The 144,179-nt window shown below is 47.3% G+C and overlaps 1 protein-coding gene across 2 annotated transcripts; it reads right to left on the reverse strand.

Annotated features, from left to right (window-relative positions):
• Positions 1–54,408: 54,408 nt before the first annotated feature.
• On the reverse strand, positions 54,409–102,098 carry RAD21 (RAD21 cohesin complex component). Of its 2 annotated transcripts, none has more exons than XM_068237948.1 (14): positions 101,952–102,098; positions 79,038–79,214; positions 78,825–78,954; positions 74,811–74,910; positions 72,687–72,793; positions 72,301–72,504; positions 70,289–70,417; positions 70,007–70,129; positions 67,911–68,134; positions 65,430–65,577; positions 62,044–62,210; positions 61,783–61,923; positions 59,770–59,853; positions 54,409–57,492 (listed from the first exon to the last, which is right to left on the reverse strand). In XM_068237948.1, the coding sequence occupies exons 2-14, from the start codon at positions 79,179–79,181 to the stop codon at positions 57,301–57,303; spliced, it is 1,893 nt and encodes a 630-aa protein (XP_068094049.1). In that variant the 5' UTR covers positions 79,182–79,214; positions 101,952–102,098; the 3' UTR covers positions 54,409–57,300. The 2 variants fall into 2 exon arrangements, with proteins under 2 accessions (XP_068094049.1, XP_068094048.1); XM_068237947.1 differs by having other exon boundaries at positions 70,274–70,417.
• Positions 102,099–144,179: the final 42,081 nt, after the last annotated feature.

Genomic DNA, 144,179 nt, shown 5'->3' on the forward strand with positions numbered 1-144,179 from the left:
GTTGAGATAACTATATGGTAATGTAATGAATAGTGTACTGGTTAAGGGCTCTGCCTCTGACACGGGAGACCTGGGTTCAAATCTCGGCTCTGCCTGTTCAGTAAGCCAGCACCTGTTCAGTAGGAGACCTTGGGCAAGTCTCCCTAACACTGCTACTGCGTATAGAGCGCGTCCTAGTGGCTGCCTCGCAAGTGCCATACAAATGTGCTATAAAAAAGGAATTATTATTATTTAACAATAATTTTGGTTCCATTTGGTTAATTAGTTCAGTGTTTTCTGGATTCTATGGTAGCAGAATGTTCTTATCACCATTTATCACTGTCTAACTGGATGCATCTGATTACTTTTATATGAAATATAATAAAACATTAGGTTTTATATGGAAAGAAGTTTTTCGGTACAATAATTATTGTTTATTTCTGTTAAAACTCATGTTTTCCCCAGGGGAAGTAGATCATTTTGTGTAGAATAGGTTGTAGGCCTTAAATATACCGGTATATAAATATCACTAGATGAATTACACTATTTCTTCCCTTTTTATTGTATTTATTTTATGTCTTACAGAACATATTGATTAAAAGCAGAGAGCGTCCAGGACAGGATTTGAATCTGGGACGTTAGTGTGGCAAGGCAGTAATGCTAACCACTAGGCAATTACGCTGCACAGTAATTTCTGCAAAGTCAGTAATGGAAACTCATACTCATGAAATGAATCTGTAGATTAATTTAAAGGGGATTGTAACCACCCCTCCCCCCCCCACTCCACACACACACACACCACCACCACACAAAAATGATTGTAAAAACCCTTTTGTTTCTAAAATGGGCCCCCATATGACCCCCCCCCCCCAACTTTTTTTTTCTTATTACCTGTTCTGGGTGCCTTTGCCTGGAACTGTGCAGTGGCAGAGGGATTGTGTTGCTGTAGCTGTAGTAACAAGCTTATCTTAACATGCAAATAATGGAAAGCTTCCTCTTTTGGATAAGATAAGGACTCTATGACCACAATGTAAATGACCTCCTCTTTGAAGAGTTGACACACTGATGTAAGCATGTTGTCTAGGTGATTGTTGTGAGTCATGTATTATAATTTCCTGCCTGTTGCAGGTGGCCTGTTACTATTGTAGTCAAGCACTTGCAATTCCCATTCTGGCCTGTGGGTGCTTCAGGAGCACTGTCTTCAGATTCACACTCCCTCCACCAGCTGCATCCAATCACACTGATTATCTGGACTATATGAAGATTGCCCGTTGCTTCATCCAGTTGCCAGAACTTTGTTGTGCTCCCTGATCCTGTATCTGATTTTCCTGTTGATGAACCTCTATCTTGCCCTGGCTCTGCTTACGCTTGCTCCTCCCCTGTACTACGCCTGAATCTGATAATCTGCTGCTTAACCTTGTATTCCATCCTGGCCCGGAGCTTGCCTGTTCCCTCCTGTACTGTAGCCTGTTGTATATTTGTATATATTGGTTGTATATATTGGTTAGGTTGTAAGAATGGAATGTTATGCTGTCTTTGCTTTTGCTGGAAAATTGCACTTAAGAATTTCGTTGTACAATTTCGGTTGTTACAATGACAATAAAGATTTTCTATTCTATTCTATTCTATTCTATTCTATTCTATTCTATTCTAGTTAGATCTGGGGTCTGTGTGCACACTGAACTACTTGGTTGATGGTTATTTGTATATATTTTGCACTGGCTGGTTGCATGTTGTTTGCATTTATTTTGCATGTATGTTTGTATGCACATCTTGCACTAATAGTGCTTCACAATAAACCTTATTGCACATTATACCTTGCATCAGTGTCTGTATCGCTGCAGGGGGGCCCTGAGCTGTAAGGGGTCCCCAGTTACTACTTCACTCCCTCTGATAAAGGAATCCATTCTTAACTTTTTCCGGACCGCCGCAGTATAAACCTACGTCGGGCAGGGGGCGCTGCAGTTCTCACCGGACGTAAACTCTACGTCCCATTCACCGCGCGTCCCGCCCGACACCGTCGCTCTCGTCGCTTTCCACCCGCCGCAATTAGCTGCCCTGCCGCCTCTGTGACGGCAGAGCACTGTGAGCCGGGCAGGAGCAGTTTTCATTGGCTCCTGGCCCTGTCATTCCTGTAAGCCAATCCCATTAGCTTACATTGAGTGACAGGGTCAGGAGCCAATGAAAGCGGCTCCTGACCGGCGCACAGCGCTCTGCTGTCATAGCGACGGCAGAGAGAGCAGCCTGCGGTGGGGACAGAGCTGCGCGACTGGTGGGATCGGTGGATTTTTGCGGTGATTCGTCGGGATGCAGCGTTTTAGTGTACCAGCAGCCTCTGGTCCTTAAGGGGGCAGAGGCTGCTGGTACCGAAGTGGTTAAGATCAGGAGTTTTGAGGCTACATTTGTTATAGGTGTGAAGATTATGATGCCCACACTTGTTTACTGACCTTTGCAAGATGGCCACCCAGGTCAGATCTATCTATCTAGTCCAGTGATCTGCAAACTTGGCTCTCCAGCTGTTAAGGAACTACAAGTCCCACAATGCATTTGCCTTTATGAATCATGACTGTGGCTGTCAGACTCCTGCAATGCATTGTGGGACTTGTAGTTCCTTAACAGCTAATGAGCCAAGTTTGCAGATCACTGATCTAGTCTATCTTCTGTCAGCCTCTGTCTATCTATCTATCTACAGTGCTGCCCATAATTATTCATACCCCAAATTTTGTCAGACTGTGACAGTTTGTGAAGGGTATGAATAATTTTGGACTGGACTGGACACTTTTTGCTCAAATGTAAAGAAAAGCTGAGAAATGTTTTTTTTTTCCCCACAATAATGCCTTTTTTACATTGTCTTATTATCACACCTATGTCATTTCCCGTCAAGAAAATACTTGCTGGTTGAATAAAAGTAACATTAATCACGGGCTTAAACTCCCCTAGTGACCAAGCTATTTTTTAGGGGCCGTTTCCACTTGTGCGGTGCGGAATCGCCGTTGATTCCTCGCTGACGAAATCGCATGCGATTCTGCATGCGTATTTTACCGCGATTTCGCATGTGATTTCGCATAGGTTAGTATTTATGCGATTTTAACCATGTCACTGCCTGTGTGGTTTAACATTAGTTTCTATGCGAAATCGCATGCGAAATTACAGTAAAATACGCATGCCAAAACCGCATGCAATTTCCCTATTAAATACATTAGCGGTGATTCGCATAGCGGGGTGCGAATTCTGAGGGCTCTTCTGTGCAGATTTCTACCGCACAGAAAAACGCTCAGGATTACTGACAAGTGGAAACAGGGCCATCCACTTGTATTGGCTATGCGAATCCGCATGCGGACAACGCATGTGGTTTCGCGATAGTGGAAACGGGCCCTTACTAATTAGGCCACTGCAGCTTTAAGGCATCACTGCAGGGCTGCACAACTCAGCACGCAAGTGATTCCCCACCCCTTTTCTGCCCACCAACAGAGCTTCCTGTTGGTGGGCTGTGATCACTCCCAGGATGTTTTTTTTTTTTTTTTAATAATTTTTTTTTTTTTTTTAACCAATACATTTTGTTATTTATTTATTTTATTTTCTAAACCTCCCTCCCTCCCCCCACCAGCCAATCAGCGTAATTGGCTGTCATAGGCTTCAGCCTAACCCCTCATACACACATCAGACCATAGTCTTTTGAAAATGAAAGATCACAGATCTGTTTTACCCCCTTCCATGTAGTATGAGAGCCATACTCTACACAGTCTATTCTATGGAGCTGAACTCCCCATCAGAAAAAAAACTTTGCAAGATGCTGCACACACAGATGCTGTACAGACACAAAAGATCAGTATCTGCAAAAGATCTGTTCCTGCCAAAAATCCAACCCTGCAAATTGCAACGATAGTCTATGAGAACTGCAGATCATCGTACACACATGATTTAACTGACATTCATCTGCAGATCATCTGCAGATCAGATCCACCAGGGATTTTCAGATCTGCAGATCTGTCAGTTAAATCATGTGTGTATGATGATCTGCAGATCGCATAGACTATCATTGCAATTTGCAGGGTTGGATTTTTGGCAGGAACAGATCTTTTGTAGATACTGCTCTTTTGTGTCTGTACAGCATCTGTGTGTGCAGCATCTTGCCAAGATTTCTGTCTGATGGGGAGTTCAGCTCCATAGAATAGACTGTGTAGGTATGGCCCTCATACTACATGGAAGGGGGTAAAACTGGTCTGTGATCTTTCATTTTCCAAAGACCATGGTCTGATGTGTGTATGAGCCTTAAGACAGCGGATCACTTCTCTGCCTCCAGAGGGGACCGCCGTGTGACACGGCTGTCCCCAGTACAGCGCTGCCGTAGATCGCGGCGCTGTACACAGTAAATACATGGCGTCTAACAGTCTCCTAGCGCCGCTGGGAAATTGATGACGGAGCAGAGCTCCGTCAATCGGAGATGCACGCGCGATCTCCTGCAAAACCCCACCCCAGGACTTCACTCCAATTGGCGTGGAGTGGTGCTGAGGCTGATGCCGCGTTCTTGCTAATCGGCGGAGAGCAGTCGGCAAGGGGTTAAGTCAAAATTTGCTGGGGGTATGAATAATTATGGGCAGCACTGTAGGTCTTGTCTGTCTATCCATCTTTCTATGTCTCTAAACAAACTTTATTAATGACCCCATTGCCACCAATCAGTACAACCAGGGAAAAGCCTTTAATTGCCTTTGTTGAATAAACATTGCTCATTGACGATGACGTTGTTCAGTTAATTATCGTTTTACAATACTATTGTATTTCCCCCCCTCCGGTCACAGAGCGTTGGCCCTAAGCAAGAAACAGCATGTTAGGAACAAAGCGTCAATTTATCAAAACCACCTTCCATTTGACACATTGAGATGCGCCCTTCCAGCGCCGCACGTGATTAATGCCAGCGACGTTCGGCGCCACCATGATGCGGTTTTGAAGCTTTGATGGAAATAAATTAAGTGGGCATCAGGGGCAGAAACCAAATCAATGCTCTCTCAGCCAATTAAAGAGGAAGGAAAGATTAAAGTGGACCTGAACTCTTGCACAGGACAGAAGGAAAACATAGAGAACTGCACCCTGTATGTATTTTGAGAGTTTAGCCTGTCTAATTCCCCCTTATTTGAGTCTAATCACAAGTTGTAATGTGATCTCTCCCTGTGTCAGCTGACTGCCATGGCAGAGAGCTAATTTGAAAGCACAGGATGATAACAAAATGTCTGCTTCCATGAAAGCAGGCAGTAGAAACACTGCAGATTTATTGCAGGATTTTTATCAGCTGTAAGGGCTCGTTCACGCTATGAGCGTTTGCTGATATTTTTTAAGCGCTGGCGAAAAACGCTTAGAAAAGGGAAAAGCGCTTTTATAAAAAAAAGCACTATAAATTGCTCAGCGCTTGCGATAGCGCTGGCGATTTATAATGTAAACATATCCTAACAAAGAAATCTTTTTCTTTAAGGCTACTTGCACACCAAGATGTAGAGTCGCATAACGTGCCCCTAACGCAAGGCCTGGTGCTCTTCGATGTGGACGTCAGAGTGAGCCGCGTTGTGCAGCTCACTCTGGCGTCCGTGATACCGTGATGCGTACTCTTGGACACATGCGGCATCACGTGGTCCCGCCGGCCAATCGCAGCACAGAGCGGCCGCTCCAGGAAGTAAACACTGCACGTCACAACGTGCAGTGAATATTAATTAGCCATGTGCCTGGCCGCTCTCCGCTCCTCCCCAACATGACTGAGCATGTGCAGACAGTCTAACGCGGCTTAAGCCTCTGTAACGCCATAGCATACTGCACTTTCGGAAGAACGTGCAGCGTTACATGTAACGCAACGTGGGCAGTGTGAATAGCCCACTTGTGTTACATTGCTGTGCGTTAGGGGAGCGTTACAGGCTGCACTAACGTGCGCCTGTAATGTCCCTGTGTGTAAGCAGCCTAAAGGATACATCTAAGCTTAGAAAAAAAAGATGCACTTACCTGTGGCTTCCTCCAGCCCATGGCAGCCATCCTGTGCTCTGGGGGCTCCCGGTCTTCTCTGCTGGCGCAGCCGGGTCACTTGGTCTCTCCGATGTCATCAGGATGGTACTGCGCAGGCGCAGAAGAAGCCGACCCGGAATCCAACCTGGTGAGGTCGGCTGCGCCAGCGGAGAGACCGGGAGCCACCGGAGCTGCGGCGAGGGCACGGGACGGCTGCCACGGGCTGGAGGAAGCCCCAGGTAAGTGGATCTTTTTTTTTTATAAGCTTGGATCACTCCTTTAAAGGTTATATTGTTGTGTATATATTAGAGCAGAGAGGAAGTTCAGAGTTCAGGTCCACTTTAAACCATTCTGGAAGGGGTAGGTGGAGGGGTTCAATCCCCCCCTCCTTCCCCCCATTTTATAACAATAAATTAAGACGTAAGAAGGAATATCTTTTCCACATAGTGGTGGGAGGCGAGCGTTTTTTTTAAACATTATTGCAAACTTTTACTTACATGGTTTAATAAAAGCTGACTGTGGAGGAATTAATTGAATCCTCCGCTAAGTTCTCACTCAGCTAATACAGTAATCCAATTTAAAACGGACAAACTGTTGTCTGGGAAATCCATATCTCTTAACTTCATGTGACTCGCAGGTACCGCCGGCTGGCCAGGCAGGCTTAATAGAAGGGAATTTGCAATTCATAGCAGAGGATTCTGGACGGCTTGCTAAGTGATGAAAGCTAAGGGAAAAATATATGAACAGGCGGCCTGTAATAGAGGAGAGAGGAGTCGCCGAGAATGGAAATGATCTTTGTTAAAGTGGACCTGAACTGTCGCACAGAAGGCAGAAGAAAAAACACAGCGAAATGCACCCTGTGTGTATTTAGAGAGTTTAGCCTGTCTAATTCCGCCTCATCTGTGACTAATCACCACTGTAATTTGATCTTTCAGCTGTGTCAGCACAGGAATTTGCTCTGCCATGGCAGAGCAGCTAATTTGTAAACACAGGATGTTAACAATATGTCTGCTTCCACAAAAGCAGGAAGTAGACACACTGCAGATGTATTGCAGGATTTTTATCAACTATAACAGAAAATGTTTTTCTTTAAATTTTATTATGATGTTGCGTATCTTTTAGAGCAGAGAGGAATTTCCGAGTCCAGGTCTGCTTTAACCTCCCTGCCGTTCTAAAACTATGCAGCGCTCGGCCACGGGAGGGTTTTTTTTTGTGTGCAAATTTTTCTTTTTAGCATGTAGCTAGCCTAGTGCTAGCTACATGCTTCCCCCCTCTCTTCGCTATCCCACCCACCCCTCCGATCCCCGCCGGCGCAAATACCCAACAGGAAATCCCGTTCTGAACGGGATTTCCTGTATGGGCTTCCCCCCATGGCGACGTTTGGACTAATGTCATCGACGTCATGACCTCAGACGGAGTCCCGATCCACCCCTCAGCGCTGCCTGGTACTGATTGGCCAGGCTGCGCAAGGGGTCGGGGGGGGGGGGGGGGCAGCGGGTGGCGACGATCGGATGTTCCACGCAGCTAGCAAAGTGCTAGCTGCGTGTAACAGAAAAAGTATTATGCAAATCGGCCCAGTAGGGCCTGAGGAATCCTCCACGCCGGGTTATCCTGATCTGAGCTCGGGATAACCGGCAAGGAGGTTAAGAGGACCTATCTGGTCTCAGCTAAAACTTGCATGCACAATACAATGGAAGTTGTTTGCTAATAATGTTAGTATTTATATAGCACTGATATCTTCCACAGCTTTTTTTATGGTTTTGTCACTGACTCTCCCCAGAGAAGTTCACAAATGAATCCCTGTTATCCTCCTTCTCATTAGTTTAGTCAACCCCGACTCTTTGTGACTATACGTACTTTTGCATGCCAGATGTGTCTGTCAATCACTGCTTCTCTCAGCTGTTGCATAGGCATGTTTATAGCTTCACATTTGCTGTCTATCCATCTTAGACTGTGTCATTTTCTTCTTTTACCCTCATTTTTTTTTAAACATATCTTATGCAAACAGCTTTTTTTTCACTATTTTCTTCCCCTCAGGACATCAGAGATAGAACATTTGCCCTCAATTTGTCCAAGCATGAAAGATGTCTTCAAAGAATCCCTACCATCATTAGTCACAATCGGCACACTAGGTCCACATCCCGATCATAGTCTGAAGACTTAGCCGAGGCGGCCGAGAATGCTCCAGGACTCCTATGGGCGACTTGACCAGTGATCAGCCCGGTGGATTGATTCAGCCGAACGCTGTCTGAGAGCATTGTTGTCCCCTCTCTCACCCCATGGCCCCCCCATAGGAACAGAACAGAATGTTGCCCGAGGGTTTGAACTCGGTCCCTGCTGGGCAACATGCCTTGTATGTGTGTACAAGGCTTTAAAGGGAACTGACCACCAGAGATATACTGTATATATATATTTAATTAATCTTTTCATAGGGGAGGTTCTTAACCCATTAGCAGCTTCATCAGCGTTATCTCGTTTGTGATAAGTGCACAGATTTTGACCTCAGTCGGCAGAACTCGTGCTGTAAATTCTTGGAATGCTTTGATCTCTCTCTCTGCTAGCAGAAAATATAGAAACGGAAAGCAGGAGTCCTCTGTTATTATCTCACACTGCCCCCTAGTGACAAGTGGCCATAAGTACACATTACAACAGTACTAATTAGAAGCAGCAGGTAACTGTAACAAATAAGAAATAAAAAAAATGTGCTAAAATAAATTGGCCTGGAGCACTTGCAAGCCTCTAAATAAATTGGCTGCTAAAGGGTTAATGTCGTATGCCATTGGTCGGGTGGGAGTTGGGGCGTGCAGCTGTACTTACCTACAGGGTGCTGCTCCTCTGGCCCCTGACCCGTAGGAGCGTGCCATCTTCTCCAGGGCCGACCAGCACTGAACCACATTTTGTCATTACCGGCAGAGTCTCTCTCTCTCTCTCTCTCTTGCACACAACAATGCATTGACAGGTCTATGGCCCCCTTCACAGAGATAAAATCTATGTGATTATAAATACCAGTCTAAGCAGATGGCTGTTCAGATTGGACTGATGGAGCTGTGCTGATTGGGTGTGCAGAGATGTTCCATAGGGTAGTGGCAGCATAGCAGAAGCCTCTGGCTCCAAAGGCATTGAGGCAGGCTCTAGAAATGAGCAACTTATTAATCATGAGACACACAGATTAAGAAAGATAAAATGTGAATTAAGACAGTTAACACATTAGCAACTTCCATAGAGTTATCTCGTTTGAGATAAGTGCACTGCTTGACCAGAACTCGTGTTGTAAATTCTTATGCTGGGCATACACGGCTCGATTTTGCTGTTCAATTCTCCCACTCGATCGATCGATTCTCCGCTCGATTCCACAGGCGATTCTCTTATCTTCCGCACCTTTTTTTTATCTTTTTACATTGTCTTCAATGCAGAATTGAGCAGCAAAACGATCGGGCGGGAGATCGGAGTCGGACGTGTCGGAAATTATCTATCGAGCCATTTAAATGGCTCCGAATCGAGCCGTGTATTCCCAGCATTAGAATGCTTTTATCTCTCTCTGTATACGCTCAAAATATAGAAACTGAAAGCACAGGTCCTCTGTTATTGTCTTACACTGCCCCCTAGTGACAAGTGGCCATAAATACACATTACAGAAGTACTAATTAGAAGCAGGGAACTGTAACAAATAAGAAATTTAAAAAAGTGCTAAAATAAATTGGCCTGGAGTACTTTTAAGCCTATAAATAACTTGGCTGCTAAAAGATTAAGGAGAGATAAATTATAAGTCAGTAAGTAAGGTGAGATGATTTATAAAAAGTTTTGTGAATGAACTTCAATGTCTGTAAAATCCTTCTGTACTGTATAAACCCCTCCCTGCTCTTCTTTATAAAGTCCAAATATCTTTTTTGGTTGCCTTAAACGGCCGTCTCAGAGACTGGAGTTCCATTAGCAAAACATGAATTCAGGAGAATGACTTTCTTTTATGTCCTACTTACAATGCATTTTCATTAACGGCAATACAATAACAACAAAGGAAGAAAAGAATTGAGAAGGAACAGGAAGAGACATGCCGGGTTTACTAAAAGCAACACAATGCATGACAAAGGAAGCAAAAACTGCACATTATCACTGCTTTATATTTCACATTCAAACCCAGCACACAAGATCTCTTAAAGCACACCTGACCTGAGGCAAAGCTACGTAAGGTAAACACAGAGATGTCCAAAAAAAAGGCAAGCAGTGATCAAGGCTGGATTTATACACTTTGCGCTCCTAGGCCAAGTATGCAGTTGCTCCCCTCTCTTGTGCAGCAGCGGCCCTCCCATTCTACGTGCAGCCCCCTCTTCCATGTGTGATATCCATGTACAGTAGCCCAAGCACCCTTGGGCCTCAGTTTCCCCTTTACACGTGTTGCTCCCTATTTTCAGCCTCCTCTTTCATATGCAGCAACCCCTCTTTCATGTCCCGGTGCCGCCTTGTGAAGCGAAGGAGAAGGGGGGGGGGGGGGGGGGCAGAGCATATCAGAAAACGGTGCCGCCTTGGACTGCCGCCGCCCAAGGCCCAGGCCTTTGTGGCCTTGACAGAAACCCGGCATTGGCAACGCTCTTGACTAATCAGTTTAACAAAGGTTGAAACTCCACTTCCTGCCCGGTAGATCAACTCCCAGAGATACTGTGAAGTCACCCTAAAAGATAATTCAAATACATGCACATAGTGCCTGATTCCGCAGCATTAAAAGCACCACAATGATCACTTCAATCCAAAAGTAGTGCCCACACTCTAGATAGGAAGTGGATCCCGACCCTTTGTGGGTCACACTCACCGAATAGATTCTTGTATAAAAGCGTATCAACCCTCCAAGATCAGGGCATGCCGCACTCAAAAAGTCTAGGACTCAAGAGATAAGCACCAAAAACAGTGGCGTAGCTAAGGAGCTGTGGGCCCCGATGCAAGTTTTACATGGGGCCCCCCAAGCACTCTATACATAACAATTGATACGGCTCACCAAAACCTGCCAATGGCAGCCCCAGTGTCAGAGCTGCAAGAAGGGGATGGGGAACAGTTTGCTAATGATTACCACTATTCAAAGTATCTATAGAAGTGATTATTATGAGCACAGGACCAAGAGAGCTAATACTGTAGTTGAGGGAGGGCCCTTCGGGGCCCCTCTGGCCCAAGGGCCCCAATGCGGTCGCAACCTCTGCAACCCCTATTGCTACGCCCCTGACCAAAAAGTATAAAAAATTTTAACAAAAAAACTGATGGAAAAAAAAAGCAGTAATATGATTACATTCCAGTGGATTACAACAGGAATATTGAGTAGAGATAAGGTGGTCTGCTGCAGTCTGAACAAGGATTGCAACCCCAAAAATGTGAAGCGCACCTGCAGCAAGTTGCAATATTTACCTTTGGGATCCAGTGCAGACGCAGTACCAGCTTGACGTCCCCCTCAGGCACCGGCGGAAATAGCCAAGTCTGATCGGGTCTGCTCTACTGCGCAGATGCGATCCCAAAGGTAAATATTGCCATCTGCTGTAGATCGAGGGAGCTACACAGGATCCTGAGGACTGGAATACACCTCAACTTGACACTACTTGATGATGATGATGATGATGACGACATTGCCATGAAAACATTATGCCGAACCAACTCTTGGGCTTGGCCAAAAAAATTCACCCTTGTGGATTGATTTGGCCAATGTCAGTTATTGTAGCCAACAAAATCTAGCTAGTAGAAGCCTTTAGAGGAGCCATGAAGGCTGTTATTGAAACTTTTCTAAGGGCATTTTCACTACACCAAGTGTGTTCCAACTCGATTAGCGAATTGGCCGTTATTTAAAAAAAAAAAGGTATCCCACAGCAAGATAGGTGTTAGGAGTTGTGTACTGCTTGCTCCTGCCTGCTGGTGGCAGTATTGGCATGGAATGCCTGGAACTTTCATTGTGCCACCAGCAGGGGGCTCGATGGACTTTTGAACAGACCTGCATTTCCACAATCCACCAGCAGGTGACTGTTCACTCACAAAGACTTGCAGTTCCTGATCTGGCCTGCGGGTGATTCAGGAGTTTATTGCAATTTCTCACCACCAGCTGCACCCTGTGTTCACTTTCACAAGGACTATTTAAGACCTGCCTCTTCCCCCTGCGGATTGCCAGAACTTTATACTTCCGGGTCTGAGTTCATAGACATCCTGGTATCCTGTCTTGCACCTTGTCTTGTTATTTGTTGCTGAACCTATTATCTACCACTGCTTTCCCGGGTGTTTGTATATATTGTGTGCCGTGCATGGGTTTGCATCATATTTGCATTCATGGCTGTATTTATATGCTTTCATTATTGCTTTGCAATAAAACTTTATATTTGCACCAAATTCCTTGGTTCAGTGTCTGTATACTGCAGACTGTGGTCAAACCCTGTATCTCCATTCAGACTTGTGATAAGAATCACAGGAACCCATACACCTGTGAGGTTTTTTTCTGCATTCCAGCTTTGTATCTAAATTGAGGAAAAAACATAATCGGTGGGATTGTGCTTCCCCCCCCCCCCCCCCCCCCCCCCCAAAAAAAAAAAATGCATATTAATTTTTGTTTGATTTTTGTTTAATTTTAAGTTTGTAATTTTTGGTGTTAAAAGGACCTAAGCCTACCACAGGAACCTGAGACTCCAGGAAGCAGGAATTTTGGGCACTGGAGAAGCCATGGAAGTTTGGGCACTGCAATAAGCGCTGATACAAACCTACAGTATTTTTGTTTATTCAGCAGAAACCATGACCAAGAATTGAACTTCATCCCAATCAGTAGCTGATACCCCCTTTCCCATGCGAAATCTATTCCTTTTCACAAACGGATCATCAGGGGGCTCTGTATGGCTGATATTGTGGTGAAACCCCTCCCACAGTATGATGTCAGGACCATGGTTCTGACATCACACTGTGAGAGCCTTGTTGCATTGTGGGAAATAGCAGCTGTTTCCAACTGCCAAAAAATCAAGCGGCATCTCCTTCCACTGACATCACCTACCAGTAGTACAAATGTAAACGGATGATAAATGTGAAAATGGAAATCAGGGAGAGGAAAGATTTTACAATGGGCAAACACTGACTAAATCCGTTATACATAATAATTGTAAAAATTAAGCACTTTTGTTCGTGGTTAGGTGCCAGGAAGGAGGCTTCCGGTGGGGGATGATAAATGTTAGGCGTCAGGAAGGGGGGGAGGGGTTTACGTTTAGGCATGAGGGGTAGTTTTTTGTTAAGCATCGGCAGGGGAGTGGTTAGGGTTAGGCATCCATGGTGGTGTGTGTGTGTGGGGGGGGAGGGGTTTAAGTTTAGGCATGGGGGGTAGTTTTTGGTTGAGCATCGGCAGGGGAGTGGTTAGGGTTAGGCATCAGTGGTGGTGGTGGTGGTGTGTGTGTGTGTGTGTGTGTGGGTGGGGGGGGGGGTTAGACATTGGATGGGAAGGGTTCTGTGTAAGAGTAGGATTAGGTTTAATTGTAGAAAAATTTCAGTAACATTTTTTTACTATCAGAATTACCAATGTAAAATAGTAGAATATCGGTAAATGTTGGTGATTTTCCACTATCGCCTATTTCTCGGCGCCCAAATCTCCTGGCGCCTTTATTTCACGTACGCGAGACTCCCAGCCAAGTACAGTTAGCAGGAAGCTGAGTTATACTTACCTATCCCTCCATTACCAATGATCCGACTTGTGGCTTCCTCCTTCAGATTAAATGTCACTCTGAGTCATTGGAAAGTTCGCTTTCTTGCGGGAAAAAAAAAGTGTTTGTTTTGTATCGAATTTTAATAACGCTTAGTGCGAGAACAGAACAGATAAGGTAATGAACTTAAATGAGTTTATTGAACATAAAACACATAACGCACGCCGGCAAGTCTACAATTATATTCGAGATATGTACATTAAACAGTTCACTGGTCTTGTTCCTCATTAAGGGGAATATTACGCGCGGGCCGATTGATAAAACGGTAAAGGAGAGATTTAGTGTCCCGTGCCGTATAATGTGCCGCACTAATCAAACAGCTGTTATTGGGAATGAGTTAACCTTGCCGGCTTCCGAAATGATAACAAGGTCAATGGCGCCCTCCGGGATCAGTGCGGTAATATGCTGATTGGCTTGTCATGTCTTTATTTATTCAGCAAATTTAGTAGCTTTGCGTTTCGCTGTTTCTTTTCTACGTGGAAAGTTACTTAGGTCAAGGAGCCCAGAGCAAGGGGTTACCAGGAATATAGGGGGCTGTCAATGTTCTGAAAATTATAAGCTTACCCATAGGTAACTACAGATAACTTGAAGAGGAACCGTAACTAATGATTGAACTTCACCCTAATCAGTAACTCATCCCCTTTTCCTATGAGAAATCTGTACCTTTTCTCAAATAGATCATCAGGGGGTCTGTATGGCTGATGTTGTGGTGAAAGTGAAACCCTCCCACAGTGTTATCCTGTCTGTGAACCTCGTAGCCATGGATACTGAACGCTGGACGGAGAGATGGATATTCCATCGCTGGAACGCTGAGAGCAGGTGAGTGAAGCAGCGCTGCGCATCTAGAGAGGGGGAGACGGGGTGTACGAGGAGGGGAGGCATTTGGGGAGGGGAGCCACATCTTGCCATCTTCTAATTGATGCTGCCTTTAAAGCACGTGATTAACCCATTCGCGTTCCGTCGTTTTCACGTGAGAAATGTTCACCTCCCATTCATTAGCCTATAACTTTATCACTACTTATCACAATGAACTGATCTATATCTTGTTTTTTCCGCCACCAATTAGGCTTTCTTTGGGGGGTACATTTTGCTAAGAGCCACTTTACTGTAAATGTATTTTAACAGGAAGAATAAGAAAAAATGGAAAAATGCATTATTTCTCAGTTTTCAGCCATTATAGTTTTAAAATAATACATGCCTCCATAATTAAAACTCACGTATTGTATTTGCCCCTATGTCCCGGTTATTACACCGTGAAAATTATATCCCTATCACAATGTATGGCGACAATATTTTATTTGGAAATAAAGGTGCATTTTTTCCATTTTGCATCTATCACTATTTACAAGTGTAAAATAAAAAAAATATAGAAATATTTCATCTTTACATTGATATTTAAAAAGTTTAGACCCTTAGGTAAATATTTACATGTTTTTTTTTTTTTATTGTAATGGTTTATTTTTTTTATAGTAAACATTTTATTTGGGTAGTTTTGGGAGGGTGGGAGGTAAACAATAGATTTATAATGTAAATGTGTGTTAATTTTTATTTTTTTTTACTTTCAGTTGTAGTATTACTTTTTGGCCACAAGATGGCGGCCATGAGTTTGTTTACATGACGTCACTCTAAGCGTAACACACGCTTAGAGTGACGCATCGGGGAGGGAACAGCCAGAAAAAGCACAGCTTCCGAGAGAAGCTGTCGCTTTTTCAGCGGGGGAGAGGAATCAGTGATCGGGCACCATAGCCCGATACATTGATTCCGTGGCTACCGAATCCGCGGCCGGGAGTGCGCGTGCACGCGCGCGATCGGCCGCGGGAGCGCGCGGTAGCGCGCATGGTTCCTGAACGTAGTTTCTACGTCCAGGAACCAAAATAGGTTAACATTACTTCATGGAAGAACCGGCTGTTGCGAGTAACAACATATCTAGCACCCCGTGCAACATATATGCAGGACGGTCCGCCCATGATGCAGAGGGAGGTGACTTCCTCAGGCGGCAAAATTCTGGGGGCAGCACTAGGCAGAAACAGGAAATGAAGCGAGTGCCTGGCCAACCTATACTGAGGGCAACTGTACCTAGCTACCAATACTGGAGGCAACTGTACCTGGCTAACCTATACTGGGGGCAACTGTACCTGGCTAACCTATACTGGGGGCAACTGTACCTGGCTAACCTATACTGGAGGCAACTGTACATGTCTAACCTATACTGGAGGCAACTGTACATGTCTAACCTATACTGGGGCAACTGTACCTGGCTAACCTATACTGAGGGCAACTGTACCTGGCTAACCTATACTGAGGGCAACTGTACCTGGCTAACCTATACTGGGGGCAACTGTACCTGGCTAACCTATACTGGGGGCAACTGTACCTGGCTACCAATACTGGCAGCACCTATACCTGGCTACCTACCTATACTGAGGGTGTTTTTTTGGGGGGCTCACTTCAGCTATAACATGCGATGCAAATTTTCGGGTGCTGTGCGATCATTCCAAATTGGGGGGAGGGGGGCATCCCCACAAGTTTGCCTCAGGCAGCAAAAAGTCTAAAACCGGCCCTATATATATGCTTGTTACATGTAAAACCCATGATGCACTATAGCATAGCTCCCAACTGTCTCTCTTTAGGAGGGACAGTCCCTCTTTGGGAGCCCTGTCCCTCTGTCCCTCTTTCTATGTAAATAATGTGTTTGATTGACTCTAAACTTTATTCCCATCCTTTAAATTGATATATTACTAATTTTAAAATGTTAATTTGAAAGAATATACCATGATAGAAAGGACCAGTGTGGTTTAAATTATAAAGCAAAATCTTTTTCCTATGGAATCTTTATGGTATGCGTGACTAGGGGTGTGACGAGGTCGTAATCAGGGGTGTAACAGGGGTGTGGCTTAAAGAGAACCTGAACTGAAAATAAAAAGTCAAAATAAACATACATAGGTCATACTTACCTCCTGTGTAGTCTACTCCTCAATCTTTTTCTCCTCTCCTTTTGTCCAATGTGATCAATGGAATTCTCTGTCCTCCATTTTAAAAATGGCCATTACCCCATAACAGCTTCCTGGTCAGCACACTGTTAAACTGTAATATCACCCACTTGAGCCATAGGGAAACATGGACACCACCTTGCACATTCAGTTGTAACTGACAGCTGCTGACATATAACTGACAGCAACTGGTATATTTCAGTTCTGACAAAATATTGTCAGGACTGGAAGGAATCGTAAGAAGAAAATGGTGAGCTTCTGAGAGGAACTGATGGTGAGGTTAGTATGTAATATTAATTTGCAGTTACGTCAAGTATTTATTTTAAATAATTTTACTCGCTTCAGGTTCCCTTTAAGTGTCCCTTTTTCTTATCTCAAAAAGTTGGGGATTATGACTATAGTTGCAATATCGGTGAGGGGCTACTTATAAAGCTTTCTGCGTAGGAGGGTTGAAATGTACAGTTATTCTGTGCAGGACACCCTGTGACCCCCCCAGCTATACATTGTACAATGTATTCTGGCAGTGTTCAGAGCCTTCTATATGATTCCACCTATAATCAATCAGCAGTGATGATCCCAGGGTTGGCAGCTAATGAGGAGATGCTGCCTCCCTATCTGCCCACATATCCTGTCCCCGTCTCCCTCTGTCTCGGTGTCAGCTGCGATTGTGGCAGCTTTCAGTCCGCACAGCAGTTACTTATCAGTCCCGGCTACAGCATGTGACAGGCTGAGATATTGGAGCTATCCCTAGGCCTCTTGATTTTACTGTAATTCAGACATCCTCAAAGCCTCTTGCCAGCTCGTGTCAGACTCTCTGTCAATCTCCATCTGCAGAGCTGCCTGTGTGATGTATCCCAAGCCTGCTATGTGTCCAACTCGCCATGTCCTATAGATCTGTGAGTCATAAACCTCCCGTCAGCGGCCGCATCACTGCCACAGCCGCTTTCTCTGCGCAAATAAATAGATATTTCTAGGTGTGCCTCAGCAAGAGACACCGGCGGATGGAAGTCCGCTTACAAGGGAGGCCGTGTTTTATCCACAGCGAGGAAGCGACCAGATCTGCAGATAGACTTGACTACTTCCTGCGCCACAAGTGTCAAGCTCAAGGCTCGCGGGTCGAATATGGCCCTCCTCAGAATTTTATGTTTATCTTGGCGACTGGCGAGCCTCCAATGTCCAGCAAAATAAAGACAGCTCACTCCCTTTCTGTCCTGAGGAGCACACCGGTGACAATGTTTCTGATTGAAACATTGGGATCAATTCGTAAAAGGCTGTGCGGTAAAAAAAATCTGGTCGGGAAAATACTGATAAATATACAAAAAATGTCTTGCATACGAAAGAACAAATTTTGACATATTTTTGCAAGTAATTTTTGTGCTACGTAGTCGGGGAGCTTAAGGAAATTAGGACGACTGTAAGGAGAGGAATATGGAGGCTGCCAGGTTTATTTCCTTTTAAGCAATACCAGTTGCCTGGCTGTCCTGCTGATCTTCTGCCTCTAATACTTTTAGCCATAGACCCTGAACAAGCATGCAGCAGATCAGGTGTTACTAACATTATTGTCAGATCTGACAAGATTAGCTGCATGCTTGTTTCTGGTTTGATTCAGACACTACTGCAGCCAAATAGAGCAGCAGGGCTGCCAGGCAACTGGTACAGTGGGTTGCAAAAGTATTCGGCCCCCTTGACGTTTTCCACATTTTGTCATATTACTGCCACAAACATGAATCAATTTTATTGGAATTCCACATGAAAGACCAACACAAAGTGGTGTACACATGAGAAGTGGAACGAAAATCATACATGATTTCAAACATTTTTTTTACAAATAAATAACTGCAAAGTGGTGTGTGCATAATTATTCGGCCCCCTTTGATCTGAGTGCAGTCAGTTGCCTATAGACATTGCCTGATGAGTGCTAATGACTAAATAGAGTGCACCTGTGTGTAATCTAATGTCAGTACAAATACAGCTGCTCTGTGACGGCCTCAGAGGTTGTCTAAGAGAATATTGGGAGCAACAACACCATGAAGTCCAAAGAACACAACAGACAGGTCAGGGATCAAGTTATTGAGAAATTTAAAGCAGGCTTAGGCTACAAAAAGATTTCCAAAGCCTTGAACATCCCACGGAGCACTGTTCAAGCGATCATTCAGAAATGGAAGGAGTATGGCACAACTGTAAACCTACCAAGACAAGGCCATCCACCTAAACACACAGGCCGCACAAGGAGAGCGCTGATCAGAAATGCAGTCAAGAGGTCCATGGTGACTCTGGACGAGCTGCAGAGATCTACAGCTCAGGTGGGAGACTCTGTCCATAGGACAACTATTAGTCATGCACTGCACAAAGTTGGCCTTTATGGAAGAGTGGCAAGAAGAAAGGCATTGTTAACAGAAAGCATAAAAAGTCCCGTTGGCAGTTTGCCACAAGCCATGTGGGGAACACAGCAACCATGTGGAAGAAGGTGCTCTGGTCAGATGAGACCAAAATGGAACTTTTTGGCCAAAATGCAAAACACTATGTGTGGCGGAAAACTAACACTGCACATCACTCTGAACACACCATCCCCACTGTCAAATATGGTGGTGGCAGCATCATGCTCTGGGGGTGCATCTCTTCAGCGGGGACAGGGAAGCTGGTCAGAGTTGATGGGAAGATGGATGGAGCCAAATACAGGGCAAACTTGGAAGAAAAACTCTTGGAGACTACAAAAGACTTGAGACTGGGGCGGAGGTTCACCTTCCAGCAGGACAACGACCCTAAACATAAAGTCAGGGCAACAATGGAATGGTTTAAAACAAAACATATCTATGTGTTAGAATGGCCCAGTCAAAGTCCAGATCTAAATCCAATCGAGAATCTGTGGCAAGATCTGAACAATGCTGTTCACAAACGCTGTCCATCTAATCTGGCTGAGCTTGAGCTGTTTTGCAAAGAAGAATAGGCAAGGATTTCAGTCTCTAGATGTGCAAAGCTGGTAGAGACATACCCTAAAAGACTGGCAGCTGTAATTGCAGCAAAAGGTGGTTCTACAAAGTATTGACTTAGGGGGCCGAATAATTATGCACACCCCACTTTGCAGTTATTTATTTGTAAAAAATGTTTGGAATCATGTATGATGTTCGATCCACTTCTCACATGTACACCACTTTGTATTGGTCTATCACGTGGAATTCCAATAAAATTGATGCATGTTTGTGGCAGTAATGTGACAAAATGTGGAAAACTTCAAGGGGGGCGAATACTTTTGCAACCCACTGTATTGTTAAAAAGGAAATAAATATGACAGACTTCCTATCCCTCTCATTACAGTTGTCCTTGAGGCTGGTTTCACACTGTAAACCAGCATTGGTGATGCGGTGCATGCGCCAAAAACGTCACTTCAGTCATGTCGCGCCGTATTGTGGAAGTATGAAAGTCTCCGTAGACTTTCATTGCCTGGCGGTGAGATGCGGTAAAAATACCCCACCCCACCAATTCTCTTTAAAGACAACCCGAGGTGGGTTTGAAGAATGCTATTAGGACATAGAGGCTGGTTCTGCATACTATGACCAGCCTCTGTGTCTGTACTGTGTCCCCCCAGCCCCCCTCCCTTCCCCCTTGCGCTCTGTTGTCCCCCATAAAAAAAAACAAAAAAAAAAACACCATGCTAGCGACATGCACCTGCCTCCCTCCCCACCTCCGTAAGCTGATTGGAGGAAGCTTACAGAGGCGGGGAGGGAAGGGACGCAAGTGGGGAGCGGCGGTAGAGAGCAGTATTTGACTAATTTAGTCAAATACTGCTATGGGGGAGCGAGTGCTGACATGGGTACTAGGAGAGGAGAGGGAAGGCTCTATAGTAACCAGAGTCTTCCCTCTCCCTCGGTAAGTATCTGGCTTTTTCTTTTTTTAAAGGTTCCCATTGACTTTGAGGCTAATTGGCCCAGGCCTTGTAAGGTGTTGCACCTTCCTCTGGATCAACTGGATCAGTGCAGGTTCAGGATGGTGTTTTTATTCTGGTTGAACTTGATAGACGGTTGTCTTTTTTCAACCAAACTAACTTTGTAATATATACACTGTGTAATTTGTTCATGTTTGATCCTCCATGAGCCTGCGTGTTATCAAGAGAATGCCAAGAGTGTGCAAAGCAGTAATCAAAGCAAAAGGTGGCTACTTTGAAGAACCTAGAATATGACATATTTTCAGTTGTTTCACACTTTGTGGTCATGTACTACACTTCCACATGTGTTAATTCATAGTTTAGATGCCTTCAGTGTGAATCTACAATGTTCATAGTCATGAAAATAAAGAAAACTCTTTGAATGAGGTGTGTCCAAACTTTTGGTCTGTACTGTAAGTACAGACCAAAAGTTTGGACACACCTTCTCATTCAAAGAATTTTCTTTATTTACATGACTAGGAACATTATTGTAACGATTGGTGTCAGCAACCAGAGAGAGAATCTGATTCTTGGCGATCTGCAGTATCCCCAAGAATACAGATATACCTGATTATTGGGGATCTGCAGAATCGCCAATAATCAAATATGTCTAACCTCTAGACACCTGAGAGATGTGAGTGTTTGGTGTAACAGTACAACTCTGAGCATAGACCACCAGGGACCACGGTGGCCTGAGTGACTTGAGGAATACTCCCCTGACTGTGGGGAATATTCCTGTAGCCTGAGGACTCCCTAGAAGCGGGACCCAGGCTGGGTTGCAGGGTGCCCTGCTGCTAATATGAACAGGCTTGCCCTAACTAGGTGTGAGGGCCTATTCTCTATGCCCTGGAACCGGGCTAAGGTATAACATAGAACTGACACAGTATCCTAGTCTTTGGGTGTGAGGTCCGTAGTCACAACACCCTGGAACTGGTCTAAAGCATAACATAGAACTGACACAGTATCCAGGGGCTCGATTCACAAAGCGGTGCTAACCCAGTTAGAGACTTTAGGCATGATAACCATTGCACCACGCTGGTGAAAAGCCAGTTTAGGAGTGATAAGTTTAGGTGTGATAAGTTTAGGTGTGATAAGTTTAGGCATGCTAAGTTTAGATAAGTTTAGATCGCTTGCAAAGTCCCGCACGCAAAGCAGCGCCATTAAACCTTATACGAAGTGCACCAGACTTTGCTAGCATAAAACTTTTGATCAGCTGTGCACTGCGGTGCTAACCCAGTTGGCGCTTAAACTTATCATGCCTAAACTTATCACACCTAAACTTATCATGCCTAAACTTATCACACCTAAACTTATCACACCTAAACTTATCATGCCTAAACTGAGTTTAGGCATGATAAAGGGCTTTTCACCAGCGTGCTAACTGTTAGCACCGCTTTGTAAATCAGGCCCCTAGTCTTGGGTGTGAGGTCCGTAGTCACAACACCCTGGAACTGGTCTAAAGCATAACATAGAACTGACACAGTATCCTAGTCTTGGGTGTGAGGTCCGTAGTCACAACACCCTGGAACTGGTCTAAAGCATAACATAGAACTGACACAGTATCCTAGTCTTGGGTGTGAGGTCCGTAGTCACAACACCCTGGAACTGGTCTAAAGCATAACATAGAATAACAATACAAGTAATCTGGCTCAATGTGAATTCCCAGGTCCTCCTGGTTCTAACACACTGTAGGATGTGACTAAGGTCTTGTAACGATCGGTGGGCGCAGAGAGGTCTGATTACCGGTGACCTGCAGCGTCACGGGGAATACAGACGTATACTAGATTATATGTGATCTGCAGTATCACCGATAATCCAATATACTAGCTAACCTCTGTTCACCGGAGTAGAGTGTAGTGTTTAGGTGTAACAGTAACACTTAGAGGACTAGGCCTCAGTACAGTAAGACGTACTGTACAGATTACTTCCGCAACCCTGAGCTCTCCAAGACGGGAGGAGTCAGACTGCTAGCAGGAAGTATCTTCTGAAAGTCACCCTCAGACGGAAGGGTTACTAACAGAACGAGGAACCTCCTCCAATGGTGAGGTCGGTTCTCGAGGTCGGACAAGCCAGGTCGTACACACACAGACAGATAAAGTACAAGATCGAGAGGCAGAGGCGGAGTCAAAGTACAGGCAGGGTTCGGCAACGGGGTATCAGAAATATCGGAGTACAAAATCAGGAGGCAGAGGCGGAGTCAAGGTACAGGCTGGGTTCAGCAACGGAGTATCAGAGATAACGAGGTACAAGGTCAAGGTTCAGAAGGATAGTCGAGGCAGGCAAAGGTCATAACAAATAATCACAATCAAACTAGTACTTTAAGCTATCAACAAATCTAGCTTAGTGTAGGATTACAGCTCCAGCTGGTCCCGGCACACTAACGGATCTGACTAACGGATCTGGGTGCTCCCACGTATGTGAACGCAACGCCAGACAAGGAACAAATGAACAGCTAGCAGTATATATACATATCCTCTCTCCAGCACCTCCCTAAGTGCTGGACCAATGAGGTGTGGAGCCAGGATCAGCTGACCAGCCTGGTCAGCTGACCCCTTCCTTGCTGCCATATATCCCCTGCCTGAGTGCGCGCGCGCGCGTCACTCTAAAACTAGAGGGACTACGAGTCCCAGCCAGCGCAGCCCCGCTCAGCGGTGACTCCACAGCGGGGACCTGCGGGCTACTCGCCGCACCCAACGCGGCGGTTTCGCCGCGTTCTGCGGCCTCATGCACGGAGGCAGCCGCCTCATGATGCGAGGAGGCGGCTGCCTCTCCGTGCGAGACAAGGCTGAGTGCGGAAGGAGCCGCCCGCCGCCGGCTCATGGCGGCGGCTCCTCCGCGCTTTCTCACAGTACCCCCCCCCCCCCCCCCCCGAGGAGTGGACTCCAGACAGCTCCTTCCAGGTTTCCCTGGATGTGCCGCATGAAACTCTCTCACCAACTCGTCCGCATGCATGCGGTTCCCAGGCACCCATTGCCTCTCCTCAATGCCGTACCCCTTCCAATGTACGAGATATTGCACCGAATTCTGTACAGTACGTGAATCAATTATCTTTTCCACCTCGTATTCAGGTTGGGCATCCACCAACACAGGAGGGGGAGGAGTGGGACCCACCTGGACCGCTGGCTTAAGAAGGGAAACATGAAAAGACCTTACCCCCCGCATGCTAGTGGGAAGTTCGACAGTATAAGTAACATTGTTGATCTTTTTGGTTATCGGAAATGGACCCACAAACCTGGGACCAAGCTTATTAGAAGGTTGTTTTAGGGCCAAGTGACGTGTGGATACCCAAACCGGGTCTCCTGGTTGGAATCTCCACTCCACCGACCGTCTCTTGTCGGCTTGACCCTTCTGACTCAAGAAGGCCTTCTCCAGGTTATTTCTTACTGTCCCCCACAGGTCCTTGAATGACCTTTGCCAGACCTCCAGGGCTGGAAACGGAGTGGAGGCTATAGGCAATGGGGAAAATTTGGGTGATCTTCCCGTCACTACTTGAAAAGGCGAAAAACCGGAGGACGAGTTTTTTAAATTATTTTGGGCAAATTCTGCAAACGGCAGAAATCTGACCCAATCGTCCTGTGCTTCAGCTACATAACACCTTAAGAACTGCTCTAACGATTGATTTATTCTCTCAGTCTGGCCGTTGGTCTGAGGGTGATATCCAGACGAGAAAGACAGTTTTATGTCCATGAGCTGGCAAAAAGCTTTCCAAAAACGTGAGACGAATTGAACTCCCCTGTCTGAAACTATGTTTTCGGGAATACCGTGCAAACGAAAAACATGCGTAATGAACAACTCGGCCAGTTCTTGAGCGGAGGGGAGTCCTTTCAAAGGTACAAAATGGGCCATTTTGCTAAACCGGTCGACCACGACCCAAATGACCGCCATTCCCTCAGACCTGGGAAGTTCGCCTACAAAATCCATGGACAGGTGGGTCCACGGTTCAGTCGGGGTGGGCAATGACTGCAAGGTACCGACAGGTGCCAGCCGGGAGGGTTTACCCTTGGCACATGTCACACACTCCTTCACATATTCCTTGCAATCCGCCGCCAGAGAAGGCCACCAGGCGCATCTGGCTACTAAATCTTGTGTTCTGGATGCCCCCGGATGCCCTGCATTCTTATGTGCGTGGAACATCTCCAGAACCTGAAGGCGAAACGGCAGAGGAACGAACAGAACCCCTGCGGGCTTCCCTTCCGGGATGTCCTGCTGAAAGGGACTCAGCGTCTCCCTCCAATCCTCCCAAGTACCAGTGGCTGCCAGTATCAATCTCTGAGGAATAATGGTCTCAGGAACGGAGGGCTGTGCTGTCTCTGCCTCAAAGCATCTGGACAAGGCATCTGCCTTAACATTCTTGCTCCCCGGGGTATATGTAATGATGAAGGTGAACCTGGAGAAAAATAGCGACCATCGAGCCTGACGAGGGCTCAACCTCTTAGCCCCCTCAATGTATTCTAAGTTCTTATGATCGGTGTAAACCGTAATGGTATGCTCAGCTCCTTCTAACCAATGTCGCCATTCCTCGAAAGCTAATTTGATGGCCAGGAGCTCCCTATTACCAATATCATAATTCTTCTCTGCAGGGGAAAACCTGCGAGAGAAATAAGCGCAAGGGTGCATTCTACCCTGCAAGCCTGATCGCTGAGACAGCACAGCCCCCACTCCTACCTCTGAAGCATCCACCTCTACAATGAACGGGAAGGACGTATCCACATGTCTGAGGATGGGTGCTGAACAGAATAGGCCCTTCAGAGTGGAAAAAGCATGTAAAGCCTCAGGAGACCAGTGAGTTGTATCTGCCCCTTTCTTGGTGAGACTTGTAAGGGGAGAAATGACTGTGGAGTACCCCTTTATAAACCGTCTATAGTAATTGGCAAAGCCAAGAAAGCGCTGCAGAGATTTCAACCCCACCGGCTGTGGCCACTCCAGCACAGCCGAAACCTTGGCAGGATCCATTGACAGGCCTGTGGTGGAAATTATATACCCCAAGAAGGCGACGGACGTTACTTCAAAGATACATTTTTCAAGTTTTGCATATAAGGAGTTCTGCCTTAACCTTCCTGGCGGTAAGCCCGAGCTGAGCTCGGGGTAAGCCGCCGGAAGGCACCGCTCAGGCCCCGCTGGGCCGATTTGCATAATTTTTTTTTTGCTGCACGCAGCTAGCACTTTGCTAGCTGCGTGCAGTGCCCGATCGCCGCCGCTACCCGCCGATCCGCCGCTATCCGTCGCGCCGCAGCCGCCCCCCCCCCCCCAGACCCCGTGCGCTGCCTGGCCAATCAGTGCCAGGCAGCTCTATGGGGTGGATCGGAATCCCCTTTGACGTCACGACGTCGATGACGTCGGTGACGTCATCCCGCCCCGTCGCCATGGCGACGGGGGAAGCCCTCCGGGAGATCCCGTTCTTTGAACGGGATCTCCGAATCTCCGATCGCCGGCGGCGATCGGAGGGGCTGGGGGGATGCCGCTGAGCAGCGGCTATCATGTAGCGAGACTTTGTCTCGCTACATGAAAAAAAAAAAAAAAAATTTTAAAAAAAAGATTTGCTGCCCCCTGGCGATTTTTTTGCAAACCGCCAGGAGGGTTAACAGATTCAAAACACACCTCACATGGTCTCTATGTTCAGAGAGGTTGTTGGAGAAGATAAGAATATCATCAAGATAGACTAAAACAAATTTCCCCAACACCTCTCTAAATACCTCGTTAATGAGTTCCTGGAAGACGGCCGGGGCATTACAGAGCCCAAAGGGCATCACCAGGTACTCGTAATGCCCGTCTGGTGTATTAAAGGCCGTCTTCCACTCATCGCCCTTTCTTATGCGTATCAAGTTATACGCGCCCCGCAAATCTAGTTTAGAGAAGATTTTAGCGTCTGTAATTTGTGTGAACAAATCGTCTATCAGTGGCAGGGGATAGCGGTTCTTGACTGTAATTTTGTTAAGGCCGCGATAATCAATGCAGGGTCGCAGGCCTCCGTCTTTCTTTTTAACAAAAAAGAAACCAGCTCCAGCAGGTGACCGAGACGGCCGAATGAAACCTTTGGCCAAGTTTTCACGTATATAATCCTGCATGGCTACTTTTTCGGGTCCCGACAGGTTGTACAAATGACCCCGGGGAGGTACACATCCTGAACGGAGGTCAATGGGACAATCGAAAGGGCGATGTGGGGGCAACTTGTCTGCTGCCTTGGGACAGAACACATCGGAATACTCGGAATATTGGTCGGGTACCCCCTCCACCTGAATTCTGGTTTGCCCCAGGGTCAACTTCCCCAAACACTGCTGAAAACAACGAGGTGACCAAGTGGTTAACTGCCCTGTGGCCCAGTCTATTTGAGGTGAGTGGAGTTGCAACCAGGGCATGCCTAAGATGATAGTGGAGGTTGACATGTGCAATACAAAAAACGATAATTGTTCCCCATGAAGTACCCCTATGGTGACCTTCACCTCCGGAGTCTGAGACAGTGCACGATTCCGTTGCAGAGGGGAATCGTCCACTGCTGTGACCTGAATGGGGGGTCTCACAGGAGAAAGGGGGATACCCAATTCCTGCGCAAACTCAAAATTCATAAAATTGGCCGCTGAGCCCGAATCAATAAATGCCTCAGTGGCCATAGACTTATTCTCCCATGTAACCGTACAAGGGAGCAGTAACTTCTTTTCCTTAAGGGGTGCAGTTTGTGTGCCTAGGGTGTCACCCCCCACTATTCCTAGGCAAACTCGTTTCCCGACCTGTTAGGACAGTTTCGCACCCTATGCCCTGCTGCTGCACAGTACAGGCACAGCTGTTCTGTCATTCTTCGCCTTCGCTCTACCTGGGTCAGTCTCGACCGACCAATCTGCATTGGTTCGGGCGGCGGCAAGGCTGGGGAGGGAGAGACAGGCGGAGAAGGTGTTACTAGGGGTGTAGCGGACGGTGCCACATATGATGTCACCCTGACACGGTGACTGCCCCTAGCCTGCCTCTGATGGCGCAACCTGCGATCCACTCGGATGGCCGATGATATGGCCTCGTCAACTGTCTTGGGCTCGGGTACTGTTAACATTAAGTCGGAGACCTCCTCCGACAACCCAGACAAGAAGTAATCCATTAAAGCAAAGTTGTCAAATCGAGCCGTGACTGACCACCTACGGAACTCTGCCGCATAATCCTCAACCGACCCTCTGCCTTGCCGCAGGAGTTTGAGCTTCCGCTCAGAGGACGCAGCAAGGTCAGGGTCGTCGTAAATTACGGCCATGGCCTTAAAGAATTCTTCTACTGAGGTCAGAGCTATATCAGTAGAGGGTAGGTTATATGCCCAGGACTGGGAGTCGCCAGTCAGCAACGTTTTAATAAAAATGACCCGTTGGGTCTCAGTCCCCGAGGATCGGGGTCTCAATTCAAAATATGATAGCACTCTACTCCTGAAATTCCGGAAGTCAGACTTGTGGCCGGAAAATTTTTCAGGTACAGGCATACGTATGTCAGTACTAGGAGAGGATCGCACTGAATCAACTGACGTCTGGAGGGTTTGCACAGAGCCTGACAGGACATCAATCATAGTCTTGTGGCTACCCAGCACTTGGTTGATGTTTTCCACCGAAGTGGCAAGTGCGCCCAGACGGTCAGTATGTGCGTCCATTTGCATTTTTTGGGTCTGGCGTTCTGTAACGATCGGTGGGCGCAGAGAGGTCTGATTACCGGTGACCTGCAGCGTCACGGGGAATACAGACGTATACTAGATTATATGTGATCTGCAGTATCACCGATAATCCAATATACTAGCTAACCTCTGTTCACCGGAGTAGAGTGTAGTGTTTAGGTGTAACAGTAACACTTAGAGGACTAGGCCTCAGTACAGTAAGACGTACTGTACAGATTACTTCCGCAACCCTGAGCTCTCCAAGACGGGAGGAGTCAGACTGCTAGCAGGAAGTATCTTCTGAAAGTCACCCTCAGACGGAAGGGTTACTAACAGAACGAGGAACCTCCTCCAATGGTGAGGTCGGTTCTCGAGGTCGGACAAGCCAGGTCGTACACACACAGACAGATAAAGTACAAGATCGAGAGGCAGAGGCGGAGTCAAAGTACAGGCAGGGTTCGGCAACGGGGTATCAGAAATATCGGAGTACAAAATCAGGAGGCAGAGGCGGAGTCAAGGTACAGGCTGGGTTCAGCAACGGAGTATCAGAGATAACGAGGTACAAGGTCAAGGTTCAGAAGGATAGTCGAGGCAGGCAAAGGTCATAACAAATAATCACAATCAAACTAGTACTTTAAGCTATCAACAAATCTAGCTTAGTGTAGGATTACAGCTCCAGCTGGTCCCGGCACACTAACGGATCTGACTAACGGATCTGGGTGCTCCCACGTATGTGAACGCAACGCCAGACAAGGAACAAATGAACAGCTAGCAGTATATATACATATCCTCTCTCCAGCACCTCCCTAAGTGCTGGACCAATGAGGTGTGGAGCCAGGATCAGCTGACCAGCCTGGTCAGCTGACCCCTTCCTTGCTGCCATATATCCCCTGCCTGAGTGCGCGCGCGCGCGTCACTCTAAAACTAGAGGGACTACGAGTCCCAGCCAGCGCAGCCCCGCTCAGCGGTGACTCCGCAGCGGGGACCTGCGGGCTACTCGCCGCACCCATTCTGCGGCCTCATGCACGGAGGCAGCCGCCTCATGATGCGAGGAGGCGGCTGCCTCTCCGTGCGAGACAAGGCTGAGTGCGGAAGGAGCCGCCCGCCGCCGGCTCATGGCGGCGGCTCCTCCGCGCTTTCTCACAGGTCTGAGTGCTTCCACATAAGTGTTCGCTATGGCAGACAACCAGCAACTGACAAGCAAGCTATATATATAGTTGCAGGACACTGCCGCCCCGCCCAAGCCACTCAGCCAATCAGGAGTCCAGCAGGAATCAGCTGTTCGTCCTGATCAGCTGATCCATTTCCTGCTGGCATAAAGGTCTGACTTCTGGCTCGCGCGCGTAGTTCTCCATGCAGGTGCACTAATAGACCCAGCCACACCAGACGCACGCTGCTGCGTGCAAACCGCCGCATTGGACGCGGAAACAGCCGCCTTGCTGCCAGTACATGCGGCGGTCTTTCCGCAATCTATCATATTATCAGACGCTTGCTGCTGCGTACAAACCGCCGCGCTAGACGCGGAGCCAGCCGCCTTGCTATCAGTACACGCGGCGGCTTTTCCGCTTTTTCTCACAATTATACAGTATATATGGATGCGAAAGTTTGGACAACCTTGTTAATTGTCATGATTTGATAAAAAATGTCAGTTAAATATATCATATAGGAGACACATGCAGTGATATTTGAGAAGTGAAATGAAGTTTATTGGATTTACAGGAAGTGTGCAATAATTGTTTAAACAAAATTAGGCAGGTGCATACATTTGGGCACCACAAAAAAGAAATGAAATCAATATTTAGTAGATCCTCCTTTTGTAGAAATTACAGCCTCTAAACGCTTCCTGTAGGTTCCAATGAGAGTCTGGATTCTGGTTGAAGGTATTTTGGACCATTCCTCTTTACAAAACATCTCTAGTTCATTCAGGTTTGATGGCTTCCGAGCATGGACAGCTCTCTTTAACTCACACCACAGATTTTCAATTATATTCAGGTCTGGGGACTGAGATGGCCATTCCAGAACGTTGTACTTGTTCCTCTGCATGAGTGCCTTAGTGGATTTCGAGCAGTGTTTAGGGTCGTTGTCTTGTTGAAAGATCCAGCAGCTGCGCAGCTTCAGCTTTGTCACTCATTCCTGAACATTGGTGTACAGAATCTGCTGATACTGAGTGGAATCCATGCGTCCCTCAACTTTGACAAGATTCCCAGTCCCTGCACTGGCTACACAGTCCCACAGCATGATGGAACCACCACCATATTTTACTGTAGGTAGCAGGTGTTTTTCTTGGAATGCTGTGTTCTTTTTCCTCCATGCATAATGCCCTTTGTTATGCCTAAATAACTCAATTTTAGTTTCATCAGTCCACAGCACCTTATTCCAAAATGAAGCTGGCTTGTCCACATGTGCTTTAGCATACCTCAAGCGGCTCTGTTTGTGCTGTGGGCGGAGAAAAGGCTTCCTCTGCATCACTCTCGCATATAGCATCTCCTTGTGTAAAGTGAGCCGAATGGTTGAACGATGCACAGTGACTCCATCTGCAGCAAGATAATGTTGTAGGACTGTGGTGTTGGTCTGTGGGTTGACTCTGACAGTTTTCACCATTCGTCACTTCTGTCTATCCGAGATTTTTCTTGGTCTGCCACTTTGAGCCTTGACTTGAACTAAGCATGTGGTCTTCCATTATTTCCTCAATATGTTCCTAACTGTGGAAACAGACAGCTGAAATCTCTGAGACAGCTTTCTGTATCCTTCCCCTAAAAATGATGGTGAACAATCTTTGTCTTCAGGTCATTTGAGAGTTGTTTTGAGACCCCCATGTTGCTGCTCTTCTGAGAACATTAAAAGAGGAGGGAAACTCACAAGTGAACCCCTTAAATACTCTTTCTCATAATTGGATTCACCTGTGTATGTAGGTCAGGGGTCACTGAGCTTACCAAGCCAATTTGAGTTCCAATAATTAGTTCTAAAGGTTTTGGAATCCATAAAATGACAACAGTGCCCAAATTTATGCACCTGCCTAATTGTATTTAAACAATTAGTCCACACTTTCTGTAAATCCAATAAACTTCAATTCACTTCTCAAATATCACTGTGTATGTCTCCTATATGATATATTTAACTGACATTTTTTATCGTAACAACCAACAATTTACACAGGAAAATCATGACAATTAACAAGGTTGCCCAAACTTTTGCATCCCACTGTATATACTGTGTGTGCATATATATATATATACATACATACAGTTCCTTCTAAAAAAATTAGCATATTTTGATAACGTTCATTATTTTCTGTAATGTACTGATAAACATTAGACTTTCATATATTTTAGATTCATTACACATAACTGAAGTAGTTCAAGCCTTTTTTTGTTTTAATATTGATGATTTGGGCATACAGCTCATGAAAACCCAAAATTCCTATCTCAAAAAATTAGCATATTTCATCCGACCAATAAAAGAAAAGGGTTTTTAAAACAAAAAAAGTCAACCTTCAAATAATTATGTTCAGTTATGCACTCAATACTTGGTCGGGAATCCTTTTGCAGAAATGACTGCTTCAATGCGGCGTGGCATGGAGGCAATCAGCCTGTGGCACTGCTCAGGTGTTATGGATGCCCAGGATGCTTTGATAGCAGCCTTAAGCTCATCCAGAGTGTTGGGACTTGCGTCTCTCAACTTTCTCTTCACAATATCCCACAGATTCTCCATGGGGTTCAGGTCAGGAGAGTTGGCAGGCCAATTGAGCACAGTAATACCATGGTCAGTAAATCATGTACCTGTGGTTTTGGTACTGTGAGCAGGTGCCAGGTCGTGCTGAAAAATGAAATCTTCATCTCCATAAAGCTTTTCAGAAGATGGAAGCATGAAGTGCTCCAAAATCTCCTGATAGCTAGCTGCATTGACCCTGCCCTTGATAAAACACAGTGGACCAACAGCAGCAGCTGACATGGCACCCCAGACCATCACTGACTGTGGGTACTTGACACTGGACTTCAGGCATTTTGGCATTTCCCTCTCCCCAGTCTTCCTCCAGACTCTGGCACCTTGATTTCCGAATGACATGCAAAAGTTGCTTTCATCCGAAAAAAGTACTTTGGATCACTGAGCAACAGTCCAGTGCTGCATCTCTGTAGCCCAGGTCAGACGCTTCTGCCGCTGTTTCTGGTTCAAAAGTGGCTTGACCTGGGGAATGCGGCACCTGTAGCCCATTTCCTGCACACGCCTGTACACCGTGGCTCTGGATGTTTCTACTCCAGACTCAGTCCACTGCTTCCGCAGGTCCCCCAAGGTCTGGAATCGGTCCTTCTCCACAATCTTCCTCAGGGTCCGGTCACCTCTTTTCGTTGTGCAGCGTTTTCTGCCACACTTTTTCCTTCCCACAGACTTCCCACTGAGGTGCCTTGATACAGCACTCTGGGAACAGCCTATTCGCTCAGAAATTTCTTTCTGTCTCTTACCCTCTTGCTTGAGGGTGTCAACGATGGCCTTCTGGACAGCAGTCAGGTCGGCAGTCTTACCCATGATTGTGGTTTTGAGTAATGAACCAGGCTGGGAGTTTTTAAAAGCCTCAGGAATTTTGCAGGTGTTTAGAGTTAATTAGTTGATTCAGATGTTTAGGTTAATAGCTCGTTTAGAGAACCTTTTCATGGTATGCTAATTTTTTGAGATAGGAATTTTGGGTTTTCATGAGCTGTATGCCAAAATCATCAATATTTAAACAATAAAAGGCTTGACCTACTTCAGTTGTGAACTTGTGTGTAATAAATCTAAAATATATGAAAGTCTAATGTTTATCAGTACATTACAGAAAATAATGAACTTTATCACAATATGCTAATTTTTTGAGAAGGACCTGTACATACATACATACATACACACACACGTGCATATATATATATATACAATGAGTGAAGTTCACGTTATACACGCACGACAATAAAAATAACTTTCAGCATTAATAATGAACTCCTGCTATAGGAAGCTCTTCATATTTCTATGGCTGCATAAATGATAAAACTATTTTAAACTTTAGTCAAAGGCAAAACAAAAAAAAACAAGACTTTTAATTATAAAGCGGCAGCGCGGAGACCGCGATCCAATTCATACTTCTGAATAAGTAATTATTGCCATTATTAAATACAGACAGTAAATACGGAGCAATCATGCTGCTTTAATGACTTTTATGCAAAGCTGCATTTCCAATATACAAATCCTTCTATTGTTTAATGGAGAGAATAGCAGGCCAGGCAGCTGCGAGCGCACAGAGCTGGGATTGTAGCAGGCAGATGCTGCGCCTAATGCGCTTCCCGCTCCTACACATCGCTCTGCGCTACGGGCACAGGTGCAAAAATAACACTCCACATACAATATTCAAAGGGAAACTTAAATAACGCAACAAACCTCCCAGGGCGACACCAAAGTGTAAGTGAGAAGCTGGGACTATGCTGGAAATTTCTTGCAATATCAACTTCACTGAAAAAAAGGACATTCTCTCAAAATGATTTGCTATAACTACCATATAATGGAAATGCAGTTGATTTTGAGTACATTATTATTATTGCTGATCGCCCAGCGTTGCCCGGGTATGTATTTGGCTGGTGTTGGCTGTGCCCAATCCCAGTGACCCAATGACCAACTGTACCAGGTTTGAGGCTTGTGCCATTAACAGTGCAAGAATGGCCTCAATTTTTATATTCCCCTTGAAAATCAACAGGTGAATTTTGATTAACTTTTTTAGGCTCCACCCACTTTTCTGAATATTAATCCGAGTCACCCAGTAACCAACTTTGCAAAGTTTGAGAACCCTGCCATTAACAGCAAAGAAGGACTGCAGTTTACATTTTCCAGGGAAATCTGTTTTGGCTCTGCCCACTTTTTGTAACCTGGACACACAGTCATTCAATGACTAAGTTTGTGAGCTTTTGAGTTCCTGGCATCAAAATTGTGAATGGAAGCAGTTTATCCAGCAAAGAAATCTGATTGGCTGTTTTGTGGCTCTGCCCCTTTAGTGAATTTGAACCCCAGTCACTTAATGACCGACTATAGCAGGTTTGGGGCCTCTGCCACAGTGGCGTACCTAGGGCATTTGGCACCCGGTGCTGGGTATTAAGACACCCCCCCCCTCCTAAAAAAATGGGCGTGGCCACAACCTGCGGCGTGCTTCGCAGCAAAAAAAATGGGCGTGGTCATGACCAGATGAGGGCGGAGCTAACTGTATTTTAAAGTATTAGCTAGTATACCCCAGTATAGCTAGTACAGTTTCCCCCAGTATAGCTGCCCCCAGTGGAGCTAGTATAGTTGCCCCCAGTATAGCTAGTATATTTGCCCCCAGTGTAGCTAGTATATTTGCCCCCAGTATAGCTGCCCCCAGTATAGCTAGTATAGCTGCCCCCAGTATAGCTAGTTTAGTTGCCCCCAGTATAGCTAGTTTAGTTGCCCCCAGTATAGCTAGTTTAGTTGCCCCCAGTATAGCTAGTATAGCTGCCCCCAGTATAGCTAGTATAGCTGCCCCCAGTATTGCTAGTATAGCTGCCCCCAGTATAGCTGGCCCCAGTATAGCTGCCCCCAGTATAGCTAGTATAGCTGCCCCCAGTGTAGCTAGTATAGCTGCCCCCAGTATAGCTAGTATAGCTGCCCCAGTATAGCTAGTATAGCTGCCCCCAGTATAGCTAGTTTAGTTGCCCCCAGTATAGCTGCCCCCAGTATAGCTAGTATAGCTGCCCCCCAGTATAGCTGCCCCCAGTATAGCTAGTATAGCTGCCCCCAGTATAGATAGTTTAGTTGCCCCCAGTATAGCTGCCCCCAGTACAGCTGCCCCCAGTATAGCTAGTATAGCTGCCCCCAGTATAGCTAGTATAGTTGCCCCCAGTATAGCTAGTTTAGTTTCCCCCAGTACAGCTGCCCCCAGTATAGCTGCCCCCAGTGTAGCTGCCCCCAGTGTAGCTAGTATAGCTGCCCCCCAGTATAGCTGCCCCCAGTATAGCTAGTATAGTTGCCCCCAGTACAGCTGCCCCCAGTATAGCTGCCCCCAGTATAGCTAGTATAGCTGCCCCTCAGTATAGCTAGTATAGCTGCCCCCAGGTATAGCTAGTATAGCTGCCCCCAGTATAGCTAGTTTAGTTGCCCCCAGTATAGCTAGTTTAGTTGCCCCCAGTATAGCTGCCCCCAGTATAGCTAGTATAGCTAGTATAGCTGCCCCCCAGTATAGCTAGTATAGCTGCCCCCCACCCAGTATAGCTACCCCCCAGTATAGCTAGTATAGCTGCCCCCAGTGTAGCAAGTATAGCTGCCCCCAGTGTAGCAAGTATAGCTGCCCCCAGTGTAGCTAGTATAGCTGCCCGCAGTGTAGCTAGTTTAGTTGCCCCCAGTATAGCTGCCCCCAGTATAGCTAGTATAGCTGCCCCCCAGTATAGCTGCCCCCAGTATAGCTAGTTTAGTTGCCCCCAGTATAGCTGCCCCCCAGTATAGCTGCCCCCAGTATAGCTAGTATAGTTGCCCCCAGTATAGCTAGTTTAGTTGCCCCCAGTACAGCTGCCCCCAGTATAGCTAGTATAGCTGCCCCCAGTGTAGCTGCCCCTAGTATAGCTAGTATAGCTGCCCCCCAGTATAGCTAGTATAGCTGCCCCCCAGTATAGCTGACCCCAGTATAGCTAGTTTAGGTGCCCCCAGTATAGCTAATTTAGTTGCCCCCAGAATAGCTAGTACAATTGCCCCCAGTGTGAGGAAAGCCTGGAAGGAGGGGTGGCGGGGAGGGGGGCCGGACCCCCCACCTCCCTCACCTGGGTCCCCTCCTTCTGGCGCTTCCCTCTCCTAATTAACAGCAGCGGGCAGGAGCGGCGAAGAAGACTCACTCACCTGCTCCTGGCGATGGCGCATAGCGTCATCCTCACGCGACGCTGGTCTCCGACCTCTCTGTCGCTCACTGTGCTTCCGCCAATCAGGAAGCACAGTGAGCGGTGGAGAAGGCGGAGACCAGCATCACGTGACGATGACGCTATTTGCCATCGCCTGGAACGCAGGAAGGTGAGTCTCTTGCCCGCTGCTGCCCGCTGCGACTAATTAGGAGGGGGAAGCGCCAGAAGGAGGGGACCCAGGTGAGGGAGGTGGGGGGTCCGGCCCCCCTCCCCGCCGCTTTCCCCGCCACCCCTCCTTTCCGTGCTGCTTCCCCTCCTGTCTTGCACAGGCCTCTGTGGGAGGCCTTGATGACACCCCCTGGGGCGCCCGACACCCGGTGCGGGGCGCCCCCTGCCGCCCTATGGTAGGGACGCTACTGCTCTGCCATTAACAGTGTGAGAATGGCTGCAGTTTCAATATTCTCCTTGAAAATCAATAGGTGAATTTTGATTGGCTCTTGTAGACTCCCCCACTTTTCTAAATATTAATCTCAGTTATCCAGTGACCAACTGTGCAAAGTTTGAGAACCCTGCCATTAACAGTGTAAGAATTGCTGCAGTTTATATTTTCCCATGTAAAAGTTAGTTGTTGTTGGCCCCGTCCACTATTTCTTACCTTGACATAAAGTCACTCAATGACCAAGTTTATGAGCTTTGGGGCCCTTGGCATCAATAAGTTGCATATTCCCATTGAGGTTAAACACATCTGATTGGCTGTTTGTGGCCCTCCCCCATTTCAGAATTTAAGCCCCAGTCACCAACTGTACCAAGTTTGAGGCATCTGCTATTAACAGTGTAAGAATGGCAACAATTTAAATATTTCCCTTGAGAATCAACAGGTGAATGTTGATTGGCTGTTGTAAGCTCCACCCATTTTCCTTAATATTAATCACAGTCACCCAGTGACCAAATGAGAAAAGTTTGAGAACCCTGCCATTAACAGTGTAAGAATGGCTGCAGTTTATATTTTCCCAGGGAAATTTGTTTTTGGCTCCACCCACTTTTTGTAACCTTGACACACAGTCACTCAATGACCAAGTTTGTGAGCTTTCGGGTTCCTGGCATCAACAATGTGTGAATGGAAGCAGTTTATCCACCAAGGAAATCTGATTGGCTTTTTGTAGCCTCGCCCCTTTAGTGAATTTGGACCCCAGTTACCCAATGACAGATGGCTGGTGTAGGCTCCACCAACTTTCCTGAATCATAATCTCATTCACCCAGTGACCAAGTGTGCCAAGTTTGAATACCCTGCGATTAACAGTGTAAGAATGGCTGCAGTTTACATTTTCCTATTTAAAATGAATTGCTGAAATTTGATTGGCTGTTTTATGCTCCACCCACTTTTCCTGGATTTGTAACCTCAGTCACCAAGTGACCAACTGTGCCAAGTGTGGGGACTCTGGCTTGATCACTGTGAGAATGGCATAATTTTTCCATTGACATGAATGGGTGAAATCTGATTTGCTGTTTTTAGCTCCGCCCAGGGGGGATGCAAGACCCCCAGAACATATAATCTCAGGTAGTAAGGGATCTGTATACCAAGTTTCTTTCAAAACGGTCAAGGCGTTTTCGCGGGATCGCAGCACATACATACACACACACTCACACAATTTTATATATGTTACAGCCAGAACCCGAAGTCTGGCCACATCGGATTCTGGGCGGTCAAAATATGAAGTAGTCGTGCACCTGCGGCCAATGTTAGAAATAAAAAGATTCCCGTAACATTTGGCAGCCGTGGACACCCATGTCCCCCCAGGGTTGTTCGTAGCGGCAGGGAATCCTGCCGTTCGTTCCTGCAGAGCGGGTGCTGGTAGAAGCCGTGTCTGCAGCCTTTCCGCTCTGCTTCCCTGCCGCTATGAACGATCGCCCCGGCTGCCAAACTTGCATAGGAGAGGGGCAGGGGGAGGAGAGCAGGCAAAGACGAAGAGGTGGCTTCCTCTGATCACATTGCCGCCAGAGGAATTCATTAAATTACCCCCCGCTGGAAACATTTGGCCGCAGCGAGACAGCCACAACATGCATAAATGTTACGGGAATCTTTATTTCTAACATTGGCCACAGGTGCACGACCACTTCACATTTTGACCGGCCAGAACCCGAAGTGGCCAGACTTCGGGTTCTGGCCGTAACATATATATAAGATAGTTATAGTCCTCCTGACATCCTCCACAGCACTTTACAGAATACATTCTTGTCGCTGACTGTCCTCAGAGGAGCTCACAATCTAATCCTACCATAGTCATAGTCTAATGTCCCACCATATCATTACTATTATTATGTATTTATATAGCACTGACATCTTCTGCAGCACTTTACAAAGTACACAGTCGTGTCACTGACTGTCCTCAGAGGATTTTACAATCTAATCCAGGCATGGGCAAACTCAGCCCTCCAGCTGTTACGGAACTACAAGTCCCACAATGCATTTGCCTTTATGAGTCATGACTGTGGCTGTCAGACTCCTGCAATGCATTGTGGGACTTGTAGTTCCATAACAGCTGGAGGGCCGAGTTTGCCCATGCCTGATCTAATCCCATCTTAGTCTGTCCTACCCCACGTCCGGGGGCTCTCTTGGCTGTGAATTTAGCATGTGTACCGTTGTCCCTGGCGTTACTTAGAGGGAAGGTCCAGGCAAAAAAAGAAAATATCAACTTACCTCGGGCTTACTCCAGCCCATAGCAGCCATCCTGTGCCTCGCCGCAGCTCCGGTGGCTCCTGGTATCCTCCTGTGCAGATGCCGACCTTGCCAGCTCAGCATCTGCCTGCGCTCCAATGTGCATTTCATGGAGTCGCACTGACGTCATCCGGAATTCACTGCGCAGTACAGTACGGATGATATCAGCATGACTACGTGAGACACACGCTGGAGCGCAACTAGGCCTCTGATACCAGAGGAGAGCCCGGGCCACCGGCCGTGAGCGGAGCTGAGGCGGGGGCACAGTACAGCTGCCAGGGGCTGGAGGAAGCCCGAGGTTAGTTTTTTTTTTTTTAGTTTATTTGGTTAGTGTGGATGTGTTTTTTAAAGGGGCACTATGTAAAAAAATTCTGTTGACCCTGCTATCATGAAAACACTGGGAAAAACTTCAGTTTGCAAGCAACGTTTTCTATTTCTAAGCCTCTTAGATGTACCGTATATGTGACAGCTTTTCTCCTTCAGAAAGCAGCCTTGGTGACTCGGTAGTCCCCTACCCACTTGGTTTGCTCCAACTGTGTTCTCTCCCGTTGTTACCTGTAGACTGGTTCCTACACACAGGGCTCCGACAGTGTGCTGCTCCTTGTAATTTCTGTGTGAGAAATATATAAATAGCCTAAGACCCGGTTCACATCTCCGTTTATTTGCAGATCCAGCCATCTGGATCCTGGAAACCGGTCAGTTTTTACAGCCAGTGTGTTATAAAATGTCAGTTTCCAAAAGTCCCTATTGTGCTGCGAAACCTTCCATTTATGTTCAGCTGGGCAAAACGGTCCACAAAATTAGTGCCTGGCAGCATTTTTTTTTTTTTTTGCCCGTTCAGCGGAATGGAAACCGGAACCGTACGGCCGGATCCGCAGCTAAAAGCGGATGTGAACCGGGCCTAAGGGCCTGTTTCCACTACACGCAGATTGGATGCAGAAAAACTGACTCCAATGAATGTCTATGGGTCTGTTTCCCCTAAACGTGATTTTTCTGATGCAGATTTTCCCATAGGCATTCATTGGAATCAGTTTTTTTACATCGATTCTGCATCCAATCTGCATGTAGTGGTAACAGACCCTAAGCCAATGATGGCTAACCTTGGCACTCCAGCTGTGGTGGAACTACAAGTCCCATGAGGCATTGCAATACTCGGACAGCTCTAAGCATAGCTCGGGGAGGCAGAGGCATGATGGGATTTGTAGTTTTGTCACAGCTGGAGTGCCAAGGTTAGCCATCACTGCCCTAAGCCCACCAGCTAAATTACAAATCCCCAGAATGACACAGGACCTTGTGTATCACAGGTAGTTCCTTTTAGTCCAGGGGGAGTTTGGGAAGGCGCATCTGCTTTGTGACACAGATGGAAATGAATACAATTTGTAAGTATATTCAGTATTGCCTTGATTTAAAGATTGCACAAAAGTTCTCATAGAAAAACAGAAGTTCTTAAGATAATCTTGAAATCCTTATGCTGAATACACACCATGCGTTTGCGCGCCGAATGCGTACGTCGATACGCGTCGATTCGATTATTTCCGAGCATTTCCGAACGCATTTCAATGATTTTTTAGGTCGATTGCCATGTAAAGTATGGCAAATCGACCTAACGATCCATCGAAACGTGAATTGGACATGTCGGAAATAATCAAATCGATGCGTATCGACGGACGCAACGAACGCGGAAACGCATGGTGTGTATCCAGCATTAGGAGGGATACATTGTACCCAAATCTACATTTGTGACAATGACAGACGCAGGGTGACAAACCATCCAGAAGCTGCTCAATGCTAGGTGACCATTTCCATCAGCCTGCTTCAAACTCATCAGCCCATACGACTTGTACAAATGGTGACTACCAGCATCACGGGACAAGTATTGTTTGGAAAAAAAAAAAACACTCATAAGTCACTGCGGTGATTTATTGCAGTTGGTCACAGACTTGTAAAAACTGCCACTTCATGTGTATAGTTTTGGTGTTAATAAGTAAAATCCTGCACACAAAAGGAATGACTACAATTGGGAAAGTCAGATGAGAACTGGACAATTAAGGTGCCCATACACTGGTTGATTCCAGCCTTCAATCGATCGGAAATTGATTGCTGATCGATTGGCTGATTTCAAATGATTTGATCTATCAGACAGGATGGAAGATCTAGGTCGATCTGCTGCTGGCAGCAGATCGATGGCCCATAGAGTTGCATTGGATCTAAAGGTTCAATAATGCATTTAGAATCAGAATCATTTTATTTCGCCAAGCATGACTGGGTCATGCCCGGAATTGGGTTTGGCACAATGGAGCGGTACATAGAAGGAAAGGAAGGAAAAACGTTAGAATGACAGTAATACATCATACTCAAATATAGACATACACAATCAGCATAGATATACATATTGCTCAGTATCCATCTTTCAAAGACATACTGCTGAAGTCTACCGCTCTAATGCAGGTGGTAGAGCGCTCCTATGCAGGTGGTAGGGCACTGATAGAGGGTGGTAGAATGCTAAGGGAGTTTAGGAGGCTAACGGCCATCGGGAAGAAAAAGTTCTTGTGTCTGGTGGTCTTGGTGGGGATGGCCCGGAGTCTCCGACACAGTGGAAGTGGGGTGAAAAACCAGTGCCCTGGGTGAGAGAGGTCACTTGCAATCCTCAGTGCCCTGACTCGCAGTCTTGTGTTATACAGGTGGTCAAGTGGGGGCAGAGGTCTCCCGTGATCCTCTCCGCCAACCTAATGAGCCTCTGTAATTTGTGCCCGTCACTGACGGTGGCTCCCACATACCAGACCAAGATAGAGGAGCAGAGGATAGATTCAATGGTGGCAGTGTAAAAGCATGTTAGAATCTCCTGCGCCATGTCGAACTTCCGCAGTTGGCGGAGGAAGAAGAGTCTCTGCTGGGCTTTCCGTTGGGTTGACAAACGGCCAAAACTGTTGATCTTATAATTGACTTTAGGAAGTCGGCTCCTTCCCCACCTCCCATCTACATCAATGGCACCAAGGTGGTCAGAGTGCCCTGTGCTCGCCTGCTGGGCATCACCATCTCCAGTGATCGCAGTTGGAGAGTCAACATCACGTTGCCACCTCGGTGCCATCGATGTAGATGGGAGGTGGGGAAGGAGCCGACTTCCTAAAGTCAATTATAAGTTTGACGGTTTTGGCCGTGTTGAGCACCAGGCTGTTCTCCTTGCACCAGTGGCATAGTCTTTCCACCTGCTGCTGGTAATCCTGGATGTTGTCGAGGCCGACAATGGCGGTGTCATCCGCAAATTTTATGACTTTGACAGAGTCTACCGTGGATCTACAATCGTTTGTGTAAAGGGAGAAGAGCAGCGGGGACAGGACGCAGCCCTGGGGTGCCCCTGTGTTTGTCGTCACTTCTCGTGAGTAGATGTCCCCCAGCTGACAACTTGGGATCTGTTGGAGAGAAAGTCAACGATCCATAGACGTAGGGTGGGGTGGACCCCAAGCGTGGCCAGAACATTCTGGAGGGCGCGTGGGCATATAGTGTTAAATGCCGAGCTGAAGTCTAATAGCACTACTCTGGCATACGCATCCTTCCTGTCTAGATGCTTGTGGATATACTCCAGACAGATGTTTAGAGCGTCATAAGTGGACCTATTTGCCCTGTAGGCGAACTGGAGTGGGTCTAGTAGGGGCAAAGTGGATAGCTTGAGGGTGGATAAGACCACTCTCTCTAGGGATTTCATGATGACGGACGTCAGGGCCACAGGCCTGTAGTTATTGAGGTCGGAGATGCCTTGTTTCTTAGGAACAGGAATGATGGTGGACCTCTTGAAGCACGCAGGGACTCTGCCCTCTGTCAGTGACCTGCTGAAGATGGCGGAGAGGATGGGGCAAGTTGCTCCGAGCAGGATTTGAGGCAGGCTGGGGACACGCCGTCGGATCCCGAGGCTTTCCTGGAATTTAGTGTGGACAGGAGGTGCCGTACGTCTGCCTCCCTCACTTCCAGAGAGAATGAGTCCACACTTGGGTCGCTGTGCACGGGGGCTGGGGGGGGGAGGAGGTGGAGGGTTATCCCCAGGCTCAGCCTGCCTTTCAATCCTGTGGTAGAATCTGCTTAGTTCCTCAGCTAATTCAGGGCTGGGTGTAGCATGTTGAGGGGGAGGCTTGTAGTTGGTGGCAGCCTTGAGCCCTTGCCATACAGCTCGTGAGTTGTTCAAGCGCAGTTTCTGCTTCATCCTCTCAGCAAACTCCTTTTTTGCGGCTCTCAGCTCTCGCTTCAGAGCGTTCCTCGCCTTCCTAAATTCCTCCTCGTTTCCCGCCTTGTGAGCCGCCTCCTTACGTTTCCGCAGTAGCCGTAGCTTGTTGGAGAACCACAGTTTGTTATTCGGGTAGACCTTGAAGGATTTGGTTGGGACGCAGGAGGCCTCACAGAAGCTGATGTATGAGGTGACGTTGTCCACCCACTCGTCCAGGTCTGGAGCTGCCAGGGACTCCCAGTCCGTGCAATCAAAGCAGGCTTGAAGGTGGAGCTTGGCCTCGCTGGACCATACCTTGGAGGACTTCACGACCGGTTTTGCCGATTCCAGGAGCCTCCTGTAGGTGGGTATGAGATGAACAAGGCAGTGGTCGGAGGAGCCAAGTGCCGCTCCAGGGATAGCCTTGTAGGCATTCTTCAGTGGCGTGTAGCAATGATCGAGGGTGTTCAGGCCTCTGGTAGGGCAAGCAACATGCTGATGGTAGCGTGGCAGCTCTTGTCAAAGGTTTGCCCTGTTGAAGTCACCCATGACTATGAAGTGAGTCAGGGAGGGATATTTCCCACTGCAAGATGGTGTCGCTGAGGGTATTCAGGGCAGATTTGGAGTCCGCATCAGGGGGAATATACACTCCGACAAGGACATAGGAGGAAAACTCCCGTGGTGAATATGTTGGCCTGCAGTTGACGAGTAGAAGTTCTAGGTTTGGGGAGCACATCCTGTCGAGTACTGGTGGGGAGGGGCACAATGAAGAGCTGACGAAGAAGCAGATGCCACCGCCTCTTTTCTTCACAGAGAGGGAAGGGTCGCGGTCTCCCCGTATGAGGCTGAAGCCTGGAAGGTGTAGGGCGTTCTCATGTAGCCAGGTCTCCATGAAGCAGAGTACTGGTGTGTTTCTCCCGAGCTCCCACCTGCTGCAGAGGAGACGTAGTTCATCCAGTTTGTTAGGGAGAGAGCAGACATTTGCCAGGAGTACCGAGGGGATGGCTGACCTCAGGCCTCTCTTTTTGAGTCTCACACGGGCCCCTGCTCGACAGCCCCTTCGCCGCCAGCCTGCACTGGGCCAGGGGGCGGAATCCAGGATTTGCTGTATGTAGTTCTGGACCTGGTTTGGCAGGAGGTTGGCCTCAGGGAGTGGTGGGCTACAATGCTCCCACCGCAGAAGTTGCTCCCTGGTGTACGTGGTGCGTGTGGTGGTGTGGGGGGCGTGGCCGATGGCAGGAGTGGGGTGCCTACAGGGGGTGGAGGAGCCTGGCATTGCCCCGAGTCACCTGGTATGCTGCTGCGGATGCCGCAGCATATCCGCAGATGCAGCAGTCAGATGGGAGAGTAGGGGCACAATACCATACAGTTCCGCTCATGCAGTTTAAAGACAGTTACACACGTGCGCCGTGCAGTACAGACTGTCACATGAACGGTACAATATAGTCCATCACAGGAGTGGTGCGATACAGTCCATCTTATGAGCGGTGCAATACGGTTCATCGTGCACTACTATAAAGAAAAAAAAAAATCACATACCAACTAATTAAGTGTAAATGGGGCCTTAGGATGGAAGAAAGTTTCAAATCACACTTAAAGTGAACCAGAGACGAAGTACCCTCATGTATTTCATGATACACATCAGTGGGAACATTAGAGAAAACACCTACCCTGCTCTCTGTTTTATCCTTCACTGCTCAGCTTGCTTTTATCAGCCCTGATAAAATTCTCGACTGAGCATTCAGTCTGGCTTTGCTCAGGAATCATTATAGCTGAGTCTGTCTTCTCTGATGTCTTTTCAAGCCCAAGCCTGCCCCTTTCTGGCTCTGCTAGAATGACTCAGCTATGATGATTTCTGAACAAAGCCAGACTGAATGCTAAGTCAGGGATTTTATCAGGGCTGATAAAAGCAAGCTGAGCAGTGAAGGATGAAGCAGAGAGCAGGGTAGGTGTTTTCTCTAATGTTCCCACTGATGTATATGGTGAAATACATGAGGGTGCTTCGTCTCTGGTTCACTTTAAAGGTCAACTGAAGCGAGAGGAATATGGAAGCTGCCATATTTATCTCCTTTTAAAGGTCTGCAATGATGGTGACCCGCCAGCGGGGTCGACTCTTATGCACCTGCGCGGGCACTTGCGTCCACATCATCTGTCGCATACTGCTCCTGCAAACAACTACTACGCAGGTGCAGTGCGCGCCAGATGTAGGCACAAGTTCCCGCGCAGGTGGAGAAGAGCCGCCCGGCAGGGATACTGAGGAGGACCGGGGCTGTGGCAAAGGACGGAGATGGCTGCGAAGGGCTTGAAAAAGCCACAGCCGAGTTAAAAAAAAAAAAGTAGATTTAAGTTTGCATCAGAACCACTTGAGGACCCTGGGCTTAAAACCAGCCTAATGACCAGGCCATTTTTTACTAAATAGGACTCTGCAGCTTTAAGGCCTCGCTGCAGAGCTGTACAACTCATCAGACAAGCGATTCCCCTCCCCCCCCACCCCCCTTTTCTGCCCACCAACAGAGTTTTCTGTTGGTGGGCTGCGATTGCTCCCAGGATGTTATTTTTTAATATAAATGTTTTTACAATACATTTTTAAAAAATATTTTCTATTCCCCCCCCCCCCCTCCCTCCATTAGCCAATCAGCACGATCGGCTGTCATAGGCTTCAGCCTATAACAGCGGATCGCTACACTGCCTCCAGAGGGGACAGCCGGCTGACACGGCTGTCCTCAAGTACTGCGCTGCTGTAGATTGCAGGGCTGCACAGACTAAATAGACGGTGGTTTCGCCATCTAAAGCCTAGTACACACTAGCAATTTTTATAGGCCAATCATTGGTCAATTTTACCACCTCCATGTGTTATGACCATTTACCTATATAATCTGCATAGAATTGAAAATCTGTTTGGCCCTCATACTACATGGAGGTGGTAAAATTGACCAATCAAAATTGCTAGTGTGTACTAGGCTTAAGTCTCCTAGCGGCTCCATCATCCAAGCGGAGATGCCCGCACAATCTCCGGCAAACCACACCCCAAGGTCTGCACGCCGATGGGCATTAAGCAGTCCAGGGGTTGATGCATCGGCGTGACGCAGTCGTGCACTAGTTAAAGGACTTACGAGCCCAAAACAGTAAAAAATGTCTGTACCTGTATGAAGTTGGAAGGCACGGAGGACGCCATCCGCGCAGCTCCCCCCGGCCGGACCCCGACCCCACAGCCCGGGTCAGGCTCTCCTGCCTCCTCAAATATGGCTGCATGAGGAGGCCGCGGCAACGCAGTCCGCACCCACTGCGTACGTAGCATGGATCGGGGAGGGAGGCCCTAGAGCTGCACAGCCGCGACCTCCTCCTGCGGCCATATTTCAGGAGGCAGGAGAGCCCGACACGGGCTGTGGGGTCGGGGTCCGGCCGGGGGGGGGCGCATAAGCAGCAGGGACCCGGCGGAGCTGCACGGATGGCGTCCTCCATGCCTTCCAACTTCATACAGGTACAGACATTTTACTGTTTTGGGCTTGTAAGTCCTTTAAGCAATACCAGTTGCCTGGCTGCACTGCTGATCCTCTGCCATTACTACTTTTAGCCATAGACCCTGAACAAGCATGCAGCAGATCAGGCGTTTCCGACATTGTCAGATCTGACAAGATTAGCTGCATGCTTGTTTCTGGTATGATTCAGGCACTGCTGCAGCCAAATAGATCAGCAGGGATGCCAGGCAACTGGTATTGTTTAAAAGGAAATATGGCAGCCTCCATATTCTTCTCACTTCAGTTGTCCTTTAAATAAATGTATGAGGTGGCCATGTCTGGGGGTTCTGCAGTGCCCCGTAACCTCCATGGCAGGTCAGGCTCACTGTGCCCACCCCCATTCTTGCAGCATGCTCATTCTATGCACACACATCCCTGGCACATTGTGTGCTGGAGCATCGGCCAGGATTAGTGATGAGCTCACGAGGAGTGAGCTACTCGAATCCGTGATTAAGATGAGGCTCTATTGCCTCAGGTGTGCAGCTGGGAGAGAGAGGGTTACTTACCCTTAAGTCCGCGGTCCTCTATGTGTTCCAGACTTGGAGGAAGTGTGCATAGTGAGTCTTGCAAAGCATCCAATAGGGCGCGTGCACGACGTTTGGAACTGATAGAGGGCCATGGACTTAAGGGTAAGTAACAGATTTGAGTAGCTCACTACTCGTGAGCTCATCACTAGCCAGGATTGTCCTGGGCATGCGCTGTAACAAATGCAAGCCAACCACACAAGCCCAGAATGCTCCAGGTTGCGACTGCTGTGCAGGAGGACAGAGCATGCACCCTCATTTCAACTAGACTCAAATTTAGGGTAAAAATAAATAGATGTTAAGTCCCATGCTGCAGCTCTGTCACAGCCCATCTTCCTTATGTCCTCTGCAGCTCCCTAGCGAGATCGCCACCTGTCACGTGATGACAGATCAAAATCTCACCATAGTTAGGGAGCCTCTTCAGGACAGAGTGAAAGAATGCTGAGCTGGTCTGGATGCTGGGGGCAAGTTCTGTAGGGCGCTAGCTAAACTGGGGGGCTCTTAGACCTTAAAATCTGGAAAGAATCAGAACGCCAAAGAGGTTAATTCCTCTAACTTACAAGGTGGGACCTTCATAAATAGGACTTGTTTTTCCCACCATATTCTACAAATGGTTGATTGACTTTTTACTCCAGTAAAAATGTAATAAAAAAAGGCTGCATGTTTACAATAATTATGTATAAATGATTTAGTCAGTATTTTCCCATTGTAAAAGCTTTCCTCACCCTGATTTACATTCTGACATTTATCACATGGTGACATTTTTACTCCTGGCAGGTGAGGTCAGTGGAAGGAGATGCTGCTTGCTTTTTTTTTTTTCAATTGGAAACCGCTATTTCTCACAATGCAACCAAGTTCACAGACAGGAAACTGCCAGGACCATGGTCCTCAGTTTCCTGTGGGAGGGGGATCACCACAATATCAGCCATACAGAGCCCCCTGATGATTTGTTTGTGAAAATGAATAGATTTATCATGGGAAAGGGGGTATCAGCTACTGATTGGGATGAAGTTCAATTCTTGGTCAGTTTCTCTTTAACCACTTGAGAACTGCAGTGTTAAATCCCCCTAAAGACCAGGCCATTTTTCTTGAAATTGGCCACTGCAGCTTTAAGGCCTCGCTGCAGGGCCACACAACTCAGCACACAAGTTATTCCCGCCTCTCTCCTCACACCCCACTTTTCTCACCACTAACAGCACTCTCTGTTGGTGGGGTCTGATCGCTCCCCCAGTGTTTGTTTTTTTTTACAAATATTTTTATATTTCTTTTGTAATATTTTGCTTTTTTTGTTTACCAGACCCACCCACCAATCACTGCTCGGCTGTCATAGTCTTCAGCCTATAACAAGCCGATCACCTCCGATCACCTCTGATCTCCTCTAGGGGACTGCCGTGTCGCACGACTGTCCCCAGAATAGCGCTGCTGTAGATCGCAGCGCTGTACACGGTAATTAGACGGCGGTTTCACCATCTAACAGTCTGCAATCGCCGCTGGGAGACTGAAGGCTGAGCTCAAGCAGGGATGCGCGCAATCTCCTGCTAGCCCCATAGAAGGCCGTTCTAATCGGCGTGGAGCAGTCCTGGGGCTGCCGCCGCATTCACACCAATTGGCGTGGAGCGGTCGGCTAGTAAAGATCTGAAGAATATGAAAGCTAAGAAACTGATTGACAAATAAGGTCAACTTCTTCCATTATTCATAGGTCCAGCTTTGATACCCAAATGACCATCATAGACCTCTTTAGCAGTAAATAGGGGTTGGCATAGGAGGGAATCAGGTCTGCAGCTACCCAAAAACCAAGGCACTGTGTTATCACACCTCTTCCTTTTAGTATTAAAAAAATACATCTGATGAGTTAAAAAAACAAAAACCTACTACTTACCTTGGTAGTGGGAAGTGGATTCTCCAAAGTATGAATGAGATGCAAATATTTCTGATTTCATGCAGGAACCAATCAAGGTAATTGTCAATTAAGCTGCATACAAATTTACATAATCCTGCATGAACTCTGAAATATTTGCATCTCATTGATAATTCCTAGAGCAAATATTTCCCAGATCCTCTAACTGCAAAATGTTTCTATCGCAGGAAAGCACTAAAACTTATTTTACTTGAAACAGCTGAATAAGCTTCTTCTGCCTGTGGACATGCGCGTAAGATTCGTGCATGGCCAGTAGAACGAAGTGCTTGTGCAGAGGAAAAAGAGCCATGCATGAGCTGCTTCATTCTACAGGGCATGTTGCTCACCTACAGACTTCTTCCACTGGGCAGCATGTCACATCCAACAAAGACTTCTTCCAACCGGCAGCATGGGACACACCACAAAGACCTCTTCCAAAGGCAGCATAGGACAGACCACATAAACCTCTTTCACCAGGCAGCATGGACACCACAAAGATCACTTCCACCAGGCAGGACATCACAGTCCACAAATTTAGTACTCCTTCCACCATGCAGCATAGACACACCACAGACCTCTTCCAACAGGCATATCTCACACCACAAAGACCTCTCCTACCAGGCAGCACGAGACACACCACAAAGACCTCTTCCACCCAGCAGCACGGGACACATCACAAAGACCTCTTCTACCAGGCAGCACAGGACACATCACAAAGACCTCTCCTACCAGGCAGCACGGGACACACCACAAAGACCTCTTCTACCAGGCAGCACGAGACACACCACAAAGACCTCTTCCACCAGGCAGCACAGGACACACCACAAAGACCTCTTCCACCAGGCAGCACAGGACACCACAAAGACCTCTTCCACCAGGCAGCACGGGAAACATCACAAAGACCTCTTCTACCAGGCCGCACAGGACACACCACAAAGACCTCTTCTACCAGGCAGCACGGGACACACCACAAAGACCTCTTCTACCAGGCAGCACGGGAAGCACCACAAAGACCTCTTCCACCAAGGCTGCATGTCACACACCACAAAGACCTCTACCATCAGGCAGCACAGGGCACTCTACAGAGACCTCTTACACCAGACAGCAGATAACACATTATAAGGACCACTTCAGGTCTCATACTACAAAACACTTCCACCAGTAGGGATGATCAAGTTAATGCAGGTTTTGGTAAATGTATATGCAAATATATGCAGCTTTGAAAATGGACCAATTAAGTCCCACCAAAGTTTAAATCGGTTGGTCAATTTACATAAGCCTGCAATAACTTGGAAATATTTACATCTCAATGATCCACCAGGCAGCAGATAACACACCACAATGGCAGATCCCACCAAGCAGCAAATAACACTCCAGAAAGATTAAAGATTTATTTTATTAGAAAAGTTATACATAACACAGCATATCAACTATTTCCATGAACAATTATCCTCAAGAAGCAATGAAAACTGACTAAAATGTGTAACAAGTAATAAGAGTCATTTCTAGAATCAGAACATCCACTTTATCTACAATTATCTCTTTATACAAAGGGGGGGGGGGGGGCGGGATTCACTGGTTTCTTAGGCACGTCCAATAGAAAATAGAAAGTCGTGCTTAAAGCTTTCTCTATTTTACATTATAATAAAATGATTTGTGTGGTGCACAATATAAAACATAAGTTAGGGGACCACGCTGGGTGGGGAAATGTCATTTATATAAAGAGACAGCATTGTCAGAAGAGTCCAACCAATGGGCTGTGTGAAAAAGAAAATGAACTGCTAAACCAGAAGCCAAAACTGACGGCCCATCATTCATATATGAGAACTCAACCTGTCGGAGTTAAACAGGTGCTGCTGTAACAGGAAGGGTTACATGAATCTTTGTTATCCTCCAGTTTAATTTGCTATGCCTAGGAAGCCCCCAGGATCTCAAGCCTATTTCAAGCAGGGAATGGTTTGGAGCAAGGTCTCACTCATTACCAGGGCCAGACTCCTGGAAAGGCCATAAAGGCCCAAGTCTTGGGCAGATGCAGCCCAAGGAGTTGGCCAGACAAGGAAGAGGTGAAGAAATACTCAAGGGTGCTGGACCTGAATGAGGGGAACTGCTGTATAAAACCAGCCTTGTTTATTCTTATCACACGAGTGAGGGATGCTGGAACTGCCATAACATTGCTCTCCTTGGTCTGTTGACCAAACAATGAGCAAGACTGAATTCCAAGAAGTTGCTAATCTGTTTCTGGCAAAAACTGGGCAGAGTACGCTTGGAGCAAGATACACTGGAAACAGCATGCTTACAAGACCACTTAAGTGATACCACTAGGATACCAAGTTTTTCGAAAGAGAAACGATACATCTTAGATTACCAATTTATTTACCAATAAAGGGAAAAAATACTTTTAGGTTGCACTGTAACTGGAGTTATTGTAGAAGTTACATTTTACAAGTCTATTGGATTGCATAAAAGGGTATAAATGCATATGGAATGAAGTGTCACCCATAGCTAGGCAAGTACATGCTTGCCAGAAGAGAACTGGAGACCATCAGAGAACTTCCTCTTTACTTTAAAAACATTCAAAATACACGGTTACTATGAACAACAAGATTGTGACGTTGAAAGTGAGCATGTGAGAATTGACATGAGTGCTGAGGATACTGAATTGTTTTTTAAGGTGTAAGATCCGGGGCTGACACTCTGATCATGGCTCCACTACTTCAGAAGCCACCAACACTGACCTGGTAGAACACCATGGCAAGCCTACATGCCTGCCCCTGAAATGCTTTTGTGAAGCACCTTAGACTATTATACCTCAGCTGCATCTCCCCCCCCCCCCCCACGCAAATAGGAGAGGACAAAGCAGTGCATTCCTCAAACCTGATTTCTAAAAAGAACAAAGCTGGAAACGAGTGTCAGACAGTAGCAAAGTGAACGTTCCTGTAGCAATTTGAGATAAAAACAACCAAAAACATCCAATTACTAGAAGGTTATATTTTCAGACTAGCTATGTGAACAGTATGCTTTAAAGCAAACAAAGTCATCCTCAATTCCCATGCTCATCTCTGCCATGTTGCATGAAGTAACTTTTTTTTTTTACCAATTGCATCTTGCCATCTAACTTTATTGGTCAGTCCTGCAGTGTACTGGATCTGTGTCATGGAGGCAGCCATCTTGCTTTCTGTAGTTCTGAAAATGACATTACCATTCATATCCTCACCTGGTGAAACCTAGGAAGATAATCCTGTCCAATGGGGATGCAGAGGTCGAGCTTTGATGGAAAGTGAAAATTGCATAGCGAGAGGCATTCACATGATAATCCTACTCACGGAGCTGAATGAGCTGTGGACCATACCACCATAACAGAGGGGAATCTCATTTCTACAAACAGAATATGTACAGGAACAGAAGGAACAGGATAAATCAAGGAAAAGACCCCCATTCAAATCATATAAAGCTAAAGATCTACCAGTCTTCGCTTCCACAAATAATAATCAGAAGTGTGCAGTGTTAATTCCGAAATGTAAATTGAGAAGTGGGAAATTCCAGTGTGTCCAAGTCATCCTGAAGTGAAGCAGAATGGTGAAGAACCTATCTATAGTGGTAACTAAATTAGATCTTCCCCTACCTCCCATATTCATATTTTTGGTTTTAAGGGTAAACTTTACAGAGGACTTCAAATTATGCTTTCCATGTTGGCAGACTTACCAAAATGAGGAATGCTCAAAAAAACTATCACTGTTTGCTGTCAGGAAGGGTTTTTACAGTTACAAAAATTGTATGACCTCTTATGAGGGCTCTCTGATCCTCATACACCTCACTGGAACCCCCTTCTTTTGGCGGTCATGCACTCTCGTCTGTGTATGACTGCTGCCACACTATTCAGGCGCATGCAAGGCCTGTGCAGTCGCACAAAGCTGCTCATGCGCAGAGGGAAAGTTCCTGCGCCTGTGCAGTGTGGCCACGCTCGTACATGGAGAGGTGTGCAGCCCGCAAAAACGCATACGACAAGCTCTTGTCAAATACGTTCCGAGGGTCCCAGTGCTGGATCGGTGTGGTTAAGGATGATGGGGAAGGGTCTGGATTATCCAGAGGCTCTCTACTGAGGTTAGATATCTTAAATATCTAAACTTTTAAGTTTTTTTTTCTTCTTTCAAACAGGTACCCTTTAAAGAGACTCTGAAGCGAGAATAAATCTCGCTTCAGAGCTCATAGTTAGCAGGGGCACGTGTGCCCCTGCTAAACCGCCGCAATAGCGCCGCTAAACGGGGGTACCTTGACCCCCAAACCCCCCACTGCGACACTTGGTCGCAGACTTGGTCGCTCCTGGAGGCAGGGCTAACGGCTGCAGCCCTGCCTCCAGTCGCGTCTATCAGCCGCGCATCGCCGCCTCTCCCCCGCCCCTCTCAGTGAAGGAAGACAGAGGGGCGGGGAAGAGGCGGAGATACGCGCTGACAGATGCGCGTGGGGCAGGGCTGCGGCGGTTAGCCCTGCCCCAACCAGGAAGCGCTCCCCCGCATTACGGAGGGGGATTTGGGGGTGAAGGGACCCCCGTTAAGCCGCGCTATAGCGGCGGTTTAGCAGGGGCACACATGCCCCTGCTATCAATGAGGTCTGAAGCGAGATTTATTCTCGCTTCAGTCTCTCTTTAAAGATGAACTATAACCCAGGATCGAATTTCATCCCAATCAGTACCCTCCTTTCCCATGAGAAATCTTTACATTCTCTCTAATCATCAGGGGGGGGGGCCTGATATTGTTGGGAAACCGCTCCCAGTATGATGTCATGACCATGCTTTAATCTGTCATTTAGCACAGACGACCATCTAAATCATTGGATCCATCTGAGGAGTAGCTTGATTAGAAGTTTCTCCTACGATCCTCTCAGATGGGCAACAAAACTTAGCATGCAGTGGTAGAGTAACCTGCATTCAACAGAAGTGTAACCTTGGAACAGAGGTAGAGTTACCACCAGGACACATCAGTAGGTTTGAATATCGACAAATACCCTGCAACAGGCGGCGGCCCTGGAGAGTTGCCTTTTTATCACCCAAGAACCAGACAAAATCATTTTGTGCTGTTAATATAAGGACAGCAATGCAGGGGCTCAAACTTTCCTTCAATAACATAACTGTTCTCTTTAGATTTGCACCCTTATAAGGACTCATACAGCAGACATAGCTATGACAAGACTATGGGCAGAAAACAAGCCTGTCTCCATTAACGACATCGCAAAAACTTTATTTAAATTGCCTTTAATGCTTTAAAATACTAAAATGTGTCAATATTTACAGTAATATTTTACAGTTACTACTACAAAAAGTAGAAGAAAAGCCAATGTAAAAAATAAACCGAAAAACAAAACAAAAACAAAAAGAGAGGCAACAGATACATGATTAGCAGGCCGCAGTTTCTTGAAATTTTCATGCCATGAACCAGCGGTACAAGAGATCGCAGATTTAGACTTAATTTATAGGATGTAGTTCTTCAACACCAGCATTGGTTTATTATTGACCGGTTAAACAAGACTACCACGACGGCATGCAAGCACATGACACACTGTTAAAGGGCACTCATTCTAGGTCACATGACACTTGCACTTCTGCTGACATAGCGCTACTAGTTTGTTCTGTTATGGTCAGTTGCCATTATCGCCTCAGTCCTCAACATAACCGAGTAAAAAACAACTATTGAAAATATAAATCACACAAACAGGAAACTCGAGCGCTACAACGATGATGAGGACAAGATGAAACCCTCAAACAAGATTGTAAATATCAATGTAGGCCAGATTTTCATACATTATTTAACAGTTGGAACTTCTTGTAACAAATAAACGGTGCTGAAATGATGGCAGTTCCAAGGTTTCCACTCCTCGTAAACCGATCCCATGGCAAAGCGCTGAGAATGGACACAAGCCGTGATTTGACAAGGAGAAATATCATTTTGCATCTAAAAATTTTACCTGCAGTGTCTGACGTCGGAAGGAATAAACCTGATCAGTCCACCCAAAGCACACACACGTGAAGTGCCAAATCCTCACATTGCTAAAGGCTTTTAAACCATTCCACTACAAACATTGGAAACTTAGGGTGGGAGAGGCAGAGGGGATTATTTTGAAGCTCCACTTGACTGGTTAAGAACAGGAAAAGGTTTCATGTACATGTTCAAACTTTATACAGCCAAAAATATCCCTATGTCAAATCTGAAAAGTGTGCAGCCACCCGCCCCTAATCATTGTTCATTATCCCAGATGGGAAGGGGTGGGTGGGTCAGCAAAACCATCCTCGACCAGTACTAAAGTTCTCCACCGCAGCTCACTCCTGCTCACCCCCCCCCCCCCCCAGCACAGAACATGGGTACAGGCAATTACAGGTCTGTACTAAGCTTAATATTAGTCAAAGCAAAGTCTCCAGACTTGGAGGCTCTGCTCTCTATGTAGTCTATGCCGCACAACAATAAAAACGCCTCAAACTTGACTAGCTTACCACTCAAAAGAAGAGTGGAGTTCAAAACGAACCTCAGATTTTCAATTATAAAATTTAAAATTTTCCCAATTTGGCCTAAAGAATTTTTTTCCCCTTGGGGGTCTAGAAGACTTCTATTCAAACTGTATGTATTTTATTCCCTCTTCCAGCACAAGTGCTCTAATCTTGAAACTGGACAAGCAAGGTACCGTGTTTTCCCGAAAATAAGACACGGTCATATTAATTTTTCCTTAAAAATATGTGCTAGGGCTTATTTTCGGAGAGGTCTTATATTTTGTGGTGGTAGCCAGATCCCAATTTAGAATTTAGCTAGATCTCCCCCAGTATATAGCCATAAACCCCTAGTATGCAGCCAGTGTTTATAGGCACATCCCCCATTCCCTTCCCTTCACCACAGACACCTCTCTCTGTGCTAATCAAGGCTATGCTTAAAAAGTAGGTCAACTGACTCAGCTTAGACATCCAGTACAATCAGGACCTAAAACCACAGTAAGCTTCTGACTCCTGAGTGTTGCGCTGCTGCCGTCAATTTACCTCCTGTGCTGCTGGCCCCCTCCTCCAGAAAGTCGGATCCCCCTCAGTTTTCGCTGTGCAAAATTCAAATATCAGATCAGCGGGGAAAGGCAGCTAAGCTTTTACAGTATCAACACCGCAGTATACAGGAAGTGATCTCTGTTTACTTCCTGTATACATCAGCGCTGTTATTATACAACTTTAGCTGCCTTTCCCCGCTGATCTAAGATCTGCATTAGGCACAGCGTAAGCCGGAGGGCGATCCGATTTGCTGGAGGAGGGGGGCCAGTAGCAGGGAGGTAAATCAGAAGCAGCGGCGGTGCGGCATCACGGGAGGGGGGGGGGGGGGTCGTGGTGGCGTAGCTAGGCCTTATTTTCGGGGAATGTCTTATATTTGAAGCATACTTGAAGTATAAGACATGTCTTATTTCCGGGGGATGTCTTAGGAAAAGAGCACGGGCCACTTGGCAACATATGGCAATGTGGGTGGAGCAAAGTGCCACTAGGATAGCCATACAGACCTGACACGAGACCACCACTAGACTCGACATTTAAATCATGGTGTCCTCATCTTGGGCATTTTCTTGATTCACTTCCAGCCTTCTACTGGTCCATCTACTCCCTCACATATAGACTTCTATCGGAATTTGTCAACAATTGCAGGAAGGCACAAACCAGAACTGCAGGAGGAGAGTATCTTGAAGCTGCTGGAGACCAGGACACCATTATTTCTACGGAACGCATCCAGCGAGGGTCTCCAGTCAGAAGAGCATAGCTAAAACATCCACTCCGTTGTATGGATTACGGACTGCGGTTTACCCGTGGTACAAAGACTGCATATCTTCTGGGTGATATTGGACCGGTGGGAGAAGTTAGGAACCTGTGGTGGAGAGCTCCATGCTTTTGTGGGATTCATCCTCAAAGCGTTTACCTCAGAAGGTGAAATAAAAAAATCCTTTGGGTGGACTGATCCGATTACGAAGGCCTGTACTGGTGGAACTAAGCAAAGTGCTGAATTGTGGCCACGCCCATAAACTACGAGACAACTGTAAAATCCTTAATCAATACTGCACATACCTGTCAGATTATCGTATCCTAAAATCTGAAATCCAGAGAAGGTTGTAATGACTTGGCTTAGCCAAAAAACAAAAAAAAGACATTCACCCACCCCTCTCAAATCCACATTGATAACCCATAAAAATATAGAAGTTACATTAAAAGAAAAATAAAAAAGGGGGGAGGGGGGAAACTGTACATTATTAAAATAACCATGCCCGATAAGAAGCCAGAGAGGAGAGGATGACCGGCATGACGTGTCTGACCAGCGCAGGGTCAAGGGGGAAGCCTCTGCCATGCGAGCTCCAGCAGTGGGACATGTGAGGTCACTTGCTTTGGCCAAGGGGAGAAGCAAGTCAGACCACGTGAAATCTGGGGCCTGGCGTGGCGATGATGTCGCTGTAGGGCTCCTCCTGGGTCAGCTCGATAGCCTGCTGCTTTTTAAGGACCAGAAAACTGTAGAATTTGGCCGCGGCCTGTTTGCGGTTCGTGTTCCGACACAGGTCAAGCAGGCTGATGGACTCTGCTCCTGTTCTGGCCAGGACTCTCTGTGGAAGACGGGAAGGAGAGATGTCAGGTAAACACTCTTTACAACCACAGTCAGCCATAAACCGCATTTAGGTTTTTACATACAAACCTCAGGTTTTTTTTTCTAGTGCAAATATGAGACGAGCATTTTAAATTATTATGATGATGCATTTATATAGCACTGACATCATACAATGGCATAGAATGCTGGGTATACTTTGTAAGTTGAAAAATACAAGTAAACTAAGAAATGCTACACTTCAGTACCTGGTAATTCCCCAGGAAAAGATCAACAGTTCTGCTATGGCAAAACATTTAGACACTAATGGTTGGGGGGGGGGGGGGGGGGGGGGGGGGGTTTCCCTTTCCTGTCCATATACAGTATATACCCAGGGCATGATACAAGCGGAAGTATATATGACATTTACTAGGACAATTTTTATGCCTAGATTTCTACTTTAGCATTTACCTTACTAAGGAAGGCACATCTTCCCTATACCATCCTATTTTTGAATGCGGATGACTTTTGCTTGTATGACACGCTTCAAAAGATACGGCAGCGCAGTGGTTAGTGGATAGCACTCTGATAGATGGGACACTACTGCAATGCGAGTACAGAGATCCACAAACTACATATCTCCAGGCATGCACTAAGGCGCGTGCCTACGCCAGGGAAATGAAACCGCTGCACTGTGCAGAAGATGGCAACCTCCATATGGAGGAGAGGCCACAGGAGCAGCCCCCTCTAGGTAAGTAATGCTGTTCACTCCCCCCCCCCCCCCCCCCCCCACGGGGAGTCATTAAAAAAACAAAAAAATAAAACACATTTAATTCAAGGTGCTCAGTTCACTTTAACCTGGCGTTCTCACCAGGGTGGCTGCGTAGCAGTATTTTTTTGCAATTTTTTTAATCATGTAGCTAGCTACATGATTCTCTCTCCTCCCCCCCCCCCCCCTGCGGAATCCCTCCCACCCCTCCGATCGCCGCCGGCGATCAAGCCCATCTGGAAATCCCATTCTGAACGGGATTTCCTTTAGGGCTTCCCCCGTCGCCATGGCGACCAACGGAATGACGACGACGACGTGACGTCACAGGGAGTCCCGATCCACCCCTCAGCGCTGCTTGGCACTGATTGGCCAGGCTGCGCACGGGGTCTCGGGGGCCCTGTTATGCAGCGGGTAGCGGCGCATCGGCAGCGATCGTCCCCAACACGCAGCTAACAAAGTGCGGTGCTCTGCGGCGGTTATGGACGAGCTGAGCTCGTCCATACCGCCAAGGAGGTTAAGAACGCTGGTTGAGGAAGTCTGCTCTGCACATATTAAAACAAACTGAATGCTGCAGAATGCCCAGGGCTCTGGGAAAACGTGTCTAGATTTATGCCTTAAAGGGAAAATAAACCAATGAGAATTATATTTATCATCCTAAGAAGGACTATTTTTAAGTATCCTAGAGTTTTGAGATTTAAACATTTACAAAGCAGGTTGAATGTTTTACAATCTCTAATCAGTGGCAGCCGATTAAGTGTCCCAGAGTTAGAAAAAAGGTCAATAGTTCATTTATGTTATATCTCCCTACCCTCAGAAGTTGTATCCTGCCAGGAAAACATTTATGGCTGTAATTCGCTTATCAGTGATGTTTACTATCATCCTGACAAGCTACAGACAAGACAGAAGATGTCACTTCCATGCCTAGAAATTAACTCTTACAGGCAGCAAAAGTCTGGTCATTAATGTTTTGGACTGTACATACACGTTTATCTCATCAGGTCACATATTGCCTCGGGTACACTATGCTTTTTTATAGAAGACAATGGAATAGTAGCCCCAGGGCAGACTGATTCATAGTATACACACTCCAGTGTGGTCAATCCACATTTATTCGACAAAACGTGACATTATGCCATTCAGTACCAACGAGTCGTTTCGGGGCCACGGAGGGTCCCCTTTGTCAAGGCATTAAGCAGAATGGTTACCAATCTGCTTATTGTCTTGACAAAGGGGACCCTCCATGGCCCCGAAACGACTCGGTGCTGAATGGCATAATGTCAGGTCTTGTCGAATATATGAGGATTGACCACACTGGAGTGTGCGGACCTTTTTTGAATTTTTGATACTTTTATGGTCTTGGTCCTGCACCCCTACTATTGGTGTGCGACTCTTCGTATGTACGTGATTCATAGTATAGTGCATTAAACACTGTGCGCCAGTAGCTCTCCCTGAGCAAGTGCCAGAGGAGTTCTCATGACGCCAGCATAGGAGGCTGCATTCCAGCCCCTGACGTGGGAAATGACGCCGTACCTGAAGGCCGTGCAGCATCTGCTGAGTGCGCTTGTTCCACCGTCTCTCCTCTTGGTCCTGCTCGGTCCCCGTTCCATCCTCCTCCTGCAACAACAATAACATCGCTTAGAGAAAACAGCTGCAAGCCCTGATTAATATTCATAGAATAACAAGTGAAGGGGAAAATGAATTCATATTTCTCAATATCCCCAGCTCTCGCGCTGAACTACCTGCTCGTCTGATATGCAGCAAACAAGTCTCCTGTCTCCGCTGAGAAAATATTTAGCAAAGCACATTTTTTTATTGAGATGTTAAAATCGCAGATGTTTTCCGCTGGCCCCGCGCGGGAGATTACGGCGTGCCATTGTGTCGTTTCAGGAAAGTGAAACAGACGCACGCCGCTCCGCTGCCAAGCTGCCAGCCATGTTGTGTATGGTTAAGCAGCAATTTGCAGCAGGAGCCAAAACTATGCGCAATATGGCAGGCTGAGGGCAAACAGCAAACAAAGCAAAACAAGTGTACTAATAAAAAGTAATTAACAGGAAAACAATAGCGCAAAAGTTACAAAACAATGCTCATTCCTGCCTCCAGCCAAGATAAAGAGTACCTCTACCCATCTCTTAGAATGTGTGCTGGCATTAAAGTACACCTGTAATAAATACAAAAAAAAAAATCCTTTGGTCCCCCAGGAAAGCCTCTGAATTCCAATGAGCCTTCCCCCAACCTCTTCAGTCTCAGGGATCCTGCACTGACAACCCTAAACATCGCGAGGCAGTATTTATAATCTCCTGTGCAGTAAAAGCTTCCCCTGAGCTCCATTGGGTCTACTCTTCTGTGCAGGCGACTGGCGTCTGTGCAGTAGAGCTGACCCTGTTTGGGCACGGCTATTTCTGCCGGAGCGCAAGTGGAAGCTTGTACTGCTCCTGCTGCCAGCACTGGATCGCCGAAAATGGGGAAACCTCATTAGTATCCAGAGGCTTATCCCTCCCGAAGTACTACTACCCCCAAACCTCCCCCCCCCCCGGCACTTTTTTCATTACAGGTTCACTTTACAGTGGACCTAATTCTGCATCGATTTGGACAGTACCTGCTCACAAAAATCACGGGGATTTGGGGTGTTAAAGAGAAAAAAAAATAGTATGGTATTCTACTTCACAAGCAGTTTGCAATTAGCAAAGGAGCCACAATCTTGCAGGTGATATCAGCACTTATCAACTTTAAAGAGGAATGCCAGTAAAAATAACGAACAAAATTGCTTAATTTTTACAAAAATTATGTATAAATTATTATTATTTATTTATAAAGCGCCAACATATTCCGTGGCGCTGTACAATGTAAGAAAACAAACTAGGAATACATAATGATACAGACAATGATTTAGTCAGTGTTTGCCCACTGTAAAATCTTTCCTCTCCCTGAATTGCATTGGTGACATTTTTACTGCTGGAAGGTGAGGTCAGTGAAAGTAGCTGCTGCTTGCTTTTATTTCCCACAATGCAACAAAGCTCCCATAGTCAGCACCATGGTCCTGACATCACACTGTGGGAGGGGTTTCAATACCATCAGCCATACAGAGCTCACTGATAATGCGTTTGAGAAAAGGAAAAGATTTCTCATGGGAAAGGGGGGTATCAGCTACTGACTGGGATGAAGTTCAGTCCTTGGTTACAGTTTCTATTTAAGTCTCCTGGTGCTGCTGTGAAGTCATCCACTCAGCAGAAAGAGCCAAGCGTCAGGGAGAATCAAGTTTGCAATCCCTGCCTAGTCTGTACAATATTCCCAAAAATAAGTTTTCGATACACCCAAAGGTGAACATGACAAGACCATTAAAGCGGATTGGCTCCTAACATCAGAACAGGATCTTGTTAAACCTTGTCCTTGGGCAAGACTTCCTAACACTGCATTGTAGCCCCTTAAGCACGCCCTTAGTGGCTGCAGCTCTTGATCGCTTTTAGTCCAACCAGAAAAAAGCGCTATACCAATGTTAGGATTATTAAGTATTGGTAGCCAGGCATATATGAAGTAAAGGATTACCTCCTCCTCCTCTTCATCCTCCTTCTCTTTGTCCTTCTCGGGGATAAGGTTAAGCTCTGGGATCAGTTCGCTTAGAGTCTGTGGCTCCTCTGGTGGAAGCTCTACGGGTGGCAGATCTATCTGGGGCTCAGGCTCTGGTTGCTGAAAAGAGAATGGCGAATAGAGGTCATGTCTCAAGAATCTAACTCAGAGGGGGAAAAAAAAAAAAAACACTGAAAAACTGAATTGCCCTTCTGCAAATTAAAGACTATGGATACGTACAGGAATCAATGGCTCTGGCTCCATCTGTTGGGCATCCCGTTTCAGGCCTTGCTGCTCCTGCGGCTGCTGGGGAGGTGGTGGTGGCATTATCGTCTCATCCAGCTGAGACCTGCTTCCTTCCATCAAGGTCTCCTGCAGTCTACTGGCCTCTTCCAGGATGGGCTGGTCTGAATGGTACAAGAGAAGTCTAATGAATGCCAGGTTTCAAGCTGATCCATCATAACTGCACCAAATATCAGCATTATAGAGGAGATAGGGTGGCAGCAGACAGTCAACAATTTACTAACATTTTCCTGGAGCTCAAAAACGATCCAGCAAACCTGGACTGGGTTTTTCAAGCGATTAGTAGAACAGTGGGGTATCTGCTAACCAGCACAGGCAGGGATTGCCTGATGAGAGAGATGTGTAATTTCTGGTTGCTTGAGAACTCAACCAGGGCCTCAATGTAACACTAACCTCCCCTCACAGAGCTAATGAAGAGCAGTGCGCAGAGGAAATCACTTACCAGCGCTCCAGTCCTCTTAACCACTTAATGACATGTTGACTTATAAAAATGTCCTGCTAGAGCCTCCGAATGCCTCCAGGACGTTTTTATAAGTAAGATAGTGCTGCTGCCAATGTGTGTGCACACGCGCACCCCCGCACGTGCATTCCCGTGCATGTGCAAAAAAAAAAAAAAAAAAAAAAAAAAAAAAAAAATACACCTGTATTCCCAAATATGTTGTCACTATACTTTGTACTAGGGACATAATTCAAATATTGTGATAACCAGGACAAATAAGCAGATACAATGTGTGGGTTTTATGCACAGTAGCAGTGTTTATATTAAAACTATAGGGGATGAAATTGTGTAGTTTTCCCTTGTTTTTCCCTTTAAAATGCATAGAAAATAAATTCCTGAAAACAAATAACCCCAAAAAGCACAATTGGTGGTAAAAAAAAAAAAAAAGGATATGGATCATTGCATTGTGATTAGTAGTGATTAAGCTATTGGCAAATGAAAGGGATGGGCACTGAAAGGTGAAAATTGCCCTTGTCTGTTAGGGTAAAACCGCCTTTGGGGTGAAATGGTTAACTTCTACAGCTGCTTTGCTGCATCCAGTCTGTACAGCCCCGATGCATGCATATTACCCGATGTGGGTCAGGTGACACATCGGAGGCTGCAGCAGGTAGCTGCTGGGAGTGATGAGAATCGGCTCCTGGAGTGTGTAAGTGGTTCCCACTTTGCGCTGCTCTGCAAAATGATGGAGGTACTACCCCATGACTACCGCCAATAGCAGGTAAGTTGAGACACATTGTGAAGCCTGCAGACACCTTGTGCTCCATATTGAAGACGGTAACTGTCACCAAAAAAACATTTCAAAGCTTAGTTCATACACAGGACAGTACACTGTATTGCAACAATCCAAAATCTTTAAAGGAACTTTGTTGCAAAAATCTTAAAATGTAAAATATATGTAAACACATACAATTAAGAAGTACATTTCTTCCAGAGTAAAATGAGCCATAAATGACATTTCTCCTATGTTGCTGTCACTTACAGTAGGTAGTAGAAATCTGACAGAACCAAGGTTTTGGACTAGCACATCTCCTCATGGGGGGTTCACAGGGATTTATTTTCAAAATGCACATAGTGAATGGCAGTTGCTCCATCCAACTGCCAAAACAGGGTACAGTGAGCAGGGAGGCTGCCCAGCATCTTTATATAAATATTTTTCAGAGAATTCTTTATAAAGAATAAAGGCCATGCTGAGAATCCCCTATGGAGAGATGGACTAGCCCAAAACCTGTCAGATTTCTACTACTTACTGTAAGTGACAGCAACATAGGAGATGTAATTTATGGCTCATTTTACTCAGGAAGAAACGTACTTAATTGTATGGCTGTGTTCTCCCCAGGCTGTTTTATCCGGGTGCTTCACCCGGCTAGTTTTGGCAAGTGACCAGCTGTTATCAGGTGATCCTCCTATGCTGAGTTGCGCACCGAAACACCAGCCCTGCATTCTCTTATCTTGCCCCACCCGGCTACTTTTTCATGCCACCTGGCTACATTTTTAAGCCACCCGGCTGGAAAAAAAATTCTGGGGAAAACACTGTATGGGTTTTAAATTTTAAAATTTTCGGGACAGTTCCTCTTTAAAAGAAAAACAAATTCACATTGTGGGTCCGTGCACACTGCACCCTTCTGCATTAAAAGACACTGTTGCACAATAGTAAAGTGCCAAGTGCTAAGAAAGTCACCAGACTGTAGTTCAGAGAATGCCGTTCTCCTTCCTAAGTGAGTTTGTTTTATTTCAAGGATTTTGAGTTGTTGCAATAAAGTGTACCCTCTGTGTATGAACTAAGTAAGCCCTGACTCCTGCATAGGTTTCTTGGCAATGGTCACTGTCTCCAATATTGAGCACAAGATGCATGCAATAGAGAGCCCTGAGGATTATCTTATCTATGACATACTGTTCCACAGTGGATTGGAAAACCTCTGGCAGCTGACTGTTAATCTCCTGAGCGTTGCGGACAAGCTCAGCTCGTCCAGTAACGCCGAGGAGGATTGCTCAGGCCCTGGTGGGCCGATTTGAATAATTTTTATTGATCGCCGCCAGGCTTCGCTATGGGGTGGATCCTGTGACGGTTAATGCATCTGCGCTTATATTACATTCTACATACTACCGGGTTAGTTGGGACTGCCGGTTGGTAAGAGTCCCGGATAAATCGGTACTCTAAAGTACATGGTAGGAATGTGCAAACCTCAGTGACCACAGCTTACAACTTAGCAGCTGTAAACTGGAACTTCATGCCAGCCGCCAGTGAGCTGGGCGCAGGGAGAAGCCGAATAACAGCTCCTGCTAAAATTCCTGACGGAGTTAAATACTATTGCCCCCCACCCCCCTCTGGGGCAGGGTTGTATAGCCTTGCCTATGGACATCTGTCCACAGGCAAGGCAATACAACCCTGTGATTATGCTGTTCCCCTAGTGAAAGTGTGATAAGCATGCTTTAACTGTGGGGTGTTTGCAGCCCACCAAAATGACCCAGGTGCGGTTTGCAAACATTTCTTAATAAGCAGAAGAGTTTCAAGAAATCCAAGACAATTTGCAGATGATAAAGTGATGAAAGCATTACAGTACAGTTGTGCAGCTGTAGAGAACGGGGGTAGGTGATTATATAAAACATGCAGCTAAGCAGAGTACTGAAAAAGGACGGGAGTGAGATATAGCTCTAACCAGATCTACAACCAAGTGCATTACAGGTGGATGGGGAACAGTGTGGTGATCAGAGCTGTAGTTGTGAGCAGAACGTAGTGGATGGGGTACAGAGGTCTGATGAAGGCTGCAGTACAGCGTGGATTAGAAACAGGTGACTTGTATGCCATGTATGGCTGATCACTGACCAATCACATCCTGCTGCCTCATCTCTTCTCTTGGAACATCTGGATTCTCAAACTCCTTCAGGAATTCATCCAAATTATCAGCTTCTCCTCCTTTCCTTCTCTTCCTGAGCTCATCAGGGACCACAGGTGTCAGGCAGCGTGTGAACAGCTATGGAGAGAAGATACAGTTACAGGAAAATTCCACATAAGATTCGACCCAACCTATTCCTCCACTACACACCCAAATTGAAATTTCAAAAGCAGCTATCATAAGCAGAGTATTGTAATGTTCAGAGTCTTCATTGTCCTATTACTTATAGAGTGAAGTATTTGCTGCCTCTGACGGCCATTTGTCCTGTTACTGGATAATCATTCTACATTTCAGCTCAGCCTCAGGCCAGGAGACCAGGGAGGATCAATGAGATGCAAATAATTAGAGTTTATGCATAGTTATACAAATGTGTATGGCTCCAAAACGAACCAGTCTGCCAAGGTGGAATTTGATCGGATCATTTTCAAGATGCAGCAACTTTTTTGCATCTCAATGTCCACCCCTATAGGACAACATGTAGGCTCTCTGCTGTGCCGCCTGCCAGGACTGCACCAACATTAACCTATTGCGGACCCACATAGTTGAAATCTACATCCTGTCGGTGGCTGTGCAGCTCTAACAGGACGTAAATTTAAATTATTTGCTGCCGCAAACGCACGCCATCCTCATCGCGGTTCCGTTGCTGCATCCGATCGCTCTGCCTTCTCCATGACAGCTGAGCTTCCACATTCACTCAGCAGCCAATATCATTGGCTCCTGACCCCGTGATTACTGTGAGACAATCACAATAATCACAGGGCTGAATAGGGCACTTTACACTTAAAGTGGACCCAAATTAAAAATACAAGATTTCAGAAATAAAATCTATTTTGTAAATTATAATAATAAATAGAAGCCTTTTTTCAGCTGCATGATGACAAATATAAAATATTTTACATTTATTGGAGGAACCCCTCCCTTCCTTTCATATAGCCGGGACAGAATCCGGCAGTCTGGTGAAGTAGATGGTGTCCAGCAAAGGAGGAATTGCTAATGGCTGCCACCTGTATAACCCTAGTTATGAAAAGAGAAGGGTGAAAAGCATGCACTGAAATGCTCATAGGCTTGAAGGAGTGTTTATCTTTGTATGTGTCAGAGTGATGCAACTAAATATTTTGAATTAAAAAAAGGTTTGGTTTGGGTCCCCTGAAAGGGAACACCGGCTGAGAATCGTACTCTGTTACCGCCGATCGAGCCTCTGCGAAATATTTTTCCAATACTCCTGATCGATCCATTCAACAAATTTCAACAGGAAATCAATAGAGGTGTCAAATATATAACATTGCATTCTTTCCTTCTTTCATTAATTTTTATCTTTTGATTTTCTTTTAGGTCATACTCAAAATTATTGCTGAAATGATGAATAATCAGTTTTTGTATATAGCTTAAAGTGTAATGATGTGAAATTATTCTCATTTATTCCCACGCTGAGAATGACCTAACCAATAGCTGAAATATTTTAGCAAGCACATTAGCTAATACTTGGCAGAAGTCTCCTAGTATGACTCATAGGTTAGAAAGAGAAACTGAAAGCAGATTACATTCCAGAAATTATTTCTGATGAAGTAATTTGCTATGACATACGCGTATGTTATTTAGCAAATGGAGTTAGTTTCATTTTCTGTTTAAAGAGAGGTAACAACAAGACAGAACTCTATGCTGTTTGCTCTGCTACGTTATACGCTCTTAGGAACTGGTATGTATTTCAAGCAATATATTTTGGTGGACATTTTAATGTTAGCAGATATCTGAGCAATAGGCATCTTAATGTAATACTTTTCAAATGTAATTTTTGTATATTCTCTGTACATTATCACAAGACTATTTAGTGATAATTCTCGTCTTCGATTTCTAATTATTTCAATCTGGGATATACTGAAATAAATCTATATGCAAGCTTTCAGTGGCTTAACACCCATTGATATTACCAGTTGGAAGCTGTAACGCTAAATTAGGAGTTGCACTTATCTGTTAGTAATCCTTTATAAACTATAGGAGCTGGCAGATGCGGCAGATTCGCTTCCGATTCAGCGTTATTGAATAGGAGAGGTCAATTGGGCCACACTACTGAGTGATGTATGGGCGGCCCTTATCCATCTCTGCTTATGGGAACGTCTTTGTCTTCCCAGATGCCTGCACACAGCTGGCTGTAGAAATTCAGGCATCTTCAGTAGTGTTTCCTTAGGAGCATTGCCATAAAATGCTACTAAAGTGCTTGTTGGAAGTGCAAAGCTTTTTATGTGGCTAAACACGAATCTACATCAGGCAGAGCTGCAGCACTTCCAGCCACAGTTTCAGTAGATGGAGGAAAGGCGGATGCAATAAGTCTGCCAATGTCTTTGCATTGTACAGAGATGGCTGGAGGGACTGAAGCACTGCCCCGTCTGCCCATCATGGCGGACTGCTCTTACCTTCAGGAGTCGGGGGTTCCACAGAGGCTGAGCAGGCAGAGAGAAGAGTTTCTCCACACCGCCGGTCTCTTTCCACATCATCAGCTTCTTGGTGGGAGGAGCCAAATCCAGGGTTGTGACAATATCAGAATAATCGCTCAGCTGGGCGCGGATGGTTTTGCTGTCCAATTCCTTCACGCTGTCCACAATCAGTTTCCTCTTCCTCTTGGCCTTGGTTTCCTTGACTAAAGATATAGGTGTATAAAGAGTGTTAACAAGCCCAGCAGAAAGCTAATTCATATGGACGGACGAACTGCGCAAGGTATGCGCTTCAGCTGTCCAGCAACTGCTTATGTACTGCAGCATAAAATGGCGGCATATAAGAGACTATGGACATTGATGTCAGATGGCAGCAGCTGCCAGAAAACAACGTAATCACCACGTGGTTCAAAATCATATCGGTTGAAACTTTCCTAAGCCCGCCAGACTTTGTTAAAGCGGATCCGAGATGAAAAACTAACTATAACAAATAACTTGTCTATATATCTTATCTAAAGTTTACACAGCATATCTAGCTGCAGACAGCTTCAACAATGTATGATTATTTATTCCTGTGATACAATGAGGGTAGCCATGTTCTGTTTTTCACAGGTTGAGGGCTGGGGATGCTATCAGCTTGCCTGTGTGTAAATTCAGTCCCCTCTCCTCCTCCCCTCTGCCTCTGAAATCAACGGCTAGTAACCTCCTCCTCCTGCCCAGACTGAGCTCCCATAAGCCCTTGCTACAGTGCCAAGGCACAAAAGGAGCTGTGGGCCGGGCTTGTTTAGTTTATCGGGAATTAGAGTACTAAAAAAAAACAAAAAAGTATTTGGCTTGAGGAATGCCCTATAAACTATATGAAAGGAACGCAATTATGCAATGAGTAAAAGTTTATCTCGGATCCAGTTTAAATCTTTCTAGTTATTTTCAAAAGCATGTACCGACTTTCCAGCGCCTCTATTTCACTCCAGTCCCTGCACCTCCTTCAGACTCCTCATCTAAAGAAGCTAGCAGTGCCTCCCTCTGACCTGATCATCCATGAGGCAAAGGGTTAAACTGAAGAATCTCGCTTCAGGTTAGATACTTAACCACGAAGAGGGAATGTTCTGGATACCATAGATCAGGGGTATCACACTCAAATGCAAAGTGGGCCAAAGTCGAACACTGGTCGTAGGCCAACCTCGATGTCTAGTGGCCACCTCCCTCCCTTATAAAAAGTTCCCTAGTGTATAATGATACCCCCAACCTTTCTCCCTGATAGTTATCTGGTGTCCAATGCACCCCTCACACTCTATAAAATACCTTGGTGACTTATGTACCCATCCCTCCCCTATAAAGTTCCCTGGTGGCTAGTGTCCCCCCCTCCACACACCCCTTGACAGTTCCCTGGTGTCTAGTGACCCTCTTCCCTCACCTATATAGGTCCCTGGTGTCTAGTGCTTTCCCCCTCCATCCCCCATATGGCTTCCCTGTTGATCTAGGGTTTCACCTCCTATATATAGCTTCCTTTGTGGTCTAGAGTGGGCCAAACATAATGCAAAGTAGAGAAACCACTTGGAGGCCAAATTTGATAGGGGCTGGACATGCATGCTATAGAGCCTTCCCAGTCCTGGGTCCATCCTTTCCTTCCACCATTGTCCCTCGTTGGAAGTTATTCGACCTGCTAGTGCAGCCTTCGGAAGTACTTGCGTCCCCAAGACCTGAAGATGAGTGCATCCATACTGTGCACTCACGAGTCCAGGATTGCTGATGCTTAGTACAGATGCACCCATATTTGGAAGCACTCTGGAACGCAGGTACTTCCGAAGGCTGCCAAAGAGTACTGAAGACACAGCTGGTCTCGTTACTTTAACAGGAGATGGCTGAAATCATGGGACAGAGGACCAGGAATGCTCCATGTTATCTAGAGCCTCTCCTCAGCATAGGTATTCCTAGTAATAGGACTCCATTGGATCCAACTTTACCACAAGACAAGCAATGCTGACTTAACTGACTAGAGAAACGCTCGAGTCAGTAAAGGTAGAAGAACTGTTACCCAATGCCACGCTGCAGATAAAAATTCAGTTAAAATTTCTCACCTGTGATATCGATAGGCTCCAGAGCAAAAGCTTCCTCTTCGTTTGGAACTAAGGTAGTCTGGTCAGTCATGGTGGGCATAGGCTCCACAGGGTCTACGGAATCTGGGCTGTCAGCTCCACCCACTGCGAAAATAAAAGCACATCACACCTTAATGAGCCAGACCACGTCTGGCGTTTAGGACAAGCAAATAAGAGATGAATAAAAAAATGATGAGTATTACCCACCAAATGAAGGCCAATAAGGAACGATGTGATGTGTCTACTTACAAGGAAAGTACTCACATGATACATTATCGTCATCATCCAAATCATCATCATGTGGAGGCTGTTCGGGCATGGCCACGCCTTCTTCTGGGAGAGTGGGTGGGTCATCAAAGATGCCTCCTCCATCCCCGCTTATAAGTTTATCATCTGCAAAACAAAAGCATAGAAAGATCATGTACACATGTAAAATATGTAGATTTAAAGTGTAACAGTACACAGTGCCACGTTATGGTGTGATTGGCACTCACTCATCCAAAAGGCAGCTATTGCTGGTACCATCCCGTAGAAATTTCCACATTTTGGCCTCCAGCATCCAGAGTGATCATGCTGCTAAGGCCAATACTAATGATTTAGTGCATCACTCACTGTTTTTTTTTATTTTTTTTATTTAAAAAAACAAACAAACAAACAAACAAAAAAAACGGATCTGACCCCCAAAAAGGTTCATAATTCTTACCAGTAATGGGCTTTCCTTGCGGTCCTCCACAACAGGAGAAGAAGCAAACTCTGTCCTTTGTCATACAGGTCAAATAGCAATGAGCTTTTTTTTTTTTTTCTTTAAACTACATGAAAACTACTACACTAGAGTCCCGGTTATCTAGAACTGAACCAGCAGTCTCAACCAACCAGCACAAATCCCTGGCAGTACTCAGTGGTGAAAGCCAACTGCCTAGGCAGTTTGTGGGCTCTGCTGTGCTTAAAGAGACACTGAAACGAAAAAAATATGATATAAGGAATTGGTTGTGTAGTACGGATAATTACTAGAACATTAGTAGCAAAGAAAATATTCTCATTTTTATTTTCAGTTATATAGTTGTTGTTTTTTTAAATAACATTGGCTCATTCTCTAATATTTGCAGTTTAAAGGGACACTGTAGGGGGTCAGGGGAAAATTAGTTGAAGTTACCCGGGGCTTCTAATGGTCCCCCACAAACTTCCTGTGCCCGCGCAGCCACTCACCGATGCTCTGGCCCCGCCTCCGGTTCACTTCTGGAATTTCAGACTTTAAAGTCTGAAAACCACTGCGCCTGCATTGCCGTGTCCTAACTCCCGCTGATGGCACCAGGAGCGTACTGCACAGGCCAGGTATGGTCTGTGCCTGCGCTCCTGGTGACATCAGGGGAAGCAAGGACACGGCAACGCAGGCGCAGTGGTTTTCAGACTTTAAAGTCTGAAATTCCAGAAGTGAACCAGAGGCGGGGCCGGAGCATCGGTGAGTGGCTGCGCGGGCACAGGAAGTTTGTGGGGGACCATTAGAAGCCCCGGGTAACTTCAACTCATTCCCCCCCCCCTCCCCGACCCCCCTACAGTATCCCTTTAAACACTACTCAGCATTCTAAATGATTTTACAGTGCAGGCCAGTGAACTTTTGACCTGCCCTGAACTGTTCTCTGCAGAAAAAAAGAAAATACTTCGACAGACAGTTGAGATAAACCGAGCTCTCTGTAACTTTGAAAGTCATGGAGCTCAATGGCAATTTGCATAGATAGCAATTGGAGTTTCTTAACTCTTCCTGTACTGGAAACAACATTAGACATGTCTCTGCTCCTAATGTTTTATTTCTTAGCTGTACTACACATACAAATCATTACATCATATTTTTTTGCTTCAGTGTATCTCTAAAGTGTACCGGAGATGAAGCCAAAGAAAAAAATTCATAAATACCTTGGGCTTCCTCCAGCCCCTCGGCCTGATCGTTCCCTCACCGCCTCCTTTATCCTCCCGGATCAGATTTTGACAGTCTTATCAGTCTGCCGACAGCTTGTACTCACGTGCAACTGTCGGCAGAACGACCACCCCACGGGAGGGTCTGATGGACCCATCGTTTGCAAAAGTACGGCGCGTGTACGTGCCTTTAAATAATCCAGGTGTTCACCAGCTAAAAATAAGGCTGGGTTTACCGATAAAAAAGACTACAATGGAAAATCCTTAGGAGAAAAGCTTGTCAGTGGACGTGGATTGAGGAAATTCATCATCCATCTTTTGATTGACAAACTAAATCTCCAAGCAGCACAGGATGTGTCTCTTACCCAGAATTCCTCCATCATTTCCCTCCCCGAAGTTATCATCCTTGTACTGGTCTTCAAACTCCAGATGGTTGCTCTTCTCGTTCAGCTGGCTGGCATTCTGCTCTGGCTCCAGTAAGAGATTGGAGGCGCTGGTACTGACCAACATGTCATCCTCAAAAGCACTTCCTTCTCGCATCATTTCCCGGTCATCCATGCCAAAATCACCTGTGAGGGCAAACAGGGGTCTTTTAATGTGATAAAACAGACCAACAAGGTCAACAGAACAAACTGCTCGACTCCAACTAATAACATGTAAAGGAGATGAGAAGTTTAGAAAGACATTCAGAACATCACAAGTAAGACTGGATATCTGACCCGACTTGCATGAAATAGAGGAAAGTACTCACCAAAGTCATTATCCTGCAAGATGTTTATATTTCCAACCTCTTCCCTCATTGTGATCTCCTCCACTCTGCTCTGGTTCAAGCTGAACTGCTGGGCTACATCAATGTCACTAGAAGAGGAAAGATACGCCGTGGTCAGGTGCTGTATGTTATGATTCTCAAACACAAAACTGTGGATGGCAGAAAATGTCCAGTTGAAGAGGAAATACAGCTAAACCACTGAGGAGTTTCTGTAGCCACTGAAATGAGACCCCCAAGCTTTCAATGTGGCCATGCTGAAATCTTATGGTGGACATACATCAGGTAACTTGGCGGCCGATCGACCATCCAATTCGATTGTAATCGAATTGGATGAAAATCGTTAGCAAGTGACAAGACAAGACAAATAACATTTATATTGCGCTTTTCTCCTTGCGGACTCAAAGCGCCAGAGCACAGCAGCAGCCACTAGGGCGCGCTCTATTGGCAGTAGCAGTGTAAGGGAGACTTGCCAAAGGTCTCCTACTGAATTAGTGCTGGCTTACTGAACAGGCAGAGCCGAGATTCGAACCCTGGTCTCCTGTGTCAGAGGCAGAGCCCTTAACCATTATCAGCCAACTGCTGATGCCCGACCGACAAAGCGACCATTTAGGGACAGAATTTTGTCGCTTTATCGTGTATGCTGCAAGATGTCGGGCCGAAGTTGGTTGGTTGGGTTTGCGGCGGTTATTTTTCCGAGACAATGAAATCCCCGTCGCAATGTACAAATGTGCCTCCTCGTGTGCATTTATACGTTACCTGTCCTGTTGCTGCCTCCGTGCGGTGTCCCGTAACTTAAGCGTCTGCCGCTATGCGTCAGTAGTGCGTACGGAATACCGCCCGGAAGTTACGGGACACCACACGGAGGCTGCAACAGGACAGGTAACGTATAAATGTACATAGGGGCACATTTATACAATGGGGGGGATTTCAGAGGCGGTGCGGGGGCAGCGGGCTCAGGCTATTCCCTGAAGATTTCATGCTGGGACAGGAATCTGCCTGTAGTGCATGGGCAGTATTAACAAGAGACAAATTTATCTCTAATCAGATTCGATTAAGAGATAAATTTGTCTGTCAAATCTGCCCATAATCTTTAGGCCTATGAGCACCTTTACAGCTCATCAAATGTAATTTCTTTAATTAAATATTGCATTTGTCTGAAAAGTGTTGCAGACACCACCTGTATTATGCCTTCTGACACAAAACTCCAGTTTGCACAGCTGCTGAAAAAAAAAAAAAAACCCGGACACGTAAACTGAAAGGGAACCTGAAGTGAGAGGGGTATGGAGGGTGACATTTACTCCCAATACCAGTCGCCTGGCTGTCCCTGCTAAACCTCTGTCTGTAATAGTTTTAGCCATAGAACTTGAACAAAAATCCGACAAGATTGGCTGCATGCTTGTTTTCAGGCGTGCAGTTCAAACAAGACTGACCAGAAAGTTGAGCAGGACAGCCAGGCAACCAGTATTGTTTAAAAGGAAATAAATATGGCAGCCTCCGAATCACTCACTCAAGTCCCACACAGACTATGGTCTGGTGCACACCAAGAGCGTTCTGAACCGCTTGGCTAATGAATGTGAATGGGCTGTTGCACACCACAGCTGTCCGTTTTTTCCCCCAAACGCAAACTCGGGTCCTGCAGCATTCTTGCAGATTTCTGAGGTGTTTTTGCCTCAAAGTATAGGAAAGTAGAAAATATCTCTGAAAAGCGCTAGATCAAAGTGATTTTCCAAGTGTTTGTTACAGTAAAGCTGTAACTGAACAGCTTCTGTAACAAAATATAAAATCTGCTACACAAAAACGCTGCAAAAAAACGCTAGGTATGTTTAGAAAATCGCTCTAAACATGCCTAGAAGACAAGCCACTTAATATCCTTCTGACACAATAGCGTATTTATTGTGGCATAAACCCCTCAGCACTAGTGTGTTCAGAGAAAAGGATAACTACCGTAGTTGGATTTTATTTTCCACTCAATGTTAAATGTTTAGAATGGAGCGATGGCTGTGAAAGAATGAACTGAATACAAAGGTAGGCCAGTCTTATAGACCATGTTCAGAAGAAACTGCAGTGTGTGTCAGTTGAACGCCAGTGCAACCAACTGTAACTTACTCTAGATCTGGCAGTGGTTGGTCGAAATCATGGAACTCTTCAGGCAGAGTGATGGCATTATAAGCTGCTTCTCGGTTCTCCTCTGGCAAATCCACAACCCCTGCAAGGTGAAATCACAGCACAAAGTTATCAGGAGAACGTACAGAGAGGCAGAATTTTTTATTAGCCAACAATGTTCCTGAAGCGGGATTGTCACCATAAAAAATCAAATTTCAACAGCAACTGGTCTGAGTGTATTAACTGATAAAGATGCTAATCCTGTATTCAAAAGTTTTTCTGCTGTTATGATTTGGAGTTATCACATACTTTAGGAGCACTGGCCCTTTAATAGTGCCAAAGAATTGCATGCTGTTTTTTTTTTTATAATATATTCCTCCTCTTCCATTTCCCTGCCCAGCTGAAACATGATCCTCTGCTCACTTGTGTTTATAAGCAAGGCTGGGGTGACTCAGCGATTGGAGGAAAAAAGAAAAAGTAAAGGGCAGAAATGACATCAGGATGTAGCCTAAACTGTGGGCAAAAGACATGGCCCCCACCACTAACAGAATTCTCGTCATTTACTATATAAAATTCACTGAAATCAAAACATGGACAGTGCAATACATGCTTTATGTAAGTAGATCAATTATTTATCTACTTATGTGTTTTTTTCCATAGAATGGCTAATACTACTGCTTTAAAGGGTACCTGGAATTATAAATAATAATTATGCGGATACATTTTATGCCAACTTGATCACTCATCAAATGTGGCTGTCAGATTGATAGCTGCTCAATACATTTCTGCTGAATGTTGTGCAGTGTAGGACTCAATAGCCTATCAAACTGCAATTGGATAGGGACCCAGAGGTGAAACCTGGAAGCAAAAGCAGTTGCCTACCTAGGTAAAGGGAAGCCCCTGGATAGTCTAGGCTTGTTGTGTCCTCTTCGCCCCCACCATTGCCACGCATGGACCCCTGGAACATAATCAGACAAGAGCTTCTCGGATATGTTACCATAGCTGCATTCCCGCGAGTATGGCCGTGTCTGCACAAAAAGCCAGAGCAGCTTGTGCACTAGTGGCTCATGGACTGCGAGCTTTCAGAGGGTCCCAGGCAGAGGCGGTAGGGGCAAGGAGGACATGAAAGCCTCTGGAGGACAAGCATCTGCCTTTTTTTTACGCTTCACCTAGGGTTTACTCCAAACTCTGCTTGACATGTCACAATTTTTGTGTCTCAAAATACAGTGGTTTTCCCATTGACTACTTAAAAGAGAACCGAGGTGGTTTCTAAGAATGATATCTGCACACAGAGGCTGGGTCTGCCTATACAGCCCAGCCTCTGTTGCTATGTAGTGTCCCCCCAGGCACCCCACCGTGCTCTGCTGTCCCCCCATAACTCACAGCCGCGCTGGCGACCCGCAGCTGGCTGTGTTTACCTATGCATTGTCACTAGCCTCTCCCCCCACCTCCTGCATAGCTCCGGTCCCCGCCCACGTCCCTTCTCTCCCCGCTGATTGGAGGGAAGGGACGCGGGCGGGGACCGGAGCTATGCGGGGGGGGGGGGGGGGGGGGGCGGCGAGAGTGACACTACATAGGTAAACACAGCCTGCTGCGTGTCGACAGCGCGGCTGTGATTTATGGGGGCATAGAGCGAAGGGGGGCCTGGGGGGACATTACATAGCAACAAAGGCTGGGCTGTATAGGCAGATACAGCCTGTTTGTGCGGCTATCTTAGAAACCACCTCAGGTTCTCTTTAAGGAGTACATAAGTGATTCCTCCACATCCCCTTTTCTCCCCACCCAACAGAGCTCTCTGTTGGTGGGATCAGATCGCCTCAGGTGTGTTTATTTTTTGTAAAAAAAAAATAATTAAATTTTGCTATTTTTTTTTTATTATTTTAAATCCCCTCCCTCCCTTCGTTTGCCCAGCACAGCGGATTGCTCCTGTGTCCCCCAGAGGACAGCCGTGCCACAAAGCCTTAGATCGCAACGCTGTACATAGGTATTAGCCGTCTAACAGTCTCTGAGACTGGAGGCGGAGCGGAGCTCAGTCATCAGAGCGGAGATGCGCCCGCTCTCCTGAAAAGCCCATTATCAGCCGTTCACGCCACTTAGCGTTTAGCGGTCCTGGGGCTGCCGCACTGCTCACGCCAATTGGCGTGGAGCAGTCGGCAAGATGTTAAAGGATACACAAAGCGACGTGACATGATAAGATAGACGTGTATGTACAGTACCAAGCACACAAATAATGCTGTGCACCTGTGCGATCACAGAATTTTGTCTCCTGGAAGAGACAGCTGTGTGCAGTAGCTCTGCCTCTGCTTCAGTCAATCTTCACCGATCTCCACCTCTCCCCGCCCCTCTCAGTCTTCTTTAACCGAGAGGGGTGGGAAGAGGCGGAGATTGGCTGGATAGGAGGCAGAGCTAAAGCACACAGCTCTGCCTCCCCTGGGCAACAAAATCTACGACTTGCCAAGTGGCAGAGTTTGGTTTCTGGGATTTTTTTTTTTTTGGGGGGGGGGGGGGGGGGGGAGAGGAGATAAATACCTTGTTCTGGGGATGCAGTGAATCAGCTTTGATCTTAATTATTATTATTATTTAGTATTTATATAGCGCCGACATATTACGCAGCGCTGTACAGTGTATATATACATCTTGTCACTAACAGTCCCTCAAAGGAGCTCACAATCTAATCCCTACCATTGCAATATGTCTATATTATGTAGTGTAAGTACTGTAGTCTAGGGCCAATTTTAGGGGGAGCCAATTAACTTATCCATATGTTTTTGGAATGTGGGAGGAAACCGGAGTGCCCGGAGGAAACCCACGCAGACACGGAGAGAACATACAAACTCTTTGCAGATAGTGCCCTGGATGGGATTCGAACCAGGGACCCAGCGCTGCAAGGCGAGAGAGCTAACCACTACGCCACCGTGCTGCCATACTTAAAGAGACTCCGTAACAAAAATTGCATCCTGTTTTTTATCATCCTACAAGTTCCAAAAGCTATTCTAATGTGTTCTGGCTTACTGCAGCACTTTATACTATCACTGTCTCAATCAATGAATGATAAATCAATGTATCTTTCCCCTGTCAGACTTGTCAGCCTGTGTCTGGAAGGCTGCCAAGTTCTTCAGTGTTGTGGTTCTGCTATGCACTCCCCCCTCAGGGGGGAAAGAAACACACAAATGATCTCTTGAGATTCAGAAGTAAGGCTGTATACAGCCTGCTTGTGTATGGATGTATTTTCTATGTGTGGACATGCTGTACATCAACCTACTTCCTGTTTTGGTGGCCATTTTGTTTGTTTATAAACAAACTTTTTAAAACTGTTTTTAACCACTTTTAATGCGGCGGGGAGCGGCAAAATTGTGACAGAGGGTAATAGGAGATGTCCCCTAACGCACTGGTATGTTTACTTTTGTGTGATTTTAACAATACAGATTCTCTTTAAGATAACTGGGCAATAAGAAGAGGTAAATTAAATGGCTTCAGACTCTCTTTAAAATTAAATAGAAGGGTTTTGCAGGGAACATGCTGTCCACGAAATAACTTTTAGCAACTTGTTGGCTTTAGTATACGGTATTAATCATTTTAAAATCCGACATTAAACACCGGTCAAAGCTCTGGCCGGCCTGTCATTACGAGAGTGGTGTATCTGGAAACCCAGCGGATGGAAGTGCAGCCTTGGGCACATGTCCAGTCCCTCATCAGAAAACAGATTATATGCGACCTTAAATTATATATCAGCCACAAAAGATGCAATCTCTGCACAAATTGAAATCTAAATGTTTGAAAGGATCAGCGAGTGGACGGATCTTATCGCCTACAAACGGCGTTCGGAGCCAGACTGTTTTCTGTGGCGTCAAGATAACACAAAATGACATTTTGCAGGAACAGGGCACCCGGAGATAAACCACGCAGTGGTCATTTCGCTGAGGCGACAAGCTACAGCATCTCAGCAAAAATCTATGTACTTTCCTCCTTGATGGCGAATGGCTGTGTGATAAGGCAGACAGAAGTGTATCTACTCACCAGGCCGAAAGGCCATCTTTATTTTGATGAAGGCTTCATTACAGTCGGCCAGAAGGTATTTTGCCTTCCTGTGGTAGATTCTGACGACGCCCAGAAGAAGATGCCCAGATGTACGCAGAGCCATTTTCACCTAGGAAAAAGAACAACCACCAGTTACAGACTTCCAGAAACTCTCAGAGGTTCCATGCCACAAAAGTCTGGGCGGCTTTGTACCTTGGGTGAAATAATGCTCTCCACACTGCTCTCCAGGTTACACTCAAACACGTGGGCTTTGGTTAGCTTCTTATCCCAGTGGGCCGCCAGCCAGATTTTGGCTAGCGGCCCTCTCTTGCTCAGGACAAAGTGTGCATAAAACATCTTCTCGGCCTAGTTCAGCCACCAAGGAACAACCTGCAAAGAGAAGACATTCACATTCATTTTAAAAATAAAGGACCATTATAAAACCCATTTTAAGCATGTATCAACAGTTTAGAAATCCAGAAAAATATATAAATAAAACTTAGAAGTGGAACTACAGTAAAAAGCTCTCCTCTGCTTCAGTAGATAAGCCACACTTTTACAAGTTGTAATGTCAAATACTTTCCAAAATGCCTTAAGGTGGCCATACACTGGTCGATGTGCCATTAGATCGACCAGCTGACAGATCCCTATCTGATCGAATCTGATCAGATAGGGATCGTATGGCTGCCTTTACTGCAAACAGATTGTGAATCGATTTCAGCCTGAAACCGATCACAATCTGTTCAGCTGCTCCTGCCGCCTGTCCCCCCCCCCCGTATACATTACCTGAGGCTGGCTCCCGGGCGTCTTCTCCGCACTGCACCGCTGTTCTTGCTCCATCCCGGCACTTCCTGTGTTACTCCGTGACCAGGAAGTTCAAATAGAGCGCCCTCTATTTCAACTTCCTGGCCACCGGAGTGACACAGGAAGTATAAGCGTACACTGGGACATGCGGAAATGCGGTGCAGCGAGGAGAAGAGGACCCCGGAGCCAGCTTCAGGTAATGTATACATGCTCGGATCGGGCCTGAATCGTACGCCGCAAGCGACGCGCTCCTACCGCCGGGCGATCGAGGGTAATTTCCCGCACGGCGCGATCGACGGACCGATCCGATTTCAGGAGGGAATCGGATCGGCGGGTGCGTTTAGCGCAAGCGATTGGCAGCAGATTCGATCCCAGGATCGGATCTGCTGTCGAAACGGCCGTGAATCGAGCCAGTGTATGGCCTGCTTTAATAGGTTTACTTTCTCCTAGGAGCCTCAGCATGCAATGTGAGCTCTTCAGTCCAACCAGAGATGAAGATTTTATCTCTGACAGCAGGAGATAAGGCTCACTCATAGCAGTGATTGTCTGTACAAAAACTTAGCTGATAGACTATATCTTTACGACAACAGCACAGTAAACTGGATATTACAATATTATGCAAGATAGCTGGTGCAATTTGGAGCAAGGTGGTGGTTTAGCTAACCCCGGTCACCTACAGATAATGGGAGATCAGGAGCCCAATGGTGTAGTATTGATTGATTAGTGGCGATGTAAGTAGTGAACAAAATAGTGTTCGCCACAGAATTTTTTTCCAGCCGTGTGGGGCGAGATGACAGAATGCAGGGCTGGCTCTTCTCCACTTAGAACAGCAGAGAAGGAGGTGAGCAGATGACATCTGGGTGCTCACCAAAACTAACCGGGTGGAGCGCCCAGCTAACTTAAAGAGCCTGGGGAGAACACTGAAATATAATCAAAGTAAATATTATATCTATATCTACACACACACACACACACACACACACACACACACACACACACACACACACACACACACACACACACACACACACACACACACACACACATCAAAGAATAATAATTCACAATTATTGGGCACCTCCACCCCCTTTGTGTTTGCTGTGATCTTGAAAAATATGCCATTACCTTGCTTCCTAAAGAGCCTGGGTGGGAGAAATCTCTCTGTAAATGGACAATTGTGTGTAAAAAAAAACAATAAAAATCCAATTTACAGAGATATTCCTCCCACCCAGCACGGGTATGAGTAAAAATACACCCCAAAACACATACTATTTTTCTAGAGTACGGCGAAACCACATGTGTGACCCCTTTTTGCAACCTAGGTGCGCTAAGGGGCCCAAAGTCCTATGAGCACCTTTAGGCTTTACAGGGGTGCTTACAATTTAGCACCCCCAAAATGCCAGGACAGTAAACACACCCCACAAATGACCCGATTTTGGAAAGTAGACACCCCAAAGTATTCAGAGAGGGGCATGGTGAGTCCGTGGCAGATTTAATTTTTTTTGTCACAAGTTAGCACTCAGGAGAAGTAGTATAATGTGTTCTGGGGTGTATTTTTACACATACCCATGCTGGGTGAGAGAAATATCTCTGTAAATAGACAATTGTGTGTAAAAAAAATAAAAAAAATTGTCATTTACAGAGATATTTCTCCCACCCAGCATGGGTATTTGTAAAAATACACCCCAAAACACATTATACTACTTCTCCAGAGTACGGCGATACCACGTGTGACACTTTTTTGCAGCCTAGGTGCGCTAAGAGGCCCAACGTCCTATGAGTACCTTTAGGATTTCACAGGTCATTTTGAGGCATTTGGTTTCTAGACTACTCCTCACCGTTTAGGGCCCCTAAAATGCCAGGACAATATAGGAACCCCACAAGTGACCCCATTTTAGAAAGAAGACACCCCAAGGTATTCCGTTAGTAGTATGGTGAGTTCATAGAAAATTTTATTAAAATTCTGTCACTGCGGTGGGGCGGGTGAGGGTTTGGCCGGGTGATCAGAAGCCCGCAGGGGGCAGATTAGTGCCTGATCTGATGGGTAGGTGTGATAGGGGGTGACAGGAGGTGATTGATGCGTGATCAGTGGGTGATTAGAGGGGAGAACAGATGTAAACATTGCACTTGGGAGGTGATCTGAGGGCGGGTCTACGGGCGATCTTAGGTCGTGGGTGGGTAATTAGGTCTAATCTGATGGGTGGCAGTGACAGGTGGTGATTAACAGGTGATCAGTGGGTGATTACAGGGGAGAATAGATGTATACAGTACACGGGGGGGGGGGGGGGGGGGGGGGGGGGGGGGAGATCAGGAGCCCCCAGGGGGCAGTTTAGGACTTAATCTAGAAAATAGCGTTGACAGTGACAGGGAGTGATTGATGGGTGATTAGGGTGTTGATTGGGTGGAAACAAGGGTCTGAGGGGTGGGCAGGGGTGCTGTGGGCGATCAGGGGGGCACAATCAGTGTGTTTGGGTGCTCACTAGATTGGCTGCAGCCTGCCCTGGTGGTCCCTCGATCACTGGGACCACCAGGGTATACATTACAAAGCGTATTATATGCTTTGTATGCGGCGATCAAGGAGTCAATAACCCGCCGGCGCTTCCAAACGGCCGGCGGGTTAGAGCGTCAGGTGGTCGGAGCCTATGGCCGGCGGAAGCGCGTGTCACCAGTGACGCGATCGCCGGCCAAACACGCCCACACGATGGGCGTATTGCGGTCGTTCTGCACACCACTTTGCCGCCGCCCATGGGCTGTGGGCGATCAGCAAGTGCTTAAAGACACAGGATCAGCAGGAGAGTCAGGCAACTGGTATTTTAAAAGGAAAAATCCACATCCTTCTCAGTTTAGGCTTCCTATAACGTCTCCAGGACAGTTTTTATAGTCAAACAGCACTGCTGCCGCTGTGCACGTTCCTGTGAGATTGGTAAGAAAAGAAGAAAAAAAAAAAAAAAAAAAAAAAAAAAAGCAGCATAGAAAAAAAAACACACCTTTATTTCCCAATACTATATTGTCACCATACTGTGTACTAGGGACATAATTCAAATCTTGTAATAACCAGAACATAGACAGATAAAATGTGTGGGTTTTGTGTACAGTAGCAGTGTTTATATTAAAAATATAGGGGATGAATTTGGAGAAAGTGTATTTTTTTTTCATTTCTACCTTGTTTTTCCCTTTAAAATGCATAGAAAATTACGGAAAAATATCAACCTCAAAAAGCCTAATTGGTGGTGAAAAAAACGATATACATAATTTGATTGTGATTAAGCTATTGGCAAATGAAGGGGATGAGCACTGAAAGGCGAAAATCGCTCTTGTCCGTTAGGGTAAAAACCTCTTTGGGGTAAAATGGTTAATAAAACATGTGGTGGTGGGAGGGGTTCAGCAGTCACTTACCGCTCCCTCTGTTCAAAGACGTTTGCCTCCGGTCCCCCGTAATAGCCCCCGTCCACTATTCAAATACTGCGCCCTCTGATGTCACTTAGAGGTGCCCGCTCTAGTCTCCTCAGCATGAGCTGCAGAGGGCTGCGGAACGCTGGGACGCCAAAAAGACTGAAGCGCGCACCTGTAAGTGGTGTCAGAGGGTGCAGAATTTGAACAGATACAGAAGAGAGAAACCGAGAGCCCAATATAGTGTAGTAGTAGGTAGCCCAAAACAGTGGACTGTTTTGCCCTACAGTTCTTTTAAACAGGGCTGTGGAGTCGGTCCAAAAATCCACCGACTCCGACTCCTCAGTTTAGGATTCCACCGACTCCGACTCCACGACTCCTCTAATTTGCATATTACAATTTTGTTGATTAAAAGTATGTAACGTGAAATTCGTCTCTTAACTGCCAACGCTTAGGAATTTTACAAGACAACTGAAGTGAGAAGGATATGTAGACCTCTATATTTATTCCCTTTAGACTAAAACTAGTCCTTGGTAAGAGTACTTGTAAAAGGTACAAACCGGAACAAAGAACATCTATCAGGCCCTAGGCAATGTAAGTGTGGGTACATGTAAGAATGATGTGCAGGTACTCTGCAGGGGAATGAGGAGATTGTAAACAGACAACACCTCTGTGTTCAATGTGCACAGCATTCTCAGTGGATTCCCTGCAGCTCTGTGGGGAGTGCATATGTATAGTACTACTGTGTAACAAAGTAAACCTGAGACAGATGAAATTAATTTTTTTATACATACCTGGGGCTTCCTCCAGCCGCCTTCAGGATACTCAGTCTCTCGTTGTCCTTCACCACCTGGATCTTCTGCTATGAGTCCAGGTACTTGAGCCAGTCAGGCGTAGTGCGCATGCACACACTCCGCCGCCAGGAGCATACTACACCTGTGCAGCACTATTGCGCAGGTGTAGAATGTTCCTGGCTGTGGGAGCGGCATGCGGCCGGACAGTGCTAACTGGCTGAATTACCAGGACTCATAGCAGAAGATCCGGGTGGTGGAAGACAGTGAGGGACTTATTAGCCTGAAGGGGGCTGGAGGAAGCCCCAGGTATGTATAAAACTTTACTTTTCATCCGTCTCAGTTTCCCTTTAATTTGTAGTCACCAAACCAAATTTTAATAACATATCAAATTATTTGATTTCATCAGCAAAGGGAGTGCATACATTTGCATAAATCCGCATCAATGCAGAATTATTTCCATCTCGTTGACCATCTCTGTTAGTGACACAGCTACACATCAGGCTTTATACTTACAGTATAGATGTTATTTAGTGTATATAAGAGATTCCTGTGTACACATCATATATACAGTCACAATCAGATATGTATATCTGACTTTAAAAATACAGGGACTGCTTTATTGAAGCAGCACAAGTAACTAATTTTGATTGGTTTATTTCATTTTTGTAGACTAAGCACAGCTATTACTGTATATATACTGTATATATACATTATTTTTAATGACTATTATCTGAGAAATAGAACATTTTATCATATTTTCTATTTTAATTACAGTTACAAATTCATTAGGAGTCGGAGTCTGTGCATTTTTTCCCGACTCCGACTCCAGGCACCCAAAATTGCCCGACTCCACAGCCCTGCTTTTAAATGTATGTCTTTTTGTACCAATAAATGAAGATATATTTATGAAGGTGGTGCGGATTTCTACGTCCTAATACTATTGGATCCTGTGGTGTCCGGGATTTTTCTTCCAGCACACCTGCCATTCCAGGTTGGATGGCTGGCCAGAGAGTGCGACTTCACATATAGAGCAAGTACTTGCTTTTATCCTGTTGGTGCCTCGGTTTTTTCTACATAGTATTTGAACAGAGGATGGGCTGGACGGGAGCACACATCTTTGAATAGTGGGAGCGGTAAGTGACTTCTGAACCCCTCCCACCATATGTTTTTTTTAATAAGATGTTTGGCTCTGGTACCCTTTAAGTTTCGCAGACACCTGTAATGGCTGCCACCCGGATGACAGCTCGGGGACATAACGCTGTAAAGATGCATCGCTATGTTGTTGCTTAGCAATGCATCTGTACAGCACTGTAGTAGCCAAATGAGGTACCCTAGTGATCGCATGCAATCGCTACAGATACACAGGCTGGCGATGGTACACTACAAGCCCAACTAGTGATGAAATATGGTATAGTATTTACCGGGACAAGCCAAATGTATTTTGAAGCGTTTTATAACAGTGGCACTTATGCAATATAATTTGTGCGTTTATGCGTAATTTTCCCTGATAAAACGCTTGACAAAATTAAACAATTCTTAGAAAGAAAAATGTTATTCGAAAGAAACCCTAGATTTCCCTTTAAAAAAAATAAATAAATATATATACACAATATACATACATACATACATACATACATACATATACACACACTCAAGAATTTTTTTTCAGCCGGGTGGGATGAAAAAGTAGCCGGGTGGGTAAATAAGGGCCCTTTTCCACTAGGAAATGCGATCATGCAACCTACAATTTCCACTACCCGTGATTGCGCCATATAGCTGCCAGGAACGGAGCACGATTGCGATTCGGAAAAAAAGACACATGCTAGTGGGAAATGAGCACCGCGATATCGCGGTGATCAGCAACACTGCTGCGATCCACTTCCTGAAGCGGATCGTAGTTAGTGGAAAAGGGGGTGGGTAGGTAAGTAGTTCAGGCTGTTGGCTAGTGGGGTGGGTGGGTAGGTGGTCAGGCTAGTGGAATGGGTAGGTAGGTGGTCAGTCTGGTGGCTAGTGGGTGGGTAGGTGGTCAGGCTAGTGGGTGGGTAAGGCTGGTAGCTAGTGGGGTGGGCAGGGTAGGTAGGTGGTCAGGCTGGTGGCTAGTGGGGTGGGTAGGCAGGTTAGTGGTCAGGCTGGTGTGGGTAGGTAGGTGGTCAGGCTGTTGGCTAGTGGGGTGGGTAGGTAGGTTGGTGGTCAGGCTAGTGTGGTAGGTAGGTAGGTGGTCAGGCTAGTGGCTAGTGGGGTGGGTAGGTAGGTTGGTGGTCAGGCTGGTGGCTAGTGGGGTGGGTAGGCAGGTTGGTGGTCAGGCTGGTGGCTAGTGGGGTGGGTAGGTAGGTTGGTGGTCAGGCTAGTGTGGTAGGTAGGTGGTCAGGCTGGTGGCTAGTGGGGTGGGTAGGTACAGCGGAGGAAATAATTATTTGACCCCTCACTGATTTTGTAAGTTTGTCCAATGACAAAGAAATGAAAAGTCTCAGAACAGTATCATTTCAATGGTAGGTTTATTTTAACAGTGGCAGATAGCACATCAAAAGGAAAATCGAAAAAATAACCTTAAATAAAAGATAGCAACTGATTTGCATTTCATTGAGTGAAATAAGTTTTTGGACCCTCTAACAATAAAAGACTTAATACTTAGTGGAAAAACCCTTGTTTGCAAGCACAGAGGTCAAACGTTTCTTGTAATTGATGACCAAGTTTGCACACATTTTAGGAGGAATGTTGGTCCACTCCTCTTTGCAGATCATCTCTAAATCCCTAAGGTTTCGAGGCTGTCTCTGTGCAACTCTGAGCTTGAGCTCCCTCCATAGGTTTTCTATTGGATTAAGGTCCGGAGACTGACTAGGCCACTCCATGACCTTAAAGTGCTTCTTCTTGAGCCACTCCTTTGTTGCCTTTGCTGTATGTTTTGGGTCATTGTCGTGCTGGAACACCCATCCACGACCCATTTTCAGTTTCCTGGCAGAGGGAAGGAGGCTGTCGTTCAGGATTTCACGATACATGGCTCCGTCCATTTTCCCGTTAATGTGATTAAGTTGTCCTGTGCCCTTAGCAGAAAAACACCCCCAAAGCAAAATGTTTCCACCCCCATGCTTGACGGTGGGGACGGTGTTTTGGGGGTCATAGGCAGCATTTTTCTTCCTCCAAACACAGCGAGTTGAGTTAATGCCAAAGAGCTCTATTTTGGTCTCATCAGACCACAGCACCTTCTCCCAGTCACTCACAGAATCATTCAGGTGTTCATTGGCAAACTTCAGACGGGCCTGCACATGTGCCTTCTTGAGCAGGGGGACCTTGCGAGCCCTGCAGGATTTTAATCCATTGCGGTGTAATGTGTTTCCAATGGTTTTCTTGGTGACTGTGGTCCCTGCTAATTTGAGGTCATTCACTAACTCCTCCCGTGTAGTTCTAGGATGCTTTTTCACCTTTCTCAGAACCATTGACACCCCACGAGGTGAGATATTGCATGGAGCCCCAGAGCGAGGTCGATTGATGGTCATTTTGTGCTCCTTCCATTTTCGAACAATCGCACCAACAGTTGTCACCTTCTCTCCCAGCTTCTTGCTAATGGTTTTGTAGCCCATTCCAGCCTTGTACAGGTCTACAATTTTGTCTGACATCCTTAGACAGCTCTTTGGTCTTTCCCATGTTGGAGAGTTTGGAGTCTGCTTGATTGATTGATTCTGTGGACAGGTGTCTTTTATACAGGTGACTAGTTAAGACAGGTGTCCTTAATGAGGGTGACTAATCGAGGAGAAGTGTCTAACCACCCTGTGGGAGCCAGAACTTTTAATGGTTGGTAGGGGTTCAAAAACTTATTTCACTCAATGAAATGCAAATCAGTTGCTATCTTTTATTTAAGGTTATTTTTTCAATTTTCCTTTTGATGTGCTATCTGCCACTGTTAAAATAAACCTACCATTAAAATGATACTGTTCTGAGACTTTTCATTTCTTTGTCATTGGACAAACTTACAAAATCAGTGAGGGGTCAAATAATTATTTCCTCCACTGTAGGTTGGTGGTCAGGCTAGTGTGGTAGGTAGGTGGTCAGGCTGGTGGCTAGTGTGGTGGGTGGGTAGGTAGGTAGGTTGGTGGTCAGGCTAGTGTGGTAGGTAGGTGGTCAGGCTAGTGTCGTAGTGGGGTGGGTAGGTAGGTTGGTGGTCAGGCTAGTGTGGTAGGTAGGTGGTCAGGCTGTTGGCTAGTGGGGTGGGTAGGTAGGTTGGTGGTCAGGCTAGTGTGGTAGGTAGGTGGTCAGGCTGGTGGCTAGTGGGGTGGGCGGGGTAGGTAGGTGGTCAGGCTGGTGGCTAGTGGGGTGGGTGTGTAGGTAGGTGGTTAGGCTAGTGGGGTGGGTAGGGAGTTGGTCAGGCTGGGGGCTAGTGGGGTGGGTAGGTAGGGGGTCAGGCTGGTGGGGTGGGTAGGTAGGTGGTCAGGCTGGTGAGGTGGGTAGGCAGGTGGTCAGGCTGGTAGCTAGTGGGGTGGGTGTGTATGTAGGTGGTCAGGCTGGTGAGGTGGGTAGGTAGGTGGTCAGGCTGGTAGCTAGTGTAGGTAGGTGGGCAGGATGTGATCTAATGGCGTGGGTCAGGCCAGACGCTGATGGTTAGGGCACGTTCAGATCACAAATGCGGATGGCCATGCGTGCCGACCGCAACGCGTACGAACGCATGGCCATCCGCGTTTGTGTGCGTTGCGTGGCTGATCCCATCACTGAAAAGTGAATGGAACAGCCACGCGTTTTAGCAAAATCTGCGTGCAGCATGCGTTCCCGGACCGCACAGGTCCGGAACGCATGCAGTGTGAACATCAGACATTGCACTCTATGCAATGTCTGATGTCGTGCGTGTCGGCCACCTGCACGCGTTTCCAAAACGCGGCTGGAAATGCGTGCAGTGTGAACGGACCCTTAGTGGGGAGGTTGGCTCAGACGGGAGGGTAGCTCACTGGAGTCTAACCGCTGGTGGGCTAGCTGAAAGGATTTGCTGCTCACCTTGCCCCCGCCGCATGGCAGATACAGCCTCACTGACTCCAGGCTCTTTCTGACACTAGAGCACCAGCCTCCTCTCCTCTGTGCGATGTCACGCATACAAAAACAGGAAGTAGTATGCCCGGCATAGCAGAGAGCAGACAGCGTGGTTCAGGCAGCTGGTGCTCTAATGTGTGAGGGAGCCCGGAGCCAGTGACACTTATCTACTGCCCGAGATGCTGGATGTGCACGCAGCGGGCATTCCTGCTTCTCCTAGCCCACACTACTACCGACAGTGTAGGACGCTCAGCCGCGCGCCGATTAAGCCCCGCCCCCTTACAACCAGCCCAGCCAGCCAATTACTGTAGGCAGAGGAGCGCTCCTGCAGGGTTCAGCAACGGCATTCGCTATTGTGCAAGAGCCGAACGCTGATTGACAGCAGACAATGGAGCGCTCCTCCGCACTTTTGGCAGGCGGACGGGGTTTCAAATCACCCGGGCGGCCCGCCCACCTAATTTGGCCTGGGGAGAACACTGTATATGTATCCCTTTGATGGCGTAATCAAATTTTATTGCTTTATCAATTAAGACAGCCAAAACACCTGAGAGATAAAAACCCTGGAATGCAAATAGGACGCCAATGTAGCACAGGGCCCTTCATATACATGCAATCGCTGAAAAATTCATGGAACGGCACAATGCAAAATTGAGGATGTGATCGCATTTCCGAGTGTGAATAATGCCTTAGATTCGGCACAAACAAATGCATCGTGACTGGGCATGTGAGAGTAAAGTCAACATATGCCAGCACTGGAGGAAAAAAAGCCATGCATGACTGGGCATGTCCGAACCTTACTCATGCGTGCTCAGTCTGGATGCCCTTGTTCATGGTCGGAAGCATGGACACAAGATTAAAGGGATCATGTGCTGGAATGGTGAGCATACAGAAGATCTGGGAATAATTTGGCCTAGCCAGGGGTAAGGGTTGCAAAGGTATGAAATTCCACAGTATGATAACTGTCAAAAAAAATACCACGGTATACAAATATTTGGACCCAGGACTCTCCCTTACATTGAATAATGTGCTCTCCCCCACCCAGTAGTAGGTGACTGCAGCATAGGTAGCCGGGGATAGGTGTAGCCAGTAGTAGGTTGCCGTAGCATAGGTAGCCAGTAGCAGGTAGCCAGGGATAGGTGTAGCCAGAAGTAGGTAGCCGCAGCATAGGTAGACAGGATTAGGTGTAGCCAGTAGTAGGTATCCAGAGATAGGTGTAGCCAGTAGTAGGTGGCCGCAGCATAGGTAGCCAGGGATAGTTGTAGCCAGAAGTAGGTAGCCGCAGCATAGGTAGCTAGGGATAGGTGTAGCCAGTAGTATGTAGGCAGGATAGGTAGCCAGGGATAGGTGTAGCCAGTAGTAGGTGGCCGCAGCATAGGTAGCCAGGGATAGGTGTAGCCAGAAGCAGGTGGCTGCAGCATAGGTAGCCAGGGATAGGTGTAGCCAGAAGTAGGTAGCCGCAGCATAGGTAGACAGGATTAGGTGTAGCCAGTAGTAGGTATCCAGAGATAGGTGTAGCCAGTAGTAGGTGGCCGCAGCATAGGTAGCCAGGGATGGGTGTAGCCAGTAGTAGGTGCTCGCAGCATAGGTAGCCAGTAGTAGGTAGCCAGGGATAGGTGTAGCCAGTAGTAGGTGGCCACAGCATAGACAGGGATAGGTGTAGCCAGTAGTATGTAGGGAGGATAGGTAGCCAGGGATAGGTGTAGCCAGTATTCGGTAGCCGCAGCATAGGTAGCCAGGGATAGGTGTAGCCACTAGTATGTAGGCAGGATAGGTAGCCAGAGATAGGTGTAGCCAGTAGTAGGTAGCCAGAGATGGGTGTAGCCAGTAGTAGGTAGCCAGAGATGGGTGTAGCCAGTAGTAGGTTGCCGCAGCATAGACAGGGATAGGTGTAGCCAGTAGTATGTAGGCAGGATAGGTAGCCAGGGATAGGTGTAGCCAGTAGTAGGTAGCCGCAGCATAGGTAGCCAGAGATGGGTGTATCCAGAAGTAGGGGGCCGCAGCATAGGTAGCCAGGGATGGGTGTATCCAGAAGTAGGGGGCCGCAGCATAGAGAGTCAGGGAGGGGTGAAGGGGGACGCAGCGTGGGGATAAGTAAATACTCGCTGGCAGCCTCGTCCTCACATGTACTGGCTTAATTCTACTTCCTGTTCTTGCATCATGTCCTTGTAATAGCGTCCAGGGGGTGCTGTTTCAAGGAAGTGTGATGCAAGAACAGGAAGTAGAATGAAGCCAGTACAGCATGAAGAGGCTGTCAGCAAGTATTTACTTATCCCCGCCGCTGTTCGTCGCTGCTTTGCAACCCTGCCCCCGAAATCCGGTAAAACGAGATTGTGCATGGTATGATTACCATGCACAATCAAATTGCGGTATATCGTCATACCGGTATACCGCAGCAACCCTACCAGAGGCTTCAATCTACTGATATATAACTTTTTAATCATTTTCAGTGTACTCTTAAATAAAAAAAAAAAAAAAACATGCATAATTAAATGCGTATAACTGCCTAAACTTGTGTTAAAAAAGTTGATAGAAACAGTCCTGCAATAGTAGTGTATTCAGAGGGTTCACCGACTGGTTGAGAAGCAGCATGAGCTGTGTAGGCTAAACAGAGACAAGTGCATGTCAGGACAATGGAGCTCAAGTGGAACAGATGCTGAGAACAGTCAGGTGACATTCTATGGAAAGCAGCTACTCTCTGCTCAGACCTTTGTACTTCACACTCCTATTGTTACACCTGAAAGCTCTACATAAAGACAACCAGAGATGGCCTATGAGATGCTAATGAACCTGGTGTGAATGCAGATCTGATACGAATTGTAAGCAGCTTGGTATTGGGCCAATCAAAATTCACTTCTTATGTTGGGTCTACACGTAGTGATCCGGCGGCTTGATCAGCCGCGTCCCCGCTCGCCGGATTCGATCCCCCCTCGTCCCCACCGCTTATGTTCCGCTCGATTCCCTGCCATTGTCCGCTCGTAGGAAACGAGCAGGGAATCGGCGGCAGCGAGATCGGACCTTATCATCAATCGAGTGACTCGTGTAGACGGGGCTTTACTGTGGGCCAATCAAAATTAATTTCCGACTGTTACTGATTGGGGAAATGCCAATCTGCATATAATTTACACTAAATATCCATACAAGCTGCAATTATTAGCATGTCATTGACCATCACGTAACCACACAATGCTTATTTCCATCTGGACTATTTGCATACACCTCTATAAACAGGGCTCACCATATAACAGCTACACCCAGCTAGCAAAGCCCAACACCAAACTACAATCGTAGCCAAAGAATGCCAAAACATCCTCTGACAGCAACTTCTTCCAACCGTCCAAGAATAGTTGGGTGAAGAACAATGCCTTTTCCAGCATGATGGAGCACCGTGCCATAATGCCAAAGTGCTAAGTGGCTCAGGGAACAAAGCATTGACGTTTTAGGGCCAAGGCCAGGAAACTCTTGGACCTTAATCCAATTGAGAACTTGTGGTCATTTCTCAAGAGGCGGGAGTACAAACAAAAACCCAGAAACTGACACACTCCAAGCATTGAATATGAAAGAATGGGTTGCCATCAGTCAGGATTTAGCCCATAAGTTGACAGCATGCCAGGGTGACTTGCTGGTCTAGAAAAAGAAGGGCAAACACTGAAAATATGAACGCTTTGCTTAAATTGATGTAATGGAATGGTCAATAAAAGCCTTTGAAATTAAGAAATGCTTGTTAATATACTTCAATAACACCACAGAAACAGCTGTATAAAAGAATGTTCACGCCAATCGTATAAGCCAACCAATAATGTTCAATACAATACAACAGAGAGCCTAAAAGAATTTGCTGCAGTCAACTCCAGTAATAATTCAATAATGTACCAGTCCTGCTGCGTTCTCCCTCACATCCAAATTTCTGCAATAAATAAAAACAGCTTTGCATAGCGTGATACAATATAGATAACGTGAATCACACTGTTTTCACTCCGTGGGTACACCGCGCAACCCTTTCCACCAGCAGCTCTCCAGATCTGAACCATCTCAGACTGCAGGTGCAGTGTTCTCCCCAGGGCCAATTAGGTGGACGGGCCGCCAAAAGTGTGTGCTGAGGGCTGTGATTGGCTGGCGCCGTCATCGGCGATGGGCAGCATGTTTCGGCCACAAGCAGTGTGGGGTATGTGAATGCAGACGTGCAGAAGCTGGAGTCCGACCTCTATCCCCCCTCCTTCTTCCCCCGGCGGCGGTAGATTCAGCGTCACTGGCTCTGCGCTGTCCTGAACGCTAGAGCACAAGCCAGCCGCCTGATCCACACTGTCTCCTGCCCTCTCTCCGCGATGCTGCGCATATTACTTCCTGTTTTAGTGTGCGCAGCATCGCGGAGAGAAGACAGGAGACAGTGTGGATCAGGCGGCTGGCTTGTGCTCTAGTGTTCAGGACAGCGCAGAGCCAGTGACGCTGAATCTACCGCCGCCGCCGGAGGAGCTGGTTGAGCGGGGGAAGAGGGAGGGGGAATAGAGGTCGGACTCCAGCTTCTGCACGTCGGCATTCACATACCCCACACTGTTTGTGGCCGAAACATGCTGCCCCCCGCTGAATCGCCAATGAGGTTTGTGAGAGCCAGTGATGCTGTATCTAGGGGGAGTGGGCGCGAGGTGAGTTGCACACCCTCCCCACTAGACCACCAGCCTGACCACCTGCCCGCTAGCCTGACCATTAGCCCACCAGCCTGACCACCACCTCACTAGCCCACCAGCCTGACCTCCACCTCACTAGCCCACCAGCCTGACCACTAGCCCACCAGCCTGACCACCACTCTGACCACCTACCCACCCCACTAGCCACCTGCCTCACCACTAACCACCCCACCCCTTACCCAAACCACCCCATTAGCCACCAGCCTGACCCACCCCACTAGCCACCAGCCTGACCACCCACCCCACTAGCCACCAGCCTGACCACCTACCCCACTAGCCACCAGCCTGACCACCTACCCCACTAGCCACCAGCCTGACCACCTACCCACCCACTAGCCTGACCACCTACCCACCCACTAGGTACCAGCCTGACAATCTGCCCACCCACTAGCCACCAGCCTGACCTACCTCACTAGATACCAGCCTGACCTACCTACCCACTTACCCAACCCACTAGCCTGGCGTACTTACCCACCTACCCCACTTCGGTGTAACCCTCCTTTTCCACCCAGCATGACCTTAGGGCCCTTTTCTACTAGCTGCGATCCGCTTCAGAAAGCAGATCGCAGCCGTTTTGATGAGCACTGTGATAACTTGTAAATCGCAGTGCTCATTTCCCACTAGCATGCGTCGTATTTTTCCGAAACACAATTGTCGGGCAATCGCGCTCTGTTTCCAGCAGCTATATGGAGCAATCACGGGTAGTGTAAATTGTAGGTTGCGTGATCGCAGCGCAATTGCGATCGCACATCCTAGTGGAAAAGGGCCCTTACTTCCCCACCCCGCTGAAAAAAAAATTCTGGGGAGAACCCTGAGGTGGGTCATGCGCTCTCTCAAAACTCAGTACTGCAATCGGAATAAAGCCAACCTGATCTCAGTCTTCAATGTATCCAAGATGTTTTAAGCCATAAAAAAAAAAAAAAAAAAAAAAAAAAAAAACTGCATTGCATAGCACCTCAAAATATTGTGTTTTTTGATGCGCACGCTGATTGCACTTACTCGCCCAGGATTTTCATAAGGCTCATCAGATACTGCCCCCCTTCCAGTGTCAGCGTCCTGCTCACTCACTGCTCCTCCAGTGCGGCGGCTATACAGAGGACGTAAATAGCAGGAAGCGAGTGAGGGAGGAAATTAGCCGCCGCAGCAGTGGAGCAGTGAGCGAGCGGGACGCCGCGGAGAGGCCACTGACATCGGAGGGGTAGCAGCCACAGCCAAACTGCCACAGTCACACAGTTGTGCCTCCAACTCTGATGCAGCTTCCAAGTTTCCCCCTTTGTACAGTGGACACTAGTCAGTCACCCTGAGGGTAACTGTAACACCGTGGTATTTTTTAAGAGACTTTATACTGTCATATTTCATACCGTTGCAACCCTACTTCCAATGATCCTCTAGAACTTTCAATAGCAGTGCACCGTGAAAAAGCTTTTGTTTAAAATGAAAAACAGAGACATAGGGAAACAGACATTACCTTGCACATCAGTCACAGCAGACAACAATAAATATAGTGTAAAAGGGCCCTAATGAGGGAGGCCTTCAATTCATCAGTACAGCTCAAGATACAGACTCGCTTCGTGATGCAGGAAGAAGAATCCAGCAACGTCTCCCTGACAATGAACACATCTTCCGACTGGAATGCCAAACATCACGCGAAGTTCACACACAAACGAGACTTCAGGCGACCGCGGTACTTTGCTCAGTAGTCTGGGATCGTAACCACTTCACTACTGAGAGGCTTTTCCCCCTTCTGTACCAGAGCAATTTTCACCTGTCAGCGCTCCTTCCATTCATTCGCTTAAAACTTTATCACTACTTATCACAATGAAATGATAATTCACTATTTCTCAGATTTCGGCCATTATATATTTTTAAAATAATGCATGCTACCATAATTAAAAAAACGCACATTTGCCAATTTGTCACGGTTGCTAAAACGTTTAAAATATTTCCTAGTACAATGTATGGTGCCAATATGTTATTTGGAAATTAAAGGTGCATTTTTTCAATGTTTGCGTCCATCACTAATTACAAGCCCATAATTTTTTAAAACAATTTTTTGACATACATATTAAAAATAAGTGGTCAGTCCCTAAAGTACCATTTTGCGCCGTATAAGACGCTCCGGAATATAAGACGCACCTAGGTTTAGGGGGCAAAAAACAAGGAAAAAAAAAAAATATACTAAACCTGGTGCGTCCATGTTCCAGGAGCGTCTTGTTGATGTTCTCCCCCAATTGGTGTCGTCTTGTGTCCCCTTCTGTCCCAAGTGTGTGTACTACTGTCCCCAGTATGTCAGTGTGTGTCCTGCTGTCCCCAGTATGTCCCTAATGTGTGTCCTGCTGCCCCCATTATGTCCCTAATGTGTGTCCTGCTGTCCCCAGTATGTCCCCTGCTGCCCCCAGTAAGTCCCTAATGTGTGTTCTGCTGTCCCCAGTATGACTCCAGTGTGTCTCTGGTACATACCCTGCTGTCCCCAGTATGACTCCAGTGTGTCTCGTACATACCCTGCTGTCCCCAGTATGTCCCTAGTGTGTCTTGCTGTCCCCAGAATGTTCACTGCTGTTCCTATAGTGTATGTCCTGCTGTCCCCAGGTGTTCCCTGTATGTCCCCAGTACGTGTCCTGCTGTCTTCATTATGTCCCTAGTCTGTGTCTTTCTGTCCCTAGGTGTACCCATTCTGCCTACCGTGTACCTCCCCGTGTTTATGTCCTCAAACACCTGTGATGCCGCTTGTGACTATGTTCCCCCTGGGTGGTCCACAACTGCTGCGTATATGTCCGCAAACACCCGCCGCTTGTTTACATGTCCCCCCTCTGTGGTCCGCAACTGCCCGCTTGTGCCCTCACTTGTGTCGCCGCTTTCCCCCGGTGTAAATAGCTGGACCCCGCTCATCAGTGCCTTCTGCAGGGATCGGAGACCCGCTTGTACCCTCTCTTGTGTCGCTGCTTTCCCCCGGTGGGCCGCGCTCATCTTACCTAATATTAGTCAGTGCTGCAGGGATCGGAGACCTGTCTTCAAACACGCGGCTCCCCCTAGTGAAGGCTTCTGCTGATGACGCAGCAGAAGCAATTACTAGAGCTAAAGTGCAGAAGTGAAGACAGGTCTCCGATCCCTGCAGAAGGCACTGACTTAGGTAAGATGAGCGCGGTCCACCCGGGGAAAGCGGCGACACAAGTGAGGGCACAAGTGGGCAGTTGCGGACCACAGAGGGGGGACATGTAAACAAACGGCGGGTGTTTGCGGACATATACGCAGCAGTTGTGGACCACCCAGGGGGAACATAGTCACAAGCAGCGGCGGGTGTTTGCGGACTGCACGGGGAGCAATGGGCACACACGGGGCAGTGCAGGGAATCCCCGACGTGGCGGCGGGTCGCGGTTCGTATCGGCGGGCGTTCGGAAGTCGGGGATTCCCTGCCTTCGCCGTATAAGACGCAGGGACATTTTCTCCCCATTTTTTGGGGAGAAAAAGTGCATCTTATACGGCGGAAAATATGGTAACTTTTTGGTTTTTTTTAGAACATTGAATCGGGGGCTTAGATTGGGAACTGTGTTCCCATTAATTTATCTCCGCTCTAACAGGCAGCGGCACGTACCCGCGCAGGAGCGACCGGCATCCATCCGAAGCAATAGACTAATATCTACGTCCCTATGCAGGAAGTAAAATCCTGTGGGACGTAGATATACCGGCTGTAACCACATAAGTGGTTAAAGATTCGATTCACTAGGACTTTTCGCCACGTGAGGCTAAGCAACGTTCGTGTGAACCTGTGCCTGTACCCTCATTGTGAGTTCACAGGACGACCACTTGTCGCTCAAAAAAACAATCGCTGGTCAGGAAAATCACAAGGTGGTTCAGTGTTCTCCCCGGAATTTTTGTTCCAGCCGGGTGGCATGAAAAAGTAGCCAGGTGGGGCGAGATGAGAGAATGCAGGGCAGGTGCTTCTCTACACAATTCTGCTTACAGCATAGAAGGAAGTGAGCTGATAACAGCCGGGCGCTCACCAAAACTAGCCGAGTGGAGCACCTGGCTAAAAGAACCTGGGGAGAACACTGTGGGTACAGGCCTTTAACCTAACACAGAAGATAACATTTCTATAGCGCTTTTCTCCCACAGAACTCAAAGCGCTTAGGCTCTTCTCAGACTCAGTAATTGGTAGTAGGATGAAGCATTAACACAACAAAATGATATTTCTGCAAATGCCAAACTGAACAGAAATTAACCAACTCCACAAAAGTTAACCAACCGTGTTCTGAACACCAGAGACACCAATGTCAATACAAAACATTAATGCAAGCTTACAATTTCTTGGACACCCAAACACTGTAAGCAAAATCAGGTGCATCCTAATAAAAGAATTGGACCCCAACAATTTCTGAGCCAGGGAAGAAGCAGGCGAGTATCAAATCGTCCTTTTACAACAGCTCTGGTACATTTTAACATGTAAAGATTTCCTTCAAGAGCGCAAACAGTGCCTAGCAGTTATACCAGTTTCTGGATGTTGCAGGCAAATCAGGCATAAGGACACAACCCGATCAGTCGGTTTACAAAGATTAGTTTGTGAATAGAACTAGTACAAGGTCGTTTTACCTTCACATAGATGCACCGACTGCACCATACACTATAGATTTAACAGGTGGTTTTATTCCAACTCTTCCTTGGAATTTTACCAGCATATCCCTACACAAGGCCCAATGCCTGGTACACACCATGCAATTTCCCATCAAATAAATGTGTCAATAGATAATTTCCGACAGATCTGATTTGATTTCCGATCATTTCTATGCAAATTGATCAGAAAAACAATTGAAAATCAGATCGGACCTGTCAGAAATTATCTATTCGACCTATCTGATAGGAAATTGCATGGTGTGTACCAGGCTTAAGACTGCAGAAAATATAAAACTCCCAAGAAAGTGATGCAAGAGGTAAGACATAGTTGGTAAAACCATTTTAATTACGTGCTTACCCCATTCCTGTAAAGCACATAGACCTCCTTGGCACCTAAGCCAAAAACCAGCCCTCTTGCTGATAAATTTTAACCCATTTCTACCTTTTATATAACCTTACTCTCTCCTCATCAACACACAGATAATACCTCAAATCTTAACAGACCCACATTTAAATACTGAGCTGGCACATTTATTTCATATAATATACAAATAATATCCCCCCCCCCCCCCAAAAAAAAACCAGGAAGTTTTAATAAAAAAAAATAGAATCTATGGAACGTCAATAACGGGATTCTGCCTAGACAGAGGTCAAGGTCTGTCTCTCAGGGGCTCTGTAGGAGAGTGATCACATAAGGAAATGGCAATCTCTGTACAAATCGCTACCATTATATTAAAAGGCACTTTAAAATCTCCAGAATCGCTCCTAAAATCCCAACTAAAAAAGCACTTTCAAAAATGCAAGCACTTGTTTTTAGTGAGCCAATGCCCTAAAATGTGAGCTATGCATGCAGTCACCAAGGAGACACACCTATACAAGAAAAAAAAAAAAAAAAAAAAAAGACGGTATACCAAAGAGGATAAAGCAATATGGCTGTCCTATCATGAAACAGATTTGTTTTGAGTTTGCTGGCCTCAGAGGTTACACTAGCTAGATCTTTTTAGGGGACCAATATAACAAAATAGGTACTTACGTATAAGGCCGTCTACCAATGGCTGCTCTATTTCCTCACAGAAAAGTTAGTGCTAGTATGATTGAGGTGAGGCAGTGAGAAAGTCCATAGGAAAATCCCGCTAATGTGATTGGTTGGACAGCACCCACTGGAACTGATCTGTTTCAGATAGGTCATAGTAATAATACGCCCACACTATTCGGCCAATTAGAATACTTGGCGTCGCTGTAATTGGAGAATTGTTCCCTATGAACTCTCCTGCTGACTCAACTTAACCGTACTAGGTTCGAAAAGTCTATGGTCGGATTGAATATTGGGTGACTGGTCACAAAGAACAAAACAAAAACCAGATCTATTCCACGGCCAGGAGCTCACTGCTGCCTGAGGTTGTGGAGACCCAGTAGGAAACTATCCACGGGACACCAACCAAATTGGCTCAGCAAAGTTGCCGCAGGCGAGTGTTTAAGTGTGCACTGACCTGCCATCTGTGTAATGTATCAGTTCGTTTTGTGATGAATCAGCTGCTATCCTATCTGACAGACTTTTCTGCAATAAAATACAGAGCAACTGCTGGTAGACGAACAAATACACAAGTACCACAGAATGAAATTAAAACAAGTCTACAACCTCATACGTGGAAAATAATTGACTAGCACCCTCTCCAAGGTGTCCAAGGCTCAACCACTATCGTACACCCAATAAATGAAAGTAAAAAAAAATTAATTTAGGATCGCCAAATTCTATCCCAAAACAAGCACTTCAAGCAATTTTACGAGCAGATCGATTCAGCCATAAACCCTCATGATCCTGTGTATACATCACTTGTTAGCTGCATAATAAAGTGTTCGCAAACTGTGACTGCATGAAAAGTTAGTACGCAACATCACCATTTGGGTAGGCTGGACTTTGTCTGTGTTACAGTTTACGCAGCCCCACAGTACCTCACTGAACAGCTTTCGTTATATATCAATTGCCATTTTGCATGAATACACGGCTTAATGCTAGGTACACACATTACGTTTTTCCGTTCAATAGATGCGTTTGATTGATAATTTGTCATGTCCGATATTACTCTCAATTGTTTTACCGCTCGATTTCTCACAGAAGTGAATGAAAATTGATAAGAGAATAAAGCGGAAAAACAAAATCGAAAACAGTTTGAACAGGAAATCAACTGGAAAAAAACGCATTGTGTGTACCCAGCATAAGGCTCTAGGAAAGCTGCTGGAGTTTGGCTGAGGTTTGGAAGCTCCAGGTACATTGCTGTGATGTGGAGGCCAAATTTCAAGGTAAATTGCTACTGTGGTGCTGAGGCCCTGGGGAAACTACTGGAGTGTGCCTAAAGCTTGGATACCCCTAGGAATGAACAGTTAGGAGAACCTTGGAAGACGGAGCATAGTGGAAACTTGGAGGATCCTTATGCCCGGGACACACCATTTAATTTCCTGTCTTATTGACGAGTCAAATCAATAATTTCAACAGGGCAAACCTGATTTCTGACTGATTCTTTTTTCAATTGTTTCTATAAAAAGGCAATCTGAAAAACAATTGGGAACAGTAGGAAATTATCGATTCAACCTGGTGACCTAACAGGAATTTGCATGGTGTGTATCAGGCATTAGGGGTTTCAACAAAGTGGCCAGTGCAAGGATATCCCGGGAAGACTACTGGAGTGTGGCCAAAGCTCAAAAAGCCCCTTGAAAGCAGCTGGAATGTGGCTGATGCTTGGATGCCCTGCGGAGGCTTCTGGAGCGTGGCTAGTGCATGGATGCCATGGGTAGATTACTGGCGTGTAAACTTGGAGGGCACTTGGATGGTTCAGTAGCCAGCGCATAGAAACACTGGGGAGGCTGCTGAAATGTAGAGGAAACTTGGAGACTAGTGCATGGATGGCTGCTGGAGTGTGACAGAAAAATGGAGGCTTCGGTATTGAGGCTAGTGCATGGATAGCCTAGGGAGGCTGCAAGAGTGTAGTGGGAAGTTGGGAGACTTCAGTAATGTGGCTAATACATAGATGCCCTGGGAAGGCTACTCGAACATAGAGAAAAATTGGGAGGCTTCAGTAGTAGTGTGGCTAGTGCATGGATGCCCTGGAGAGGATAAGTGTAGTTGAAACTTCTGTAATGTTCTCGTGCAATGATGCCCTGGGGAGGCTACAAAAGTGTAGTGGAAAGCTCTGTAATGTGGCTCATGCATGGATGCTCCGGGAAGGCTGCTAGAGTGGAGGCTTCTGTAGTGTGACTGGGAGACCCTGGGGAGGCTACTAGAGTGTAGTAGAAACTTCTGTAATGAGGCTAGTGCAATGATGCCCTGGGGAGGCTACTATAGTAGTGGAAACCTCTGTAATGTGGCTTTTGCAATGATGCCCTGGGGAGAATGATAGAGTGTAGTGGAGGCTTCTGTAGTATGACTGGGGACTCTGGGGAGGCTACTAGAGTGAAGTGGAAACCTGTGGCTGTGGGAGGCTGCTGGAGTGTTTGGTACATGGAGACCGCGGGGAGAAGAACAGTGATGAGTGACTCTGGCTGTGTGACTCCAGGGAGGCTGCCACCGGTGTTTGTGAATAAGGCCCGGAGAGGCGCTATGGACACAAGCCTGTATATATGATGACACTAGGCCTGAGGAGAGGACGGGGGAGCACGCTGAGTCTATGTGTACCAGGCGCGGCCTGCAGTCCCAGTACCGGGCCCTGATAGCTGCCGCCAGTGCCGAGGCCTCGCTGGGATTTATAGTGCTCCGGGATCGCCCAGTCCAGAAGGCGCGGCCTGCTCCGCCATGTTCGCCGCCCGCCTTTACCTCCCCACCCCCTTTCCCCGCCACTTACCGCCGCGAGTCGCCCCCACTCGGTGCCGCGTCTCCGCTCAGCCACTCAAGATGGCGGCCGCGCCCCTTCCTGCCGCCCAAACCGCGCGTTCAAATCCGCAGGATGTTTACTGATGAACCAGCACAGCGCCGTCACCAGCGAGATGGGGAGCGGCCAGAGCGGCGCTGCGGTGACGCGGAAGTGGGCGTGGCCTGGCCGCTCACGGGCGCCATCTTGGTGACGGAGGACCTCCGTGTCACTATGGTAACTTCTGACAATAACACTGTGACGTAGGGAGCTGTCTCCTGATCTGCAGACAGTCCTCTACTTACAAGAGACATTTCAGAGATACAAACAAAAGTTGTCTTCATGCGCAAAACATATAATACTGCTTCTGTGTTACATTGTTTTGTTGTGAAAGGGGCACTCTTGGCGAAAAATTGAAAATATGTGTAAACATATACAAATAAGAAATACGTTTTTTTTTACCAGAGGGAGCAATACATTACTTTTCTCCTATGCTGCTGTCACTTACAGTAGGTAGTAGAAATCTGACAGAAGCAACAGGTTTTGGACTAGTCCATCTCTTCATAGGGGATTCTCAGCAAGGCTTTTATTCTTTATAAATATAATCCCTAAAAAGGATTTAAAGAGAAACTCCAGTGAAAATTAATGTAATAAAAAAAGTGCTTTATTTTTACAATAATTATGTATAAATAATTTAGTCGGTGTTTGCCCATTGTAAATTTTTTAAATCCCTGATTTACATTCTGACATTTATTACATGGTGACATTTTTACTGTTGGCAGGTAATGTAGCTGCTGCATGTTTTTTTGGCAGTTGTAAACAGCTGTAAACAGCTATTTCCCACAATGCAGCAAGGTTCTGGGGGAGATTTATCAACGCATTACCGACAGTTTTTTCTTTTAAAACTGTTCTAAACAGCAGAAGAACAGTTCTGCGTGATAGTAAGAAACTTCCCAAAGCCTATGTAATAGTGGCAGTTTAGGGTGGATTTCTAGAGCTACACTACAGTTAAAGGATACCCGAACTGACATTTGACATGATGAGATAGACATGTGTATGTACAGTGCCTAGCACACAAATAACTATGCTGTATTCCTTTTTTTCTTTCTCTGCCTGAAAAAGTTAAATATCAGGTATGTAAGTGGCTGACTCAGTCCTGACTAAAGGCCCATACACACGTCAGATTTGCGCGAACGACGGGTCGTTTGAACGTTCCGTCGTTCGCACGTTTCCGCATGAAATCCGGCGTGTGTACAGACTATCGTTCGGGAGATAAGACTGGTTACCAACGATCCGCCGGGCGGATCGCTGGTAACCAGTCTTATCTCCCGAACGATAGTCTGTACACACGCCGGATTTCATGCGGAAACGTGCGAACGACGGAACGTTCAAACGACCCGTCGTTCGCGCAAATCCGACGTGTGTATGGGCCTTTAGACAGTGTGACCCTCACTGATAAGATTTTCCCCTTTTTATCTCTATCTCATCGTGTCGCATGTCACTTCGGGTATCCTTTAAAGTAGAGTGACCAGACGTCCCGGATTGCCCGGGACACGTCCCGGATTCGGGGTCCGCTGTCCCAGGCTTAATGAGGTCCCGGGAAACGTCCCGCTTTCAGCAGCGGGACGTCCCGGCCTCGGGACTCTGGCCACTCTCTCCTCAATGAACTGGCAGCGGCGTCTATAGACGCCGTGCCAGTTCATTGCCCGCAGCCCCGCTCCAGCCTCCTCTTCCGGTGTCTGTTTCCGACACCAGCAGGCGAGCAGGGCTACGGCAAGATGGCTGCCGGAGCCCTGTACTGGAGACCTATTTGTGTCACTAGTACAGGGCTTCGGGCGCCATCTTGCCGTAGCCCTGTCAGCGCGGGAGACCAGAGCAGGAGGAACAAGACGGTCCCGGGACGGAGCAGCGCGCCAGAGGCCGGACACTTCTGCCAGGTGAGTAAATGCTTTCTTTTCCAGGTGAAATGTTTGCCCGCATTGTTTCTTTTCCAGGTGAAATGTTTGCCCGCATTGTTTCTTTTCCAGGTGAAATGTTTGCCCGCATTGTTTCTTTTCCAGGTGAAATGTTTGCCCGCATTGTTTCTTTTCCAGGTGAAATGTTTGCCCGCATTGTTTCTTTTCCAGGTGAAATGTTTGCCCGCATTGTTTCTTTTCTGGTGAAATGTTTGCCCGCATTGTTTCTTTTCCAGGTGAAATGTTTGCCCGCATTGTTTCTTTTCCGGTGAAATGTTTGCCCGCATTGTTTCTTTTCTGGTGAAATGTTTGCCCGCATTGTTTCTTTTCTGGTGAAATGTTTGCCCGCATTGTTTCTTTTCTAGTGAAATGTTATTGTTTGCCCGCATTGTTTCTTTTCTGGCGAAATGTTTGCCTGCAGTGTGTTTCTTTTCTGGCGAAATGTTTGCCCGCAGTGCGTTTCTTTTCTGGCGAAATGTTTGCCGCATTGCGTTTCTTTTCTGGTGAAATGTTTGGCCGCAGTGCGTTTCTTTTCTGGTGAAATGTTTGCCCGCAGTGCGTTTCTTTTCTGGCGAAATGTTTGCCCGCATTGCGTTTCTTTTCTGGCGAAATGTTTGCCCGCAGTGCGTTTCTTTTCTGGCGAAAAGTTTGCCCGCATTGCGTTTCTTTTCTGGTGAAATGTTTGGCCGCAGTGCGTTTCTTTTCTGGTGAAATGTTTGGCCGCAGTGCGTTTCTTTTCTGGCGAAATGTTTGCCCGCATTGCGTTTCTTTTCTGGTGAAATGTTTGGCCGCAGTGCGTTTCTTTTCTGGTGAAATGTTTGCCCGCAGTGCGTTTCTTTTCTGGTGAAATGTTTGGCCGCAGTGCGTTTCTTTTCTGGTGAAATGTTTGCCCGCAGTGCGTTTATTTTGTACTGACATGTTGCCCGCATTGCGTTTATTTTGTACTGACATGTTTGCCCGCATTGCGTTTATTGTCTGGTGAAATGTTTGCCCGCATTGCGTTTATTTTGTACTAACATGTTGCCCGCATTGCGTTTATTTTGTACTGACATGTTTGCCCGCATTGCATTTATTTTATACTGACATGTTGCCTATTGCGTTTATTTTCTGGTGTCCGGGGTAACTGTTACTGCATTTATTATTTAATGGTCATAGATGGCTATGTTTGCTGCTTTGTGGTTACGGTATACTATTAGCATCACACAGTTTCTGCACACCCATGATACAAAGTCTCGTTTGTCCACATCATGGCGTAAACACTGCTTTCTTATGCCTCGCTGTTACATCATTACGTTAGCTCCGCCCATACAATGTCATGGCCACGCCCATTTTTTCGGCGCGGCGCGCGCCGCAGCCCCCCTCCCCCAGTCTTCGCCGCTGCGTGCTCCTCACTCCTTCCCACTTTTCGCCGCGGCGCGCGCCTCCCCCCGCGCCCCCCCCCCCCCCCCCCCCCCCGTCCCAGGTTGGACCCACAAAAATATGGTCACTCTAAAAGTGCAAATCCATTCCTTAACTGTTGCAGATTAAGAAGTGCTCATTAGCCGTTCTACAGTGCAGGCTAGATGTGATTTGTGAAGGGCTCCTCCCCCTCACTCAGAGCTTGCTGACAGCAGGTGTGTTGGTTACCTCAGCAACAGCAATTCCCCTCACACACTGCACTGTCTGAGAGACCTTCCTAGCTCCTTCTATTCCTTACAGTTTAAGAAGGAATCTGCACTAGCTAGTGATTTCTTAGGATGTCTGAGACAGTTCTGCACGGATTTCTAAAAACCTACTAATATTATGTCTCAGACACTCTTGATACTGTAAATCTGGCCCACAGACTGGAAACTGCCAAGAGTACGTACTCAGAATTTCTTTGTGGGAGGGGTTTCACCACAATATCAGCCATACAGCGCCCCCTGATGGTCTGTTTGTGAAAAGGAATAGATTTCTCATGTAAAAGGGGGTATCAGCTACTGATTGCAATACAGTTCAATTCTTGGTCGGAGTTTCTCTTTAAACAATGAGGCTGGCCAGCTTCCCTGCTCGCTACACAGTTTTTTGGCAGTTGGACAGAGCAACTGCCATTCATTAAGTGCTTTTGAAAATAAATCCCTGAGAATCCCCCATGAAGAGATGGGCTAGCTAGACCAAAACCTGTTGCTTCTGTCAGATTTTTACTACTGTAGGAAGAGCTGTCACATTCACGCTGCCCTGAATGTGTAAACGGCAGGGTGATTTATTTTTTTAACTAATTCCTTACCCTTCACTATCCCTTTTACTAGCATTCTTTCCAGAATAAATCTTTTTAGTTTTATTTTTTTTAGAAATTTCGGTATAGTGGTCCATTACATGTTACAGTTCTAAGTAGGTTAAGACATGTGAAAGAACCCCCAAAGTCCCTCGCCGCAGCTTTGGTGCTCCTGTTGTCCCGCTGGCCTCTGGTAAGGCTTGCTAACCCATCAGGATGCTTCTGATGCTTATGCGGCTTCCCCGTCTTCTATATCCTTGGGAATTCAGCATAGGCTCCCCAAGAAATTCCCGACAAGCACTGCGCAGGCACGGTAATATTTACCAGGGGTATAGACCCTGCAAGTGATGCAGCCTCAGGGGGGGGGGGGGGGGCAGAAGAAGCAGGGCCCCTATGGGGGAGACATTTATTTTCCTTGTTCTTCTGAGAGACTGACAAGGGAGAGAAAAAACTTTCTGCGCTCTGCTTAATTGTGCTAATGACTGCACCTGCTCAGCCACTTATAAGGAATCATACAAAGTTTTGCAGGTAATGATTTGTAGACAGTCCCTAGTCAGTGTTCAGCAGGGTCTTGTGTACTGTTCTTCCCCCAGCCTCTCTACCGCTCCCCAAGTCCTGTGTACTGTAGTGGTGCTTGAGGAGTCTTGGCACAGATAGAAAAAGCTTTCTGCTCTCCCACAATTGTTCTAATGACTGCATCTGCTCAGCCACTGAGTGAGTGTAACAGGCTGAGGCTGGGAGCACACTCGTCTGTCAGTTTTCTGTATGCATTTTCTGCACAATCCACTGGCTTGATTCACTAAACTGTGATAACTCATATCACGGCGGTGCTAGCGTTTTTGCGTGCAAAATGCGAAAACGCTAGCGCGGCCATGATATGAGTTATCACGGTTCAGTGAATCAAGCCCCATGTGTGTCTGTATGTGTGAAAACATGCACGTTTTTATCACAGAAGCTAGTGTAGTTGATAGAGAAACTGCGCGAGCGCTTCACTGCTGTCTGTTTTTATTTGCATATGGAAAACACATTCATGTGTGCACTAGTTGATAACATTGGTTCTCAGTTTACCTGTGCAGAAAGCAAGGGGAGGGGGGAGACTGGGACCCATCCATCCAAAGTTTCACAGGGGGCCCCAATGATTTCTAGTTACATCCCTGGTATTAACTTTAGGGATCCAGCGCAGTAGCAGCTTTCCGATGGGCTCTGGCGGGAATAGCCAAGCCCGATTGGTTCCACTTTACTGCACAGGTGCAGGCTCGGCTATTTCTGCCTGAATCCAAATAGAAAACCGATACTGCGCCTGTGCTGGATCACGGTAGGTACAAATTTACCTGTCCGGTGTTCGGGTGCTTCAATCGATGGAACGGAGGAGGAGGGGGAAGCCTCATTAGGACCCAGAGGCCTTTACCCTCCTAACATAAGTACCCCCAGGGGCTATTTTTGTCAGTGCAGGTTTACTTTAATGGAACACTTGAGTGAAAAAAAAAAGTGCCCAGTTACTTACCTGGGGCTTCTTCCAGCTCCCTGAAGTCCTCCCTCGCCGTGATTCCGCACTTCGCCGTTCCTCCGCTGTCCCCCTCTGGACACCTCCTCTATCGCGCTCCAATGGCCAGGAGCACCTTACTGTCTCTCACTCTGCAACACTTGCACACTCTCTCCCCTCTATGGCACTTTCATCACTCGCTCTCTACAGCACCTCTTCTCCTGACACTTCTTTCTCTCTCTCTGCCACTTGCACTCTCTTCCTGGCACTTCTTTCTCTCTCTGCCACTTGCACTCTCTTCCTGGCACTTCTTTCTCTCTCTGCCACTTGCACTCTCTTCCTGGCACTTCTTTCTCTCTCTGCCACTTGCACTCTCTTCCTGGCACTTCTTTCTCTCTCTGCCACTTGCACTCTCTTCCTGGCACTTTTCTTTCTCTCTCTGCCACCTGCACTCTCTTCCTGCCACTTCTTTCTCTCTCTGCCACCTGCACCCTCTTCCTGGCACTTTGCTTTCTCTCTCTGCCACTTGCACGCTCTTGCTGGCACTTCTTTCTCTCTCTGCCACTTGCACTCTCTTCCTGCCACTTCTTTCTCTCTCTGCCACTTGCACTCTCTTCCTGGCACTTTGCGTTCTCTCTCTGCCACTTGCACTCTCTTCCTGGCACTTTTTTCTCTCTCTACCACTTGCACTCTCTTCCTGGCACTTTTATTTCTCTCTATGCCACTTGCACTCTCTTCCCGGCACTTTTCTTTCTCTCTCTGCCACCTGCACTCTCTTCCTGGCACTTTGCGTTCTCTCTCTGCCACTTGCACTCTCTTCCTGGCACTTTGCTTTCTCTCTCTGCCACTTGCACTCTCTTCCTGGCACTTTTCTTTCTCCCTCTGCCACTTGCACTCTCTTCCCGGCACTTTTCTTTCTCTCTCTGCCACTTTGTACCCTCTTCCTGGAAGTTTTCTTTCTCTCTCTGCCACTTTGTACTCTCTTCCTGGAAGTTTTCTTACTTTCTCTGCCACCTTGCACTCTCTTCTTGGCACTTTTTTTCTCTCTTTGCCACTGTGTACTCTCTTGGTATTCTTTCTTCCCCTTGTTCTTTCTGCACTTTTCATAATTCATACTCTAACAGCCCAGATTTCATGAGTTCCCAAAGGGGCACTTTCTAGCTGATGTGCAATCATTCGTTTTTGATTTCAGAAGCCAATAGACATGGAGAGAAAACTGTAGCACCAGTTTGCATTTTTGTACCTAAAATATACTACTAAAAATATACCTAAAAAAATGCTTGCAGACTAAAGAAACATATTTAGGTAGCAGGAAAAAAGGGCGCCAGCTGAGGGTGGACGAAAAGGGCACCGCTATATACTTTAATGCAATTATCGTTATTACGACAAAAAAAGCAGAAAAAAGGGTGCCACGATAAATATCGTTAACAACATTAGAACATTAACCACTTCAGGACCACAGTGCTAAACCCCCCTAAAGACCAGGCTGGTATCTTTCAAAATAGACCACTGCAGCTTTAAGTCCAAGCTGCAGGGCCATACAAGACAGCACACTACCCCCCCCCCCCCTTTTCTCCCCACCAACAGAGCTATCTGTTGGTGGGGTCTGATCCCCCCCCCCCTGTTTATTTTTTTTAATCAATATTTATGTTCGTTTGTTTTTTATAAATATGACTATTTATTATTTTTTTATTTCGTCCCTGCTCCCTCCCCCCCCCCTCCCTCCCTCCCCCCGCCAGCCAATCAGCGTGATCAGCTGTCATAGGCTTCAGCTATGACAGCTGATCACTCCCCAGCATATGGAGGGGACAGCCGTGTCACACGCCTATCTCCTGCAGCCTGCAGCCTGGGGACAGCCTGCGCGCGTATCTCCTGCAAACTGCAGCCCCAGGACTTGAAGCCAATTGGCGTTAGGTGGTCCTGGGGCTGCCGCCGCAACCACGCCCGTTGGCGTGGATCGGTCTTTAGGTAGTTAAAGTTTTTGAAGTATGTTATCGTTTTAGAAGTTTTCATTGTTATAGTTTTTATCATATTATTTCATTTGTATGTACAGAGTTTACGTTATCAAAGATATTATCGTTTCTATGTGGAAAAGGGTTTCTGCAGAGGGAGTGGTTAGGGTTAGGCACCACCCAGGCGGTGGTTAGTTTTAGGCAACACTAGGGGGGTAGGGTTAGGCACCACCAGAGTAGGGTTGGGTTAAGCTGTATTGTTGAATTACGTAACGTTTTTTAACGTTAATATCTTTTTATTATTTCCCGTCTGTTTCAACAACGGTATTTATCGTTAACCAAGTTTGACAGCGATGTTTATCGTTATTAGATTTAGTTATCCAGCCGGGCCCTTTTTTCACGCCACCCTTTTTTCATGCACACCATATTTAACCTGGTGGGTCGAATATGTTTGGAGTGACCCGATAGTGGAAGGTATTGTGGACTATTCAGAGGCTCCCCATTACAGTGGTAAGTAGTGATGATCGTAATCAACGATTTCGCTAAATTTCGTATACATTTTCGCAGTTATGCTTATACACAATTACGATTTGCAAATTCAATTGATGTGGTGTAGTCATTCGTAATTATGCATAAAATTTCGCCAAATTTTGTGTAATGTCTTGCCGAATTTAGCAGTGATTAGCAAAGTCCCCATACATGCTATTGACACCAAAATTGCTACATATATTAAGGTTAATCGTGGGTACAAGTCCAAAAGAATTTTTCAAAAAGACCTTGCAGTTTTTGAGAAACTCGATTTTAAAAATGCAAGTAAAAAAATGATTTTTAAACTTAAAAAAATGACAGTTTAAAAACCATTTTTCTTTGCATTTTTAAAATCGATTTTCTCAAAAACTACAAGGTCTTTTTGAAAAATTATTTTTGTGACTTATACCCAATATTCTGCTTAGCATGTGTAGCAATAGCATGTATAGTAAGGGGCTTTGCTATTAACCTCTAAAGTCGGCACAAAATTATGCAAAATTTAGTGAAAATTATGCAAAATTTTAAAATACTACTATTACATACGAAATTAATTACGATTTTCTCTGAAATTTCGCATTATGATTGCGATGCGTAATTGCAAATTTTGAAGCGAAATTTCACATTTGCATAATTTCGGCCCACCACTGGTGGTAAGTATCCAAGGCCGTGCAGAGGATCCTTAACTGGTATTGCTAAAAATTAAAAAAAAAGGGGGGGGGGGGACTCTAGTTCAGTCATGATATAAATTGATTGGCCACTTTGGGTTAACCTGGGGTTTACTGAAAAGGAAGGGGAAACCCTACAATTGTTCTCACATTTGTAGATGCTTTTGTACCTAAACTCATGTACACATTAGTGATGATTGCAATGTGCTAATTACAATTGTGATGCATTTTTGCGTAGCACACGAAAAATATCATTTTATGTTACTTATAATTTTGTGTACTTTTTCGTAAGTGTGCAAAATTACGAGTAACACGAAATTAAACACAACATTTCAATATAACTTGAAATTATGACATGCAATGATTAATTTTGACTAAATTAATTACACATTTTCCAAAAATTACAAATTATGATTTTGTGTCATAATTACAAATTATGACGCAAAATTATGCAAATGCAAAATTTCAACTTATCACTAGTACACATTGGGCTCTATTCATAAAACATTTGTGGCGAAAAAACTCCTGGAGGGAAAATACCGCAGCGGTATTTTAGACTTCTGGGTGGTAATTCATAAAAATCTTGCCAGCTGCGATGCAAGTGTGGAGATCTCCTGCTGAAGGCTGGCGGTAAGCTGTCGGAAGGCATGCGGAAACACTTACGCCGGCAGAGTCCCTCCGTGCACTGCTCTCTCTGGGAGGTCTGTCCCATTCACTTGTATGTAATCCGCAAAATCAGAGGAAGCGGTATTTCCCGTCCACATACCGCTTCCTCTAAACTTTATGAATGGCCATTTGGTTACTTTTTTCTAGATAAATCTAGAAAAACACTGGAGAAGGCGGAAATTTCTCGCTCTGCTGGGGGATTGTAGCTTTTCATGCGGGAACAGCTTTTATGAATGCCCACTTGCTAAATGAACGGGAAAATCCGCTGTTTTGAGCGGAAAACTTGCGGTAACCTTTTATGAATAGGGACCATGATATATTTCATTGGCCGAAATGATAATCCCTGCTAAAATCTGATTGAGATCAAGTGGAGCAAGGTGGTTAGGCCTCCCTTCCACGGACTGTTGATAGGCAATACAATACAATAACATTTGTAAAGCGCTTTTCTCCCATAGGACTCAAAGCGCATAGCTGTGTCTCAGATTAATACAGGGTTTCAGGCTGGGTTGTGTTACAGAGGAGATAGTCAGGTGTTCATGAATGCCAGACTGAAAAGGTAGGTTTTCAGTTTAGACTTAAATGTTTCCAGGGATGGGGCTGTCCTGATTGGGTGTGGCAGGGAGTTCCAAAGTGTAGGAGCAGCATGACAAAAGGCTCTGTCTCCAAAGGTTTTGAGGTGGACTCTGGGGGTGACCAAGGTGTTACGTCCTTTTGATCTAAGATTGTGGGGGGTGTGATGTAGTTGCAACAAGTCCTTCAGGTATCCAGGGCCCAGATTGTGCAAGGATTTGAATGTCAGTAAGCCAATCTTAAACAGAATTCTCCATTTTATCGGTAGCCAGTGGAGTGAGCTCAGGGTTGGTGTCATGTGGCAATGGCGGGGTTGGCTCGTTAACAGCCTTGCGGCGGCATTCTGTACTAATTGCAGGCGGCGTAAGTCTTTCTTATGCAGGCCTGTGTAGAGGACGTTGCAGTAGTCTAACCTTGATGTGACGAAGGCATGAACTAGGGTTGGAAGATCCTCTGAAGGAATTAGGTGTTTAATCCTTGCAATATTCCTTAGGTGAAAGAAGGAATGTTTCACAACAGCTGAGATTTGATTCCTGAAGCTTAATTTCCCATCAATCAGTACTCCCAGGCTGCGCACACAGTCTGAGTTGTTCAGGTCTGAGCTCCCTATCCTTAGCGGTGTTGGTTGAGACTGGAGCTGCTTTGCTGTTGAGCCCTGGCCCTCGATAACAAGAACCTCAGTTTTGTCAGCATTAAGTTTTAGCCAATTATTATTCATCCACTCCTGAAGCTCAGCTAAGCATGCGTTTATTTGTGGAGTAGGGTCTGTGACGTCAGGTTTGAATGACAAATATAGCTGGGTGTCATCAGCATAGCAATGATATGTCAGGCCATGTTTTTGTATGATTTCTCCAAGTGGCAGCATGTATATGGTGAACAGTAAAGGGGATAATATTGCGCCCTGAGGTACACCGTATTTTAGTGGTACAGGGTTGGAGAGGAAGGGCCCTAAGGCTACCCTTTGTGTTCTGCCAGCCAGGAAGGAGTTGAACCACCGGAGAACAATGCCATCTATGCCACAGTACTCTTGTAGCCTGTTGAGTAAGATTTCATGATCGACTGTGTCAAAAGCCGCTGAGAGGTCGAGCAAAATCAGGATGGAACATTGACCCTTGTCTCTTGCAATGAGCAGATCATTGCAAATCTGGGTGAGGGCTGTTTCACAGCTGTGATATTTCCTGAAACCAGATTGAAGAGGGTCAAGGATGTTGTTTCTGGAGAGCCTGGCTTCAAGTTGGAGGTAGACAGCCTTTTCAATAACCTTTCCCAGAAAGGGGAGGTTTGAGACAGGTCTGTAGCTGTTTAGAGCATCTGGGTCTAAGGATGGTTTCTTGAGTAGAGGCCTGACGATTGCTTCTTTCAGAGTAGAGGGAAACCACCCTTCTTGTAAGGAGCCGTTGACTATTTTGTGGAATGCCGGGGTAAATAGTTCAGGGCATTTCAACATGAACTTAGTGGGGCCAGGGTCCAGATCGCAGGTAGTCTGGCGAAGGTTTGAGAGGATATCCAAGATGTCTTTTTCAGTGATTACCTTAAAAGCAGTGAAATGCCTCTCAAACTCTCTCAACTGCTCAGTGCTGCCTAGTAACTGCTTGTTGCTACATGATAACTGCTCACTGCTGCCTAGTAACTGCTTGTTGCTGCATGATAACTGCTCACTGCTGCCTAGTAACTGCTTGCTGAGCACACAGCTCAACAGTCCGTGGAAAGGAGGCCTAAATTAGCTCAGGTGTAGCTAGCCTGGTCATAGTTTTTCACATTTTTCTATGCACGCAAAGGGTGTTTGAGGTGTTAGGGTGTAACAATAGCCCCAGGAGGAAGAGGAGGTGCTCCTCTAACCCAACAGACTTTTTACCCACCTATAGTGCCCCACCCCACCCCTCCCCTCAATTATCATCGTTGCACAGAGCAGCCTTCCTCCTTGGTAAGTTCAGGGGGGATTACAGTTGCCCAGAATCCTCCCTCAGACCAGGGCCGGTGCAGTGTCTGGGGACAGGGACAAGTCTCTTGCAGCTGAGCTCACAGCACTGCCTCCGTTCTTTCCCTGCTACAGTTGACTTTGGATGGAGCACCAGCCTGTGTACAGAGCATGGAGCAGCAATGCGTGTACAGAGCATGGAGCAGCAGTGTGTGTACAGAGCATGGAGCAGCAGTGTGTGTACAGAGCATGGAGCAGCAGTGTGTGTACAGAGCATGGAGCAGCAGCGTGTGTACAGAGCATGGAGCAGCAGCGTGTGTACAGAGCATGGAGCAGCAGCGTGTGTACAGAGCATGGAGCAGCAGAGTGTGTACAGAGCATGGAACAGCAGCGTGTGTACAGAGCATGGAGCAGCAGCGTGTGTACAGAGCATGGAGCAGCAGCGTGTGTACAGAGCATGGAGCAGCAGCGTGTGTACAGAGCATGGAGCAGCAGTGTGTGTACAGAGCATGGAGCAGCAGTGTGTGTACAGAGCATGGAGCAGCGTGTGTACAGAGCATGGAGCAGCAGCGTGTGTACAGAGCATGGATCAGCAGTGTGTGCACAGAGCATGGAGCGGCAGTGTGTGTACAGAGCATGGAGCAGCAGTGTGTACAGAGCATGGAGCAGCAGCGTGTGTACAGAGCATGGAGCAGCAGCGTGTGTACAGAGCATGGAGCAGCAGTGTGTGTACAGAGCATGGAGCAGCATGTGTACAGAGCATGGAGCAGCAGCGTGTGTACAGAGCATGGAGCAGCAGCGTGTGTACAGAGCATGGAGCAGCAGCGTGTGTACAGAGCATGGAGCAGCAATGCGTGTACAGAGCATGGAGCAGTAGCGTGTGTACAGAGCATGGAGCAGCAGCGTGTGTACAGAGCATGGAGCAGTAGCGTGTGTACAGAGCATGGAGCAGCAGCGTGTGTACAGAGCATGGAGCAGCAGCGTGTGTACAGAGCATGGAGCAGCAGCGTGTGTACAGAGCATGGAGCAGCAGCGTGTGTACAGAGCATGGAGCAGCAGCGTGTGTACAGAGCATGGAGCAGCAGCGTGTGTACAGAGCATGGAGCAGCAGCATGTGTACAGAGCATGGAGCAGCAATGCATGTACAGAGCATGGAGCAGCAGCGTGTGTACAGAGCATGGAGCTGCAGCATGTGTACAAAGCATGGAGCAGCAGCGTGTGTATAGAGCATGGAGCTGCAGCGTGTGTACAGAGCATGGAGCTGCAGCGTGTGTACAGAGCATGGAGCTGCAGCGTGTGTACAGAGCATGGAGCAGCGTGTGTTCACAGAGCATAGAGCAGCAATGTGTGTACAGAGCATGGAGCAGCAGTGTGTGTACAGAGCATGGAGCGGCAACGTGTGTACAGAGCATATAGCAGCAGTGGGTGTACAGAGCATGGAGCAGCAGTGTGTGTACAGAGCATGGAGCAGCAGTGTGTGTACAGAGCATGGAGCAGCAGTGTGTGCACAGAGCATGGAGCAGCAGTGTGTGTACAGAGTATGGAGCAGCAGTGTGTGCACAGAGCATGGAGCAGCAGTGTGTGCACAGAGCATGGAGCAGCAGTGTGTGCACAGAGCATGGAGCAGCAGTGTGTGCACGAAGCATGGAGCAGCAGTGTGTGCACAGAGCATGGAGCAGCAGTGTGTGTACAGAGCATGGAGCAGCAGTGTGTACAGAGCATGGAGCAGCAGCGTGTACAGAGCATGGAGCAGCAGTGTGTGTACAGAGCATGTAGCAGCATGTGTGCGGAGCATGGAGCAGCAGCGTGTGTACAGAGCATGGAGCTGCAGCATGTGTACAAAGCATGGAGCAGCAGCGTGTGTACAGAGCATGGAGCAGCAGCGTGTGTACAGAGCATGGAGCAGCAATGCGTGTACAGAGCATGGAGCAGCAGCGTGTGTACAGAGCATGGAGCTGCAGCATGTGTACAAAGCATGGAGCAGCAGCGTGTGTATAGAGCATGGAGCTGCAGCGTGTGCACAGAGCATGGAGCTGCAGCGTGTGCAAAGAGCATGGAGCAGCAGTGTGTGTACAGAGCATGGAGCAGCAGCGTGTACAGACTATGGAGCAGCAGTGTGTGTACAGAGCATGGAGCAGCAGTGTGTGTACAGAGCATGGAGCAGCATGTGTGCAGAGCATGGAGCAGCAGCGTGTGTACAGAGCATGGAGCAGCAGCATGTGTACAAAGCATGTAGCAGCAGCGTGTGTACAGAGCATGGAGCAGCAGCATGTGTACAGAGCATGGAGCAGCAGCATGTGTACAGAGCATGGAGCAGCAGCGTGTGTACAGAGCATGGAGCTGCAGCGTGTGTACAGAGCATGGAGCAGCAGCGTGTGTACAGAGCATGGAGCAGCAATGCGTGTACAGAGCAGCAGCGTGTGTACAGAGCATGGAGCAGCAGCGTGTGTACAGAGCATGGAGCTGCAGCATGTGTACAAAGCATGGAGCAGCAGCGTGTGCACAGAGCATGGAGCTGCAGCGTGTGCACAGAGCATGGAGCTGCAGCGTGTGCACAGAGCATGGAGCAGCAGTGTGTGTACAGAGCATGGAGCTGCAGCGTGTACAGACTATGGAGCAGCAGTGTGTGTACAGAGCATGGAGCAGCAGCGTGTGTACAGAGCATGTAGCAGCAGTGTGTGTACAGAGCAGCAGCGTGTGTAAAGAGCATGGAGCAGCAGTGTGTGTACAGAGCATGGAGCAGCAGTGTGTGTACAGAGCATGGAGCAGCATGTGTACAGAGCATGGAGCAGCAGCGTGTGTACAGAGCATGGAGCAGCAGCGTGTGTACAGAGCATGGAGCAGCAGCGTGTGAACAGAGCATGGAGCAGCAGCGTGTGTACAGAGCATGGAGCAGCAATGCGTGTACAGAGCAGCAGCGTGTGTACAAGGCATGGAGCAGCAGCGTGTGTACAGAGCATGGAGCTGCAGCATGTGTACAAAGCATGGAGCAGCAGCGTGTGTATAGAGCATGGAGCTGCAGCGTGTGTACAGAGCATGGAGCTGCAGCGTGTGTACAGAGCATGGAGCAGCAATGTGTGTACAGAGCATGGAGCAGCAGCGTGTGTACAGAGCATGGAGCGGCAACGTGTGTACAGAGCATATAGCAGCAGTGTGTGTACAGAGCATGGAGCAGCAGTGTGTGCACAGAGCATGGAGCAGCAGTGTGTGCACAGAGCATGGAGCAGCAGTGTGTGCACAGAGCATGGAGCAGCAGTGTGTGCACAGAGCATGGAGCAGCAGTGTGTGCACGAAGCATGGAGCAGCAGTGTGTGCACAGAGCATGGAGCAGCAGTGTGTGCACAGAGCATGGAGCAGCAGTGTGTGCACAGAGCATGGAGCAGCAGTGTGTGCACAGAGCATGGAGCAGCAGTGTGTGCACAGAGCATGGAGCAGCAGTGTGTGCACAGAGCATGGAGCAGCAGTGTGTGTACAGAGCATGGAGCAGCATTTGTGCAGAGCATGGAGCAGCAGCGTGTGTACAGAGCATGGACCAGCAGCATGTGTACAGAGCATGCAGCAGCTCTGGGAACATAACAGAGTCAGGTATGAGCACAGCCCTGTGCCCTGCTGTGTGAATGCCTCACTTTTCCCTTCATTACCAATGACGGCTGTCCTTAATATTATATGTATCCAAACTGCTCCTGATCGATCCTGTTGTGGATCGGGAGCAGATTGGACATTTAGGAAATAATGGTCAGATCCTGTCAGTTGGATGGGAAATTGCATTATGTGTACCCAGCATGTCCTACCATATTATTATACTGTTTTGTGCGTGGCTGTGGAAGACCTTTCAGGAATCTCCCTGTGGTGATATATTGGGGTGCGGATGCTGTTAAGGATAATACAGTAATATATTTTCATTTTCCCATTTTTATATCTGCTGTGGTATGTCAAAGGTGTAGATATGCAGGCTAGATTCATGGACTGTTCATGTATTTGTGTGGGTGGGTCACTAGACCTACATTTGCATCTAAAGAGGTCTTCAGTGAATAAGACCAGTCACCTTCAATAGGCAAGGAAGCGGCTCATTAAGCCACTAGCAGTCACTTTTGATCTGCTGTCCCAGGTGTGATTGTCTGCGTCTGTCTACAGGATTACAGGCAAACTGCTACCTGTAACCAAAATTCAATCTTTTCATGGATGTGCTAAAATACACTTTAACCAAGGAAATAATGTGGAGGAAGCTTTTTGATGTCTGCAGAGTTCAATGGGTGAGATTGTATCCTGCCAAACTTCAAGAAGCTAAAGCAGGAACCCCTTTGAAGTTTGCATATCACAAGAAAGATTATGACAAGCGTTCGGTGATGTCACAAACGGGGAAACTGCATTAGTTCCTGGGGGCTGGACATTAAATGCCCCAGGGGACACTTCGGACTATTTAAGCTGGCCCAGGACAGCCACCGGTGTCTTCTCTCGGAGGTAGCGAATAGCTAGGGATGATTGCGACTCCTGGTCGAAACGGCGTCCTCCCGTCAAACAACGTTCTAACCTAAGCTGGTAACGTTCTTTTTTCCCCCGTTTATTTTTACGCAAATATCTGTGTGTGTTATCTTTGTAACTTTTATCTTGTAACTATTTTTACTTTGTTTTTTGTAATCTTTTTGTATATATTAAGTTCTGCACTGTTCTATGTTTTTCTGGAATATTAAATCATTATTTAATAAGCTTGACTTCTGCTGTACTAAACTAACACTCATAGCCTAGAAGAGACTGCAGTGTAGCTGTGTATAAGTCCATGCCTAATTTGTATGCTTGAGCAACACTACCATATGAAATTGTAATTGCATTGTGTGTGGGGGCGTTTGTCATACGTTGGCCTACAGCGCGCAGCTGACCCAACGTACGAAACGCCAGTGCGAGTAGCTAACAGTATCGTTCGGAACGACTGTTAGTGGTTGTGCGTCACTATAGTGTAAGATTGCAACGGTGTGTGTGTGCGTGCGCTCTCGTATTTGGCCTAAGCGCAAAGCTGACCCAAATACGAAAACGCAGTTTGCGTGTTGAGCCCTCGACAGCTGAGGGGACGTGTCTAGCAACGCTAGTGGTGGCAGTGGGAAGAGTTTGAGGGGTCCCAGCCTTGTTTGCAGCTTAAATAAGGCTGTGCCCCGCTTAATCTGGTCAAACCCGCAGTCGGGAACCGTATACGCAGGCGTGCCGCGGGCCGGTTCCTGACATAATTGGTGGCAGCGGTGGGATCGTTTGGTACATTAGTACGCAGTTTAGCTCGCTATTCTGAGTACTAAAGGCTGGAAGCTTGCTAGAAGCAACTAGCCTACAGAAGTCTACTCAGTGCAGAATCTATATACGTTTTTTTTGTTCAAAGATACACACTTGGTATTTGCTTTCCCTCCCCCCCTTTTTTCTTTTTCTTTTTCGCAACACGATGGCTCAGAAAGCATCCAGCTATGCAAGGCAAAACAAGGAGATACTACTCAACCTGTGTGAGCACAAAGGCATCGAGACGGTGAGCGGCCAGACTAAGGAGCAGTTAGTTCTTGCGCTCGAGGAGTATGATGAGGCAGAGCAAGCCCGTGCTTCAACGTCAGCGGATGCAGCTCACGACACGCCAGAGGAGGAATCGCTCCCGCCACAGAATGCGAGGGGAGACGATGTCCTGGATGATCCACCGGACACAGAGATGACATCTCTGGAAGCTGATCTACAGCTATTGAACTCGGCTGATCCTGAACTGCGCCTAAAGCTGATCCTACTGCACCGACAGGCAGAGAAGGAACAAGCGGCACAGCGACTCCAGGCCGAAAGGGAACAAGTTGCACAGCGACGCCAGGCCGAGAGTGAAAGACTCCAGGCCGAGAGGGACAGACTCCGGGCAGAGGAGGGAAGAGCTGAACGGCAACACCAGCTGGAGCTGGCTAAACTTCAGCAGCAGAACCGGTCTGCTGGACCTGCAGAACGCGAAGGTGAGCGAGTCCAGAGAATCCCCCTGGATAAGTTCCCCGCTATGGACAAGGACTCTGACATAGACACTTTCCTACAGGGGTTTGAAAGGACTTGTCGGCAGTATGGGGTGCCCCGTGAGCAGTGGGCAAGATATCTCACACCAGGGCTGAGAGGCAAGGCCCTGGAGGCGTTTGTGAGTCTCCCCCAGGAGGAAGAAACAGACTTTGAGGCAATTAAGAAAGCCATTATTGCGCAATACCACCTCACGCCAGAAGTGTATCGCAAACGTTTCAGGACAGTGCAGCGAGGTCTTAATGACAGCTACCTGGATCATGCGTGCAACCTGCGCACTGCCTTCCAGCAGTGGCTAAAAGGACTGTCAGTTAAAACCTTGGATGCCCTGCAGGAGCTGATGATAAAAGACCAGTTCCTACACACGTGTCCTGTTGATGTCCGGCTGTTTGTGCTGGATCGAGAACCAAAGACAGTGGATGAGGCTGCGGAAATGGCCGATTCCTACACCGCCCATAGAGCACCTGAGTCCCGGAGGACTACTACGCCCAGCTGGAGGGGAGAACAGATTGCTAAACCTGTGTCACCCAGCACCCGGAGGAGGCAAGCACCGCTGTCTCCTGGATTCAGGCAACCAACCACTGACACTCGGAAATGCTTTGTATGTGACAGACAGGGTGGGTCATATCAGCATGACGTGCCCAGAGAGGAAGAGGGAGGCCCCAAAATCCAGTGAGGCCTCAAACCCCAGTGAAGTCCCAACGGCTTTGTGTGCTACCAGGAATGCCACTGGCTATGCAGAGAATCTTCAGCTTGTCACGGTTGGGGGTATAGTTGCCACTGGGCTGAGAGACACTGGAGCAGAAGTGACTCTCATACATCCCCAGCTTGTGAACCCGGAGCAGTACATACCTGGGAAAATGATTGGTGTCAGAGGAATTGGGGGTGTCACCCCAGCCATACCCACCGCCTTGGTCCACCTGAATTGGGGGGCCGGCAGCGGACTGAAAGAAGTTGGGGTAACTGACAAAATCCCCACCAACATTTTGCTGGGTGTTGACCTGGGACGGTTAGTGGCCCGGTATGAGCCTACCCCAAACCCTGTGGGGCCTGCACCCCCAGCAGAAGTTCAGGACTCTTGCAAGGTACTGTTTGATAATGCTGTGCAAGTGGGGAATGCTGGCGAGGCCCCAGGGGCTATGGACTGTGTACTAGAAGCCAGCCCTAGTGAGTCTCCAGTGTCTAGGCCTGGAGTGGAACCTGTTGATACCAAGAATGCAGAAACTGATGAGGTCATTTATGACGCACGGACTATCGAGGCGATCGAGGCAGGAACTGTTGATGATACTTGTGAAGTGCTGCGTAGCAATGGGTGTAATGCTGCAGATAATGTTGATGTTTTATGTGATGTCCCAAATGACAATATATGTAGGGCTGATAATGCTGATGTCATATGTGTTGTACTACATAATGCTGTGTGTCATGTGGACACTCCGTCAGCTGCAGAAGTAACCAGTGGCGCTCGCTTGGCTGCAGCAGGTGGACTGTCCACTGGAGGGGCAGATGGCACTAGGCCAGATCCTTCCCCTTCAGATGGTTTCCAGACCAAAGGTGATGTGGTTTATGATACGTGTAATGTGGACGCTCCCTCCGCTGCAGTGGTAACCCGCAGCGCTGGCGGGTCTACAGCACAGGGACTGCCCACCGAAGTGGCAAATGTTGCTGGGTCAGCCACATCCAATCCGGAACCTGGCCCGGAGGGCCCAGGAGCCTCTCCGTCTGCAGCCTTCCTGGAATGTGTGACAGGCAGCACTGAGCTCTCTGGGGCTGTTCGATTTGACAGCAGCCTGGAAGAGCTCAGGGGGCTAGCCAGCAGGTCACCAGCTGGGAGGGGCGGGCTGAGAGGGTCCTGGGAAGTTATTCCCTCTGAGCTGTCCGAAGTGGAGGAGGCAGACCGGCAGATAATCGTTCCCCAAAGGGACCGAGAGATAGCTCCTGCCACTATAGAGGAAGTGCGTGTAGCGACGGTTGGGACCCTTCCCCAGCTGCAGCACCGTCTCTATGGTTGCGAATTCACGGTCGTCACTGACCCTCATTCCCCTGGTTGGTTACGTCCGGTTGCCAGGGGCAACGACACATTGCAGCAACCTGACCTAGCTTTCCGGTCCTGTAGCTTGGAGCTAAAGGGTTACCCCACCCGGCCAGGCCGTCAATGTAGGCTTTGGCAGGATGATTCGTTAGACTCACCTGCAAGCGCTATCTGGAAGGGGAGCAATCATGGGAATGCGGACGGGTTGTCCCTTCAAGCAGAACTAACAATGTAGGCGCAGGCAGGATAATCTGGGAAGATCATCTGCCTTGCCCCATTCTAAAGAGGGGAGGTGTGGTGATATATTGGGGTGCGGATGTTGTTAAGGATAATACAGTAATATATTTTCATTTTCCCATTTTTATATCTGCTGTGGTATGTCAAAGGTGTAGATATGCAGGCTAGATTCATGGACTGTTCATGTATTTGTGTGGGTGGGTCACTAGACCTACATTTTCATCTAAAGAGGTCTTCAGTGAATAAGACCAGTCACCTTCAATAGGCAAGGAAGCGGCTCATTAAGCCACTAGCAGTCACTTTTGATCTGCTGTCCCAGGTGTGATTGTCTGCGTCTGTCTACAGGATTACAGGCAAACTGCTACCTGTAACCAAAATTCAATCTTTTCATGGATGTGCTAAAATACACTTTAACCAAGGAAATAATGTGGAGGAAGCTTTTTGATGTCTGCAGAGTTCAATGGGTGAGATTGTATCCTGCCAAACTTCAAGAAGCTAAAGCAGGAACCCCTTTGAAGTTTGCATATCACAAGAAAGATTATGACAAGCGTTCGGTGATGTCACAAACGGGGAAACTGCATTAGTTCCTGGGGGCTGGACATTAAATGCCCCAGGGGACACTTCGGACTATTTAAGCTGGCCCAGGACAGCCACCGGTGTCTTCTCTCGGAGGTAGCGAATAGCTAGGGATGATCGCGACTCCTGGTCGAAACGGCGTCCTCCCGTCAAACAACGTTCTAACCTAAGCTGGTAACGTTCTTTTTTCCCCCGTTTATTTTTACGCAAATATCCGTGTGTGTTATCTTTGTAACTTTTATCTTGTAACTATTTTTACTTTGTTTTTTGTAATCTTTTTGTATATATTAAGTTCTGCACTGTTCTATGTTTTTCTGGAATATTAAATCATTATTTAATAAGCTTGACTTCTGCTGTACTAAACTAACACTCATAGCCTAGAAGAGACTGCAGTGTAGCTGTGTATAAGTCCATGCCTAATTTGTATGCTTGAGCAACACTACCATATGAAATTGTAATTGCATTGTGTGTGGGGGCGTTTGTCATACGTTGGCCTACAGCGCGCAGCTGACCCAACGTACGAAACGCCAGTGCGAGTAGCTAACAGTATCGTTCGGAACGACTGTTAGTGGTTGTGCGTCACTATAGTGTAAGATTGCAACGGTGTGTGTGTGCGTGCGCTCTCGTATTTGGCCTAAGCGCAAAGCTGACCCAAATACGAAAACGCAGTTTGCGTGTTGAGCCCTCGACAGCTGAGGGGACGTGTCTAGCAACGCTAGTGGTGGCAGTGGGAAGAGTTTGAGGGGTCCCAGCCTTGTTTGTAGCTTAAATAAGGCTGTGCCCCGCTTAACCACTTCCCGACCGCCGTATGTACAATTGGCGGCCGGGAAGTGCACCCCGCAAGGACCGCCGTATTGACAATTGGCGGCGGTCCTTGTAGGGGCATGGGCGGAGCGATCGCGTCATCAGTGACGCGATCCTCCGCCTCCGCCTGGCGCCGCTCACCCGCCGCAACATCCCGCCGGCCATACGGAAGCGCCGGCGGGATGTTAACCCCGCGATCGCCGCATACAAAGTGTATAATACACTTTGTAATGTTTACAAAGTGTATTATACAGGCTGCCTCCTGCCCTGGTGGTCCCAGTGTCCGAGGGACCACCAGGGCAGGCTGCAGCCACCCTAGTCTGCACCAAGCACACTGATTTTTCCCCCCCCCCTGCCCCAGATCGCCCACAGCACCCATCAGACCCCCCCCTGCCCACCCCCCAGACCCCTGTTTGCACCCAATCACCCCCCTAATCACCCATCAATCACTCCCTGTCACTATCTGTCAACGCTATTTTTTTTTTATCCCCCACCCTGCTCCCTGCCCCCTCCTGATCACCCCCCACCCCTCAGATTCTCCCCAGACCCCCCCCCCAGACCACCCCCCCTGTTTACTGTATGCATCTATCCCCCTGATCACCTGTCAATCACCTGTCAATCACCTGTCAATCACCTGTCAATCACCCATCAATCACCCGTCAATCACCCCCTGTCACTGCCACCCATCAGCCAGCCCCTAACCTGCCCCTTGCGGGCAATCTGATCACCCCCCCACACCAATAGATCGCCCGCAGATCCGACATCAGATCACCTCCCAAATCCATTGTTTACATCTATTCTCTCCTCTAAACACACACTAATTACCCATCAATCACCCCCTATCACCACCTGTCACTTTTACCTATCAGATCAGACCCTAATCTGCCCCTTGCGGGCACCCAATCACCCGCCCACACGCTCAGATTGCCCTCTGACCCCCCCTTATCAATTCACCAGTGCATTAATTACATCTGTTCTTCCCTGTAATAACCCACTGATCACCTGTCAATCACCTGCCAATCACCTATCACCCATCAATCACCCCCTGTCACTGCCACCAATCAATCAGCCCCTAACCTGCCCCTTGCGGGCAATCTGATCACCCACCCACACCATTAGATCGCCCGCAAACCCGCCGTCAGATTACCTCCCAAATGTATTGTTTACATCTGTTATCTTCTCTAAACACCCACTAATTACCCATCAATCACCCATCAATCACCCCCTATCACCACCTGTCACTGTTACCTATCAGATCAGACCCTAATCTGCCCCTTGCGGGCACCCAATCACCCGCCCACACGCTCAGATTGCCCTCAGACTCCCCCCTTATCAATTCGCCAGTGCATTAATTACATCTGTCCTTCCCTGTAATAACCCACTGACCACCTGTCAATCACCTGCCAATCACCTATCACCCATCAATCACCCCGTCACTGCCACCCAACAATCAGCCCCTAACCTGCCCCTTGCGGGCAATCTGATCACCCACCCACACCAATAGATCGCCCGCAGATCCGACATCAGATCACCACCCAAGCGCAGCGTTTACATCTATTCTCTCCTCTAAACACCCACTAATTACCCATCAATCACCCCCTATCACCACCTGTCACTGTTACCCATCAGATCAGACCCTAATCTGCCCCTTGCGGGCACCCAATCGCCCGCCTACACGCTCAGATTGCCCTCAGACCCCCCCTTATCAATTCGCCAGTGCAATATTTACATCTGTTCTCCCCTGTAATAACCCACTGATTACCTGTCAATCACCTATCAATCACCCATCAATCACCCCCTGTCACTGCCACCCATCAATCACCCCCTGTCACTTCCACCCATCAATCACCCGCTGTCACTGCCACCCATCAATCAGCCCCTAACCTGCCCCTTGCGGGCAAACTGATCACCCACCCACACCAATAGATCGCCCGCAGATCCGACATCAGATCACCACCCAAGCGCAGTGTTTCCATCTATTCTCTACCCTAAACACCCACTAATTACCCATCAATCACCCCCTGTCACTGCTACCTATCAGATTAGACCCCTATCTGCCCCTAGGGCACTCAATCACCCGCCCACACCCTCAGAATGCCCTCAGACCCCAGCCCTGATCACCTCGCCAGTGCATTGCTTGCATCTATTCCCCCCTCTAATCACACCTTGAGACACCCATCAATCACCTCCTGTCACCCCCTAGCACACCTACCCATCAGATCAGGCCCCAATTTGCCCCGTGTGGGCTCCTGATCACTCGGCCAATCCCTCAGATCCCCCTCAGACCCCCTTCCGATCACCTCCCCAGTGCATTGATTGCATCTATTTTCCCCTCTAACCACCCCCTGAGACACCCATCAATCACCTCCTGTCACCCCCCTAGCACTCCTATCCATCAGATCAGGCCCAATACAACCTGTCATCTAAAAGGCCACCCTGCTTATGACCGGTTCCACAAAATTCGCCCCCTCATAGACCACCTGTCATCAAAATTTGCAGATGCTTATACCCCTGAACAGTCATTTTGAGACATTTGGTTTCCAGACTACTCACGGTTTTGGGCCTGTAAAATGCCAGGGCGGTATAGGAACCCCACAAGTGACCCTATTTTAGAAAAAAAGACACCCCAAGGTATTCTGTTAGGTGTATGACGAGTTCATAGAAGATTTTATTTTTGTCAAAAGTTAGCGGAAATTAATTTTTATTGTTTTTTTTTCACAAAGTGTCATTTTTCACTAACTTGTGACAAAAAATAAAATCTTCTATGAACTCGCCATACACCTAACGGAATACCTTGGGGTGTCTTCTTTCTAAAATGGGGTCACTTGTGGGGTTCCTATACTGCCCTGGCATTTTAGGGGCCCTAAACCGCGAGGAGTAGTCTAGAAAACAAATGCTTCAAAATGACCTGTGAATAGGACGTTGGGCCCCTTAGCGCACCTAGGCTGCAAAAAATTGTCACACATGTGGTACCGCTGTACTCAGGAAAAGTAGTATAATGTGTTTTGGGGTGTATTTTTACACATACCCATGCTGGATGGGAGAAATTTCTATGTAAATGGACAATTGTGTGTAAAAAAATCAAACAATTGTCATTTACAGAGATATTTCTCCCACTTAGCATGGGTATGTGTAAAAATACACCCCAAAACGCATTATACTACTTCTCCTGAGTACGGCGGTACCACATGTGTGACACTTTTTTACACCCTAAGTACGCTAAGGGGCCCAAAGTCCAATGAGTACCTTTAGGATTTCACAGGTCATTTTGCGACATTTGGTTTCAAGACTACTCCTCACGGTTTAGGGCCCCTAAAATGCCAGGGCAGTATAGGAACCCCACAAATGACCCCATTCTAGAAAGAAGACACCCAAAGGTATTCCGTACGGAGTATGGTGAGTTCATAGAAGATTTTATTTTTTGTCACAAGTTAGCGGAAAATGACACTTTGTGAAAAAAAACTATTAAAATCAATTTCCGCTAACTTGTGACAAAAAAATAAAAACTTCTATGAACTCACCATACTCCTAACGGAATACCTTGGGGTGTCTTCTTTCTAAAATGGGGTCATTAGTGGGGTTCCTATACTGCCCTGGCATTTTAGGGGCCCTAAACCGTGAGGAGTAGTCTTGAAACAAAAATGACCTGTGAAATCCTAAAGGTACTCATTGCACTTTGGGCCCCTTAGTGCAGTTAGGGTGCAAAAAAGTGCCACACATGTGGTATCGCCGTACTCGGGAGAAGTAGTATAATGTGTTTTGGGGTGTATTTTTACACATACCCATGCTGGGTGGGAGAAATACCTCTGTAAATGACAATCTTTTGATTTTTTTACACACAATTGTCCATTTACAGAGGTATTTCTCCCACCCAGCATGGGTATGTGTAAAAATACACCCCAAAACACATTGTACTACTTCTCCTGAGTACGGCGATACCACATGTGTGGCACTTTTTTGCACCCTAACTGCGCTAAAGGGCCCAAAGTCCAATGAGTACCTTTAGAATTTCACAGGTCATTTTGAGAAATTTCGTTTCAAGACTACTCCTCACGGTTTAGGGCCCCTAAAATGCCAGGGCAGTATAGGAACCCCACAAATGACCCCATTTTAGAAAGAATACACCCCAAGGTATTCCGTTAGGAGTATGGTGAGTTCATAGAAGATTTTATTTTTTGTCAAAAGTTAGTGGAAAATGACACTTTGTGAAAAAACACAATTAAAATCAATTTCCGCTAACTTTTGACAAAAAAATAAAATCTTCTATGAACTCACTATACTCCTAACGGAATACCTTGGGGTGTCTTCTTTCTAAAATGGGGTCATTTGTGGGGTTCCTATACTGCCCTGGCATTTTAGGGGCCCTAAACCGTGAGGAGTAGTCTTGAAACGAAATTTCTCAAAATGACCTGTGAAATTCTAAAGGTACTCATTGGACTTTGGGCCCTTTAGCGCAGTTAGGGTGCAAAAAAGTGCCACACATGTGGTATCGCCGTACTCAGGAGAAGTAGTATAATGTGTTTTGTGGTGTATTTTTACACATACCCATGCTGAGTGGGAGAAAGATCTCTGTAAATGGACAATTGTGTGTAAAAAAAATTAACAAATTGTCATTTACAGAGATATTTCTCCCACCCAGCATGGGTATGTGTAAAAATACACCCCAAAACACATTATACTACTTCTCCTGAGTACGGCAATACCACATGTGTGGCACTTTTTTGCACCCTAACTGCGCTAAGGGGTCCAAAGTCCAATGAGCACCTTCAGGCTTTACAGGGGTGCTTACAATTTAGCACCCCCCAAAATGTCAGGACAGTAAACACACCCCACAAATGACCCCATTTTGGAAAGTAGACACTTCAAGGTATTCAGAGAGGAGCATGGTGAGTCCGTGGCAGATTTCATTTTTTTTTGTCGCAAGTTAGAAGAAATGGAAACTTTTTTTTTTTTTTTCACAAAGTGTCATTTTCCGCTTACTTGTGACAAAAAATAATATCTTCTATGAACTCACTATGCCTCTCAGTGAATACTTTGGGATGTCTTCTTTCCAAAATGGGGTCATTTGGGGGGTATTTATACTATCCTGGAATTCTAGCCCCTCATGAAACATGACAGAGGGTCAGAAAAGTCAGAGATGCTTGAAAATGGGAAAATTCACTTTTTGCACCATAGTTTGTAAACGCTATAACTTTTACCCAAACCAATAAATATACACTGAATGGGTTTTTTTTAATCAAAAACATGTTTGTCCACATTTTTCGCGCTGCATGTATACAGAAATTTTACTTTATTTGAAAACTGTCAGCACAGAAAGTTAAAAAAATCATTTTTTTGCCAAAATTCATGTCTTTTTTGCTGAATATAATAAAAAGTAAAAATCGCAGGAGCAATCAAATAGCACTAAAAGAAAGCTTTATTAGTGACAAGAAAAGGAGCCAAAATTCATTTAGGTGGTAGGTTGTATGAGCGAGCAATAAACCGTGAAAGCTGCAGTGGTCTGAATGGAAAAAAAGTGGCCGGTCCTTAAGGGGTAGAAAGCCCTAGGTCCTCAAGTGGTTAATCTGGTCAAATTCGCAGTCGGGAACCGTATACGCAGGCGTGCCGCGGGCCGGTTCCTGACACCCCCCATTGAAAATCCTGGGTTTGCCCCTGTTCCTAGGACACCGTCATACTGCAGAGTAGCAAAACAGAGCCCTGTGACATTAACCTGCTTCCAGTGCTGGGTTGGGCCCCCTTCTTTTTTCACTGCAGCCACACACGGTGCTGCATGCCTGTAGATATATCGTGTGACATGCAGGCAGGGGTGTTCTCAGGCATAGGCATTCCAGTAGAGTGACCAGATTTTTGTAGGCTCAACCTGGGACGGGGGGAATTGGGGGGGGGGGGCGGCTGCGGCACGCGCAGCGCGGCGCGGCGAAAAACAGGGGGTGCGGCGCGCTAAGCGCCACGCCGAAAAATGTGGTGTCTGCAGCGTGCACGAAAAATGGGCGTGGCCATGGCATTCTATGGGCGGAGCTAACGTAATGATGCAACAGCGAGGCATAAGAAAGCAGTGTTTACGCCGTGATGTGGTCAAACGTGGATTCACATCATAGGTGTGCAGAAACTGTGTGATGCTATTTAATAGTATGTCATAACCCCAAAGCAGCAAACATAGCCAACTATGACCATTAAATAATAAATGCAGCAACAGTTACCCCAGACACCACAAAATAAACGCAATGTGGGCAACATGTCAGCACAAAATAAACGCATTGCGGGCAACATGTCAGCACAAAATAAATGCATTGCGGGCAACATGTCAGCATAAAATAAACGCAATGGGGGCAAACATGTCAGTACAAAATAAACGCAATGGGGGCAAACATGTCAGTACAAAATAAACGCAATGGGGGCAAACATGTCAGCACAAAATAAACGCAATGGGGGCAAACATGTCAGCACAAAATAAACGCAATGGGGGCAAACATGTCAGTACAAGATAAACGCACTGCGGGCATACATGTCAGTACAAGAAAAACGCACTGCGGGCAAACATGTCAGTACAAGATAAACGCACCGCGGGCAAACATGTCAGTACAAGATAAACGCACTGCGGGCATACATGTCAGTACAAGATAAACGCACTGCGGGCATACATGTCAGTACAAGATAAACGCACTGCGGGCAAACATGTCAGTACAAGATAAACGCACTGCAGGCATACATGTCAGTACAAGATAAACGCACTGCGGGCAAACATGTCAGTACAAGATAAACGCACTGCGGGCATACATGTCAGTACAAGATAAACGCACTGCAGGCAAACATGTCAGTAGAAAATGAACACAATTTGGGCAAACATGTCCGTACAAAATAAACGCACGGCGGGCAACATGTCAATACAAAATGAACACACGGCCGGCAAACATGTCAGTACAAGATAAACGCACTGCGGGCAAACATGTCAGTACAAGATAAATGCACTGCGGGCAAACATGTCAGTACAAGATAAACGCACTGCGGGCATACATGTCAGTACAAGATAAACGCACTGCGGGCAAACATGTCAGTACAAGATAAACGCACTGCGGGCATACATGTCAATACAAGATAAACGCACTGCGGGCAAACATGTCAGTACAAGATAAACGCACTGCGGGCATACATGTCAGTACAAGATAAACGCACTGTAGGCAAACATGTCAGTACAAAATGAACACAATTTGGGCAAACATGTCCGTACAAAATAAACGCACGGCGGGCAACATGTCAATACAAAATGAACACACGGCGGGCAAACATGTCAGTACAAGATAAACGCACTGCGGGCAAACATGTCAGTACAAGATAAACGCAATGCGGGCAAACATGTCAGTACAAAATGAACACAATTTGGGCAAACATGTCAGTACAAAATGTACACAATGTGGGCAAACACTTCACCTGCAAGAAAAAGCATTTACTCACCAGGCAGAAGACGTCCCCTCACGCAGCCGGCCTCTGGTGTGTGCAGCTCCCCCTGGCCTGGACGATCTTCAATCTCCCGCTTAGCCTCTCACAGGCAGAGCAGGGCTACGGCAAGATGGCGTCTGGAGGCGGAGCCCTGTACTGGAGACAAATAGTCTCCAGTACAGGGCTCCGCCTCCGGACGCCATCTTCCTGTAGCCCTGCTCTGCCTGCCGGAGGAGGACAATGCAGGCTGGAGCGGGGCTGCGGGGAATGAACTAGCGCAGCGTCTAGTAGACGCTGCGGCTAGTTCATTGTACGGTGGTCAGAGTCCCGAGGCCGGGACGTCCCGCTGCTAAAAGCGGGACGTTTCCCGGGACCTCATGCAGCCTGGGACAGCGCCCCCCGAAGGCAGGACGCGTCCCGGGTAAAGCGGGACGTATGGTCACCGTAATTCCTGGCCCCTACCTGGAGGGCCATTGGTGCTTAGGGTGGCCATGATTAAGCCCTGCCTTCTAAACTAAGCCCCGCCCAAGCTAAGCCATGCCTCCTGAATGAAGCCACGCTCCCACAGGTGTTTGTACCTCCTTCTGTCCCCATGTGCCTCCTTCTGTCTCCTTGTGCCACCTTCAGTCCCCCTGTGCCACCTCTGCCCACCATGGGTCCCTCTGTCCCCTTGTGCCTTCTTCTGTCTCCCTTTGGGCCTTCTTCTGTCTTCCTTTGTGCCTCCTTCTGTCTCCTTGTGCCACCTTCAATCCCCCTGTGTCACCTTTGCCTACATGCCAAAGATAGATTAAGGTGAAATGGTGCCCTAGACAAGCAATGACTTTGGACCCACCCTTGATGGCCACCTAGCTTTTTTGGCAGGATTTGTTGAGTGTTAGCATAAACAGGGTCCCTAGACTCTCTCCAGGCCGTAGGCGCCTGCCTAAGTTGCCTTGTGGATGTGTGTGTCCCTCTGTGCCTCCCTCTGTCCCAGTGTGCCTCCTCCTGTCCCCATTTGTGCCTCCTTATGCCCCCTTTTGTGCCTCCCTCTGTCCCCTTGTATAGTGCAGCAGAAGCTGTGCTCTAACTAGTGTTGGGCGAACATCTAGATGTTCGGGTTCGGGCCGAACAGGCCGAACATGGCCGCGATGTTCGGGTGTTCGACCCGAACTCCGAACATAATGGAAGTCAATGGGGACCCGAACTTTTGTGGTTTGTAAAGCCTCCTTACATGCTACATACCCCAAATTTACAGGGTATGTGCACCTTGGGAGTGGGTACAAGAGGAAAATTTTTTTTAGCAAAAAGAGCTTATAGTTTTTGAGAAAATCGATTTTAAAGTTTCAAAGGGAAAACTGTCTTTTAAATGCGGGAAATGTCTGTTTTCTTTGCACAGGTAACATGCTTTTTGTCGGCATGCAGTCATAAATGTAATACATATAAGAGGTTCCAGGAAAAGGGACCGGTAATGCTAACCCAGCAGCAGCACACGTGATGGAACAGGAGGAGGGTGGCGCAGGAGGAGAAGGCCACGCTTTGAGACACAACAACCCAGGCCTTGCATGAGGACAAGAAGCGTGCGGATAGCATGCTTTGTACCACCATGCAGTCATAAATGTAATAAAGATAAGTGGTTCAATAAACAGGGACCACGCGGCAACGCTAACCCAGCAGCAGCACACGTGATGGAACAGGAGGAGGCGCAGGAGGAGAAGGCCACGCTTTGTGAGACACAACAACCCAGGCCTTGCATGAGGACAAAAAGCGTGCGGATAGCATGCTTTGTACCGCCATGTAGTCATAAATGTAATAAAGATAAGAGGTTCCATAAACAGGGACCGGCAACGGTAACCCAGCAGCAGCAGCAGCAGCAGCAGCACACGTGATGGAACAGGAGGAGGCGCAGGAGGAGAAGGCCACGCTTTGTGAGACACAACAACCCAGGCCTTGCATGAGGACAAAAAGCGTGCGGATATAGCAGCAATGCTTTTTGCCGCCATGCAGTCATAAATGTAATACAGATGAGAGGTTCAATAAACAGGGACCGGAAACGCTAAACCATCCCAGATGTTCATCGGTCATGTTACTTGGTTGGGGTCCTGGAGTGTTGCGTAGTCGTTTCCAATCCAGGATTGATTCATTTTAATTTGAGTCAGACGGTCTGCATTTTCTGTGGAGAGGCGGATACGCCGATCTGTGATGATGCCTCCGGCAGCACTGAAACAGCGTTCCGACATAACGCTGGCTGCCGGGCAAGCCAGCACCTCTATTGCGTACATTGCCAGTTCGTGCCAGGTGTCTAGCTTCATGCCCGGTTTCAGGTCCAGCGGTGCCAGCCACAAATCCGTCTGTTCCTTTATTCCCCTCCAAATTTCCTCCCCTGTGTGCTGCTTATCCCCAAGGCAGATCAGCTTCAGCAACGCTTGCTGACGCATGCCAACAGCTGTGCTGCACTGCTTCCACGATCCTACTGCTGCTGGTGCTGGGTTAGCATTTCCGGATGAGGTACAGCTTTGAGATGCGTTGGAGGAGAAGGAGTCAGAGAGGTAGGTGCTGCTGTTGTTATCCAGCTGTTTGCGGCGTGGGCAACACCCGCGCCGTAGCAGGTGAGGAATCGCTGCCAGGCTCCACAAGGTTCACCCAGTGCGCGGTAAGGGAGATGTATCGACCCTGGCCGAACGCACTCGTCCAGGTGTCAGTGGTGAGGTGAACCTTGCAGGCAACGGCATTCTTCAAGCTTCGGGTTATTTAGCTGACCACGTGCTCATGCAACTCAGGCACTGCAGAGCGCGCAAAGTGGTAGCGGCTGGGAACCACGTAACGTGGGATGGCCACTGACATCATGCCCTTGAAGCTGTTTGTCTCCACCACTCGATATGGCAGCATTTCGCAGGCCAGAAGCTTGGCTATGCTGGCTGGCTGTTACTGCCACGGCCCGGGGGTCATTTGCTGGCAATTTCCTCTTGTGCTCAAACATCTCAGAGACAGACAACTCAACCGTAGCGCTGCACACCGAAGGGCTGTTGGTTGTTGTGTTTGATGAACACTGGGAGACCTCAAGAGCACTAGTCCGGAAAGTGACAGTGTCAGCATCGTCTGATGTTTGTGAATGTTGTGAACCACGCAATGGCTGGGCTACTGCTGCTGCTGAGGCGGGTCTGGTGGTGAGTCTGGTGAACCCAAGGGAGGCAGTGTTGCTGGTGGTACCCTGTCCTGCCGCGTTTGCCCACAGAGTGGGATGTTTGGATAGAATGTGGCGGCTCATGCTGGTGGTGGAGAGGTTGTTAATACTTTTCCCCCTGCTCAGGCGGGTCTTGCACACCTTGCAAATCGCCATGGTAACATCCTCAGTGCAGTCTTCAAAGAAAGCCCAGACTTTAACTGGCTGAGGACTCGGACCTCGTGCGTGATGTGCTGGTGCTGCTTAACCCACTGCTGGACGCTTGAGAGGTCATCCAAGTAATTATCTGGTCCTGTTCTTTTGGATCTGTGAGGGTTGTTGTCCTGGACAACATGGGCAGTATTGAGTGGGTTTTCTTGGGTGCTCCCCTGTGGCCTGTACGTGAACCGTCAGGGGAAACACCTCTTCCCTTGCCCCTCCCTCTTTCACCGGATTTCTTCCTCATTTCACTTATCCTTAAAGTACACGCTGACTGGCAGCAGTACAGTGGCAGTACAGAAATGCTATACAGTGGTGGGTGAGCGGTGTACCACTATTGTCAGCAGTGACACAGAGCACAATGCTATACAGTGGCGGGTGAGCGGTGTACTACTGTTCCCAGCAGACACAGAGTGGAAGTAAACACAATGCTATATAGTCTGGCTGAGCGAGCGGTGTACTACTGTTCCCAGCAGAATCAGAGTGGCAGTAAACAATGGTATATAGTCTGGCTGAGCGGTGTACACAGAGTGTCAGTAAACAATGGTATATAGTCTGGCTGAGCGGTGTACACAGAGTGTCAGTAAACAATGGTATATAGTCTGGCTGAGCGGTGTACACAGAGTGTCAGTAAACAATGGTATATAGTCTGGCTGAGCGGTGTACACAGAGTGGCAGTAAACACAATGCTATATACTCTGGCTGAGCGAGCGGTGTACTACTGTTCCCAGCAGACACAGAACAGTAAACAGAATGCTATATAGTGTGGCTGAGCGAGCGGTGTACCACTATTCCCAGCAGACACAGAACAGTAAACAGAATGCTATATAGTGTGGCTGAGCGAGCGGTGTACCACTATTCCCAGCAGACACAGAACAGTAAACAGAATGCTATATAGTGTGGCTGAGCGAGCGGTGTACCACTATTCCCAGCAGACACAGAACAGTGAACAGAATGCTATATAGTGTGGCTGAGCGAGCGGTGTACCACTATTCCCAGCAGACACAGAACAGTGAACAGAATGCTATATAGTGTGGCTGAGCGAGCGGTGTACCACTATTCCCAGCAGACACAGAACAGTGAACAGAATGCTATATAGTGTGGATGAGCGAGCGGTGTACCACTATTCCCAGCAGACACAGAACAGTAAACAGAATGCTATATAGTGTGGCTGAGCGAGCGGTGTACCACTATTCCCAGCAGACACAGAACAGTGAACAGAATGCTATATAGTGTGGCTGAGCGAGCGGTGTACCACTATTCCCAGCAGACACAGAACAGTGAACAGAATGCTATATAGTGTGGCTGAGCGAGCGGTGTACCACTATTCCCAGCAGACACAGAACAGTAAACAGAATGCTATATAGTGTGGCTGAGCGAGCGGTGTACCACTATTCCCAGCAGACACAGAACAGTAAACAGAATGCTATATAGTGTGGCTGAGCGAGCGGTGTACCACTATTCCAAGCAGACACAGAACAGTGAACAGAATGCTATATAGTGTGGCTGAGCGAGCGGTGTACCACTATTCCCAGCAGACACAGAGTGGCAGTAAACAGAATGCTATATAGTGTGGCTGAGCGAGGTACACAGAGTGGCAGTAAACAGAATGCTATATAGTGTGGCTGAGCAAGCGGTGTACTACTATTCCCAGCAGACACAGAGTGGCAGTAAACAGAATGCTATATAGTGTGGCTGAGCGAGGTACACAGAGTGGCAGTAAACAGAATGCTATATAGTGTGGCTGAGCAAGCGGTGTACTACTGTTCCCAGCAGTGACACAATGACAGGGGGGACCCTGGCTAGCGTGGCTGGAGCGCGAACTACCCTGCCTGCCTACCCAAAGCTAAACCCACAGACAAATGGCGGAGATATGACGTGGTTCGGGTATTTATTTACCCGAACCACGTGACCGTTCGGCCAATCAGAGCGCGTTCGGGTCCGAACCACGTGACCCGTTCGGCCAATCACAGCGCTAGCCGAACGTTCGGGGAACGTTCGGCCATGCGCTCTTAGTTCGGCCATATGGCCGAACGGTTTGGCCGAGCACCGTCAGGTGTTCGGCCGAACTCGAACATCACCCGAACAGGGTGATGTTCTGCAGAACCCGAACAGTGGCGAACACTGTTCGCCCAACACTAGCTCTAACCTCCCCTCTGGAGTCCAGTGCTGTGCCTGTCTGTTTTCTACTCCCTCTAGTGCTGGCACCTTACTCTCCTCATGTAGCGTGTAATCACGCTACATCCGGTAAGAGATGCTGGGCACTAGGTTGAGTGGTGAGTGGATAGGTGGAAGCACAGTACTGGACTCCAGCTGAGAGGTGAGAGGACAGCTCCTGCTGCACTATACTCTGCATTTACACACTAAGCTGGTGTAGTGCATGGAGGGGGTGTGCAACGGTAAAAGACAGGATCAGCAGGTTGTTAGTATCTCATGGACTCCCTGCATTATGCTTATACCCCAGGGGTCAAGTCCTGGAAAAAGAAGTGAGTGGACTCACGCTAAAAACCCGCGCCAAAAAAGGGGCGTGGGCAAGCATAACGTGGGCGTGGTCACGGGTGGGGCCAAATATACATGACCTTAGCAGAGATGTAAAAGGTCTGCCAGGGAAGTTTGAGCTCTGCCGTAGTGTATCCCCTAAAAATAGATGTAATCCGACAGCATTTCACCAAAAAGACACATAATCTGGTAGAAGTTCCTCCAGAATACAGATAAAATGGCAGTGTTTCCCCCAAAATAGACAATGTGGCAGCAGAAGTTCCCCCAACATACACATAATTTGGAAGCAGTTCCCCAAAATACGCAAAACCTGGCAGTGGATCACCCAAAATACACGTAACACCCAAAATACATATAATCTGGCAGCAGTGGTCCCCCAAACACACACAATCTGGCAGCAGTTCCCCAAAATACGCGTAATCTGGCAGCAGCAGCCGTTCCCCTAACATACACATAATCTGGCAGCTGTTCCCCAAAATACATAACAGCGGTTCCACAAAAATGCAGATAATCTGAGAGCAGTTCCCCCAAAATAGGTACCCCCAGGTAGCCAGGTCTATAGGTGTCCCCAGTATAAGTAGCCATGAGTATAGTAGTCCCAAAGATATGTAGCCAGAGGTATAGTTGCCTAGTATATGTAGCCAGGGGTATAGGTGCCCAGTATATGTAGTCAGGAGTATAGTAGTCCCCAGTATATGTAGTTAGGGGTATATGTGCCTAGTATATGTAGTTAGGGGTATATGTGCCCAGTATATGTAGCCAGGAGTATATGTTCCAGTATATGTAGCCAGGGGTATATGTCCCAGTATATGTAGCCAGGGGTATATGTACCCAGTATATGTAGCCAGGGGTATATGTCCCCAGTATATGTAGTCAGGGGTATATGTGCCCAGTATATGTAGCCAGGGGTATATGTGCCCAGTATATGTAGCCAGGGGTATATGTGCCCAGTATATGTAGCCAGGGGTATATGTGCCCAGTATATGTCGGCAGGGGTATATGTCCCAGTATATGTAGGCAGGGGTATATGTCCCCAGTATATGTAGGCAGGGGTATATGTCCCCAGTATATGTAGTCAGGGGTATATGTGCCCAGTATATGTAGTCAGGGGTATATGTGCCCAGTATATGTAGCCAGGGGTATATGTCCCCAGTATATGTAGGCAGGGGTATATGTGCCCAGTATATGTAGTCAGGAGTATAGTAGTCCCCAGTATATGTAGTTAGGGGTATATGTGCCTAGTATATGTAGTTAGGGGTATATGTGCCCAGTATATGTAGCCAGGGGTATATGTCCCAGTATATGTAGCCAGGGGTATATGTCCCAGTATATGTAGCCAGGGGTATATGTGCCCAGTATATGTAGCCAGGGGTATATGTCCCCAGTATATGTAGGCAGGGGTATATGTGCCCAGTATATGTAGGCAGGGGTATATGTCCCAGTATATGTAGGCAGGGGTATATGTCCCCAGTATATGTAGGCAGGGGTATATGTCCCCAGTATATGTAGTCAGGGGTATATGTCCCCAGTATATGTAGTTAGGGGTATATGTGCCCAGTATATGTAGTTAGGGGTATATGTGCCCAGTATATGTAGCCAGGGGTATATGTCCCAGTATATGTAGCCAGGGGTATATGTCCCAGTATATGTAGCCAGGGGTATATGTACCCAGTATATGTAGTCAGGGGTATATGTGCCAAGTATATGTAGCCAGGGGTATATGTCCCAGTATATGTAGGCAGGGGTATATGTCCCCAGTATATGTAGGCAGGGGTATATGTCCCCAGTATATGTAGGCAGGGGTATATGTCCCCAGTATATGTAGTCAGGAGTATATGTGCCCAGTATATGTAGCCAGGGGTATATGTGCCCAGTATATGTAGCCAGGGGTATATGTGTCCAGTATATGTAGCTAGGGGTATATGTGCCCAGTATATGTAGGCAGGGGTATATGTGCCCAGTATATGTAGGCAGGGGTATATGTCCCAGTATATGTAGGCAGGGGTATATGTGTCCAGTATATGTAGCCAGGGGTATATGTCCCCAGTATATGTAGGCAGGGGTATATGTGCCCAGTATATGTAGTCAGGGGTATATGTGCCCAGTATATGTAGCAGGGGTATATGTGCCCAGTATATGTAGGCAGGGGTATATGTGCCCAGTATATGTAGGCAGGGGTATATGTGCCCAGTATATGTAGCCAGGGGTATATGTACCAGTATATGTAGCCAGGGGTATATGTGGCCAGTATATGTAGCCAGGGGTATATGTCCCCAGTATATGTAGGCAGGGGTATATGTGCCCAGTATATGTAGGCAGGGGTATATGTCCCAGTATATGTAGGCAGGGGTATATGTCCCCAGAATAGGTTGTCAGGTGTCCCCCAGCAGGAGGGGACCAGAGCAGTGGAAGGAGAGCTGTGCGGACAGTGGGGAAGGGGGGCCATCTCCCCCCCCCCTTCCCTCACCTTAGGGCTCTCCATCCCTCGCTGTCCCCTCCAGAACTAATGTGCGGCGGCTGGCAGCGGGCGGTACATACCTCTTCCTCGTTCCGGCACAAGAGGGAGCACTACACTGCCGCTAGTCTGGTCTGGTCTAGACCAGAGCAGCCGCAAGCAGATCTTACCCGGATCGAGGTAGAGCTAAGTCCCGCCCACTGCCAGCCGCCGCACATTAGTTCTGGAGGGGACAGCGAGGGAGGGAGAGCGCTAAGGTGAGGGAAGGAGGGGGGGAGATGTCCCCCCTTCCCCGCTGTCCGCACAGCTCTCCTTCCACTGCGCTGGTCCTCTCCACACATGCCAGGGTGGATGGCGTCCACTCTCTGAAAAAAGCAAGTGGACGTCGTCCACCCGCGTCCACGCAGGACTCGACCCCTGTCTACCCTATATGGCACAATTGCTTATATTCTTTAGAGAGAGAGAGAGAGAGAGAGAGTGTGTGTGTGTGTGTGTGTGTGTGTGTGTGCGTGTGCGTGTGCGTGTGCGTGTGCGTGTGTGTGTGTGTGTGTGTGTTTTTACACAGGATTCCATGCCTGGAGTGACAAGAAGGCTAGAAAGGCCCATGCATGCAGGAACAGTAAAGAGCCATATGCAAGTATTCAGCACAATGCATGTACTGCTGCAGTGAATAGAAGCAGAGGTCCCGCCCAGCACTGGAAGCAGATAAATGTTACACTGCCCTGTTGTGCTATATAGACATATTATGGACATATTAGGCAGCAAGTGATCAGTCAGTTTTTGAAGGTGCTGCATTGGAGGCCAGAAGAATCAGCAAGCCTTCGGTTATGAGAGTGACTTTTACTAGGGCCAAATTGCAATTGACTGGGTCAGAACATTTTGTGTGTGTGTGTGTGTGTGTGTGTGTGTGTGTGTGTGTGTGTGTGTATGTATGTATGTGTGTGTGTGTGTGTGGGGGGGGGGGGGGGTTGGGTTCAGCCTATAGTGGTTAGTACCTACCACAAATGGTCCAGGGAAGTGGTGAGGTAGTAATAGGGTAATGGGTGCCCAAGGCTCATAAATGCTGGCCAGGAAAGCCAGCTAAGCTTAAAGTACAACTATCAAAATTAACTAAAATTCTAAATGCCACATACATTTCCAGTAATTACTAGCAAATAGCAATTCAAAGGATTTTTGTGTGAAGAAAATATGGCATTTACAGAGAACATCTTCATTGTGGGCATTACTATGAAGGACTGTGTCCAGCACATCCAGCATACAGAAACAGTCCTTACTGACTAATCCTGTGAGTAAAATGTGTTCAGAAGGATAGAAAGCAGTGATATAGCTTCAAATAGTGTGTAAATAACTCATCAGCAGCTCCTGTGTCTCTCTGCCTTGCTCAGTTCTAACCAGTGGCGGACACAGCCAGCAGTGGGCCCCTGTGCAAAATTGTAATTGTGGGCCCCCTATGACCTGCGGTGTGCGTAGCGCGCCGCGGCAAAATATGGGCGTGGCTACAACCTGCGGCGCGCGAAGCGCGCCGCGGCAAAAATTAGTGGATAGAACCTGCGGCGCGTAGCGCCGCGGCAAAAAAATGGGCGTGGCAATGACCGGATGAGGGCGGAGCTAACTGTAACTTAAAGCGAACCCGGGGTGAGGGTTTATTTCCTTTTAAACAATACTAGTTGCCTGGCGGCCCTGCTGATCTATTTGGCTGCAGTAATAAACTGAATTACACCAGCAACAAGCATGCAGCTAATCTTCTCAGTTCTGACAATATTGTCAGAAACCCCTGACCTGCTGCATGCTTGTTCAGGGTCTATGGTTGAAAGAATAAGAGGCAGAGGACCAGCACGGCAGCCAGGCAACTGGTATTGCTTAAAAGGAGAGAAATATGGCAGCCTCAATATTATTCTCACCTCAGGTTCCCTTGAAAAGTGCAACGCAAAGACAGTGGGCCCAAGTTTTGGTGACCCTTTCCCCAGAAAATTCACATAATTGTGCAGGTTTTCTCAAGAAAATACACATATATGCCCAGAAAATACGTGCAATCATGTCGGCAGATATGCCCAGAAAATACGTGCAATCATGTCGGCAGATATGCCCAGAAAATATGTGCAATCAAGTCGGCAGATATGCCCAGAAAATACGTGCAATCAAGTCGGCAGATATGCCCAGAAAATACGTGCAATCAAGTCGGCAGATATGCCCAGAAAATACGTGCAAACAAGTCGGCAGATATGCCCAGAAAATACATGCAATCAAGTCGGCAGATATGCCCAGAAAATACGTGCAAACAAGTCGGCAGATATGCCCAGAAAATACGTGCAATCATGTCGGCAGATTTGCGAAGAAAATACATGCAATCATGTGGCAGACCTGCCCAGAACATACACCTGCTAATATAAATAAAACAAAAACATTTACTCACCTGCAGCAGCAGACCTCCTGTCCCAGCCTCCATCCGACGCGCAGCTCCCATGGGTGGTTGGGTGGATAGGTAGCCTAGTGGGTGGGTGAGTGGGTGGGTGGGTTGGTAGCCTGGTGGGTGGGTGGGTGAGTGGGTGGGTTGGTAGCCTGGTGGGTGGGTGGGTAGGTAGCCTGGTGGGTGGGTGGGTAGGTAGCCGGGTGGGTAGGTAGCCTGGTGGGTGGGTGGGTAACTAGCCCGGTAGGTAGGTAGGTAGCCCGGTGGGTGGGTAGGTAGGTAGCCTGGTGGGTGCGTGGGTAGCCGGGTGGGTGGGTAGGTAGCCTGGTGGGTGGGTTGGTAACTAGCCCGGTAGGTAGCCGGGTGGGTGGTTAGGTAGGTAGCCGGGTGGGTGGTTAGGTAGGAAGCCTGGTGGGTGGGTAGCCGGGTGGGTGGGTAGGTAGGTAGCCGGGTGGGTGGTTAGGTAGGTAGGAAGCCTGGTGGGTGGGTAGGTAGCCGGGTGGGTAGGTAGGTAGCCGGGTGGGTAGGTAGGAAGCCTGGTGGGTGGGTAGGTAGCCTGGTGGGTGGGTAGGTAGGTAGCCTGGTGGGTGGGTAGGTAGCCTGGTGGGTAGGTAGGTAGCTGGGTGGGTAGGTAGGAAGCCTGGTGGGTGGGTAGGTAGCCTGGTGGGTGGGTAGGTAGGTAGCCTGGTGGGTGGGTAGGTAGCCTGGTGGGTGGGTTGGTAACTAGCCCGGTAGGTAGCCGGGTGGGTGGTTAGGTAGGTAGCCAGGTGGGTGGTTAGGTAGGTAGCCGGGTGGGTGGTTAGGTAGGTAGCCGGGTAGCCGGGTGGGTGGGTAGGTAGCCTGGTGGGTGGGTTGGTAACTAGCCCGGTAGGTAGCCGGGTGGGTGGTTAGGTAGGTAGCCGGGTGGGTGGTTAGGTAGGTAGCCGGGTAGGTAGGTAGGTAGCCGGGTGGGTAGGTAGCCGGGTGGGTGGTTAGGTAGTTGGGTGGGTGGTTAGGTAGGAAGCCTGGTGGGTGGGTAGGCAGCCGGGTGGGTGGTTAGGTAGTTGGGTGGGTGGTTAGGTAGGAAGCCTGGTGGGTGGGTAGGTAGCCGGGTGGGTAGGTAGGTAGGAAGCCTGGTGGGTGGTTAGGTAGTCGGGTGGGTAGGTAGGAAGCCTGGTGGGTGGGTAGGTAGGTAGCCGGGTGGGTAGGTGGTTAGGTAGCCGGGTGGGTAGCTATCCGGGTGGGGGGCCCGACTCCTATCCTCCCTCCCTCCCTTCCTTCCTCACCTCGGGGGGCCCCCTCCCGATATGCGCGGCGGGAGAGCGAGCGGCAAATGCAGGAAGTCTTCAGGGCTCTCCAGGCATCCGCTAGAGGCCCAGCCGCTGAGTCTCCAATATGTCTCCAACTGGAGACATATTGGAGACCAAGCGGCTGGGCCTCTAGCGGATGCCTGGAGAGCCCTTCCTGCATTTGCCGCTCGCTCGCTCTCCCGCCGCGCATATCGGGAGGGGGCCCCCCGAGGTGAGGGAGGGAGGGAGGATAGGAGTCGGGGGGCCCCCGGGAATAAAATAATAAAAAAAAAAAAAATATTAAAAAAAAAAAAAAAAATACTTAATGCCATGGGCCCCTGAAGAAAACGGAACTTCAGGGGCCCTCGTGCGGCGGCACGGCCTGCACGGCCGTATGTCCGCCCCTGGTTCTAACGTAAACAGAGATTGCAGCCAGGAAGAGCTCATTCTGAATTGGTGGGGGCGCATGCAAGTACTGGAAAAAGTACAGGTCTTTCTCTTCAGATCCTTTCTTTGTAGCTAAAAAAAATCCTCAGCTGTTCTCATATGATCTGTGAAAAATGAGTGTGTGTGAGCAGTGCAGAGACAAACAGTAACTCATTCCTCTGTGAATAGTGACAGAGAAGTGGAACCTATCTACATGGTACAGCTCTAGCCCCAAGGATACAAAAGCTGATAAACAAAGCAGTAGATTCTGTAGGTAATGTAAGCTCTCATACTACATGGTGGAGGTAAGATTGGCAAATCTAAATTAAAGGCTAAAGCATGGTACACACCTTCAAGTTACCTGTTTTAGCTCAAGGGGCCTGTAGTACCAAGATCAGGCCTGGATTTACCTCACAGGAGCCTATAGGCACTGATATCCTGGCACCTTAGACTTCGCCTTACATGAACCTACAAACCCTCACCGAACTGCACCGCAGGTGTGCTAGCTGTCCCAGATGTCACTTCTCTCTTACTTCCACCCCCCCCCCCCCCTGTTAAAGGGAGATCTCGTAAGTGGAATGAGAGCTGGGTAAGTAACCGCTCATTTAAGCTCTGCTTGGGGAATGGGGAAGGAGGGAGGCACTTGGGGAGAGGAGTCAGACGCCTTTCCATCATCAGGCGCCTGTAGGCACGTGCCTACAGTGCCTTATGGTAAATCCGGCCCTGACCAAGATGGGGGTT

This window comes from Hyperolius riggenbachi, chromosome 5 (genome assembly GCF_040937935.1).
Source record: "Hyperolius riggenbachi isolate aHypRig1 chromosome 5, aHypRig1.pri, whole genome shotgun sequence".
Classification (NCBI taxonomy): Eukaryota; Metazoa; Chordata; class Amphibia; order Anura; family Hyperoliidae; genus Hyperolius; species Hyperolius riggenbachi.

Bases quoted from the DNA above. Each gene is read 5' to 3' on its own strand.
- RAD21 (XM_068237947.1), bottom strand. From the start codon at position 79,181: ATGTTTTATGCACACTTTGTCCTGAGCAAGAGAGGGCCGCTAGCCAAA. The intron at 72,794-74,810 runs GTAAGTTACAGT...TTCCTCTTCTAG, and splicing joins CAACCACTGCCAGATCTAGA to TGACATTGATGTAGCCCAGC. The intron at 62,211-65,429 runs GTCAGTGATCAG...TGTACCATTCAG, and splicing joins GAGGCAGCAGGATGTGATTG to ACCAGCCCATCCTGGAAGAG.